The 144179-nt window shown below is 38.3% G+C and overlaps 1 protein-coding gene and 1 pseudogene across 5 annotated transcripts; both read right to left on the reverse strand.

Moving 5' to 3' along the window:
- Positions 1-15123: 15123 nt before the first annotated feature.
- On the reverse strand, positions 15124-109758 carry RAB28 (RAB28, member RAS oncogene family). Of its 5 annotated transcripts, none has more exons than XM_036097338.2 (8): positions 109479-109758; positions 104797-104893; positions 99408-99496; positions 86980-87109; positions 30856-30959; positions 25953-26030; positions 17270-17364; positions 15124-15994 (listed from the first exon to the last, which is right to left on the reverse strand). In XM_036097338.2, the coding sequence occupies exons 1-7, from the start codon at positions 109551-109553 to the stop codon at positions 17275-17277; spliced, it is 663 nt and encodes a 220-aa protein (XP_035953231.1). In that variant the 5' UTR covers positions 109554-109758; the 3' UTR covers positions 15124-15994; positions 17270-17274. The 5 variants fall into 5 exon arrangements, with proteins under 5 accessions (XP_035953231.1, XP_035953229.1, XP_077924515.1 ...); XM_078068389.1 differs by lacking the exon at positions 15124-15994 and adding an exon at positions 20776-20813; XM_036097336.2 differs by lacking the exon at positions 17270-17364.
- Positions 45050-51782, reverse strand: LOC144381225 (secretory carrier-associated membrane protein 3-like; annotated as a pseudogene).
- Positions 109759-144179: the final 34421 nt, after the last annotated feature.

Raw genomic sequence — 144179 nt, forward strand, 5'->3', positions numbered from 1 at the left:
TGGGTGGGAAGGTAAAGATAGACTTAGTTGCAAGCATGGGAGAAGGTAGCAAGACGAGCCCATGTTCCATTCCTGATCTAATACTCTCATTTTATGAAGCAGTCAGTGGAAGCCCAGACAGATGAAGCAAATTGTTCTTAATCACATAGCAATCTAGAATTTAGGTCTTCTAAATCTCAGGCTCACATTGCCTCCCAAAATAGTTTGTTATGATTTTACCAAAAGCCCTAGGTTGGACTGAACCAAAGCACTGAGGCTGAGCCATTTCCCCAAACTGCAATTGTTTGAAGGAGGAGTCATTATGGGAAAAGCAAAGCCAACAGTTCCTTAGTTATGTCTGAGGACATATAACCAGTGCATCCAAACTGACTGATCTAAGAGATTTTCATCTACGGAGTCTACTTATATCAGGGTTTGTGGCTTTCACCTCATTACTTCAGCTCTGCAGCCACTCCCGTGTCCTTCAACAGCATTCATTCTTAAGGCAGGATTGCCTGCAAGGATCTCTGCCAACAAGGCTCTCTTGATCCTTCAATCCAAGTGACATCATGTCATTTTCTATCTAAATTATTGCATTGCTCAAGATGACTTTGGCTGCAAGGAAGTGAAACCTACCTTGAGCTAGCTTAGGTGAGCATGTGAGTTTCTTGTAAGGATACTGGTTCTCACTCAAGGACAGAAAGGTCTCTGTGGACTCTAGGATATATTGAATCCAGGGGTCTGAATGCCATCAAAAATTCTGTTTCCCTCTTTCATTTCTAAGCCACGTTCCATTCCTAAATTCACTAATCCTAGAGAAGGAACTCACTGGTCTCTTTGGATCAAGAGCTCACCCTGAGCTGACCAGCTTGGCTAGAGAGGTTGAGTCACAATTAAATGTTCCAGTTTCTGCTTTCATTTAAGGAGGAGCTGGGAGCAGATAAGCACTAAGAGTTCATTTTAGTATTTATTAAGTGTAGGGCTCTGTGGGGTGCCTGGGTGGCTCAGTTGGTTAAGCGTCTGCCTTCAGCTCAGGTCATGATCTCAGGGTCCTGGGATAGAGCCCCATGTCAGGCTCCCTGCTTGCCCTGCTCGTGCTCTCTCTTGCTATCTCTCTGTCTCTCAAATAAGAAAATAAAATCTTAAAAAAAAAAAAAAAAGGTAGGGCTCTATACTAGACTCTAGAAGAGAAGAGCAGTTGGTGAAGAATCAGATTCCTCCCTCAAGGAGACTCCCACTTTGGAAGGGGAAATGACCTAATAGAGTCTATGCAGTGCCACTACCATGGGGGTGAGGGGTATAGATAGAATGAAATCCCTTCTTCCCCGCGGCTTGGATTCCGAAGTCAGCAAGCAAAGCAAGAAAGGTCTGCAGTCAAATATGATTACCCTAAATGCTTGAATCACACCCAACACAGCAAGATTCTCAAGGCAGGAGACAAGCAGAACCACACTGACTCAGCACAGATCCCTACCTCCCAGTCCAGGATACGTGCTCAACTGAATGGACTGGCAGGCAAAATCACCCACATTATATATAATAGTTCTCTTCTTTTCATGCTGTTTTACCAAGCATGTGGAGTTAAAGCTGCAGAAATTAAATACATTTAGGATGGGACTCATGACCTTGCCAAGCCACACACAGCATTGAGCTTGAGAACCAGAATCCAAGCCCAGGGTTGCCTGACTTCTCTGTCCACGATCACGCCCCTACACACCATCTCCCAGAGTTATTTTATCCTCTATTCTCTGAGCTTTCTAATGATGGAGGGCCTTCCCTGCTCCGCCTTGGAAATCCCTGGCCCCCAGCCTGGGAGCCCACACAGAGCTCAGGTAAGTCCGTGTGAGTAGGGTTAGGTTGGATTGAGCGGAATCGGGGGGGTCATCTGGACAAGCCCAGGGGACACTGATTCCCAGGCAGCTGGTGCAATGCCATTCATTTTCCTGGGTTGTATATGCTATAAAAAGCTTATCAGGGTGATGTTTACAAATGGGGAAGCGGGGGCATTGCTGTTTTTAACAGATTAACTATAACATGTTGGTTCAGTGACCTGACAGCACATTTCCCTGAACTGTTAGTTTACGCTTGACTCTTTCCTAGGCAATAGGCAGATCAAGAAGCCGCCGGGTTGACGGGGGCGAGGCTGGCCATGCCCAGAGCTTCCATTCAGCAGCGAGGCGTGGACTCTGCAGGCTCCAGTAGAGCCTAGAATCCAACCAGAGCTCACACGTCACTCTTTCCTGCAGGGCCTTTGAAGACCTTCCACCTCCCCCAGCCGAGGGCCCCTCTCTGACCAGCTCCCTACCGGGACTCCCGTCCAAACGACACAGAGGAACTTAGCCGTTGCTGCCTCAAATAGGTCACCACGGCTTGGGTCAGGCGGAAAAGACCCCAGGGCAGCTGCAAGTATATGTTCTTACCTGGAATAGGAAAACCCACTCTCGGGGAACAGTAACACGTACGAGTCCTACCTGTGCCGGCTGCTCTCCCTGCGCTCATCTTCTTTAACCTCAAAACTACTCCAAGAGGTAATAGTATCCTCTGACCTCGTTTCGATAAAACCGAGGCTCAGAGAGATCAAATTAACCAAACTGATGCAATTTACAGGGAGCAGAACGGGAGTTTAATATGTGTTCTTCTCACAATGCCATGTGCCCTAATCCAGGTATCCTAACTTTTCTAGGAAAAGGAGGCGCTTGTCATTTTCCGAAGGCTTGTGGTAATGGGGCTGACGATGAAATCCACTAGGCAGTTTTCTTGACTCGTCAATGAGCATAAGAATCAACTAGGGAGCTTGTTAAAAGCGCAAACTCGCAGAGATTCAGACACTGGATCTGCAGTTCAGCCAGGCAGCTGCATTTTCGATCGTAAGCAGCTGTGGTCATTCTGGTGCGGGCTGCTCGGAGGGCATATCACAGCTGCAGGGGGACCCCTCTCCCTCCCGGAGTGCAAGGGTCTCAGGTGAGTGGGGTTAGCAGCTCCTACTCCACTCCTTCTTTCCTGAGCTTCCCTAGCTCCCTATAACTGCACCTAGCTCCCTATAACTGCAGATTCTTTTGGATGTCTAAATAGCCACACATCCCTTTCCAGAACTTCAATTTGGCTAAGATACCCTGCGGCCATGTGCTCCAGGGAAGGCTAAGTCACCCCGCATACCAGGGGCTAAAACTTAGGAGAATCACACCAATGATTCTTAAGCCTCATCCTCAAGTGTGTACGCACACACGTGCTCTCCTGAGTGCTCACCTGGGCACCAACCGAGCCCAATTAAACCAATCTCTAAGGGTATAACCTAGGCGTTGGTATGTATTTGAAAGACTTCCCGATTCATTCTCCTCCAGAGCTGAGAGTCACTGGCCCTAACCATTTCCCATACTGCTAGTCTGGGATGAGGATTTGATAAAATTCTGGCCAACAAAAGGAATGAGAAGTCTTCTGGGAGGTGGGGGTTTGGGGAAATTTTTCTTCTTTCTTTGGAGGAGACGTGAGAATAGAATGGACCCCCTTTCCTATTTCTGACCTTTGGGTTTTGCGATATAAAGTTGTAAAGCCTGGAGTTATTGCAGCCATTCTGGGACCACGAGGCAGCCAGCCTAACAGCCAAGAGGCTGAGAATGGCAAAGAAGAAAGGAAAGCATCTGGGAACTTGGCGGCATGTTTGAGCAACTTAGTTCAAAAACCCTGGAATCCACTTACCCTGAGGATACTTCTTGTAAGAGGCGATTGATATTCTTAATTGTCTGAGACACTAAGTTAAATGTTCAGTTACTTGCAGCCAAAAAGATCTCAACAGATATGCCCACTCATGAGCTTTACCTGCCTCATGCCTGAGCCATTTCTAATCGGGGCAGGACAGCAACAGCTGGGCCCACCGGACAGTAAGGCCTAGCGAGACTCCGTCTTGCTGCCCTGAAGACGAATAACTAAAGTGAGACCCAAGCATGTCATTAAATAACTAGTTACCTTGAGAGTCATTCCAATAATAACCCTGACATTTATTATGCACTTACTTCATGCCAGAAACTGTGCAAAGTGCTAGAAGTAATGGCACTTCATTCCATCCTTTAAATTGCCCAGTGAGATAAGTATTATCTACGTCTTACACATCGGAGAAACTGAGACCCAGAGAAGCTAAGGAATTTGAGCAAGTTTGCATCACTGGAGAGTGGCAGAGACAGAATGCGCACCCCAATCTGTCAGACTCTCAAGACTTTTCTTCTTTCCAGGAAACCACATTGTTTCATTTCCCGATGACTTATGATGCTCTATGTGTTCACACATTCACTGAAGTGCTTAACGATGCGAATAAAAGGGCATTCATCATTGTAATCCCTAATAGAGATAACAGAAATATTAGCAAAGGCTGCAGGGAAAACCGTTCGAGGGAGACGTAATTTTTTACAAGGCCAAGGAATGATTTACTTTATCACAGCAAAGAATTTTATTTGACAAATGCATACTTCATCATCTCTGGTCGGCTGAAAATGTAAGTTTACATTTTTCCTAGCCATAAAATTAAAATAATTTTGGCTCCAAAAACTTAAAAGAAATCCCATTCTAGGCTCAAGCGTTTCCCTGGAAATGTAAAGGCTAAATACGGAGCGTGACTAACCGCCATTCCCGTGGGGCAGGACAGACTCTGGAGTCACGAAGAACAGGGTTCAAATCCCGGTTCTGCCTCTTGCGGACCGTGTGATTTGGGACAGAGACCTGTCACTCCTCTGAGTCTCTGTTTTCTGATCTGCAACATGAGACTCCGAGCGGCCACTGCCTGGGATGAGGACTCAACCCGATGGCTTCTGTACGTACTGCCTGGTAAAGCAGATGTGCTAGGAAGGTCGCCTGTTCTGAAAAACAGGCACAGAGCGCCTGGCATGGGACCTGGTGCGGAGTAGCTAGCTCCTCAGTAAACCTCTCAGTAAGCCTTCCCTCTCTCTTCCCTCTCCTGTCCCCTGTCTTCCACTGTCTTCAGGGCTGGGCCTCCGAGGACAAGCCAGACTTGTCCCCTCTGCACACGGTTGGGGAGGGAGTTGGGAGATGGAGCACACATCTTGGTTCACTCAGCTGTCTGTCAGCTTCTCGGCATCTTCCCTCCGCCCTGACCCAAACACAAGGCAGCTAGCCAGTCTGTTCGTGGGCCACCTGCCAGTTTGGAAGACAAATCTGAGAAGGTGTCAGAGGATTGGGATAAGGGACAGAACGGGGGGGGGGGGGTGGGGTGAGAGGAAATGGTTAAGCTGGCTCAAGAGCCAAGGGTCTTTGGGAAGCCTGGAGGAGACAACCCTTCACTCCCAAATTAGAAACAAATGAGGAGGTTTCAAGGGAATCTAGACTGTTGGTGGAAGAAGCAACAGAGGGGCATCAGCAGGAGATTGCCTACCCATAACTGGGGAGACTCTACTAGGCTCAGTGAGCCAAAACTGGACTCCAAGTCACACCAAGAAAAGCAAACAGAAAAGATCAATAGTCCACATGCTTGTCTGGAATTGTTAGAAGTTTTCGAAGTTTTTCCTCCCATGATTAGAGTCTCACATCAGCCCCAGGAAGTTCCTAGGATAGTCACCATGGTGATCATTCCATTTTACAGATTTGCAAAGTGAGGCTTCAAGACTGGCAGTATGTTTTTGGTCACGTAAGGGAGTGGTAGATACACTGAGAGGTGAGTTTGCCCAGTGGTTTCCAAACAGCCTCCGGGCCCTGCATCTAGGGTTGAGCCCCAGAATTGGTATCCTGTCAAGCTTCTCGTGTCATTGTGATGATCAGCCAAGTTTGGGAACCACTGATTCCACGGCACAAACTCGCTGCAGATAAAGACATGGAGCCGGACGGAGGTGGAGGAGTGTGCCCAAGGTCATGCAGCTGGCTAGTGGTTCAGACAAGGTTCGCCCCTCAGTCCACAGTCAAGGCTCTTAGAGAGCTCATGGTCGGAAGGGGAGAGTCACAGCTTCGGGGCTGGATGGTGGTCTCCATGAGCTCGAGCTCCCCACCTGGGTGTCTGGTGAGGCTGCCATCAGATGAAAATGTAGAGGATTCACCTCCATGTACAAGCCAGGGGCACGAGGGGGCTTAGTAACTTCTGCCCGATGGGAGCAAGGTTGCGGGTGGGAAGGACAAAGACTTCAGAGGAAGGCAGAGAAAAGTAAGGAAAACAAAGGCTCCTTATATGGAAGCCTGGTTATTTTTGTTTTAATAAGCCACTTGTGTGTTGTGATTTTATACAATTCAAGTTAGAATAAACGGTTTTGAATGAAAGCTTTCTAAGGATATTTACTGGGTATAGAAGGCACAATCTGACATCTAGAACACGTTAAGACCAAAAGAGAGGCAGCAGGAAAATGTTCCTGTAGACACGAGTCTTCACTGTCGCACGGAGACCGTATCTGCCTTTGCTCACGGTTGTTGATGGAAGTCAGTCCACACTGGTGCCGTGTAGGGCACGAATCAGGTCAGCGAAAGCAATTCACTGTTCTCTAATGTCGCCAAGGTCACTGGGAAGTGGACACTTTCACCTGCCATTAGCAGGTTAAACTGTATAATATTTCTGAATCGCAGTTTGGTAAAATTTATGAAAATATAAAATTATTTTCAAGATACCTTTGAGCCAGAATTCTACTTCTAGAAATTTATTCCATGGATAAATATATCAAGGCAAATGTAGAAAGTTATACATAGGATTTTCAACAAAGCATAGTTTCCAGTAACAGTGAAAATGGAAAAACAACATATGTCCATAGATGGAGGAATGATTAAATAAATTATCACATTATACACTTGAAAACCAGGAAGCCATTAAAAATGATGATGTGTGTTCATGCTCATGGATGTAGGAAAAGACCTATAATATCACTTAGTGATAAATGCTAATTTCAGAATGAGTTATTTAATATAATGCAATTCATTATTAGTACAGACTTGTGGACTGATGCACAGAGAGATCTGGAAGGTGGCTTTTCATCAAAATGTCAACAATAATGAGCAGGGGAAGGGTGATTTTAATTTATTTTCCTCTGTATTACTTTACAGTATTTTAAAATAACTCAAAGTTTTATCTTATATATTTACATCTTGAGTGGACTTGTGGTGGGAGGCAGGGATCCAGGTTTATGCTCATTCCTCATTGTTGGCTGGTTATCCTAATACTACTTGTTGAATGATACACCATTTCCCCACTGATTTGAAAAGTCATCTAGTGATTATTGCTGAAGAATAGGAGGGTTATTAGGCTTTTTAAAAAAAATTATAATTGGCGTACAATATTATAGTAGTTTCAGATGTACAAGATAGTGATTTGATTTTCAGATGTACAAGATTGTGATTTGATATGTCAGATGTACAAGATAGTGATTTGGTATTTTTATACATCATGAAATGATCACCATGACAGGTCTAGTTACCATCTGTCACCACACAATGTTATTACAATATTATTGACTATGTTTCCTATGCTGTACATTCCATCCCCATGACTTATTTATTTTATAATGGGAAGTTTGTACCTACTAATCCCCTTCACCTCTTTCTCCCATCCCCTCAACCCGCTTCTCCTCTGGTGACCACTAGCTTGTTCTCTGTATCTAAGAGTCTGTTTTGGGGCACCTGGGTGGCTCAGTTGGTGAAGTGTCTACCTTCAGCTTAGGTCATGATCCCGGGGTCTTGGGGTGGAGCCCCGCGTTCAGCTCCCTGCTCAGTGGGGAGTCTGCTTCTCCCTCTGCCCCTCCCCCTGCTTGTGCGCTCGCTCTATCTCAAATAAATAAATAAAATCTTTAAAAGTAAATAAAAATAAATAAGGGTCTGTTTCTATCTTGTTTTGTTCATTTGTTTTGTTTTTTAGATTCCATGTCTAAGGGAGGCCTGGGTGGCTCAGTGGGTTAAGTGTCTGCCTTCGGCTCAGGGTCCTGGGATCGAGCCCCGCATCGGACTCCTTGCTCAATGGGGAGCCTGCTTCTCCCTCTCCCGCTCCCCCGGCTTGTGCTCTCTCTCACTCTGTCAAACAAATAAATAAAATCTTAAAAAAGATTCCACGTATGTGAAATCATATGTCATTTGTCTTTCTCTGACTTATTTCTTTTAGCAGAGTACCCTCTAGGTCTGTCACAAATGGCAAGATCTCATCCTTTTTTGCAGCTAATGTTCCACTGGACATATATACCACATCTTTATCCATTTATCTATTAAGGGACACTTAGGTTGTTTCCATATCTTGGCTGTTGTAAATTATGATGCAGTGAACATAAGGGCACATATATCTTTTCAAATTAGTGTTATTGTTTTCTTCAGAAAAATACCCAGACGTGGAGTTCCTGGATTGCATGGTAGTTCTATCTTTAGTTTTTTGAGGGACCCCCATACTGTTCTGCACAGTTGGCTGCACCAATTTACATTCCCACCAACAGTGCACGAGTAGAATCTCTCTATAATCAGAAAAATGATAGGGGTCTTTTCATTTGGAGATTAACATTTTTGAAGAAACTCCCAACCCGATTTAATAGAGATTGCAAATATTCATTATTTTTAGTTGTATATACATGTAATTCATTTATATATTCAGTCATCAAAGTAGTTTGTTCATTCATGTGAAATTGCTTAATAAGCACCTACCGTGCACCAGCCACAGGGATACTAATAAGTAAGGAGCATCACACGACAGTTAAGAAGTCAGGCTTTTGGGGCACCTGGCTGGCTCAGCTGGAGAAGCATGCGACTCTTGACCTCGGGATCGTGAGTTTGAGCCCCACATTGGGTTCATAGAGATTACTTAAATAAATAAACTTTAAAAAAGAAGAAGTCAGGCTTCTGAGCCCGGCAGACGTGGGTTTGGACTCCTGTTCTCTCACTCCCCAACTGCATGACCTCCAGCAAGTTATTAAACTGCCCCAAGCCTCAGTTTCCCCATCTATCAGAGAGAACACAAATACCCACCACCCGAGGCACCTAGTGCTGTGAAGCAAATTGTCCCAAGATTTAACGACCTCAAACAACATTAATGATTCATTAGCTCTCGTCATTTCTGTGGACTTTGGGGGCACCACTGTTGGGCGCATCTAGCACAGGGCCTCCGGTGAAATTGCAGTCAGATGAAAAACCAGAGGATTCATTTCCAAGCTGGCTACATCAATAAGCTGGCAAGTGGATGCCAACTGCTGGTGGAATGTCTTCTTTCGATGGCCCTCTCCAAATTGCTGCTTGGGTGTCATCATGGCTTGGTGTCTGGATCCCTCAGAAGGAGCAATTGGAGGCGCCAAGGTGGAAGTCCATAATGCCTCTTCTGAGCTCACCCTGGAGATCACACCCCACACTCCAGCCATGCCCCATGGTGATTCAGCATGAAAGGGGATGACACAGGATGTGGATAGCAGGAGGTGAGGGTCACAGGGCCATCTTGAGGGCTGATCACCACATGCACCAGCTGAGAAGATGTTTACAAAGAGCTCAGGATGTACCTGCACTGCATCCATGATAAGCCATGGTGAAGAGCAAATATAACTGCTCTTCATAAATAGGTCTCAGGACACTGAGCCCGGAGACACTAAGTGGTTCGACTCGTCATACAGCCCACTGGTTTTGAGCCAGCAGGAGCAGGTTTTCTAACTTGCCTCTTCAGGGTCCCTCCTTCCATAGAGAAAATCCCAGTACAGACACAGAGGTGAGGGACCACTGGCTAGAACGAAGTAGTCACCAGAGTTGAAGATGAACAGATGTCTCAGAAAAAATAATGGGGAAGCTGTTAGAGGATTCTGAATGTCAGGCTGAGGAAGTCATTCTCCTTTCATGGAAAAGGCCATGGGGAGCCATTGAGGAGTTTGGAACAAGAGTAACTTAATCCAAACCCGTGGGCCAAGTTTGTTCTCACAGCTGTGTGTGGGGCAGATTGTGGAGGTCTCGGAAGGAAGCAGGCCACTGGGGCAATCCAGGCATCGGGGATGAGGGCAGCGACAGTGGGAAAGGAGAAGCGGCCTGGCAGACACAGGGGCTAGGAATCCCATCCACGTGCCCCCCGTGGATCCGGGTTCATTAAGGACTGAGGAGGCCAGGGCCCGAGGCTTAGGTGATAGTGGCTCAGCGAGCTGGCCTCTGTGCGGTGCCAGGGAGAGCTGCCTCTCCAGTCCAGCCTCCAGCCCTGAGCCTCACTTCAATCTCCAGTGTGGGAGGCCCAGGGACATTCAATACAACTTGGAAGCAGGACTTTAAAACAAATAGTCTGCCTTTCCTCTTGTTCCCAGCTCTGCAGCGTGGAAAACTGAAGCGATGAAGGACTAGACAGAATGGAATGTATGCGTTCTGAGCTCAGCCCAAAGGCCCTCCTCCACGGAAAGGTTCACTTCCTCGGGGCCGAAGGTGCTGGGAGGGAGGGTGTCTCAGGCCAGGCTGTCAGTCCCAGCCTCCCCTCCCTGATCAAATCTGTCCGGACCACTCCCTCACGCTGTTCCGGGCAGGGCTTACCTACTCTCAGCACTCCTCTCCCGGTTTCCCAGCGTGACCTCTCTCCTGACACTTAGGATGCCCTGATAACGTGGGGACAGAGACCGGAGCCCCAGGCATCGTATGGCCCTAGGATCTGAACACTAGGATTTTGCTTTCCAAGTACAAGCTGGACGAATAATTTTCTCTTCTACTTTCATCAGTTTTACATCCAGACACGAAGGTTTCCAGTCGCAAGGCCAAGGCCATCCATGGGCTGCCATTCATCTCACAGGGAGAGTAGATTTATCACCCATTTTCCAGGACAGCAAAATGCCTTGTTCTAACAAAAAAGTGTGGCAATTTTCTAAAAGAGGGAAGCAAAGTGACTTGAGAAAGGAACATTTTGTTTTTCCAGTTGGCACAGCGATTCTATATGGGCTAGAAGTGGATCTATATACACATAGGTTTTATTGGCCTGAAAGAACTTAAAAACTGGATTGGAATGGCTTTAGACAGGGCACTCCAGCTTAACACCCACTCCCTACTTCCTTATACTCTTAATCGCTTTTTATTCATTTATTTGCCTACCTAGCCCTGATGCCACATGAGTTTGCAGACCTGAGATACGACACAACACTGCATAAAGCAATCTCTTCCCTCCTTGGGAAGCAGATGTTTGCAATCTTCTTTCTACGGCTTCTACTACCCATCCTATTTCTGGGGTCCTACAGGTTCTATGGTAGATTAGCCTTTCTCTAAAGCACGGTCTTTCACCTATTTAAAGACTTCCATCAGAGTGTCTCTGAGGCCCGCTTTTCCATATTAAGCATACTGTCTTCCTTCAACTGTTTCACTGGACATTGGATTCCCTCACCATTATCAGAACGTGCTCTGTCATCCTCTTAAAGAGGGGTACCTGTGTAAGGGGAAAATACTGCAAGCATGGTCTAATCCCTTGCAATTCGAAGTGTCGTCCAAAAGCCAGCAGCATTAAATATCAATTTGGAGCTTGTTATAAATGCAGAACCTCAAACCCCACCCGGATCTACTGAATCAAGATTCTCCAGGTGATCTGCATGCACAAATCACCTCAGAGAACGGACTCTCTTTGCATTAACGTAGCCTAGGATTATATTCGCTTTTGAAGGTAATTATGTTACACGGGTGACTCTGATTCCTGTTACCTGAAATCCATACTTGACCACACTGCTAAGCCGCATCTTCCTGTGTCATATTACAGTTTTATTGAAGCATTTAACAGTCTGATTACATGTTGATGAGTTATACATGTGCCTAGACTAAGATCTTAAGGACAAAACACAGATCATATTTACCCGTCTTCGGTGCCAAGCCAAGGCCCGGATACATAATGGTTGTTTGTGTAAGAATTAAGAAAAAACATAAACAGCAGCTGAAATGATAAAGGAAATTGAGTCACGCTATTAAAACAATTTGTGACATGGCTTGCTTGCTCTGGGGCTAGGTTTCAGGGACTGGGCTTCTCTCACTTCTTACCTCTGCCCCCTTGGCATCAGCTTTGGGACCTGGGCAGCCCCTCCCTTGGTGTCCTCAAGATGGCGCCCAATGTTGCTGAGAGCCATAGCCTTTCTCATTCAAGGCCAGTGGGCAAAGAGTAATCTGGAAACTTCAGGGGGTAGAAGCTTTTTTCTTTTTTTTCTTTTTCAGCAAACGTCCCCTCTAGTTTCATTAGCTTTCATGGAGTTACCCCCTCATTTCTGAGCCAATCCCTGAAGCCAGGAGAAATTAATATCCTCAGGGGTTCAAGCCAATGAGGATCCAGTCTTAGAGCTCTTCCAGCTCTGGCTGGAAACGGAGGGGGCGGGGCTCCACCAGGCAGTGAGGAAAAGCTGCTGGGAGAAGTGGTGGCATGGATGCCGGGGAGACAGCGAACAGACGTCTACCATGGTGCTCAGTAGGTCTGCATTTCCATTGCCTTTGAATCTTGCAATTGTCCTCCAGGAGGTCCAACATTATAGCAATCACTAGCATTGGCTATGGCCAGAAAACTTTTCTATTTTTAAATGACACACAAATTATTATGCTCCGTTGCATTGTTTCAGTGATCGACTTTAAAGGGCCCTGGCTTACCTCCTCCTGGAATAATAAAGCAGTCACAGGAGTTCTTCGGGCCACTCCAAAAACCACTCCAGAGCGGTTTGCCACACATAATAGAGGGTGCACTTGAAAGGCAGCATCCAATGACCAGTTCTGGCTGAAAACTTTTGCGTTTTTTGAAAGTTCAATAAGCACCAGAAGTGACCACAATGTGTTTGAAACTTTATAGCATGTGTCTTCAGGAGACAAAGTGCCTAAAACTAGATGGAAAGACTTGTAATTTTTTAAATTAAAAACTGTAGACAGGAGAGGTAACAGTCAAAGTAAAATAAGCATGAATCCTACATTTTTGTTTCAAAAATAAAACCCGAGGTATGGGGAAAATTGTAATATGGAATTCAGAAATCTGCTTTGGCCATATGCTCTATTGCATGTTCACTGTGCTGGCTCTCCTGGCCCAAAAGGCTCTCAATGATGGGTCAAGCTTAGCTGGGAAAGACATAAAACCGATGGGACCAAAGGCACAGGGTGGGAAGGGGGGCACATTTTCTATCCTCACCTTGGTGATCAGAGGGGAAACTTACCACCCCCGGCCTCTCCGGACTACACTACTGGTCTAGGTGGTCATGTGAGAAGATGGAAGGACCAACACTGACCATCACTACCGCCAGAAACACTCAGGCCTGGTCAACTCCCAGGAAGGAGGGCAGGTGTGTGATCTTCACAAATGGAAGGCAGCCTAAATCGGGACCCGGCCTTGTCCATCCTATCTCAGAAATGGTTTGTGTGGATCCTGGCTCTACCGCCTACTCAAGGAGGGAATTGGTGCACTCACTCACTCACTCTCAGCTTCGGCGTCCTCATGTGTAAAATGAGGGCAATGATACACCTGTCATAGATTGATGTGAGAAAAAAAAAACAGCTCATGTGACAAGTGCCTGAAAATGTCCAGGAAAAGCAACCCTACAAAGGCCATTCTCCCTCCTGCCCCTGCTCAGTCCCATTCAGTGCTCCAACCGCATCAACACACAGCTGAGGCGCTTTGGTGTGATCACAGGCCTCTCGTAATTTCTCTGCTTCCTCCAGAATGCCCTGCAGCACTTAGCTCGTACAATCATATATATGTGATAAGTCATACCTGCAGTAATTGGATTAAGATCTGAAAATCTTCCAGTTTTCACATAGATGTAAAAACAACACAAAATGACCACAAGAGCATGGCCTCATCTCTTAATGAACATAAAATCTAGGGAAAGTTTAGTTTAATAGTAGACTTAATCAGAGCTTTTAAAATAGCAGCAACAGGGGAACCTGGGTGGCTCAGTCGGTTAAGCCTCTGGCCTTCAGCTCAGGTCATGATCTCGGGGGTCCTGGGATCTCAAGCCCACGGCAGGCTCCCTGCTCAGCAGGGAGCCTGCTTCTCCCTCTGCCCCTCCCCCTACTTGTGCTCTCTCTCTGTCAAATAAATAAAATCTTTTAAAAAATAATAAAATTAAATAAAATAGCAACAACAAATATTTCTCCTATTAGACTGTAAGGTCCTTGAGAGTTGAGTTCTCTTTTATTCAAATTTATATTCTCCTGAGGAACACGGGGAGAATATGCTTTCCCTAGAAGACGGGCCATCCTGTTAGGAGATGCCAAAAGGAAGGATAAAATGAAATACTTTGAAGGGCTTATCACTTTGAAAGGCATAAAAGGCTGCTTAATTGCTATAAAATAAAAAACACAGAAATCACAGTTAAAATTAAGATTAGACTTGCTACCTGATGACTACAGAAGTCACAATCTTTAAAATTTCTTCAACCTCAGATCACTCTCGAGAACTGGTGACCCCTGGCCTTGAGACAGAAGATTTCCTATCGGGTCTAGCTTTGATTCCATGTCCTCTGTCAAGTTCCTTTTTCTCTCCAAACTTCAGTTTCCCTAGCCACACAGGATATTAAATAACAAGTTTTCTAAAATCCCTTACAGCTGTAAAATTAGGTGTCCAAAATTTCTGCACATACTTGTGGCGAGTCTTCTCTGAGAAAGGCACGCTGCTAGGTGCTCCAGAGAGGCATGAAACAGAACAGACCCGGACTGTTCTCAGTAGACTCGTGGCTTGTTAAGTAATAAAACACGAGGACACAAATAACTGTGATTTGAGGCAAGAAGGGGTAATGACCATCCAAGAGGTACTCACAGGGAACTTGCACCATATAGACGAGGACTGGCTTTGTGGAGGGATGGCATTCATTCCTGCTTTGATGTGGCAAGGCCAAGCACAACTATGACCAAGATACACAGAGCCCTGCCCTCAGAGTGCCTAAAGGCTGGCTGGCAGAAGAGAGAATTCAGAGCGGGAGGAATTCCAGGCAGAGGGACCCATGCGTTAAGACAGGAAGGCAGAGCATCATAAAGCACACAGGAGTGAGTCCAGGCTCTGTGCAGAGGCAGACAGTGCACAGGAGATCAGGATGAGGAAGGGTAGAGAGGTAGGGTGCACCTCACGTGGCGTCCCTGACACGCCAGGCTACAGACTTAAATCAGTCCAACAAAATCACCTACAACTCTAAGAGACTGAAAGCTTACTAATCGTCATGTGATCCCTCACTTTGCATCCAAATACACTTTGTTTACTGTAACTAAAAGGAAGACACCTGAAAGAAAATTCCCCCAAAAAAGTAACTGAGATAAGTTTATTTGCAGAAGAACATCTGAACATCAGGTACAGTGTGATCCACAATGATCCAACAACAGCCGTGACTCGTTCTGGGGGTGCTCTTATGCAGTTTGGAGGAAACATCAGCTGAACACTTACCAAACCTCAAAAAGCCGTCTAACCTGAGTATTACACAATACATAATGACCATGACACAGTAATAAAAATACAATAGCAAATACTCACTACTTTGTGAGCTACAGCAACAATATAAACAATTTAGGCCCTTTTTTAAAAAATGAAAAAAATAGATTACAGCTTTATTTCAAGCATTTTCAGTTGAATACAACTTTATATATTTTCACTCACAATAGACAGCAAAAGAATGCCTTCTGAAGTATCTGTAGATAAAATATATTACTTGTTTAAATGTTTGCACTCGGAAGTGCACTTTACCAGGTAGGAGTTCAGATAAGAGAATGAAACTGTGCTGGGCCAAAATCCTGGCTGCTGATCAAGACTTGTATAGTTTTCGTATCTGTCTAAAAAAGTTTACGTCGGAGAAAAAAGAAGGAGAACGTAAAGAGAACCAACATTATTCTTTTTCAGTGAAGCAGTCTAATGGATTCCAAGTGTGTCGTCCCGAAGTTGGATCCCATCCAGGCCGAGGAGCCAAGGGAGCTGGGAGGAAAGTGCTAACTGGACACTACAGAGATGGCCACTGATAACAGAGCTTCTAGAGGCCCCGGGCCACACGGGCTGAAGGGCCGCCAGGACCACTGGTACAAAGGTAAAGTGCGCTCACTGAACTGCACACATAGAGCTCCTAGGAGGGTTAACAGTTCTCGACAGAGGTTCCTGGTTGTAGTTTACAATATCTGCCTTCACCACCCTCTGTCATAAAAGAAAACAGAGTTATTATCAGCACATCAGAACATTTAGAAAGAGCTTGTTAAAGTATATTTTTATTTTCTGAACTGTGGTGAACTCCTGATGACAGACATCATAAATGAAGCCAGAGCTGATATTAAAAGAATCAATCAGAACAAACTGATGTAGAGCTGAGATGTTGGGGAGTGAGGGGCTTCAATTTGTTTTTTGTTTTTGTTTTGTTTTTTGTTTTTTAAGGATGGAAGAGCAATTCCTTTACTGAGTCTTCCCTGGTTTTATGACATTAACTTGATGTTACCACAAGTCTAACACAAAATTGACACATCAATAAGAAAAATTAAAGCCTAGTTATAATTTAAAGCAAATGAATGAGAATTAATCATTCACATACAATAATTCATAGGCAAGACTTCATAATTTCAAAGTAAAATATGTCATTATTTATTAATATTTAAATAAACCATTATACCCAGCCATAACTTTTTTAGAATGTCTGCAGCAATTTGTGAGTTAGTCAGAAAATGTGTAAATGTTAAATAGGAGCCACATATAAAGGAGAAATGTTTTGAGCAAACCAATTTTTAAAACTTTTCCAATTTTTAAAACTTTCCTCCCAAATCCCTAATTTACTTCCAGAGAGCTCACTATTGGGTTATGAATAATGACTCTAACAAAATACAGAATGAAAAATTTAGAAAATTACCTCATATTCATGTTTTTAAAATAATTTAAACCAAAAGACACTTTTAACTCTTCTTTCCATCCCTCTAACCCACACTTCAAGGAATATCTTCAATGATGAATTTAGCAATATGCCCTAAGTAATAATTTAAATTAAAACAGCTCCTTCACTGTTCTCAACTCTATTACTAAGTCTGCACACAGAAGCAGACAAAGAAAGGTAATTCAAGGCAAATTTTAAAAATACCCTTTCAATTACCATGCTATTTCAGGAAAAATGGGAAGGACTGAATAATGAAATAACTGTCTCAACTCTCCACTCCACTGCACATGTGATAAACACAACCATAAAGACAAATATGTTTGAAAGCAACTGAAATGTTATTTTAATTTGCTCCAATTCCTTGTTTGTCAGTCTCCTGGCAAAGAATCAATTTTTCAAAGTTCTAAAACAGGCCTTACAATTAACAATATTAACTCCCAATCATGTACAATAATCATTTGAACTTCTCTACTCATAAGGAATAAAGAGCAAGATAGCATCCACTATTCCCCCGCCCTCCTCCCACAAATTGCAATCAATTTACCCATTAATACCTGCACTACTGTACTGAACAGATTCTACTCTGAGCAGAGTTGGTATGTCGATTATCTTCTTCCGGGTACTTCACTATTTCTGCCCTGACAATATGCTGCCAATTCCATACAACATAAACAAGATGAAGAAGAAAGTGGGCAGGGGGGGAAGAAAAGAAAGAAAAAAAGGAAAGTATGTTCAATGACTGAAAATAGAAGGGAACATCAAAGCAGAAAAAGAAACAAACACATAAATTTAAACATGTCACAGAAAAAAACAGCAGAATATATGCATATAAAAGGAAAGAAAATGAATGAAGATCCATGAAACGTTATGCTTTGCAACTCTATTTAATTATTGAAATAGACATGTCTACTGAACCTTCCAGACAAGATGGGAGTTCTACTTTTGGTATCACAATTACACATTATACCTATAACACCCAGAATTTCAGAGGACAACAAAGAATTACAGGGATTTTCTATACTAAAGTGCAGTAAAAGTATTTAATTCCATCTTCTTCAACAAACATTACTAAAGATCTATGTGCCAGTCACTCTACACTGGGAATGCACGGTTGAATTACACAATCTCTGTTCACAAGGTGCTCTGGACTAAATGGGGAGAGAAACATGTACACAGCTAATTGCCATACAAGATAAGAGCTTTACTAGTGGACTCATAATATCTTGTGGGAAGAGAGGGGAAGGAGTAATTAATTTTCTCTGAAGGTGGGGAGTGGATGCATAAATCTGAGGAAGCCATGTGCCACTTACAATCTTTACACTTAATATCTATTACTTGTCAAAGACTTCTTTTTGATGCTCATTCCCTTGTCCCACATAACCCTCACCTCCATGCTTCCAAATTCCATATAGAAATGAACAAATCCAAAACACATTTTCTATCATTTAAGAAAAAGTCCTGACATACAGTATTTAAGCACAATAGCTACTGTTTCAAATATCTAAAGGAGTTTTGCTAAATAAAAAATCAAAACTACTTTGATAGGTTTTGGATTGCTATAACCCTTAGGATGAAAAGAGCATGTACGACAAGTATGTATGATAGCGATAACGTGCTCCCCTCAAATTTCTTAGACTTAAAATTATCCTCATTTTTTTTATGATTTCAAATATCTTATTTCAGAAAATCTTTCTTCATATTAGTATCTATTAATTAACACATATAGAAACACATATTAACATGGGCAGTTTTTTGTGATAGTATTTATAACGATTGGATAAACAACTGAGAGTAAATGAAGAGGATTCTATGGTATATTAGCCTTGGATGGGCTCTGCTCCAATTCTCTAGCAAGCAGCATTAACTTCTGGACAAGACTCATGATTTACTAGGCATTCAGCCTGATGCTATCAGCAGAAGCATTACCAACTGCCACATGAGGTATTAACGTTGAACACCATTATCTGACCTCCCCAAACCTAACTGTTTCATGCCAAACTATGGGTTACAATAAAGAAAAGGGATTTTCATAATCAGTAAGCAACTCATTAATCCTCCACAATGTTGGTTTAAACCCTATCCTATAAACACAACCAGGTTACTGACCTGTGGTCAAGACATTTTGGTTGAAGTATTGACTAACATAAATGACTTGGATTTTCACCATTGATTTTCATCAAATTAATGAAGAACTAACAAGGCAACATCTTTCTTGGAGGCCTTGGCTGTGGTGACATAAAGCTTTGTACAAAGTTTCTGAACTGGAAGCCAGACTAATAAGGCTCTGCAGATTCAAAACTTTGCTTTCTATGAGGAGAAAAACATGATTTCCATGCCATAAACTTCATGGTGGTTTCATAGTAGTCAGCTTGTTTACAAGCCATTCATTGATGTTTTCAGAGAAAATGTTACCTACAAAACACCAACTTTTACTTGTGGAGCCACAAAGTACACTCTGCTATTATTCTCTGCTATTAGTTAATGGAGTGAAAATAAAGAAATGGCCCTAAGAGCAAAGAAGCCGTGTGGCTGAACACCGGCTTAACCCTTATTTTGTCAGAGTATTTATTTGTGAGTGGATACTGGAAATGGAAGCGGCAGCTATGCAGAGGGTAAGCAAGAAAGCAACCTGGGCGCTGGGGCAGGAAGGTGTAAAGAGTATAGAGATGGGCTCTCGGGAGGACACTAAAGATCAATTTGGCCAATTCTGCAACTGTGTCTTAATCCAGACAGTAGTAACACATTTGCCATTGCAAAAGTTGCAGTTTGTCATGTTCAGGATATGGAGTAAACATACCTTGAAGGCTTAAACACTCGTCAGTATCACTCATTCAAAGCTAATCACTGTTCTAGATATTGAAGACATTCAGATAAATAATACATAATCTCTCTTTCTGAGATGTGTAAGAGTCTAGCATGGAATACAGAGATGTAGACTATTAAAGAATATTATGGTTGATATATATTCAAACTGCAACAAAATTAGAGATTACCACTTAAAGCATGGTTATAGCATTTTTTTGAAGCATGGAACTTTGTACATAGTAGGAACTTAAAAGAAACTTCTTTTTCTTCCATATAATGTGTCCTTACATGCTGCCAGTAACTTTCATAACTTTGGGTGCATGTTACTTTAACACTTTGGTGTTCACAACCTCCTGATCTTTTTAAAAACACAAGGTTTATCTACATGGTCTCTAAAGCCCCACATTTAGATCTTGAAACTATATAAAAAAATAACTTTAAAATGTGAGGAGGAAAAGAAAAATATGGGATATGATATGGAAATCCATTAAGCAATGTTCAGTATCTGAGGATTAGAATAGTTTGTACAAAGCAAGTATGTTCTACAAGGAAGACAAGTGATGTTTAGGATAAGAAAGGAATCTCAGTGCAGTTTTTGTAAACAGATTGGCAAAAATGATAACGATTAACATCTAGGTAAGAAGAATCTAAGTTCCTTGTGGCTCCTTAAGGAAGGTCAATATTCAGATAAAGCTAAAGAGAGGGACCCTAGGATCGGGGGTTAAATGGGCACCTGAGCTGTACAGTTATGTGCATGCCTAATACACACCAGGCCCTGTGCTAGATGTGTTCATATACAGTATGAAAATATTCAGAGGGGACCTCAGGAATAATATATATATATATATATATATGTACACACACACACACACACACACACACACACACACACATATTTTTTTTTTTTTAGCAAGTTTAGTATCTCAGACAGGAGAGAAATTTTTGTTTTGAGGAAACTAATGCTTACCAAGTTCAAACCAAACAGAAATTCATAGTTTATTAACTGACAAGTGAAAATGTCAAGGCTTAAAAATGCTTAAGAACTCTTGGGGCGCCTGGGTGGCTCAGTCAGTTAAGCATCTGCCTTCAGCTCAGGTCATGATCCCAGGGTCCTGGGATTGAGTCCCACATCAGGCTCCTTGCTCAGGAGGGAGCCTGCTTCTCCCTCCGCCGGCCACTCCCCCCTGCTTGTATGCTCTCTCGCTCGCTCTCTCTCTGATGAATGAATGAATGAATGAATGAATAAAACCCTTACCATCAAGTATATATGGCAAAACCTCCTTGCAATTCAGACTGAAAGAGACAAGACACAGGAGTATGCATTTTCTCCTTGGATTATCTGATGTATTACTGAAAAGCTGAACGCTACACCTCTGAGAGCATAGCAATTGGAAATTCATTTTTTTCCCTAAAGGTTTGACGACTTTGTAAACAAACAAAAAAACGTGAACAATACGAGAAATGAGGACATTTGTTAACAACTAGTCCCAGCTTTTACACTATCTTAGAGGAGAACAGCTGGGGGAGAAAAGAGAACAGATAAATGATACAAATGCAACTACTGCTTAAATCGGGGACTCTGGACAAGGCATCTAGAGTGTACATAAGGAACAAACTAGGTTAGACTAAAATAGCAGAATCTCTTTATATAATCACTGAATGGAACCAAGACTATAACCTGATTATAAATACCTATGTCACAAACTGAATTACTATAGCATCAGTTTCCATGTGACTGGTGAGTCTACCAACTAGCTCCTTCTCCAGAAAATAATACAAACACTTTCAAATGTTATACCAAATTCCCTCAGGAATCTTTCAAAAAACACAGAAAACAAGTGTGCATTCTCTTTCCCTCTTTGCCTTGCGTCCCTGCCCCACTTCTTTTTCTCTCCCACTCTCTCACCAGTTAGAATGGCCATCATCAGGAAGAAGGCGATAAATGTTGGGGAGGATGTAGAGAAAAGGGAACCCTTTTGCACTTCTGGGGGGAACACACATTGGAGCAGCCACTATGGAAAACAGTGTGGAGGTTCCCCCCCCCAAATTAAAAACAGAACTACCATATGATCTTACAATTCTACTTCTGAGTATTTAGCCAAAGAAAATAAAAACACTAACTTGAAGATATATGCCCCCCCATATTCATTGCAACATTAGTTACAATAGCCCAAGATATACAAACCACCTAAGTGTCCATCAATAGATGAATGGATTAAAAAAAATGTAGTACATATATGGGGCACCTGGGTGGCTCAGTCTGTTGAGCGTCCGACTCTTGGTTTCAGCTCAGATTGTGATCTAATAGGTCGTGATCTAATGGATCATGGGATCGAGCCCCAAGCCAGGGTCTGCACTCAGCATGGAGCCTGCGTAAGACTCCCTCCGCCTCTCCTTCTGCCCTTCTCCCCACACACGCACACATGTGCTCTCCCTCTAAAATGAATAAATAAATCTTTTTAAAAAATGTAGTACATATATATACAATGGAGTATTATTCAGCCATGAGAAAGGAAGACATTCTGTCATTTGTGACAACATGGATGGACCTCAAGCATGTTTTGCTAAGTGACAGATGTCAGACAAAGACAAGCACTGTGTGATATCACTTATATGTGGAATTTTAAAAGGCCAAACTTGTGAAAACAGAGTAAAATGGTACGTGCCAGGGATCGGGGGTAAGGAGGACAAAGAGATGTTGTTTAAGGGTACAAATTTAAAACGAATAGTAAATAAACCCTATAGATATAATGCACAGTACAGTGAAGACAGACAACAATATTGTATGATAATCATCAAACGTGTTAAGACATTAGAACTTATTATTCCAACTGCTAAAGAGAAAAGATAATTATGGAATGTGATAGAGGTGCTATCACTACAATGACAATCACATTACAATCAAAGTAACATGTCATATACCTTAAGTCTATCCAATGTTATATGTCAAATATATTTCAATTGAAAAAAGAACTGTGCTCAACACGGCTTGCTGGCTTGCATGTAGGTTCTTAGAAACCTCTTTTTATTTATTTTATTTTTTTTTTTTTAAAAGATTTTATTTATTTATTTGACAGAGAGAGACACAGTGCGAGAGAGAACATAAGCAGGGGGGGTGGGAGAGGGAGAAGCAGGCTCCCCGCTGAGCAGGGAGCCCGATGCGGGGCTCGATCCCAGGACCCTGGGATCATGACCTGAGCTGAAGGCAGACACTTAATGACTGAGCCACCCAGGCGCCCCAGAAACCTCTTTTTAAAATCTGAACTTTTGAAAATGTTTCCACTGAGAAATGTTGTTAATTGTGAAATCAGTAATTTAATTGGCAAAGGCACCAAATTCATCAGATTCGGGAAAGAAGAATGAGGCTTCCCTACACAAAGGATTCTGATAAACATAAGAAAAGAGGGCTTTTGTAATGTGAATTCATCTTCAAATGAATGAATTCAAAGTAAACTCCACCAACAAACTGAAGATTGAGTTAAGTGTCAGTCACATAATAAACAAGAGGGGATGCACTGAAAAGGTAATGTGCACAGGGAGGGTAGAGGGCTATGAGGTTAACACATCTGATACCTCTTTAGTTAAAATATGCCTAGATGTTAAGTCCATCCCTAAAGTCAAGATAGTAGCTTTCTGGCTCTTGTGACTAAGAGTGACTAAGAGTGAGCTAAGAACATTAATCAAGCCTCCCTAAAATTTTGCCTTTTAAAAGTATCCAAGTTAGTCCATCTCTCTGGTGTTATTCTTGAACCTGAGCACAGTGGAGACGACGCAGTATACAGAATGCTTTCCTGGGGTGGCTGCCTGTGACCTACCAGCCACCTTCACCTCTAGGAGGGCCCACCAATCACAAGGGTTCCCCTTTCTCCATTCCTCTAGGAGAGAAATCTCAAAGTAATCTTGGACTTCTCTCTTTTATCCAGTCATTCCACAAGCCCTGTTGATTCTGCTCTCTTACATCCATTGTTTCCCTTCCGCCTTGATTCTGATCCTTATCACATGAAGGCAGTGTAATCTCCTTGTTTCCATCTCTTTCCCAACCAACCAACCACAAACACACACACACACACACACACACACACACAGACACACAACCATTTGATTAATCTTACCTAAAAACTGTTTTCATTTATTTCTCTGCTTAAAAAATTATTTCCCATTATCAATATGTTAAATAAAATTTATCAACTTGGTATTCATAAATCTCCATAATCTTTTTTCAGATTCCCTTCACACTACAATACAATGGTCATTTATTTTAACCAAACTGCTCTTCTGCTTCCAAAATATAACCTAAGCTTTTCAGCTTGTTCATGCCAGCTTGTCTTTCTGCTATTCTCTTCCTCCCACTTCAAACTGCCCAGTAAATCTGCCCCTAACAGAGCAGAGTGGGAACACGAGGGGCACTGCTGTCACAAGCCTGAGTTCAAGTCCTGCCTCCACCACCGCCTAACCATACGTCAGTGGATCAAGTTACTTAACCTCCCAACAGTTTCAGTTTCCTGCCCATAAAATGATGAATTACCACCTGCCCCACAGAGTTATGAAGAAAGTTCAATGAGATAACACAGTGCCTGGCACATATTTTCTTCACTTAAGGTAGGAACTACGCATCTTAAACTCCTTTAAATCTTCTTTAGACCCATCACTATACCACATATATATGATCAATAAATTGTTTATTGTTTGAGAATCACTCATTAACTCTCTAATTAACCAGAGACAAACATCATTTAGAAAGAGAAACTAAAAAGCAGAGGAATCACTTGACCTCTGGAGTCTGCCAAGTTCTGTGCCATCAAGCAAGTCATGGTGATTTCTCTTTCTTGTAGACATCCTCTTAGGCCAAAGCCAAGCACAGCTCACCTTTGAACAACACAGGTTTGAAATGCACCAGTCCACTTATATGTGGATTTTTTTTTTATAAATACCACACTATAAATGTATTTCCTCTTATGATTTTTCTTTTAAGTAAGCTCACGTAGAGCCCAACATGGGACTTGAACTCACAAACCTGAGATCAAGACCTGAGCTGAGACCAAGAGTCAGAAGCTCAAACAAATGAGCCACCCAAATGCCCCTCCTAAGATTTTCTTAAAAACATTTTGTCTCTACCTTACTTTTTTGAAGGAATACAGTATATAATACATATAACATATAAAATATGTGTTAATCAACTGTTTATGTTATCAGTAAGGCTTCCAATCAACAGTGGGCTATAGTAGTTAAGTTTTGGGAGCATCAAATGTTACATGTGGATTTTCAACTGTGCGGCGGGCGGGGGCGGTGGAGGGGGAGGCTCAGTGCCCCCAACTCCTGTGTTTATCAAGAGTCAACTGTAACTATTTTTATTTGTCTGGGAGTAATTTATATGGCATAAGATATCTTAACACTGCCTGACCATAATAAGTGCTGAAATAAATGTCTTTTGAAAAATGAGAAATAAAAAGAGATTTCCAGAGTTTCAAATATTGTAATCAAGTCCTAGAAACAGTCACATCAGCATAAAAATTTTCAATTGATATTTGCTCTGTTTTAAAACACACATACACACACATGCACACACACAGTGACCATGAAAATAAGACACAGAACACTGAAAAAATTAAAGAAAATATAGGGATAGGAAAAGACAATTATATCTTTTTAGCTATATGGGATGGACATAGAGTGGATGGGATTGAGGAAAAATTTATTTATTTGTTGCTTCTCAGCAAACCAAAGCTTAACTTTAAACTCTAGGCTCTTACTCTGATTTTTCATTCTATCAAACATGTGAATTGGTGTACTATTATGGTGGTATTTTTAAATGCTTGATTGTTGGTATTCACATTTATTTGTCTAAGAATTATCTAGAAATAGTGAGAGAATTCAGAAATCTTCAATAGTTAATACCATTATCAAACTGTGTACTAAATTAACAATAAAAGAACATCAAAAATTAATATCATTACAGTGAGGGATGTTTTAGAGAATAGAGAACACAGACTTAAAGAAAAAATAATGTTTTACCAAAGTAAACATGGAGGATGCCAAATGGAATAAACTCTAAGATTAAACCTAGATAAATTGTTGGGATTTTGTATGAAATATAAAAAGAATATTGTGGTACAGTAATCCTGGAAGAACTTAAATAAGTAGGTACAAAACAATATGGTCAGCATCTTAACCCATTATTTAACCACTGATGAAATGTGTATTATATTAATCTCAATTTCAGGACAAAATGAAGTTTCAATGGTATCATAATTGGGCAAAAAGTTAACGTCCTCCATCTTCCACAATAAACACTGATTCATTCATACAATTCATTCCTAAGGCTTTTAGGGATATGTACATAGAATGCATAAATGTGAAAGGAGTCCATGGTGAAAATTAATGTCTTTTAGGAAATAAATTGTTTTTTAAAAATATAAAGTTCAATATAATCACCTGTGACTGTTCTATTTCTGCTTTGTTTAATTTGATTCCAAGGATTTCAGCAGCAACTTTCTGAAAACACAGGAAGACCTACATAACAAAAATAGGTTTAAATGATTTAGAATAGGCATGCTTAAGTTACTTTCAAATAAATTGAACTTTCTAAAAAATGACAAACATCAAGAATTGTGAAAATATGATGTACCAGGTTATTCCAAAAATAGCTTTGTCAAATACAGTAACATTTTAAGTGTAATAATTTTTAAATGATTAAACCATAATTTGAAAATCATGCAATTCACTAAATTGGTCTAAACATAAAGACATTTATCCCTAAAAATTTACATTTTAAATATTTTATTATATTTTATTAAAGATTTTATTTATTTGAGAGAGAGATCATGAGCAGGAGGAGGGACAGAGAAAGAGGGAGAAGCAGACTCCCCACTGAGCAGGGAGCCCAACAATGCAGAGCTGGATCCCAGGACCTGGGGATCATGAACTGAGCTGAAGGTAGCCGCTTAACTGACTAAGCCACCCAGGTGCCCCTACATTTAAAAAATTTTAACATAAGAAAATTAATTACAGATACCACATTTAAAAAAAAAAAAGGCTACTAGCATAACAAACTCCTGAAAGTCCTGGGGAAAATAAATTAGTCTGTACTTTAGTACCAGGTTTTTCAGTGCCAATTCTATATTGGTCTTTTGATCTGGCTTTAGCCTATCTTAAAAGATCTTACCTTCCAACCCTTTAATAATCTTTGTGGCTTTTATCAATTTCAATAAATTCTCCACATCTCTTGAGCAAAACAACTTAGTAATCTTTATTTTATAGGTTCAGAATAAAGGAGCAGTATCCTGTTATTATTAAACAGAAATCAACAGTACTTTTCTATAAACAGCCTTTCATACATACTTAGCTTATACTGGGCCCACTAGGATTCCCAGGACTCCAAACCAGACACTGACTGTAATGTTATACTTACCTTTGCTTCATAAGTGTCTTAGCATATTGTTACCCCTACTTATCTCATGATTACTTACTGAATATTTGCTGCAATTAATTTTGATTTCTTAAAAAAAAAATACATATCTCCAAAAGGCTTATGTCATTTATATCCTAAAAAACATTACATATGATAGTTCACTGATGGTCAACATTCAAGAAAAATAAGAAAGCTAGCATGGTGGAAAGGAGAGAAAGTGGGGGATTGTGAAGGAAAATAAGCAAAGAGATTAAAAAGGAGTGCAAATCACATACGATCTGGTAGGCTATGGAAGGACTTTGGCTTTTACTCTGAGTTAAATGGGAGCCATGGGAAGGTGGCTTGATGTGACTTCTATTTTAACAGGGTCAGTCTGATTGTTGTATTGAGTATTCTCACTACAGAAGATTAAGGGTACAAAAAGAGAAGCCAGCAAGGACACTAATGTAAGAGATAATGGAGGCTTGAAACAAAGTGGTAGCAGTGGAGAGGGTAACAAATAGTAACCAGATTCTGATATATCATGAAAGTAGAACCAACAGGACTTGGCAATAGACAGATGTGGGTATAAAAGAAAGAGAGGAGTCAAGAATAATTCTAAAATTTTCTCCACCTTAGCAATTAGTAGAAGATCTGCCAATTACTGAACTGGGGAAGACTATGGGAGATTTCAGGAGAGACTATCAAGAGTTCAGTTCTGAACCTGAATAAAATTGGGACTGCTTATTAGGCATCCAAGTGGAGGTGCTGGGCAGGCAGTTGGAATATATGAGTCTGGAGTTCAGGGAAGAGGTCTGGTCAGAGCCCTGAGGCTAAATGAGGTCACTAAGGGAATAAGTTTAGAAAAAGATATCCAAGGGCTGAGCCCTAAGGCACTCCAATATTAAGAAGTTGGAGTGAGAGGGAATCAGCAAAAGGAACTGAGAGAGCTAGTGAGATAAAAGTAAACCAGGAGGTGTAGTATCCTAGAAGGTAAGTGAGGGAAGTATTTCAAAGAAGAGAGAGCGATTAACTATTTTATATGCTTCAACTAAGTCAAGTAAGATGAGGACTAAGAATTGACCACCGCGGGCGCCTGGGTGGCTCAGTTGGTTAAGCGACTGCCTTCGGCTCAGGTCATGATCCTGGAGTCCCGGGATCGAGTCCCACATCGGGCTCCCTGCTCAGCAGGGAGTCTGCTTCTCCCTCTAACCCTACCCCCTCTTGTGCTCTCTCTCTCACTCTCTCTCTCTCTCAAATAAATAAATTAAAAAAAAAAAAGTTAAAAAAAAAAGAATTGACCACCGCATTTAGCAAAAACTAGGTCACTAGTGACTTTAATAACAGTAGTACGGGTTAAATACTGGGTGAAAAAGTCCAGGTGAAACTATTCAAGAGAAACTGCAAAGAGAAAACTGGAGACAACTCTTTCAAAACACATTCCACTGGAACTAGGGGAAAGAAAGAAGGCAGCAGCTAGAGAAGAATGTGGGATCAAGAGTTTCTTGTTTTTAAGATAAGGGAAGTCACAATATTTTGTATGCTGAGAGAATAATCCAGTAGACAAAAAAAAAGTGATGATGCAGGAAGGTGAGAGAATTGCTGAGCAATCAATGTTCATTACTAGGCCAAGAGAAATGGGACTAATGCACAGTGGAGGAGTGGGCCCTAGCCAGGAGCACAGAAGGTTTGTCCCACAGTAACCGTACAAAAGATATGGGAACACAGGCAGGGAATGAGGCGAGTGGGGGTAAATGTGGTGGCAAGAGTATGCAGTTATCTTCTGCTGACTTCAAATTTCCATAGAATAGGAAACAAGGTCATCAGCTGGGAGAATGAATGAGGAAATGATGAAGATCTGAGGAGAAAAGAGAAGCTATGAAAACAGTCATCTAGGTGAGAGGGAGTGATGATGGCCTAGGGACACGTGGTATAATTACTGAGCAGCATTAAGGGCCCACTTCAGGCTAGTAATTGTGAATTTTAAGTGAAACCTCCAGCATGCCTCTGCTTCTCTCTGATCATGTTCAAATGCCTGGGTGCCACCACAAAATAGTGGGGGCTTGGTTTAAACCAGAGTTAAGCTTTAGCCAAGTGAGTTTTATAAAGTCAAAGAGAGGAATGGGAATTGAGGGCATACGCATGGCAATGATTTTGAATGGCCATGAATTTAAGTTAGGAAAAGAGGAAAATGAGGACATGAAAGGAGGTTAGGGACATTAAAAAGGTGTTAAGATCAGCTTCTAGCAGGTCCTGCCAGGACTGCAGATTGACTGGATTAGGGCATTCAGGGGTATGAGCTGGAAAGACAGGAGGGTGGTCAGTGATTAGGATGGCTGACTGAGATAGGAAGTAACAGAAGAGTGATATAGTGATTTGTAATGACAAAGCCTGGGAGTGAGTGGCTGAGGTAGGGTGGAGGACAAACAAAGATACTGAAATCACTAAGAATCATAACAAAGGTAATATTAGAGAAAGTACAGTCAGGAGCTCAACTCCCCAGGTGATGAGGAAAATAACCTGAAGATGGAGATGACTAAAGTCTCAGAGTGATTCCACAAGAATAAACCACTTCAAAGCTGCATTTCAAAAGAAAATAACGAGGATTTTTAAGGATGGCTCAACATTAAGTACACAAAAAATATGGGGTGGTTAAAACACAAGCTAAAATACTGGAAGTTAAAATAATTTTAGGGGAACCTGGGTGGCTCAGTCGGTTAAGCTTCCAACTCTTGATTTCGGCTCAGGTCATGATCTCAGGGTTGTGAGATTGAGTCCTGCATCAGGCTCCACACTGTCCGTGAAGCCTGCTTAAGCTGCTTAAGATTCTCTCTCTCCCTCTCCCTCTGCCCCTCCCTGCCCGCTCACACGCTCGCTCGCTCTCTCCCTCTCAAAAAAATAAATAAATAAAATAATTCTAAATTGACAGTAGACCCCTAGGAAGATAAGTGACAACAGAAGCCCAATCTGCGGACTTATCAAGAGTATTGATTTTATGTATTTTTAAATGGCATGTGTGGGTATGTGCTCATGTTTGCATTACCTTGGGGGAAAGGGTTCTGATAATAATCAGAAAATAAATATTAAATTTGTAAAAGTTCAACCTTGATAGCAATCAAAGAAAGTCAAGCAGCAAGATACCTTTTTTTTTTTTTTTGGCTTACCAAATTGACAAAGATTTAAAAGTAAATAAATAAATCCTGGATGTTAAAAAAAAAAACACAGTGAAATGGCACAAATACAATGTTGGCGGTAGTATGGATTATTAAATCTAATTAAATCTGATGGATTATTAAATCTATTTAATAATATTAAATGATATGGCCAAATTTTCTGCACAAAAATATATTAAATAAAATTAAAACACCAAATTATTTCTATATTATGATCTTTATTTTTTAAATAAATATTTAGTGCAGTTAATAACCCTGGAGTGTCACTACTTAGGTTTACAAATCCTATCCCCACCACTCATTAGCTGTGCACCCTGGACCCCATTACATAATCTCTCTAGGACTCATCTACGGCACAGAGATAATGGGAGAAGCACAACGGAAGTCACAAAGCAAGCATTCAGTGAACGCAATCCGCTAGCAGCAGCAGCAATGGCATGAGTATTTGTGAGCATCAGAAAACCATAAGGATCATATGAGGTTGTGAATGGTCATCTCTGGATGCTGAGATAATGGGTGATTTTTATGTTCTTTCTTTTTTTTTTTAATTTATGTTCTTTTTAACTCTTGTACTTTTAAGTTCTCTAAAATAACCATAAGCCTATGTTAAATGAATTATAAATGTAATATAAACAGAATAAATATTATATCTATTTTATGTCTTCAATAGGAATTAATTTGTTCCAAAAGTTAAGCCTAGGAAGTGTACTTCCTATGAATATTATTATTAAACAAAAGATCACTCATAATATTCAGTATTCATTATTTTACTTACAGAGTCTCCTGTCTTTGCTGAGACAAAGTGGCTACTAAAACCATTTTCCTGGCAAAACCTTAAGTGTTTTTCAGGTTTTACTGTTCGCATATGCTCCAAATCAACTAGAAAAGTGAACAAAAACAGAGAACAAAACTTGATATCAGAGTCAATCAATACATTGTTAACATGTTTAAATTTGACTTACTTTATTATCCCAGCTTAGACACTAGCTGTGTCACCTTGAGCAATTTCTTTAACCTTTTTATGCTTGAGTCTATAAATCTAAAAACTGAGACTAACAAATATACCTACCTTATGGAAAGTTATTTGAGAGTGAATCCATGGACGGTGCACAATGACCAGCACATGAAAAGTGGTTGAAAAATGAAAGCTATCATTCTTATTACCTACAGCTTCAGGTATGCTGATGAGACCCAAAAAAGGTCTACTTAGCATAACATGCTTAAACATAATGATTATAGTTGACCCTTGAACATCGTGGGTTTGAACTCAGATGTGGATTTTTACAGTACAGGACTGTAAAGTACTGTAAGTACTCTTCCTTATAATTTTCTTAATAGCATTCTTTTCCCTGCCTTACTTTATTGTAAGAATATAGTATATAAAACACATAGCAAACAAAACATGTGTTAATTGACTGTTTATGCTATCGGTAAGTCTTCCAGGCAATAGTAGGCTGTTTGTGGTTACATTTTGGGGAGCCAAATGTTATACATGGATTTGACTATGCAAGAGATCAGCACCCCTAACCCCCATGTTGTTCAAGGGTCAACTGTAACTGAAAGTTAAGATGCACTTACCCAAGCATATTTAGCTTGAAACAATTTAATTACTTTAATAATTACAATAGTTCTGCAATCTTTATAAACTTTAATGTTAACACAAATACAGAATTAATTTTGTGCCAAAAGGTAGCTTTATTCTGTTGCATGTTTACTTTATTTGAAACCATGGTTTAATTTCACAAAGATACATCTCAGTTGCTTTCCAAACCTAAAGTATACATTTTGAAAGCACTGGGTAAGGGAATATTTCCTTGAATAGGTGTAGGTGCTTTAAAGCAAAGCATGGTACTCATGGCCAATACTGGTTTTATCCAGCACAGTCTATTTTTTTCAAATGTGATACTCTATTGGGCAGTTTCTCTTTTTACAACACTACAAACCCTATAAGGGTGTTGACTCAATGCCGTCAAATTATAAGGCAAATATATTTGCAGGATTTAAGGACAACTAGGCTCTTTGAGTCAATATAGGAAAAAAAAACTTAAACTGATTTCCTGAGGAAGGGACCCAACTGACTTGTAAAAACTTGTAAATTTGCAAATCTACTAAGCCTACATAATAGTGGCAATTGATTATCAACTAAAAAATGTTCTCATACTACATAAAAGGCTTTATTTAAAATTATATTGAAGGTCTTTAGTTTGTAGGCTCAAGAGATCTTTCCCTAGGAGATTTTTGATCTAGTGGGAGATTTCTGAGTCTCATTTATATTGCTTAGCCTGGATAATATGGAGCTTTTTTCTTTTCTGGCCACAAGTTGCTGTTCCTTAAACATCACTGAGACCTTATTTACAAGAACAAGCCAAAAAATGTCCAGATACCACAGGCATCAATTTGTAGAAGACTAAAATAAAATACTAAGCTATTAGCACTGACATTTATACATCTAGTTTATCATAATATTGAGGCTAAAATGCTTTCCTAATTCAACATGAGTAAGAACAAATCATGTCACTAAGAAAATTACCCAATGAAATCACTATTCAATTAAAAATAATAAACACGAAGTTTGTCATTTAATACGTGTGCATTCATCTTTTCGAATGGAACAGACTGTCATTGTTGTGCTTTTTTCTTTCTTGTTTTTCCTCCTTCCCTCTGTCCATCAACAACCTAATTACTGCATACACTTATGTAAAGCAGTGGGGAATTTACTACCCAAGCAAAAGGTTTTTCCTAATAAAGATAACCATGATGGGGCACCTGGGTGGCTCAGTCAGCTGAGTGTCCGACTCTTGGTTTCAGCTCAGGTCATGATCTCAGGGTCATGAGATCAAGCCCCATGTCGGGCTCCATGCTCAGCAGGGAGTCTGACTGAGATTCTCTCCCTCTCCCTCTGCCCCTTCCCCCAGCTCACACACTCTGTGTCTAAAATAAATAAATCTTAAAAAAAAAAAAAAAAAAAAAAAGATAACCATGAGAAACTAGTACTACCACTGGTCAACTGAAAATAACAACATGTATCCATCACACACTTATTGAGTACCTATTATATACCAAGCACTGTGGTAGGCAGTAAGAACCCAAAGATGAAAAAGATACAATCCAGGTCCTAAAAAAGCCACCACCTGTATTTTAGGAACATAAAAGACCCATCAGCAATCAGAAAAGTTATTTTAAGTAACTGAGATTCTGACAAAGGAGACAGCAGACATAGAATAGGCCCTCCCAGAACTTCACCACAAAGTTTCCCTCTGCTCTGTTAAAATTTAGTGAGCAATGTTTAAGAGGACTCAGTTACTAGAATACTTAAATCTAAATGATCCAGAAATATACATTCTGAAGATAAAGTTATAGTGAGACATTGGTAAAATCTTTCCTTTCTTCACTTTTAAGATCATCCTTAAAATTATTATCCAGTGATAAACAAACTGAGGGTTGCTGGAGTGGGGGGTGGGGTGGGAGGGATGGGGTGACTGGGTGATGGACACTGGGGAGGGTATGTGTTCTGGTAAGCGCTGTGAATTGTGCAAGACTGTTGAATCTCAGATCTGTACCTCTGAAACAAATAATGCAATATATGTTAAGAAAGAAAAAAAGAAGAAGAAGAATGTAGCAGGAGGGGAAGAATGAAGGGGGGGAAATCGGAGGGGGAGAAGAACCATGAAAGACGATGGACTCTGAAAAACAAACTGAGGGTTCTAGAGGGGAGGGGGGTGGGAGGATGGGTTATCCTGGTGATGGGTATTGAGGAGGGCACGTTCTGCATGGAGCACTGGGTGTTATGCACAAACAATGAATCATGGAACACTATATCTAAAACTAATGATGTAATGTATGGGGATTAACATAACAATAAAAAATTAAAAAAATTAAAAGAAATTATTATCCAGTGATAATACATACATGTGATAACACTCTCATACATATGATAACACTCTATTATACATGTGATAACACTCTCACTGCTTTGATTTAATTTCCTTGTGTCCTTCAGTGAACCACATCATCTTTCTAGTTCTCATATTTTGTTTTTGAAAATGGAATAAAAATTTCCTAATAATGGTAATACATATTCAGACAACTACTGATAACACTTTCGTGCATATCCTTCCAATATCTAAACAACTGAAGGACAGAGGCATTAACATTGTACATAGCTGCAATTTCTTTTACCTCAAGCATACTACAACCCTGCTTAAACATGTGCTTAACAATTTCAAAGGATAACCACTTTACAGGTCATTCATTCATTCGGTTAACAAATATTTGAGTGCCTATTTGGCCAGGCACTGTCCTGGGTGCTGCAGATAACAAGGAGCTTACATTTTAATAAAGGCAAGAGACTAACAGGTAAAATACATAGTCAGAGACAACTGTAAGTGCAAAGACCCTAAAGGAAGATTATGTTTAGCAGTAAGAGAAAAGCAGGAGGCCAGGGTGGCTGAAATGAGTTAGCAAGAAAGGGAAACAGTGGGAAATGAGGTTTAAAAAGCCAGGAACCAGATCATACAGGGTGCATTAGCCACTGTAAGAGAGATGGGAAGTTATTGGGGGGGTTATGACAAAAAAAAAAAAAGATGTAATCTGGCATTTTAAAAGGTTCATTTGGGCTGCTTTGCGGGGGATAAACTACAGAATCAAATGTAAAGCAGAGAAGCCACTGAGGAAGCTACTGTAAAAATCTAAGGAAAAAAAAAAAAACCCCATCAGAGAAGAAAGCAGAGCCAAGAGAGATTGGGTTGCAGTGATATATACATATTTTTTAAGTCCCTGGATCACACCACAGCTAAAGATAAAATAGTTATTGGGTTTTTCAGTTATGTGACGCTATAAAATTCCCTCCATTTTTGGTAAAAAAAAAAAAAATCTGAAGAAAGAGAAGATGATAGTTTGGACAATACTCGGTAGCAGTAGAGATGGTAAAAAGTAGGGCAGATTCTCAATAGATTTCTGGAATAAAAAGTAAATTCAAAATGCTAACGGATTTGACGTGGGATGTGAAGGATTCAGAGAAATCACTTGAAGACAGTTAACCTGGATTTAAAAGGAGACACACTATGTTACAGGTTTTGTTCTAACCACACTCAGCTGCATGGGTAGAGGTGCTGAGCAGATAAATGTTTGCATTCAAGCAGAGAAATTACTTAAGTAATTAAGCAGAGAAACTGTACGATGTAAATTACTGAAAAGAGGGATGGGTAAGTTGAAGATAGTAAACGTAAGGAAGTGATTATACTGATGGAGCATGAAATCTAAGTTGAGTAAGGAGGGGTTCAGGAAATTGAAAATTGTTAAGATATAATTGGTAACTGATGTTAAGGTTTTGTGTGGGTCTAAAAATTACTGGAGTTGAGTTACTAAAGCAGCTAAGCTGGAAAGACAGGAGACAATGGATAGACTGGGATACATGAAATTAATATCGGTATTACAGAGAGGGCACAGAAACTGATACTGACTAGCTCTTCAGACTAAGTATATTAGTGTAAGTTGGGGACAAGATGACTAGAGGTAAAGGACTCAAGGAACATGAGAGAGCAAGGACACTCCAGGTGGACACTGCACTTACCAGGAATGGTGACAGCAACAGTAATGGAGTGACTGTGACCCAGGAGAAATCTCTTTGAGAAATTCACAGAGTTCAGGCAGAGGTTGGCTGATAACACCAACATACACAAGTAGCTAGCTGGAGGGACATATAATCATTTGGCTTGATAATCAAATCTAAGGGTTTTAGGGAAGACAAGGATCACGGTCTGGAAAGAACAACATGGAACAAGGTCACCTATCCCACCTCCAGTCCTGACTGATAAGGTAGATACAATAGGGGAAAATCAACATTTGAAAGAGCTTCAGGAGGGGTGTTTGGCTGGCTTAGGTGGTAGACCATGAGACCAGGCGACGCTTGATCGCAGGGTCATGAGTTCAAGCCCCACTTTGTGGGTAGAGTTTACTTAAAAAATAATAATAATAAAATAGAATCTAAGAAGAAAAAAAAGGAGCTTCAGGAGAAGACAGCATCATCCTTATAGGAGACAGACTATTCCAATAGAAAAGACAAGTGAGTATACGCATTAAATGGCAGAAGTTTTAAAACTTTTGTTCAAGGAAGATATTAAAAATACAGGAATTTTATTGATGTGGAAGGGCCTCAGAAATTAAGAAAGGATGGAAACTAGGGTCTGAAAATGGTAGGTCAGGGCTGTATAGGATAAGAACGCAGGAGATAAACCAATGATATCCATGTCCTAGGCTTTCTTGTGAAGCTAACATAAATGGGGATAAAAAGCACAAAGATGAAAAAATTCTAAGTCTATATTAGACAAGAAAATCCAAATTTTTTTATTGTCAAAACCAACTATGCAAAAAAAAAAAAAAATTACTTGGCTCATTCATCCTGATCTGTATATTAAAATGGAAAAGGAAAAAAAAAAAGTTGTCAAGATACTAAGTCTATCTGTCATGTTCCTAAAATCACATGATACATGAAATAGAAGTCGTATGAGAAGGCTAATTTTGGTTAACAACCTTAATTTTGATAAAACTTAGGAAGCTGTTAGAAAGAACAACCTGTACAATTTTTCATGTATTTTTAAAGGGGTGCCTGGGTGGCTCAGTTGGTTAAGCATCTGTCCTCGGCTCAGGTCATGATCCTGAAGTCCTGGGATCAAGCACCGCACTGAGTTCCCTATTCAGAGGGGAGCCTGCTTCTCCCTCTCCCACTCCCCCTGCTTGTGTTCCCTCTCTCGCTGTGTCTCTGTCAAATAAATGAATAAAATCTTTAAAAAAAAAAAAAAAATCCCGCTTCTGGGTATATAACCAACGGGAATGAAAACAGGATCTCAAAAAGGCATCTGCACTCCCATGTTCACTGCATCATTATTCACAATAGCCAAGACATGGAAACAACCTAAGTGTCCATTAACAAATGAATGGATAAATATGTGGTATAGGGGCACTTGGATGGCTCAGTTGGTTAAGCATCCAACTCTTGATTTCAGCTCAAGTCATGATCTCACAGTTGTGAGATCAAGTCCAGTGTGTCGGGCTCCAGGCTGGGTGTGGACCCTGCTTAAGATTCTCTCTCTCCCTCTCCCCCTGCCACTACCCCCACTAAAAAAAAAAAAAAAAAGATGTGGTGTATATATATATACAATGGAATATTATTCAGCCATGAGAAAGAAGAGAATCTTACCATTTGCAAAAACATGGATGAAACCTGTGGGCATTGTGCTAAGTGAAATAAGACAGAGAAAGACAAATACTATATGATATAATTTATATGTGGAATCTAAAAAAGCTGAACTCAGAAAAATAGCAAAATGATGGTTACCAGCAGCTGAGGGTTGGGGGAAATGGGAAGATGTTGGTCAAAGGGTACAAACTTCCAGTTAAAAGATGGGTAAGTTCTGGGATTCTAATATAAAGCATCAAGCTGCTAAGAAAGCAAATCTTAAATGTTACCACCACAACAAAAGAAATGGTAATTATGTGAGGTGATGGAGGTGTCAGCTCATGCCATGGTGGTAATCATTTATGCAGTATGTAAGTGTATCAAATCAACATGTTGTACACCTTAAGTCTATACCATGTTACACATTAATTATATCCCAATAAAGGTGAAGAGAAAAGACTCTAAGTGAAATAAACAATAGTATAGGATGTTAAATTTAAAAGTAGGGTATAAAATTGCCCATTTAATAAAATTCCTATTTTGTAAACATATTATAGATATATGTGCATAAATAAATAACGAAAAATACACTAGAAATTGTTAAATAACTTCTGAAAGATTTTATTTATTTATTTCACAAGCAGGGGTAGGGGCAAAGGCAGAGGAAGAGAGAGAGAATCACAGGCAGACTCCGCAGTGCAGCCCGACGCCAGGCTCAATCCCACGACCCTGAAATCATGACCCGAGCCGAAATCCAGAGTCAGACCCTCAACCGACTGAGCCACCCGGGTGCCCCTGTTACACCAATTTTTAAAAATTAGAATTGGGAAGAGTAATATTTTTAAATGACAGCTTTTATTTTGGACTATTTTTTCAAAGATGTTTTTACGGCAAGCAGCCTACACAGAGATAGTGCCTTCCTTGGGGATAAAGTATAAGTCTATCCACTGTTTGGTATAATAAAGACAGTACCTCCCTCCAGAGCAAAGCTGAGGCTTATTTGTAACCCATTATAAAGGATTTAGGTTTCCTAAGCTCAGGGTTTCTCAGCTGTGATAAAAACCACTGCATGCATATCATCTATGTAGGCCCCCTCACACTGCCCTAGTGGAACTTAGGAGCAAGAAGAACCAGTGCAAACAGGGAGCTGACCTTACTTGCTTGCTATGGTATGAGTAGAAGTCCTTTATCTCTGACCCAGGATCTCCTGCCTTTTGCCAGTGTCCACAGTGGTAGCAGCTAACTTGTTAGCTTGCAAGTAAGGTAAAATCTAAGATCCTTCACTGTTCTTAACACAAAGAAGAGTAAAATAGATATATAATGATAAGGTGGCCAGAGTAGATAGCCGTTCATCAACCTACACTGCATTTCTCAGCTTGGCTTGCAGTTTGGTATGGCCATAACACTAACTTCTGATTGATGTAATGAAGAAAGACGTGTGACATGCATCACTACTAGGCTTGACCCATATAAACCTTCCAGGTGTGGGTGCCTGGGTGGCTTAGTCGGTTAAGCGTCTGCCTCCAGCTTGGGTCATGATCTCAGGGTCCTGGGATCGAGCCCCACATCAGGCTCTCTGCTCAACAGGGAGTCTGCTTCTCCCTCTCACTCTCCCTCTGTGCTCTCTCTCTCAAATAAATAAATAAAATCTTTTTTATAAATAAATAAATAAATAAATACACCTTCCAGGTGTGGTAGTCCTTATTCTCCTTCTTCATGGTAACCCATGAAGCCATCTGTTGAAAATGGTGGTTCCAGAAAATCAAAGGAGTTTGTATCTGAAAGGAGGATGAGCCACTAATGATAAGTATTACCTGGTTTTGGTCTTTACATAAACAAGAAATAAATTTCTATTGTACTAAGATGGTGAAACTTTAGGAATTGTCTGTTTATAGCATCTAGCATTACCTTAACTAATACAGATTACCTAACTAACATAAAATATAGATCTACATCATTCTTGTCAACAATGAACCTCTTCCTGAGTATACACTGGGTCTTGAGTTATTAACTAATGATAACTTAAAGTTATAATTAGCAAGATAATAAAAATCTAAGCATTATATTGTCTCTTTGTCGTTATGTCATATTCAAATCAGTCACAAAATTAAATTACATTAAACAACCATAAATTGAAAAGCCTCTTTTGCATTTTTTTACTTACTAGGGAAAAATAAAAACAAAACATGAAATATTGGAGAAATGTCCTTTCTTTTGCCATTAAATGGCTCAAGTAATACATGGAAAGTTGTATGAAAACAAAAATGATTCTTCAACAATTATCAAGTCATGACCAATCTTGTTTTATTCATATCCCCACTCTCGGATTATTTTAAGAAAATCAAACACATTATATATTACTTCATCCACAAATATTTTAGTATCATGTATTCTTATCTTGTTTTGATTTTATTGAGGTTCATAGCTTTGATTTAGAAGCAACAAGTCAGAATTTTGAATCTAAAGTTGTCACTTTCATCGTTCATTTGGCCGTGCTAATTCCAATGGAATACTAACTCTACAAATTGATGTGATCGTTCAAAATTTATTCACCGGGTAACTTCAGGATAAAGTGGCCTATATAAAGTATGTACAGACAGAGTTTATGAGTAACAGTAAGTAAATTATGTTTAATAAACAAGAATTCTAATAAAAGTCACATCATATCAAATATCATCATAAAGTTATTACAAAAAATTTATTCATACCCCAATAGATGATCTTCATTACTATTTTATTGATATAGATGACAGATTACATATGAGAAATCTCATACAAGAAATAACTTTTCTGTACTTCTCAACTGTTTGCAATAAGGCAAATATAGAAAAAAAAAAAAAACCTATGGTTCAATAATTCACCGATTTATGTGAAGAGGAAGTAAGACATGGTAAGTAAAGAATGCAGTTTCCAGAGCCAGACTGCCTGGGTTTGACTTCCTGTTCTATTACCACTTGTGGAATTTTGAACAAATCAATCTCTCTTTATCTTAGTTTTCTCATCTATAAAAGGGGACAACAACAGTACCTACCTCATAATGTTATTACGATAGATAAAATAAGTAAATATGTATAAAGCACATACAACGATGACTGGTAAATGATAAGGCACATAGTATGTGATTGGCACATACTCAATAAGTATTAGCTAGTGTTATTGTGGTTTGTCTATCCATTCATTTATTCATGAACTATTTACCCAGCACCACCTAAGTGCTAAATGCTAGGAAGGCTAAGAGAAACACATGTAGAGAGATATACAATGGAATTCTGAGACCAAGAGAACAACCGTGTTCTACATAAGACAAGGTACAACAGGAGAATAGAGAAAGGAAATTTCTAGAACTGCTTAGAGGGACAGGAAAGATCTCACAGAGAAGATGATGCTTCAGCTAACTACTGAAAGATGAGGAATGGGGCGCCTGGGTGGCTCAGGCGTTAAGCGTCTGCCTTCGGCTCAGGTCATGATCCCAGGGTCCTGGGATCGAGCCCCGCATCGGGCTCCCTGCTCCGCGGGAAGCCTGCTTCTCCCTCTCCCACTCCCCCTGCTTGTGTTCCCTCTCTCGCTGTGTCTCTCTCTCTGTCAAATAAATAAAATCTTTAAAAAAAAAAAAAAAAAAAGAAAGATGAGGAAAAAACCAGTCAGACAACCTTGGGGGTAGAGAGGATGTACATTCTTCAACAAAGGAAAATGTGCAAAAGCATCTGGAAGAACCTGGCTTCCAAGAGCTGGTGAAATCAGCAGGGCTGAGGCATGAGGGTCTTATATTGGGTGCTAAAAAGTTCATATGCATATAAGTAACATCTGCACAGCTCCACTTTTTTTTTTTAAGATTTTATTTATTGGGGCGCCTGGGTGGCTCAGCCGTTAAGTGTCTGCCTTCGGCTCAGGTCATGATCCCAGGGTCCTGGGATCGAGCCCCGCATCGGGCTCCCTGCCCTGCGGGAAGCCTGCTTCTCCCTCTCCCATGCCCCCTGCTTCTGTTCCTGCTCTCGCTAATTCTCTCTCTGTCAAATAAATAAATAAAATCTTTAAAAAAAAAAAAAAAAGATTTTATTTATTTGAGAGAGAGAGAGTGAATGGGAGGGAAAGGGAGAGAGAATCTGAAGCCGACTCCATGCTGAGCGCAGAGCCCAACACAGGGCCCAACCTCACAACCGTAAGATCATGACCTGAGCCGAAACCAAGAGTTGGACACTCAACCAACTGCGCCACAGCTACAATTTTCACCCATCTTACTTTACATATTCCAGTCCACCTGAGCAAAAATACAGGCACAAAAAGGAAATCCTTGTGAGTGACATACATTAAAAAACCTTCAGCCTTCCCCAGTTGGATTCAAAGCACTTCCATTCACTATACAGTAACAACTCCTTGTTTCTAAATTCAGAGACCATTCAAAAGAAAATTACAAATGATAAAAAAGGTTACACTCCTACAGATTTCATGAATATGGCATTTTTTTCTGTTCAGCCATTTTGTATAACTAGTTACCATAATCTATATAACTTTAAAAATAAAAGATGACAAGTTTTACACTTACACATGCAGCTGATTCTTTTTCCTCCCAAAAGCTGTTACAGTCCTACACATTAATCAACCTAAAGATGACTCAGATGAACTGTGTATTTACAAAAAATCACAGGTTACAAAAAAAGAAAAAAGTTCACGTACTTCTTTAAAAGAGGTAAAACAATACCTTAAGATTCATTTATTAAATAAATATAAACACCCATTATGTGTCAGGTACCGTACTAAGCACAAGCAATAAAGAACAAAATAGACACTATCCTTACTCTCACATTAACAAGGGAGAAAAACTGATAAACAAGTAAACACATAAATAATCAAGGCAATGAAACAATTTTCATAATCTGAAACTGGGGGGGCAGATGGAGAGTGACAGGAACCAAGACAGTAATAATGCCAGTTTTATATGGTAGCTATAGAAGACCTCTTTGATCTGAGATCTAAAGGATGAGGATAAGCCAACCAGGCTTAGAGGAGACTAGAGGAGAACAATGTTTCAGTCGCTGGAACAGGTGGGACAAAACCTAACAGAGGAAAATGACTGAGTACCACTGAGGAAAACCAGGAAGCATAGTGAGCAAGAGTAGGGATATGTAACATGAGGTATAACATGAGGATATTACCCAAATTCAGCACTGTGAAGCCCTTGCAGGGTTGTACCAATGGCACAATGTGATCTTGCATTTTGAAAAAACTACATTGGCAACTATGAGGAAGAAGGATGGGAAAGGGCAAAAACAGAGAGAAACCATTCCAGGAGACTTGGGAAGCAATCTAAACTCTGTTTCAAAATTTGCAAAACACTTTAGGACCACGTAACACTCCTGGCAAATAGGTAAAGCACTCATCTAATTCACACCTAAAAAACCAAGGCTCAGAGTGACTTAACCAAAGTCCCAATGCTAGTCATCAATAGCACCAGAATTAGAACCGAGCCATCTAATTCCAAATCCAGCTAGTGTCTTACAAAGAAGAATGAGCATCAGCTTTGGGCATGATCACTTAACAGTCTAACTTTTATTGAGAGTTTTAGTTAAAAGAATAAAGACATAAAAACTTGAAATGCTCACCATTATAAAAAAGTGAACTATTATATACCTGGTTATTACTTATTAGTACTTTAAAAGTATTCATTAATAACAATAAATCATAAAACTGAGCCCATCAGCATTATAAACTAAGATATTCTTTGCCTTAACACTTGATTATATAAAGTTCTTTACAAAGTACTTGCAGCTGTGCAAATTGTGAAATTACATAATGTTTAAAAATGATCCATCATGATTAGCCCAAATATGACAAGTAAAATACCCTTAATAATGTACTAAATTTGATTTATATGTGCTTAAAATATGTATATATTTTGACTTCTAAAACACACACACTAATACTAATTAGCCAAGTATATGACAACTTCCTTTTTTAAGTCCAGTTTGTTTACTGGCATTCAGGCATACTTATTCAGGAGCTCCACTGCATCTACCTACAGAATTACTGATATAATCAACAGAACAGCCTTCAAAGTTATAGTACAAATGTAATAAATAGCTTAAAAACTAGGTATATCAAATGTGTAATAATCAGACCTACTGATCAGACTTAAGTGATGAAAAATCTTAAGATTTTTAAAATCTGAAATACATTGCAATAGTATTTTTTTTTTTTTTGGTCTGAGACTTTACGATATTCCTATTTTCCTAAATATTCATTTTCAACATGCTATAAAAACATATTCTACAACGAATATGACTTTTTCATCAAAACCAGAATGTATTAATATACGTTTTTACAAAAAGGGAAAGTGCTGTATGATGCTAATCATTATTAATGTCTATTCCCTATCAATGGAAAGAAAGCATTAAAAGGATATTTTGCTCTTCAGTTCATATATGATGGGAGAAACAGAATATTCTCTGTGAAATGACTGTAAAATATGTCTCTGTCTAACTTAAAGAAGTAAAAGCAAAATACAAATACAGCACTTGTACAGATTTTCACAGTAATTTTTAGGGTATCAAGGAAACATCTAGAGTGTTGATCTGGTTATACTCAATTCAAACAAACTACTTGTCACATTAACTACCTCCAGGAAGTTACTCCAAACACAAAATAAACTGTTTATGCCCCTACTCAGATAGATAACATGACAGATTGTTATTAGTTGAAGACAGATGAAATACATTAATTTGATTGTGAGCATGTGTTTAATTTTACCCTGCCATGCACACTCTCTAATGCTGTCTTTCCCTGATGACATAGTAAATCATACTGTATTAGAAGAATTGCTAATGCCACAAAATAAGTGACCAGAACTTGACTTTGACTCTGTAGATTCTTAAACCAACCTTCTTAAAAAATAGAGCTGCCTGAAAATCACTGGTCCACAGATAAAGAAAAAGGTATCATCAAAGAACTACTTTCTAGTATAAATTTTAAAACCTCAGTGAAGTTTAACATTTTTCCTGTATATTAGTTTTTATATTTATTTATCATATGTCTCTTCCTTCCTTTTCTATTTTCTACTGTGTTTTATGTGTTTTGCCTTATCAATGTGTATAAGCACTTTCTCTAATAAGGACATTTGCCAGATTTGTTCCAAATATTCCCCTCAGGTTAGGATTTTCTTTTTAAATGTTTCATGATGCTTTAGAGACATAGAAATTAGGATTTTATGAAACCAAATACACTGATGTAATCAGCTCATTATTTAAGCCATGCTTATTTGGTTCTTTTGTTACACGCAGCTAAAAACAAAAGCAGGTAAGCACAAAAAAGCACATAATAGCCACTCACAAAGAATGTGTTGAATAAAGACAAAAATATTTTTAAGTTTTTAAAAGAAATACAGAGCATCAACTGTGTCTAAAATAATATACAGCTGACCCTTAAACAACACTGGGTTGAAACTACAGGTCCACTTACACGTTGGCCTTAATAAATATTTATTTATTTTGAGTTCCAGTTCTACTTCCTTTTTATTTAAGTAACCAAAGCAATTGACTTGGCACAGCAGAGGGAAGCTGGACTGGAGTGTGTAAGAGGCGGCAGTAGTGTGGCCTAACTGGGGGGGCTGGAGGGGAAGCAATGACTGGTCATAGTGGGCTCTCTAGACCCTAAATCAGGTTCAGCAGTCATGGCTGTGGGATTGGGGGTGCTAGAGAGGAGACCTCATGTAGTGATGTCTCGCCAAGTCCCAGAGACCTCAGGGATGGGGGCTAAGTCAGCTCCCTCCAGGGGCAGAGCCAGGGCGTCCCAGTCAGGGTCACGAGGCCTGGAAGGCATTTTTGAGCCCCAGTGGCTGCCCTGGCAGCTACAGTTTGCACCCCCAAACTGAAGCCACCAGAAGCCAATTCTTGCCGGGCCTCCTGAAAGCCGGCATCCGTGCCAGGGCAAGGAGTGGATCTGCCTGAGCGTCCCTATTCCCAGGACAGTGACGCTAGTGAAGAACAGGGCAGGCAGCAGCATGAGCACAGCTACAGCCGTGCTGGCCTTCAGCACCATCAGAACGGACATCCAGCCACTGAACCCCCAACCTGGAATGCCTATTGTCCGGAGGACAAAAAACATCTTGAACGAAGAAAATAAAGAAAACAAAGAAACTGAATGAACTCCAGAAAGCCTTATACATGGGGCAGTACCAGCACACAGAGGAGCATGGAGTGAATAGGAGGACCCAGAGGACAGACAGCCCAAGCCTGGGCCACTGCTGGTCTCTGCAAAGCTGGGCAGGCGAGGACATTCAGGAGAAGAGCCAGAGTACTGCACATGCAGGGGTAGTAACGGTGGATACGGTCTTCGGAAATTCCTGGAGGATCTCCGTGGAGATGTCCTGGACAAAGTAGGGCTAAGCTGGGCCAAAAAAAGGGCCAACCGTTCTGTCAAGTAGCTGTGTTCCCTAAGGCAGCATGCTACAGCCCTCACTCTCTCTGGTCCAACTCCTCTGCCTTCCAGCTGAGCTGCTTCTGCCTCTTTGGTAGCGCAGCCGTGACTGCCGCAGGGGACGCCTGGGTGCTGGAGGAGTCCTAGATCTGACCTTGTGAGCTTCCAGGAGGACCGCAAGGAGGGAGCAAGGGTGAAGGCGACAGGGCAGGAGCAGGAGGCTCTTAGGCTAGCGGCAGCTCCCAGGGCTCAAAGAGTTGTAGACGTCAAGCGTGGCACACCGTGGGCTAGGTCGCCGCTGAGTTACACAACTGGGACCTAAGAGAGGTTGTGAAGCTCGCTTTGAGCCCTGTTGGCCACTGCAGCCGGGCTGCCCCCTACTGTCCACACCCTGCCACAGCGGTGGCAGCCACAGTAGCTCTTGGAGCTCCCTCCTATGTGTCGAGTTTTTTGGATAAATACAGTACAGTACTGTAAATGTATTTTATCTTCCTTACGATTTTAATAACATTGTCTTTTCTCTAGCTTACTTTATTGTAAGAATACAGCATATAATACATATAACATACAGAATATGTGTTAACCAATAGCTTCTGTTATCCATAAGGCTTCCTGTCAGCAGTAAGCTACAAGTAGTTAAGTTTTTGGTCAAAAGTTATATTCGGATTTTCAACTGCATGGGGGTCATACCCCTAACCCCCACATTGTTCAAGAATCAACTGTACATCCTTTCTTATTTTGCAGGAATACTATATAGGACTGAAAAATTAATAGTCTCACTTCACAGGAAGAATGAATATCACAAACGTGAGCAAGAGAAGCAAGACAAAAAGGAATACACATAAATGACAGCATTCATATGAAATTTAAAAAATGGCCAAAATAAATATTATTTAGTGAGGTATATACAGCTGATAAAACTGAAAACAACAGCAAGGAAAAGATCAGGACAAAGGATAATAGTTACCCCTAAAGTTAGCAAAATGATTGAGAAAGGCACTTCGTAGGCCTCTGGGGTGCTTGGCAATGCTCTATTTCCTAACCCAGGAAGAGCTATTCTATATCTTACATATTCTTATGTATGTATATCTCACTATATTAAAACTTCCTATTAAAATTATAATGATGACAATCTTCACTTCAAACCTAATTTTTCATATGCTCATAAAGAAGGGTCACTGTTGCAAAAATACTGATAGTGTTTTTCCCAAGGACCGCTATTAATTCTTTATCAGATCATATTCTTTTGACCTCCTGTATGTGCCATGAGCCTCGTGGATTTAATTATTTATCACCTGACTCTGCCAGATCCTTATTTGTTAATTACTTTGCTTCTAATAATTCTCCAACACTTTTACAGATTCTCCACATTATTACAAAATTTTCCTAATCACTTTGCACGGCATTTCCATTGTAGTCACATATATATCACAAACCCACCTATAAGAATTCTGAAGCGATAATGAATATGAACTCTGTAGAGTCACCAGAGCAACACCAAAAGCAGCCAGAATCAAGAGGACAGGAGGGAGTATGTAAGAATTCATATTAGTTCCTCAACTAACTCAGTATCATTAATTAGATTACCCAACTTCTTTCTGGGCATAGATAATGGATAACTACTTCTCCTCTAATGTCACGCTAAAATGAAATAATGGGTCTAACTGAGAACATAGCACCACAGAGTAAGTAAATCTTTCTACATCTGTGGCTGTCTACAAGTTTTTATTGCTTTCTATAACATGTGTGCATAAATCATGAAGATTAGCATTTGCCCACATGCCAAAAGCCTAAAGGAACTGGAAAATTAATTCATGTTTTGAACATTCTCCATAGGAATTCTTACTAGAGAATTTCATACCTGCACAGAACTGTACAGGTTTGCAAAACTCTGCATGATATATAGATACAATAGGGTCCAAGTTCACTTATGCCTTTCATACACAGACTTGCATGGGAAAAAAAAAAAAAAAGCATATTTGTCCTGCCTAGATACCAGCATACCCTGGGATCTTGCAAAGAACAGAATCCACAGTAAGAATTGCCTTAATTGGCAATTATATTACGGTTATTTAATTCTTTGTATTTTCCAATTCCCCACCATATATTAGATCTACTGGAAGAGGGGGAATTTAAGAAGATCATTTAAAATAATAACAAAAAGAAAATAGTAAAGCGAAAAGTACCTGATAGCAAAAGATCTCAGAGTAATAAGAAGAGCTAATATTTCTAGAGCACCGTTTTTATTGGTACTTTACACATATGAAATCTTTTCATCCTCACAACAGCCATCATTTGATGGATGAAAAACCTGAGGCACAAAGAGGGTAAATGACTTAGGTAAGGACACACATCTAGTAAGCAGGGGAGCCATAACTCAACCCCATGGCAATCCAATTCCAGAGTCTGCATTCTTAAGTCTCATACAACTTTCTCTTCATACATGTAGTCCTCTGGAATGGTCTTTTTTTATACCATGTTGTTTCATGCATGTTATCCCAAGTAGAATAGTTCACTCACTTTCACGCCCATAAAGGATCACAATTTATATCTCTTTTCTCCAAATGGTGGACACTTGAGTTTTTTTCCAAGTGTTAGCTATTACCAAAAATGACGCACTATGACTATTCACAGTACATGTCACCTGGTATGTACATGAAGCACACATGAGCAGTCTGAGATATACAGCAGAGTAAAAAAAAGAAAAAAAAATGTTGAATCACAGTCTATGAATGTTCATCGCTTCTCGGCCTGTTGGCTAGGATCAAGCGTAGTCTATGAATGTTCTTTATAGAATAATGCCAAATTATTCTCAAAGTGGTTGTACTAATTTGCAATCCATCTAGCAGTGAATATGAACTCTTGTAGATTCATATTATGTCTCCATCACTGTTATTCTTAGGCCTCTTGATTTGTACCTTATTACCTACCTGTGGTTATATTTTGCATTTTCTTCTCAGTGACGAGATTGCACTTATTTTCATGTCTTTGGGCCATTTGTCTTTCATATTCTGTGAAATTCCTATTTCTGTTTTATGTCCATTTTTCTAGTGAGTTGTCTTTTCCTTGTATATTTGTAAAAGTATAGTAATCTTTTGTCATTTACTTTTGTTACAAATACCTTCTCCCAATTTGTGGCTTATCTTTTTGAATTCTTTAATGTGTCACTTGATAGAAACAAACATGTTTATCTTCTGTGGTGTTTACCTTATGTGGTTGATATATTCATTATTTAAATTTAGCACTTGCATCTTCTTTAAGAACTCCTTCCACATACCAATGTAGGAAAGAAATTCTTTTGTTTCTTCTAAAAAGTTGTGCCATTAACATTTCATTACAGGTAAACTAATTTTTTGTGTATGGGGATAATATAGGGATCCACTTTCCTTTTCAAATAAACAACTGTCCCAGGACTACTCATTAAATAGTCTATTCTTTCTCAAAGATTTTCAATACCACTTTCAAAATAACATCCAAGTCCCGTTTACATGAGCTTTGTTTCCAGCATCTCTCTTCTGTTTCCTTGAGTGCATTCCACACTGTCTTTATTATAAGCTACTTATAAAAAGTCTTGATCACGGGCATGGTATATGCTCCTCACCTTCTGGGGTGCTTGGCAATGCTCTATTTCCTAACCCAGGAAGAGCTATTCTATATCTTACATATTCTTATGTATGTATATCTCACTATATTAAAACTTCCTATTAAAATTATAATGATGACAATCTTCACTTCAAACCTAATTTTTCATATGCTCATAAAGAAGGGTCACTGTTGCAAAAATACTGATAGTGTTTTTCCCAAGGACCGCTATTAATTCTTTATCAGATCATATTCTTTTGACCTCCTGTATGTGCCATGAGCCTCGTGGATTTAATTATTTATCACCTGACTCTGCCAGATCCTTATTTGTTAATTACTTTGCTTCTAATAATTCTCCAACACTTTTACAGATTCTCCACATTATTACAAAATTTTCCTAATCACTTTGCACTGCATTTCCATTGTAGTCACATATATATCACAAACCCACATATAAGGATTCTGAAGCAATAATGAATATGAACTCTGTAGAGTCACCAGAGCAACACCTTGTAATTCAGGAGCATAGTGACTATTCTTGGCCTTTATCCTTCTATATACATTTTAGATATGGTTTGTTTAAACACCACACACAAAAACACCATCAGACTTTTATTGAAATTATGCTGAATCCATAAATCAATTTGAGAAGAACCTACATTTTTATAATATTCAGTCTTTGTATCCTTTAATGTATTATTTGTCTTATTTTATTTGGGTCTTCTTATGCTTGTACAATTTTCTCAACACAGGGATTTTCAACATAATTAATCATATCTGAGAATTTGGTCATTTTGTTTCTTCATTTTTAACCTATATGTTTTATATATCTTTTTCTTACTGCCTTACAATAGCCGGGACCTCAAGAAGATTGTTGAACACAAGAATCGTGAGAGTAGACATCCTTGCCTTGTACATGATCTCAGGAGGAAAGCATTCATGCTGTGATACTCAATATGATATTAACTATGGGTTTTTCATAGATGCCATTTATCAGGTTGAAGAAGTTCCCTCTCATTCCTAGTTTGCTGAGAGTTTCTTAAATCATGAATTAATGTTGAATTTAGTCAAACGCTTTTTATACATCTATTGAGATCATTAAATCGGTTTTCTTCTTCAGCCTACTGATATAGTAAATTATACTAATTGATTTTGAATACTGAATGAACCTTGCATTTCCAGGATAAACCCCACTTGGACATGATGTAGTATCTTTTTTATACTGTATATTGCTGAATTCATTGTTAGTATTTTGTTAAGGATTTTTTTGTGTGTGCATCTATGTTCATGAGGGATATTGGTCTGTAGTTTCCTTACAGTGTCTTCATCTGATTTTAGTTATCAGATTAATGCTGTTGCTGTGAACTGGGAAGTGTCATATCCTCTTTGGTTTTCTGGGAAAGTTTAAATACAATTGGAATTATTTCTTCCATACATGTTTATACGGTAGAATTCAAAACCATCTGGGTCTATAGTTCCCCTTGTTGAAAAGATTTTAAATTATAAATTAAATTTTTTTCATAAATATAGCAGTATTCAGTTTATCTATTTTTTCTTGAATGAACTCTGGTAGTTTGTATCTTTACAGGAATTTGTTTATTTAAGCTAAGTTGTCAAATTTATGGAAGTAAAATTTTTCTTAATATTCCCTTATTCTCCTTTTCATACCTGCAGGATATATGGTAAATTCCCCTCTGTAATTTATGTCTTTTTTTTTTTCATGCTCAATTTGGCTAGAGTTTTATCAATTTTATTGCTCTTTTTAAAGGACTAGTTTTTGGTTTCATTGATTTCTCTACTGGTTTTTTGGTTTTGTTTTTGCTTTTTTTTTTTTTTTTTTTTTTTTTGAGAGTAAGGGGGTAGGGACAGAGAGAGAGAAGAGAGAGATAGAGAATCTTAAGCAGCTTCCACACCCAGCACAGAGCCCAATGCGGGGCTCGATCTCACAACCCTGAGATCATTACCTGAGCCGAAATCAAGAGTTGGATGCCTAAACAACTGAGCCACCCAGGCGCCCCGATTTCTCCATTGTTTTTGATTTCTACTTTTGCCTTACTTTTTCCTTTCCTCTCCTTGCTTTAGGTTTAATTTGCCCTTCATTTTCTAGTTTCTTACGGTGGAGGCTTAGATCATTGATTTTGAGAATTCTTTTTCTTTTCAAATATAAGCATTTAATAATGCTAACCACTTCTCTCTAAACACTAATATTTTAGCTGCATCCTATAAATTTTGATAAGCAGTGGTTTCGTTTTTGTTCAATTCAAAATCTTTGACCCACTGGTTACTTAGAAGTAAGCTGTTTAATTTCCAAATATTTTGGGATATTACAAATATCTCCATGCTACTAATTTCTAGTTTCATTCCATTATTGACAGAGCACATATTCAATTCTTTTAAATGTGTTAAGGCTTTTCTCATAGGCCAGAATATGGTCTATCTTGTTCAATGTGCACTTGAAAGCACACTTACTCAGCGGTTGTTGGATGGAATGTTCCATAAATGTCAATCAGGTCCAGCTCGTCGATGCTGTTCATGTCGTCTATATCCTGACTATTTATCTATAAACCTTACCAGTATTGAGAGAAGTACTGAAGTCTCAGCTGCAATGGTCTATTTCTCACTTCTGTTCTATCAGTTTTTGCTTTAAGTATTTTGAAGTTCTCTTTGTGGGTTTATAGACATTAAGGATTGTGGTGGCTTTTTTGTGAATTAACCCTCTGAATATTGTATTTTCTTTTTTTTTTTTTAAGATTTTATTTATTTATTTGACAGAGACACAGCGAGACAGGGAACACAAGCAGGGAAAGTGGGAGAGGGAGAAGCAGGCTTCCCGCTGAGCAGGGAGCCCAATGTGGGGCTCAATCCCAGGACCCTGGGATCATGACCTGAGCCGAAGGCAGACACTTAACGACTGAGCCACCCAGGTGCCCCTGCTTTCTTTTTTATTTATTTTCTTTTTTAATCCCTGCACTAAATTCTTTGTTTATATTATTATTATTATTGCTACTCCAACTTTCTTTTGATTAGTGTTTGCAGAATATCTTTTTCATTCCCTTTGCTTTTAACCTAACTGAATCTTCATATTTAAAGTGGGTTTTTGATAGACAGCTTAAAAGGGGGTCTTGCTTTTTTATCCACTCTGACTACCTTTATATTTTAATTGGTGTATTTAGACAAGGTTTTGGCAAACTTTTCTCTGTAAAGGGTCAGATAGTAAGTCTATTACAGATTGTGGGTCATATGTTCTTCATATGACTCAACTCTGCCATTGTTGCGAAAAAACAGCCACAGACACAATGTAAAAGATGAGCGTGGCTCTCTTCCAATAAAACTATTTATGGACGATTTTCACATAACTTTCGGAATATCCTTCTTTTGATGTTTTTCCAACCATTTAAAAATGTAAAAACCATTCTTAGATAGTGGACTATACAAAAAGAGGACCCTTGCTCTACACTACTGGTCAAATCACTCCTCTGTTTAAAAACCTTTAGAGGTTTTCTATAGCTCTTTGGAGAAAATCTAAACTCCTTAAAACATTATCTCTGTTTCTCAACTCTCTTTGCCTTACACCCTAACCTTCAGCTGGGACAAATATAAATTTCCATTATATTTCAGACTGTTTCCTAGCTTCTAAGGTTTTACTTCAACTTGGACTGCTCTTTCTTGCCCTTTTCTGTATAGTACGTTCCTGCATATCCTTTAAGATTCTGTTTAGGTATTTACTTCTGCTGTCAAGTCCTCCAGTGTACTAAGCATATCACTCTATGACAACACCATCATACTGTCTCCCCCACCATTGTGCTTGGTACAGCAAAGGTACTCATGAATGAATGAATGAATGAATGGGTACTTTCGAATATGAGAGGAAATTGAATGTGTGCAAATATTTACAATAATAACAAATTCTAACACACAGTTGTTTTTAATGGTTATCCAAACTGATTTTAGAAAAAAAAATTTTAACCAAACTGATTTTAGAAAAAAAAATTTCTAATTCTCATAAAAACTGAAAGCATTTTCTTAATTATAAAATGCCCCTTAGACTTTGATATTAAACTATTATATAACAAACTCAGAAGATGGTGCTAGCCCAATATGTCAATAAGCAAGAAATAAATAATAAGACAACTATCAAAGAAAACACTTCCTCTAAAAAAAAAGTTTCTACTTAAGGAAAAGGCACAAATATAGATAATTCCTAACAGAAAACTTCCTTTGAAAGAGAAAAACTTCGGGCACCTGGATGGCTCAGTCAGTTAAGTGTCTGCCTTCAGCTCAGGTCATGATCCCGGGGTCCTGGGATTGAGCCTCACATCGGGCTCCCTGCTCAGTGGGGAGTCTGCCTCTCCCTCTAACTCTCCCTCTGTGCTCTCTCTCTCAAATAAATAAAATCTTTAAAAAAAAAAAAAAAAAAACTTTACCCCTGAACCTAAGATTAAATGTAAAAATTAATCAATTTTTATCAACCCTTATTTAAGTATAGAAGAGTGATCAGTAATCTATAATGCTTAAAACGAGATCACGAAGAAAGAACGAGCTTAACTGCAAACCTAGAAAAACATTCATCTCCACTGACAAAGAATTCAGTTCACAGTCTCAATATATCAGTATATCAGGTTATAACTCTGTGAATATAAGTAGCAGTGGTGGGGAAGAAGATGGAATAAAGAATGAAACAAAATCATATAACCACCTTTGGTGTTCAGTTTTAAACCAAAAAATCTTTTTTACTGAAACTAAAATAGACAAATTCAGTTGGTAAGTTTTAACAACGCTCACTTGTTTTTTGTTTGTTTTCAGATACCTGCCATTTTGTTTTGGTTTTTTGTTAAGACTGAACTGACTGCTCTGTACTTTTAGGCTAGTCACAAATTACAGAAAAATTCTAAAGTAGGATTTAATAAGCACTCCTGAATATTTTTAAAACTCTACTTTCAGGTATTCATTTTCAAAAGATTTATCATTTTTGTGTAGAATATCTCTGTCTCCTAATGAAAATGTAAACCCGTATTTGAGAAGTAAATGGCTTGTGTTGGAAGACTGAGTAAAAATTTTCCAGCTTAGGAGGAAACAAATGCACATAGTCAAAATCTCAAATCTAAGTATATCTGACTTAAAACCATCAGTCTTTCTTTTATTGGGGTATGTTACTATATATATATATATATTCTGACTTTAAAATACTTCTTATTTAAAATTAAATCCCAGAGGGGCGCGTGGCTGGCTGAGTCGGTAGAGCATGCGACCCTTGATCTCAGGGTTGTAAATCTGAGCTTCATGCTGGATGTAGGGATTACTTAAAAATAATAATAATAAAAATCTTTAAAAAAAATTAAACATCAGAAATACATCTCATGGGGGCAATATGTTCTATGAAGCTGAAACAATAAACATGAGTTTACACTCAAAAGAGGCAAAATAAAGCTGTCGCCTATATGAAATATATTGTAAGTTAAAGAGACTACAGAACTAATAATACACTATATGTTAACTAAATTGAATTTAAATTTAAAAAAGAGAGACAGATTACAGAAAATCCGTCTAAAAACTACTGTTCTCATGTTAATGAATCATCTGATTCTGAAGAAGTCTTGACTGGCTTCTTTTATTTACTCCAAGAGAAACGCTTTTTAAGATTTTATTATTTATTTGACAGAGAGAGAGAGAAAGAGAGCACAATGAGGGGGAGGGGCAAAGGGAGAGGAAGAAGCAGACTCCCCGCTGAGCAGGGAGCCCAATGTGGGACTTGATCCCAGGACCCCGGGGTTAATGACCTGAGCTAAAGGCAGACACTTAACCGACTGAGCCACCCAGGGGCCCTGAGAAAAACTTTTAATAAGAAAAACTGTACAGCATTCCTTCCAATTCTATGTCAGTAATACAATCAGTATTTATGGATAAAATTCTGAGATTTCTTTATGAATATTGTAATCATGGGGGAGCAATGAATGGGAAACTACTGAACTCCGATTCCCATTTTTCAGAATACTCAACTCACTATTTGAAAAAATAAATGAAGACTACACCGAGAGAATTTAAAATGAATAAGCATTATAGCTTTTCAGGTGAGAACACTAATGAGAATTTTCCATTCCTCCTTTTAATAGCCCAAACTATCACTTTTTCAGTTCACTGGGATCTATTACTCATTTAAGTTTGACTCTTGGTTCACTGTCCCCCTTACAATAGTCAACGTTATAAAAGTCATCCTTCTTAGAAATAATCATAAATAGAAAAATAAGTAAACTATGGGGCATCCAATCAGTAGAAATTTTAGGTAGCTCTTCAAAATATAGCTTTAAAAAAAGTCTGCATATAAGAAAGACACAGAGACTTAAAACCTTAAGTGAAAAGAATATATATACAGAAAGAGATTAAAAGAATACATGTACATATTAACTGGTTGGTTCTGTAGAATTAGGAGTGATTTTTTTTCATAAGTTTCTGCAATTTCCAATTTTCTAAATCGAATACGCAATGATTACTCTTTACTCTAAAATCCTACAAAATATCTATTACAGAATAATGTAGAATAACTTTAGAATAACACTCTAACACCTTAGAATACATTACACAAGTGATATATTTTAAATAATTCACTATGCTAAAACTTCAATATAAGACATAAATGTACAGAAAAAGTGATTTTTAAAAAAAGCGTATCAATGGCATCTTTGGCATCAATGGCACTCTAAAAAGTTATGAAGTTACTCCCCTAATATCTAGTAATATGTTTTATTAAAATTTAATAATATTTTCAGGTCTCCCCATTTGGTAGTAATCCATTCAACAATTATTTATTACATCATCTTTTAAATATAAGTGTCTCAGAAAAAAATAAGGCACTATAATAAAATCTCATTTGGGGCCAAAAGTGGCATCAATTAAACTGAATGGCTATAAACAATTCTATCAATTGCCAATAAAAAAGTCAACCTCAAAAATCAAAATATACTACCTCTGATATAAGCAATCATGATGAAAACAAAAGATATGCAAGCCAATTCCAATGAAGAACCACATGTCACTGAAACAAGCATTCCAACTTTAAAGTTGCCAAAAAGAAAAGTTTTAGGCCTGACTTTTTATTGATCATACCACATTACATTACCCGTCTATAGTATAATGCAAAAATATGTCTGAATATAGTTGTCAAACATCTCTCACTACACCTCTCCCATGTTGCTGATTTAAAATGACACTTCTGTCTTACTCTAATGTAAAAACTTCTTTGGGTTTTTCGTACCCCCGCCAGCTCAGTGTTTTGTTAAATGAGTCTTTACGGTAAAAAGACTTCAATTGTCTTTACAAGATTGTTATGTCTGTTAAATGTTTTCAAAACCAGTACTTAAGCACAATAAGGATTTTTTAATCCAAACTATTATTTAGGGTTCAAAGTACCATTGATACGCCAGATGAAATATTAAAAATGAGAATACAAGCAGTATTTTAAAAAAATAAAGGTGCCAAAAGTAGAAGGGGTAAAAAATTTCTGAAAGATAAAATGAGCTGATAGAAATAACTCTAAATATGGGACCTAATATAAAAGGTTTCTAGTATGAATCCTAGAAGAGTAAAGAGTATCAACTAGAGCTGCATCCAAGAAGCAGAACTAGTATGGGTGATAAAGCAGCATTTATTATAGGGTTAGACCTTGCATAACTGTGGAAACTTTCGGAGCAGCAGGTGTAGGCTGTTGCCTCTGCATCTAATCTTGAGCCTGAAGTCACTACAGGTCAGCCAGACCAGCAGTCAGGAAGGGAACTGGATAAAAACAGGAGCAAAGACAAACTGGAACCTGCAAAGATGAGCTAGAATGGATAAAGACAACTGAAATCTACAACAACAAACTGGAACCTGCAAGGACAACAGAAAGTGGCAATGACAAACTGGAACTCACATCTGTCTCTCACCAACTTCAACCTTGACGCCAAGGGTGAGTTATGGGAGAAGCCTGCATCCTTCCCTAGAGGGCTGGACACGCAGGACAAGTACTCAGAGATGCTGAAGGGGGAAATCTGGCAGGAGCTGAAGGAACTGCTGATCCACGTGCAATCCCACACCTACAAGGTGAGCTAACCAATCAGTGACACTACAAGAGAGCTGACACAGTGCCTGGTACTCAGCACCGACTCTCAGAGACAAAAAGCATGCCAGCCACTTCCTGTGCAATTGTCTCTTGTGACTACTATAACCAAAATCTGGGGAAACATTATCAGGTTAGCCAGGATGACCTAGCACAATGCCACCAGAGAGAGAAAACAGGTCAGTATCTCCACATAACCTCCAACTATTACAAAGGTATAAAGAGTGAAGAAGGACAGCTGTACAGACCGGTACATCAGTGGTAAATCCATCTAAGGAAATTCCTTCTTAACTTCTACAATGGGCAGGGGACTCAGTTATCACCTGCCTATGTACCCATATTAGAAGCCTGACTTGTCCGTATGCCACAAATACTCTATGGTCAGGGTGAAATATACTGCAAGCCCTGAAGTCCATCCTCACATTCAAGGTAACAACTGCTGAGAAAATCCAATATTGACTATCATCATAAATTTAAAAACCCAGATCAGCTACTAATACTATTCAATTCTATCCAAGTAATGATATGTACAATGAAATGTTTAGGTGTAAAAAGCACTGTCTACAACTTATTTTGAAATGTATCAAAAAGTAGATGAACTGCTAGACTGATAGAGGGACGGATACATGGACAAATCTGTGATAAAGCAAACATAGCAAAATATCCATTGTAAATTCTAGATCAGGGGTCAGCAAACCATAACCTGTGGGCCACATCCAGCCTGCTACCTCTTTTTGTTATGGCCCATGAGCTAATATCGGGTTTTACAATTCTTAAAGGTTGAAAATAAATGAATAATCCATGACATGAATGTGAAATAAGAAATACAAATTTCAGTGTCTATAAAGTTTGACTGGCACACAGCCACATTCATTCATTTACATACTGTTCATGGCTGGTATCACACTACAATGGGACAGGTGAATAGTTCTAACATTTACCATATGGCTTGCAAAGCCTAAAATATCTACTATCTGAATCTTTTCAAAAAAAAAGTATGCTGACCCCTGCTCTAGACAATGAGTATGCAAGTGTTTACTGTAAAATTCTTTCAACTTTTCTGTGTGCTTGAAAATATTTATAATAGAATGCTAAAAAAAAAAAAAATCAGTATTTTAACTGATTCTACATTGGCTCACTGGGAGGTCAAGGGAGATTCTATCTGATTTAAGTGCTGCAGTCAGCTTTTCTAAAACCTACCCAGAAGAAAAATCATGTGCTTACAGTTGCAAACAGAGAGAAAACTACTACCAAGACTCTCATAAACCTAAGAATCCTGAAGAGACACCTCTGTCCATTAAAACTGGATAGAAACATTCTACCCAACAGCCAATGTGTCAAAGTGTCAAGGCAATCTGACATCCTATGAAGTCGTAGGTCAAAGAAAGAAAAGAGACATCCTAAGAAATCAAAACATCAAGCCTTCCTCCATTCCCACTCTCTGTTGAAGACTGGTAGTTTCCCAGGGCTGCCATTAAGAAGTATCACAAACTAGGTGGCTTAAAACAACAGAAATTTATTCTCTCACAGTTCTGGAGGCTAGAGGTCAGAAATCAAAGTACTGGCAGGGCTGTGCTCCCTGTGAAGGCTATAGTGAAGAACTGTGCCTTGCCTCTTCCGGCTTCTTGAAGTTTCCAGCAAACCTTGGCATTTCTTGGCTTGTAGCTGCATCACCGCAAACTGCCTCCATCTTCACATGAATTTCTTCCTTAATTGCCTGTGTGTCTGTCCAAATTTCTCTTCCTTAAAAGATATGTCATTGGATTTAAAGTTAACCCTACTCAAGTATGACTGATCTTAACTTGATTATATCTGCAAAGACCCCGTATCTACGTAAGGTCACACTTACAGGTATTAGAGGTCAGGATTTCAATATATCTTTTGGGGGGAAAACAATTCAACCCACAACAAAGACTATTCTTCCTAGTTCACTGAGAAACTGGAAACAGTCAAGAGACTGTTCACCACATGTGTCACCAAATCTACAAATCAAATATGGTAAAAGAGGTGCGCCTGGGTGGCTCAGTCGATTAAGCATCTGTCTCTTGATATCCGCTCAGGTCATGATCTCAGGGTCATGAGACTGAGCCCCACATGGGGCTCTGTGCTCAGCACAGAGTCTGCTAGAGATTCTCTCTCCCTCTCCCTCTGTCCCTCCCACTCATGCTCTCTCTCTCTAATAAATAGATAAATCTTTAAAAAAAAAAAAGAAGAAAAAGATTCTCTCTCCCTCTGCCCCTCCCCCACCTCTCTCTCCCTCTCCAATAAATAAGTAAATAAAATAATATAAAATAAAATAACATGGTATAAGAAATTGCCTACACTCCTGTTACTATGAATCAATAAATGGTCCATGCTCCTACCTAAAGCCAAACCATTTATTTGTACACTAAATCCTATCCCCTTCTCAACCACTTAAATGACATCACTCCAGCAAGTCTAACATCTCTCTGCTACATCATCAATTTCACTTTACTCTTTCCTTTCTATCAACATACAAATATATTTCTCCCATCTGAAAAAAAAAAAAAAATTTTTTTAAATTCTTGACCAACCCCCCACACTTCCATTTCTCTGCTTTCTTTATAGAACACTCCTCAGGGGGCACCTGGGTGGCTCAGTCAGTTAAGCGTCCCAACTCTTGATTTCGGCTCAGGTCATGATCTCAGGGTCATGAGATCAAGCCCCACGTCAGGCTCTGCACTGGGTATGAAGCCTGCTTTGGATTCTCTCCCTCTCCCTCTGCCCCCACCCCCCCCCCATTCACATTTGTCCATGCATGCTCTCTCTCCTCTCGAAAGAAAGAAAGAAAGAAAGAAAGAAAGAAAGAAAGAAAGAAAGAAAGAAAGAAAGAAAGAAAAGAAACTCCTCAGAAGAATAATTTATATTTATTGATTCCAATCTGGCTTTTGTCCTCACCACTTTACCAAAATTGATCTTATAAAGATAAATAATGAGTTGCTGCTAATTCTAATAGTCAATTATTGATACTTCTTACTATCAGCAGCACTTGACATGTTGATTCCTCCCTCCTTGGAATATTTTCTTCAACTAGCATCCAGAATATCATACTCAATACCAAAACTAGATAACTAACACTTCTTTGAAATGTTCTAGAGGTACACTGAGATGTAGTACTTTAAGGCATTCTTTGAAATTACATCAATTTAGAACATCAGCAAGGTTGCAGGATACAAGGTTAATATAAAAAAGTCAACTGCTTTCGTATATTCCAGTGATGAATAATTGAAATTTGAAATTAAAAACATAATACCATTGGGGCATCTGGGTGGCTCAGTCGGTTAAGCATCTGCCTTTGGCTCAGGTCTTGATCTCAGGGTCCTGGGATTAAGCCCCGTGTCAGGCTCCTGCTCAGCAGGGAGTGTGCTTCTCCCGCTCCCTCTGACCCTCCCCTTATTTGTTCTCTCTCTCTCTCTCTCTGTTTCTCAGATAAATACATTTTAAAAATATTTTTAAAAAATTTTTTTAAAACCATAATACCATTTACATTAGTAACCACCCCCCAAATTAAGTCCTTAGGTATAAATCTAATAAAATATGTGCAAGATCTATACCTTGTAGAGAAAATGCGTATGTAGAGGAAAACTAAAAAACTCTCATGAACAAAATCAAATAAGAGCTAAATAAATGGAGAGATATTCCATGTTTATGGACAGGAAGACTTAAGATTGTCAAGATGTCAGTTCTATCCAACTTGACCTACAGATTCAATGCAATCCCAATCAAAATCCCAGCAAGTTATTTTGTATATATTGACAAAACTGATTCTAAAGTTTATATAGCAAGGCAAAAGACCTAGAATAGCCAAAACAATCATGAAGGAGAAGAACAAAGTTAGAGGACTGACACTACTCAAATTCTAGACTTACTATAAAGCTCAAGTAATCAAGATACTCCGGTATGACAAAAAAAAAAATAGATAAACAGATAAATGGAACAGAAGAGAAAGTCTAGATATAGGCCCATATAAATACAGTCAACTGATCTTTAATAAAAAAGCAAAGATAGTACAACAGAGCAAAGACAGTCCTTTCAATAAATGGTGCTAGAACAACTGGACATCCATACGCAAAAATAAATGGATCTAGATACAGACTTTATATCTTTCACAAGAATTAACTCAAAATAGATCACAGACCTGAATGTAAAGCACAAAACTATAAAACTCCTAGAAGATAACATAGGAGAAAACCTAGATGATCTTGGGTATGGTGATACTTTTCTAGATACAATACCAAAGGCACAATCCATGAAAAAAAAATGATGAGCTGACTTCAATAAAATTAAAAACTTCTACTCTGGTAAACACAATGTCAAAAGAATGAGTAGACAGGTCCCACACTGGCAGAAAATACTTGCAAAAGATACATCTGATAAAACAATGTTATCCAAAATATACAAAAAAAAAAAACTCTTAAAATTCAGTAATAAGAAAACAAACATTGAAAAATGGACCAAAGACCTTAACATACACCTCACCAAAGAAGATATACAGATGGCAAATGGCATATGAAAAGATGTTCCACATCATATATCAGTAGGAAAACGCATATTAAAACAATGACATACCACTGTAACCTACTAGAATGGCCAAAATCCAGAACTCTGACACCAAATTCTGGCAAGGACGTGGAGCAACAGGAGCTCTCAATCATTGCTGCTGAGAATGCAAAACAGTACAGCCCCCCTTTAGAAGACAGTTTGACAGTTTCTTACAAAACTAAACACATTCTTACTATATGCTCCAGCAATCATGTTCCTTGGTATTTACCTAAATGAACTGAAAACATAGGTCCACAAAAAAAAGGGCACACCAAAGTTTATAGCAGCTTTATTTATAATTGCTAAAACTTAAAAACAACCAAGATGTCCTTCAGTAGATGAACAGAAATAGACTACATTAAAAAGAAATGAGCTATCAAGGCATGAAAAGACATGGAGGAGATTTAGTGCATATTACTAAGTAAAAGAAGCCTATCTGAAAAGGCCACATACTGTATGACTCAAACTACATGACATTCTTGAAAAGAAAAAACTATGGAGACAGTAAAAACATCAGTGATTACCAGGAGTTGGGCAGGGAGGGTAGGGGAGTAGAGGAAAAGGTGAAGCACAGAAGATTTTTAGGGCAGTGAAAATATTCTGTATAATATCCAATGATGGACAAATGTCATTACATATTTGTCCAAACCCAGAGAATGTATAATACCAAGAATGAATCGGGGAACTATAGACTTTGAGTGATATATGATATGTCAGTGTAGGTTCGTCAATTGTTAACAAATGTATCACTCTGGTAGGGTGTTAATAATGGGAGAAGCAACGCATGTGTGGGATCAGGGGGTATATGGGAAATCTCTGTACCTTCCCTTCAATTTTGCTGTGAACCTTAAACTGCTCTAAAAAAATAAGTCGTCTTTTTTAGTGATTTTATTTATTTATTTGACAGAGAGAGAGAGAGAGAAAGAGAGAACACAAGCGGGGGAGCAGCAGGCAGAGGGAAAGGGAGAAGCAGGCTCCACACTGAGCAGGGAGCCTGATGCGGCACTCGATCCCAGAACCCTGGGATCATAACCTGAGCCAAAGACGCTTAACCGACTGATTACTTAATAGTAATGTATTTTTTTAAGAAAAAGAATATCAGCAAGCAGTCAATTGATTCTGGAATTAAATAAACTTGCTTGGATATTACTAAAATTAAAGACTGAATCCCATGTAAAACTATGTCAACAAATGCTGTTTTCCTGAAATACTTCTTAGTAATATAACACAGATCTTTCCATTTCAGAAGCAAACATTAGCAAATTCAATCTCTAGCATCATGAAAAGCACTCAAGGTCCTATATTAAAGCTGTGTGTGTGTGTGTGTGTGTGTGTGTGTGTGTGTACACACACACATTCAGTTGAGCAGGAGGAATTCTTAGAGAAAGCCAAATTTGATCCACATACATTTTTTCAAGATCTCGATGAATGTGGCATTATACGAGGATCAATAGACGCTTCTAACCTCTAGCAAAGTTCTTGGCTTCAGTAGATCCTGGCAGTTTTTTGGGTTTTGATTTTTTAATTTACCACATGTATACAGAGTTCTGTGGCAAGAAAAATGTGACAGTATGATAGTCACACTTTGGAGCTGAATCAATTCTAAACAATACAAATAAGTGACTATCCTCATAGGATATCACTTTGAGGTACTACTTTCCCCTTCTACTCCCATTTAACACCTACTTGTATTCTAGTAGTGAAATATAAAAGAAAAAGAAACTAAAGCTTAGGTTAAAAGCGAGATTTGATTTCAAATTTCACACTGATAACTTTAGCTTAAGTTTAGTGACTATCATATTAGTATCAAATCTATTTTCTCTAGAGATTAAAACTTGAGATAATGTTCAAACTGAAGAGGACAAAATTTGCCTGATTGCTGCTTCAACCTAGAGACCCTCTCTCTGACATCCCCATCTTTTGAAAAAATTCCTGTTAAGATTCCATAAAGATTCAGTGCAAAAAGCCTTATTCAGGAAGAGAGAGGAGAGCAGAATTCATCCTCTTCTTAGCCTCAGGTTACCATCTGGTCTCATCCAATCTGACAGGAATTCTGCACTATTCAGGAATCAACCTTGGAGAAGAATCTCTGAGGAAGGGAACCTGGCATGAGATGTCAATAGAATGAGGGCGATGAGGAAAAAAACTAAGGAACTCATAAAACCCCAAACGATACTTCATCAATATCTATGACTTTCTTATTCCACAGTCTTCACATGGTACTGATCCTTTACCTCAATCCCCATTTAATATCCACCTTCCCCTGCCTGTCCATACATCCAACCTCATAAATCCAACATTCCTCATAATTTTATGGCCATATCTTGAAAACTATCAGATCTTTAAGGGTAGGGACCATATCTTACTCTTGTTGTATTCCCAGTATTTAGTATGATTCCTAGGCAAAACAGGCCCTTAATAGATGTTTGCTAAATAAAAGCATATTACCATATTGCACTGATGAGATGATACTCATGTTATTCAACAGTGTTAGTCAAAATATTTGGCTGACCTTTAAAATGCTTATTTATTACTATTAGTCTTAGTAATCTTTACTCTCAAGATTATGATTAATGAGAATATTTTCACCGTATGGGTAACAACATGTACTTTTAAAGTTTGGATTTTCAAAGCCACTTCCTTAAAAAATTCAGTTTTTATGTTTTTAAATCATCAACATTGTCTTTCTCCTTGCTTTCCATGAAATCAAGATAAGCATGGTGTAAGAAAATGGCTCAGCCTCATGGTTGGTCCAAATGAATGGAATTCGTTATAGATCTGATATTCTGAAATAAACTGATCTATTTTAGTTTCTCTAATTATTTCTAGTTTTGAAACTCTCTTCATAAAAACAACTAACATAAAACGTTGGTAAATATAATCTGTTTTATTTGATTTGCGAATTTAAAAATACAAAACATTCTGAAGATATAAAATATTTGAAGACTTAAAACCCTTCTTAAAGTATTTCCAGTTATGACAGAATAACCTGGGACAAGATTTTCCTCCTGCCATAAATCACCAGAAAATTGGATGAAATATATAAAGCAGACATTGAACATCAGGCTGGATGATCCCTGAGAGATAAGATACAAATAAGGTGAGCTTTATAGTCACTCTTTCTACCTGGAGGTACTTTCTGGACCACACAAAGGGAAAGAAGAACTAAAAGCAAGCAGCACTGGCTCAGTGACTAGGGAAAACTGAGAACACAGTTCAAATAAATGGAAGCACTTGGGACTCTGTGAAGCAGAGTACTAGAAAGGACAACTCTACAAAGAGAAAAAGGTCCAGAAATCTTTATAAGAGTCTCTTTGAGCCTGTTCTTGAATACTAAGCTACACATATACAATGCAAAACTCCATGAGGCTGGGCAAAGAACAACTACAAAAACTCCCAGAAAAATTTCTGGGAGATAATTCAACTTCCAACCAACTACAGAGGAAGGAACTCATGGAATTACGAGGGCATTCACGGGAAAACACAAAAGTGTAACACCTTAGGAATGGAACTAAACTAGCCCTTAGAGCATAAGCCCTCTAACAAAGCTCAAAGACTATCAAGCTACAAATAATTTAAGTGCCTACCAAAGTACAAAAGATAACAAAATACAGCACTCAAGAACGTCCAAAGCCCAGGGGCACCTGGATGGCTCGGTCAGTTAAATGTCTGCCTTCAGCTCGGGTCATGATCCCAGGGTCCTGGGATCAGGCTCCATGTCAGGCTTCCTGCTCAACGGGGAGTCTGCTTCTCCCTCTGCCTGCCCCCCGACCCCCTGCTCATGCTTGTGCACTCTCTCTCTCTCAAATAAATAAATAAAATCTTTAAAACAAAATGTCCAAAGCCAAAAACAAAAACAAAAACAAAAAAAGTCCAAAGCCCAATAAGGGAAATATTACATATACAAAGAAACAATAAAATCTGAGCAATGTTAGGGGGAAAAAAACCAGAGAAACAGGTCCAGAAATAATAAAAATCATGGGTTAATTAACAAGAACTAATGAAAAATTCACTAGAGAAGTTCAATAGCAGATTCAAGCAGGCAGAAAAAACAATCAGTGAACTTGAAGATAGGTCAATTGAGACTATTCATAATCAAACTGGAACAGAGAAAAAAAATGATTGTCCCCACAGATACAGAAAAAGCATTTCACAAAATCCAACACTCTTCCACGATAACAATATGACAGGGATATCTGCTCTCATCATTTCTGTTCAATGGAAATTCTAGCTGGGGCAATTAGGCAAGAAAATTAATTAATTAAGAGGCATCCACATTGGAAAGGAAGAAGTAAGATTATCTCTACTTAGAGATGACATGATTTTATATGTTGAAAATCTTAAAGAATAACACATGGAAGACTATTAGAACTAATAAATTAGTTCAGCAGGTTGTAGAATATAAGATCAATATACAAAAATCATTTACATTTCTATACACTGGCAATAAACAACCCAAAAATGAAATTAAGAAAGACATTTCCATTTATAATAGTACAATAGCATTAAAAAGAATAATATATTTAGGAACAAATTTAACAAAAGAAGTGTAAATTTTATTCTCTGAAAACTATAAAACATTGTTGAAAGAAATTAAAGAAAAACTATATAATTGGAAAAACTTCCCATGTTCATGGATTGGAAGACTTAACATGGTTAAGATGGCATTACTCCCCAAACTGATCTACAGATTCAATACAGTATGTACCAAATTTCCAGCTGACTTCTTTGCAGCAAATAACAAGTAGATCCTAAAATTCATATGGATAGGCAATGAATTCAGAATAGTCAAAACACTCTTGAAAAAGAGGAAGAAAGTAGGAGGAATCACGCTTTCTGACTTCATACTACAAAGTAATAACTCAATGTGGTACTGGCATTAAGGACAGACATGAAGGTCAATGAAATACAAGCAAGAGTCCAGAAATAAACCCATCTATGGTCAATTGACTGTGACAAGTGCCAAGACCATTCAGTGGGAAAAGAATACTTCCAACAAATTGTGCTGGGACATACACACATGCAAAAAAGATGAATCTGGACTCCTATTCACATAACAGAGAAAACTTATTCAAAATGGATTAAAGACCTAAACTAAAGAGCTTAAACCATAAAACTCTTAAATGAAAACATAGGTATAAATCTTCATGACCCTGGATAGGACAAGAGTTTCTTAGATATAACACCTAAAGTCTAAACTACCAAAGAAAAAAATAGATAAAATAGATTTCATCAAAGTTTAAAACTTCTGGTATCAAATGGCATTACCAAGAGAATGAAAAGGTAAACTGCAGAATCAAAGAGTTACAAATCATATATCTGATAAGGGTATTATATCCTATAAAGAACACTAATAACTCAACAATAAAAACACAACCCAATTTAAAAAATGGGCAAATGATTTGAATATACATTTCTCCCAAGAAGATATGCAAATACACATTAAGTACATGAAAAGATACCTAACATCATTAATCATTAAGGAAATGCAAATCAAAACCACAATGAAATATCAGTTCACACACATAAGGATGGCTATTAAAAAAAAGAGTATAACAACAAATGCTAGTAAGGATATAGAAAAATTACAGCCCTCATACAATGCTGACAGAACTGTAAAATGGGGCAGCTGCTTTAGAAAGCAGGAAAGCAGGTTGGCAGTTCCTCAAATATGACCCACAATTGCATTCCTAGATATTTTCCCAAGAGAAATGAAAACTTCTGTCTACACAAAAATTTATGCACAAACATTCATAACAGCATTATTCATAATAGCCAAAAATTAGAAACAACCCAGGGTCCATCACCTGATGAATAAACAAAGTGTGGTAAGATATATCCATACAAAGGAATATTATTCAACCATAAAAAGAAATGAAGTAATGATACATATTTTAACACAGAGTACCTTGAAAACATCATTATACGTGAAAAACCTAGACACAAAAGGCCACATATTTCATGATTCCATTTATAAGAAATGCCCAGAATAAGCAAACCCATAGAGACAGAAAGTAGATTAGTACTTGCTAGGGGCTAGGAAAGGGAAAAGAGCAGTGACCGCTAATGGGCAAAGAGTTTCTTTTTGGAGTAATAAAAATGTTCTGGAATTAGACAGTGGCGATGGTTGCATAACCTAGTGAATATACCAAAAACTATATACTTTAAAATGGTGACTCTTACGGTATATGAATTATATCTCAATACAAGAAAAAGATCGCCTAGGGGCACCTGGGTGGCTCAGTCAGTTAAGCATTGCCTTAGGCTCAGGTCTTGATCTCAGGATCCTTGCTCAGTGGGGAGCCTGCTTCTCCCTCTCACTCTGCCCGCCGCTTCCCCTGCTTGTGCTCTCTCTATCAAATAAATAAAATCTTTTTTAAAAAAAATCCCGTAACTACAGCATCCTAAAATTGTGAAAGTATAAAATGGTCAATAGTCTCTTGGGGTGATAAAAAGTATTTGATTCCTATTTTACCAATCTGAATGAATACATGGACAATGAAACTTGAAATCATGCATACAAAACTCCCAGATCCTCTCTTAATCCTCAAATTTTTCTCCAGTACAGAACACAATGAATAATGCCATCAAACACAATTATCTATGTACAATTACTAAAGCACTAACTGTATCTCCATCCATTTCTCTCTCTTTAGCAAGCATAACAGAATATAAGGTAATATTTTATGTATACATATATGTTACACTACATATATATCACACATTACATATATATCTACTTTATTATTACATCATTTGTAACACAGAGCACAACTAATCACATCAAGTGTGTCATGACTGCCTTTATTGCACTTCTATGATTCTTTGAGATTTATTTCTAACATATTAAACATAATGGTTCTATTTTTGGCTTAACTGAGTTACTCTCATTCCCCCAAATTCAGATGTTGAAGTTCTAACCCTCTTATTCCTCAGAATGTGACTGGGGAGATAGGGCCTTTAAAGAAGTAATAAGGTAAAGTCAAGGTCATGTGGATGGACTCTAATCCAAAATGACTAGTGTCCTTATAGGAGATTAAGACCCAGACATGCAGAGAAGAAAGAACATGTGAAGACAAAGGGAGATGACTGCCAACTACAAGCCAAGGAGAGGGCTCTCAAAAGAAAACCTTGATCCTGGACTCCTAGCCTCCAGAACTAGGAGGACATAAATTGCTGTTGTTTAAACCACCCAGTCTGAGATACTTCGTTATGGGAGCCCTGGCAAACACACACAGGCTCTAATATTTTTCAGTTATTTAGATCTCCTTAGCATGGAAACAAACACCAAAATAAAGAAGTGGAACTCATATTTCAGGAAACTCTAAAATGAGTTCTTTGGAGACATAAATGTGTAAAGGGGCTCTGGACATCCTTTCCAAGAAGCTGAACTATTTCTGTTGCAGCAGGACTTCAGAAATAGTAAATTCTGCATCCTAAAGCAAAAGTTGACTTCCTACTAGCTTTTTGTGTTCTGGTACATGTATACATGTTTGTTTAGTTGGGGGATTTTTGAATTGCAAAAGAGCCAACAAAAACCTCCCAAAAAACAAGAGTCCAGAGCCTGATGGATTCCCAGGGGAATTCTACCAAACATTCAAAGAAGAAATACCTATTCTCCTGAAACTGTTTCAAAAAATAGAAATGGAAGGAAAACTTCCAAACTCATTCTATGAGGCCAGCATTACCCTGATCCCAAAACGAGGCAAAGACCCCATCAAAAAGGAGAATTACCGACCAATATCCCTGAAGAAAAGGGATGCCAAAATTCTCAACAAGATCCTAGCTGATAGGATCCAACAGTACATTAAAAGAATCATCCACCAGGACCAGGTGGGATTTATTCCTGGGATGCAAGGGTGGTTCAACATTCACAAATCAATCAATGTGACAGAACACATTAATGAGAGACAAGAACCACATGACCCTCTCAATTGATGCAGAAAAAGCATGTGACAAAATACAGCATCCTTTCCTGATTAAAACTCTTCAGAGTGTAGGGATAGAGAGAACATTCCTCAATTTCATAAAAACCATCTATGAAAAGCCCACAGCGAGTATCATTCTCAATGGGGAAAAGCTGAGAGCCTTTCCCTTAAGATCAGAAACACGACAAGGATGCCCACTCTCACCACTATTGTTCAACATAGTACTAGAAGTCCTAGCCTCAGCAATCAGACAACAAAAAGAAATAAAAGGCATTCAAGTTGGCAAAGAAGAAGTCAAACTCTCTCTCTTCCCAGATGACATGATACTTTATGTGGGAAACCCAAAACACTCCACCCCCAAATTACTAGAACTTATACAGCAATTCAGTAATGTGGCAGGATACAAAATCAATGCACAGAAATCAGTTGCTTTCTTATACACTAACAATGTAACTGTAGAAAGAGAAATTAGAGAATCGATTCCATTTACAACAGCACCAAAAACCATAAGATACCTTGGAATAAACCTAACCAAAGAGGTAAAGGATCTATACTCTAGGAACTACAGAACACTTATGAAAGAAATTGAAGAAGACAAAAAAAAAGATGGAAAAACATTCCATGTTCATGGATCGGAAGAAAATGTCTATGCTGCCCAGAGCAATCTATACTTTCAATGCCACCCCAATCAAAATACCAATGGCATTTTTCAAAGTGCTGGAACAAACAATCCTAAAATTTGTATGAAACCAGAAAAGACTCTGAATCACCACGGAAATGTTGAAAAAGAAAAACAAAGCTGGGGGCATCACACGTTGTCTGATTTCAAGCTATATTACAAAGCTGTGATCACCAAGACAGCATGGTACTGGCACAAAAACAGACACATAGACCAATGGAACAGAATAGAGAGCCCAGATATGGACCCTCAACTCTATGATGGTTAACTAATCTCCGACAAAGCAGGAAAAAATATCCAATGGAAAAAAGACAGTCTCTTTAAAAAATGGTACTGGGAAAACTGGACAGCTATATACAGAAGAATGAAACTCGACCATTCTCTTACACCATACACAAAAATAAACTCTAAATGGATGAAAAGACCTCAATGTTAGACAGGAATCCATCAAAATCCTACAGGAGAACATAGGCAGTAACCTCTTCGACATCGGCCACAGCAACTTCTTTCAAGACACGTCTCCAAAGGCAAGGGAAACAAAAGCGAAAATGAACTTTTGGAAAAAAAAAAAAAAAGAATCAACTTTTGGGACTTCATCAAGATAAAAAGCTTCTGCACAGCAAAGGAAACAGTCAACAAAACAAAGAGGCAGCCCACGGAATGTGAGAAGATGTCATTTGCAAATGACACTACAGATAAAGGGCTGGTATCCAAGATCTATAAAGAACTTCTCAAACTCAACACCCAAAAAACAATCTAGTCAAAAAATGGTCTTTAGACATGAACAGACACTTCTCCAAAGAAGACATACAAATGGCTAACAGACACATGAAAAAATGTTCAACATCATTAGCCATCAGGGAAATTCCAATCAAAACCACATTGAGATACCACCTTACACCAGCTAGAATGGCAAAAATTGACAAGGCAAGAAATAAATGTTGGAGAGGATGTGAAGAAAGAGGAAGCCTCTTACACTGTTGGTGGGAATGCAAGTTGGTACAGCCACTTTGGAAAACAGTGTGGAGGTTCCTCAAAAAGTTAAAAATAGAGCTACCCTATGACCCAGCAATTCACTACTGGGTATTTACCCCAAAGACACAGATGTAGTGAAAAGAAGGGTCACATGCACCCCAATGTTCATAGCAGCAAAGTCCGCAAGAGCCAAACTGTGGAAGGAGCCGAGATGCCCTTCAACAGACAAATGGATAAAGAAGTTGTGGTCCATATATACAATGGAATACTACTCAGCCATCAGAAAGAATACCCACCATTTGCATCGACATGGATGGAACTGGAGGGGATTATGTTAAGTGAAATAAGTCAAGCAGAGAAAGACAATTATCATATGGTTTCACTTATATGTGGCACATAAGGAATAGCATGGAGGACATTAGGAGAAGGAAGGGAAAAATGAAGGGGGGGAATCGGAGGGGGAGACAAACCATGAGAGACTATGGACCCCGAGAAACAAACTGAGGGTTTCAGAGGGGAGGGGGTGGGGGGCTGGGTCAGCCCGGTGATGGGTATTAAGGAGGGCACGTACTGCATGGAGCCCTGGGTGTTATATGCAAACAATGAATCATGGAACACTACATCAAAAACTAATGATATACTGTATGGTGACTAACATAATAAAAAAAAAAAATTCCATATGGATAGATATCCTTGAATTGGCTCAAAACTTAGCTGTAACAAAATGGAGAGAAGTGAGGTACTTTGGAGGAAAACAGCTGGGCTCAAATCTTGGCTCTACCCGCTCCTAGCTATTTAACAACAATCAATCTACTCTGGGATTCAGTTTCCTCAGTCATAAAGGGAGATCACTTAGCATGATGCCTGGCACATAACTGATGCTCTATAAAAGGGGCCATCATTTCATCATTGTATTTAAACAACTCAGCATTAGCCACAAGGAACAGTAAGCTATTTACCTAAGCACCACTGTGTGTGTGTGTGACCAACAGGCCAAGTCCTATTATCTAAGTTTTACTGTAACTTAAGTAATAAGGCCCAAATAAAATCAAATTGACACAAGAGCTTATATTGCTTTGAAAAATAGTAAATACTTGGCATAGACTCTATTTAATGACTCAAATACCTAAGGAGTCAAGATTTCTGTCAAATTCTCCCTAAATACACTATCTTAAAATGTTACATTTTGCCTGAAATTCAGTCCTTCCATTTATGTATCCAAACCCTACTAGTTTTGCAAAGACTCAGTTTAAGTTCCACATTCCTCTTAATCCTTAGGTGACAATTTTTCCCTCCCATTGATACAACAGTACTAAATTATATGTTGTCTTTCCTTTGTACTTTTTATGTAAATCTTACTTCCACAACAAGACTTGAAGTTTCCTGACAGTAGGATTCATAATATATGTGCCTAGGAAGCAGCCATGTGCTCACAGAAAGAATTTACTACTTTATGGACTGACTGTGTTAAGTAGTTATAATGAAGTTTGCTACTGCCTTTCTATGTACTTAATTTAAAGGTATTTCAAAATAGGGAGAACACAACATATATAGAACCACACGCAGATTTGAAAGTATCTTAAAGAATCACCTAATTTAGCCTAATTAATTACCTAATTAATTCTTTTAAAGTAATTATTAGATAAAATACAGACCACAATAACATTTTTTTATGTTTTCTTATTTTTCCATTGTTAGCAATATATCTCTTTTACAGTCTACAGCAGTTAATCTCTACCAGTCCCTGAATGATAATGAGAATATATTTTCACAGTAGCAACTGGTGACATTTCAATAAATCAATGTGCTGCAGTGATACCTAAATAAAAGCTTATTTCACTATAATGATGCTTCCAGGCTTCCCTCAAGTCAGGTGGTTACTTGCAGTTAATGATCTGTGACATACCACACAAGTAGTCCTAAAAAGACTTATTATCCACTGCATGTGCAACAATATTTGCTTTATGGATGGCTACATGAATGAAGACATTCAATGTAACTGTAAAAGTAAAATCAAAAGAAAACTTACAAGTAACATGTTTTCTTTAAGTAAAAGGGCTGTGACCATTTTCCATTAATACTTAACCTTTTGCTGGAGCAGTGCAACCACATATAACGCTCAAATCCATGAAGCCCAAGAGCTGTTCTGGGTTAATGCTAATTAACTGCCCCCAATCAAAAGAGCAGTAACTTTCCAAAAATGTGAGATCATCAACCTCTATTGTTGACATCAAAGTCATATCACAAAGCTTAATGAACAATAAAAAAGACAAATATGCTTTATATATGTTAAGAACCTATCTTTTAACTGAATGTCTATATACCTATTCAATAGAAACATGCTGAGAAAAGAATTATGCTGCACACAAATTTGCTGATCTCAAACAATACTCTATCTTTCATAGCTGCCAGACTTTGCAAGCATTCACATGTTTACCATTTATAATTTTATTTCATTCACTAGACTCAGCTTTTGTCCACCATATGTCCACTGTGGATTAACTATTCCCTCAGGTACAATTAAGGCCTTTCCATTTGTTGTAAGAAGAGGTAAGTATGAAGGACACAGCCAGAAATAACATTTATACCTCAACCAAAAACAGAAGCACATTGAAACTCAAACCATGGTTTATGCAGCATCTTTTTTTTATTAGACACATGTCTACATAGCAAAATAAACTTGAGATAAAAATTCATGGCAACTGCACACCAGCTTTCACCATTGAGATTAGATATCAAAATCATATCACCTCCACCAAGTTTAAATAATTTTTCAGAAAAATATATTTCTAAAATATAAGTTAAATGAAGGCTAGCTTCCAAACATTAATAATAACTAAAACTTTAATCATTATCTATGTATTTCAAGGACATTTCACACAATTTTTAATGTTTTTGATTTTTAAATCCTTAAATATATACACATATATACTTAGCAATACCTCCTCCCAATATCCATAACTAGAAGACAGAATTTGAGGAAGCAGTGAGAGACACAATAATAAGAGCTAACACATATAGCACCTGTTACATACAGGCATTGGTTTTAGGGGCTTTATAAATATATACATAACTCTTTCAACAACCTCCCTATAAAGTAGGTGCTATTATTATTCCCACTTTACAGATGAGAAAATTGAGCTACAGAGAGGGTACCTTACCACAGCCAACAATTAATAAATGAGCCCATATCTGAACTTAAGTCGTCTTACTTAGAGGTCTGTGCCCTTAACCACTTCTCTATACTGTCTCTCTGCATTGATGATATGAATGTGCCAGAACATACTCGAACATAAATATCCATAAGGGAAAATACAATTTCTCATCTTTTTAAACTAAAATTATGTATGAAAATTAAGAGATTAATTAGAGTTAGGACTTGGTTTTCAAAAGAACTATGTGTGTAACATAACAGGTGTCTTGCATGGTCTGATGTGGTAGTGACTCATAAGCACAAAGTGAGTCTGTAAATATTAAAATCCTCTTCCAATTGAAAAATCTAGGGTCAATTGCCTTACACCACACACAAAAATAGACCCAAAATGGATGAAAGACCTAAATGTGAGACAGGAGTCCATCAAAATCCTAGAGGAGAACACAGGCAGCAACCTCTTCGACCTCAGCCACAGCAACTTCTTCCTAGAAACATCACCAAAGGCAAGGGAAGCAAGGGCAAAAATGAACTATTGGGACTTCATCAAGATAAAAAGCTTTTGCACAGCAAAGGAAACAGTCAACAAAACCAAAGGACAACCGACAGAATGGGAGGAGATATTTGCAAATGACATATCAGATAAAGGGCTAGTATCCAAAATCTATAAAGAACTTATCAAACTCAACACCCAAAGAACAAATGATCCAATCAAGAAATGGGCAGAAGACATGAACAGACACTTTTCCAAAGAAGACATCCAAATGGCCAACAGACACATGAAAAAGTGCTCAACATCGCTCAGCATCAGGGAAATCCAAATCAAAACATCAATGAGATACCACCTCACACCCAGTCAGAATGGCTAAAATTAACAAGTCAGGAAACGACAGATGTTGGTGGGGATGCGGAGAAAGGGGAACCCTCCTACACTGTTGGTGGGAATGCAAGCTGGTGCAGCCACTCTGGAAAACAGTATGGAGGTTCCTCAGAAAGTTGAAAATAGAGCTACCATATGACTCAGGAATTGCACTACTGGGTATTTACCCCAAAGATACAAATGTAGGGATCCGAAGGGGTACATGCAACCCAGTGTTTACAGCAGCAATGTCTACAATAGCCAAACTATGGAAAGAGCCAAGATGTCCATCGACAGATGAATGGATAAAGAAGATGTGGTGTATATATACAATGGAATATTATGCAGCCATCAAAAATAAAATAAAATAAAAATGAAATCTTGCCATTTGCAACGACAGGGATGGAATTAGAGGGTATTATGCTAAGCGAAATAAGTCAGTCAGAGAAAGACATGTATCATATGACCTCACTGATATGAGGAATTCTTAATCTCAGGAAACAAACTGAGGGTTGCTGGAGTGGGGGGTGGGGTGGCTGGGTGATAGACATTGGGGAGTGTATGTGCTATGGTGAGCACTGTGAATTGTGTAAGACTGTTGAACCACAGACCTGTACCTCTGAAAAAATAATACATTATATGTTAAAAAAAAAAAAAAAAAGAAGAAGATAGCAGGAAGGGAAAAATGAAGTGAGGGAAATCGGAGGGGGAGACGAACCATGAGAGACTATGGACTCTGAGAAACAAACTGAGGGTTCTAGAGGGGAGGGGATTGGGGGGATGGGTTAGCCTGGTGATGGGTATTAAAGAGGACACGTGTTGAATGGAGCACTGGGTGTTATACGCAAACAATGAATCACGGAACACTACATCAAAAACTAATGATGTAATGTATGGTGATTAACATAACATAATAAAATTAAATTAAAAAAAAAAAGAAAAATCTGGGGTCAGAGTTGTACAGAAGCCAGAAAAGTATTATTTTCACTTTATCATCTCAGAAAGTCTGTAGTTCCATTTTTCACTGAGATAGAGAATTAATACTTTTCTAGTCATTCATAACAAGTATCTATTGAGCACTTCCTGTGTGCAGAGACTAAGCTAGATGCTAGAATGACAGCCATGAACAAGGCAGTAGGCATTCATGGAGCTTCAACTGAAGAACACCTGTATAACTGCAGGAGGGGAGAGCTGTACTCTAAAAAAAGGTGACTTTTTTAGAAGAATCACACAGTTTAAAAAGCGATAAATAGCTAATAATTATTTTTTAAAAAATACAAAACATAAAAATAAAGAGAAGGTAAAATGCAGCATATTGACAACTGGGGAAAAAAAAAAACAAACACAGAAACTACCTAGTATTCTGTCCTAGTCCTCTTCTATTTATTTGTTTCTCTCAACACTCTAAAGAGTTTAAGATTTGGGAAAGTCTTCACAGATTGCTCATGTTCTACTTTTTCACTAAGTCAGAATCAATGCAATAGATTGAAGATTAAGGAATGGAGATGACTCATTCAAACTTGTATCTAAAAATAGAACAAGTTCAAAAACAATAAAAAGACATGCATTTTATGTCATTAGATATTTGCACACATACCCTATGTCCTTCTCTTCCCATGAACATAAAACATGCTATAATATCTCCCATTCTTTAAAAACACCACCACCAGAGTTCTGACCCACATTCCCTCCAGCAGCTGCCCCATTTACCAACTCCCTTGTAGAGTGGCATTACGTACACACATTGCTTCTATTCACTGTCTACAATTCATTGACTTCCCTTCTCTCTTCAACTCACTCTACTCAGCTTTCACCCACACCACTCCAATGAACCTCTTTGCCAAGGGCAACACTCATCGCCTCTATGTACTTAATCTAATAATCATTCTTGGTCCTCATCTATTGATCACCCCCTTCCTAAAACACCTTTACATGTGGCTTCCAGGATACTTCACTCTCAGGATTTTCCTCCGATCTCCACTGGCCACATTCCAATTCCTTTGCTGATCTTTCTTTATTTCCCCAAACTTTAAAACATGGCTATAACCCAAGGATCAATCTTTGGACTTCTTCTCTTTTTATACTCACTCCTATGTAAAGTTCACCCAGTCTCAGGATTTAAATACCATCAATATGTTGTTGACTCCCAGACTTTTATCTCTAGACCTCCTCTTGCCCCTGAACTCCAGACTCATATATCCAACTACCTATTAAATATCTCCACATAGATGATTAATGTAAGTACCTCAAACTTAACATGTCCAAAAGCAAACTTGTGATCCTCACCCAAAACTGTTCTTCCTGCACTCTTTCTCAAGTCAGTAGATTGAACTTTAGCCTTCCAGAAGCCTAGGCCAAAAATCGTGGCATTATCTTACCTCTTCTCTGCTCTAACTCCACAACCAGTCTATGAGAAAATCTATCACCCCTAGTTCAAAATGTATCCAGAAGCCAACTCCTTCTCACTACTTCTACTTGCCATCACCCTATTCCATACCACCATTATTTCTCACCTGGATTATGTCAAAAGCCTCTTATCTGTTTAGTTTGCTTCCATGCATACCCACTATAGTAAATTCTCACAATAAGAACTGTAGTGATCCTTTCAAGTTAAATCACTTCACTCTGCTGAAAACCCTTAGTGGCTTTCCATCTCACACAGAGTAAAAGTTGAAGCCCTTACAAAGGCTTTCCTGATCTGTCCTCTTCCTAGACCCTTTCCTCTTTATATCTTCATGTCCTACACGATTCTTTCACTGACTATTCCCTACATATAGCTACACACACTGCTACAAACACAAACACACACACACACACACACACGCCTTCTTGGAGTTCCAGAGGGGGGAAAAAAACAAAATACCATCTCACTACTCTTCCTACTCTTCCCTCCTACTTGGATAACTCCAGATATCTCTGTGGCACTCTCTCTTTCTTCCTTTATCTCTTTGCTCAAATGTCATCTTCTCAAACTTTCCTTGCTACCATATTTAAAATCTTAACACCTTCTTCCATGTCTTCCCTTTTCTCCCTTCCCTGCTTTACCTATACAAAACTTAGCATCATTTAACATACTATATATTTTCTTATTCATTTATTTACTGTCTTCCTCTACTGGGACCAGGCTAGATGAAGGCAAGAATTTTTGTCTGTTCATTTCTGTATCCCTAACACCTAGACAGGTATGTGGCTCAATAACTAATTGTTAAATGAAATGAATGAATGAGAGAAGACATAGAAAAAAAAAAAAAAGGAAATACCTGCTGAACTGCCTTATTTATACTGCAAAACTAGACATTCAAGTGAAATTTTAGGAAATAATGTCATAGAAAATAAAAAGTAAATTCTAAGCTCAAGAAAATTTTTAAATTAAAAAGAAATGCTATTTTTAGAGCCCCCCAAACACTCCAAAGTTGACAGTATTTCCAAGGTGTGCCTAGCAAGTAATAAGAATTCAATAAATCTTAGCTAGTTATTATTATTACTGTGATTAGGTATATGGACCTATCCATGTATAAAGAAAATAGATTCTTAATAATCTAACAATTGAATAAAATGAGCCTAAGAAACCATTGCAAAGATAAGAGGACAGGGTCTACAGGACATATAAAGTTAAAATTAAACTCTCTTAAAATTATATGGTAGTAAATATGTTCAATTAAGCAGACTTACTACTAAACATGCTTGGGTCATCATATTTTAGTAATGGAAGGTGCTTATGATTACCAAGTATAATCCCTCATTTTATGCACGAGGATGATCCTAAGTGATTAAGTAAATTGCCCAAGGTGACGTAACCAGATAAAATGACAGCCCCAGGACAAAAGCTAAAGTTTTCTGATCCCCACTCTAAGTCTTCCTTTAAACTGTATTGGATTTGTTCCACAATCACTGCAAATAAAATTAAAATAAATTATTAAAGAGGCCTAAATTACATTAATGAAAAATTTAAATTGCTTTTTCACAAAGAAATCTGTTTTTATAGCTATAAATTTTTTTTAAAATTTATAAATTTTATAAAGCTACACATTTTTATAATTGTAACTTAGTAAATTAAAATTAATATTTAATATTTTCTTCTAATTTTTAAAATCAGAGATTTACATAAAAGAAAAGTGGATGACCTTTCTTTAGCATTTAATAAAGTTTCTCTATCATGAGAAGAAGAAGATGAACAGAAATTTCATAAACAGATTGTTATGACAGAAATGCTTATACAATTCCCCCAAACAAACAAAACCAAACCACAGAAACCTTAATGCTTCTCAGGCTAAGGACATTATAATACTGTCAAATGGTTTGAAGGAGGCTATCTAAAAAAAAGTAATTATGAAATGACATAATAACATCACTGCAACAACTGTCCGGTAAAAAGTGATTTTGATAAGTGTTATGAAAAAGCACTCATTTGACATTTTCTTCCCCAATAAGTATCAGTCCAAACAGCAGTCTGAATGCAATCCTATGCATTTAATTTGAGGAAAACTACTCCACCAACTGAACTGGAAATACTATAAAAATGTTCTGAAAGTACAGCAAGAGTGTGAAGTATCATGCTAAAGAACAGCTTTAAGAGTGTATGTTAAAACACTCTCTCAGTACACAGACTACTGATGCTGTCAGAATCAGATGCTCTCAGCATCTTCCAGTAAATAAATAATCATAGCTTTAGTGAACAAATTTACATGCAAAGAGAGAAAAAAGAAAAAAAATGAAGCAATAGAAACAAAAATATAAAGTCCATCTGAAAAGACACTTGGACCTGATACTTTGGAATTACTATTCCCAGAACAAAACAGAACCAAAGTATTAAAATAAATGGGCAAGGAGGCAGAATGTTTTAATTCACAAAGTATAAACAGAATGAACTTTTCAAATTCTCAAAAGAGTTTCTGTTCATGCTTTATATAAATAATAAACTCTCTTAAGCAAACTGTTAATAATTACTCATTCGTTCACTTTGTTATAATATTGTAGATGATAACTTTTATAGAAGTTGATATGAATCCTTCAAAGTAGGAATCAAAGTAAATGTTACCTACTTCACATTTTCTGCTCTCCAGATAACATTAGAATTTTTGAACACTCAAAAGATTCACAGGATAAGCAAGCACCTTTGTGTAAATTCCCATGAAGTTTTCCAAGCTGAATATATAACCATTTCTTATACTCCTCTTACACTAAGAATAAAGAATAATCTTTTAAAAATTTTCTGATAATTTTATTGAGGGCATCAGTTAAATTTTCCAACTTGAAATTTACTTGTTCTACTAATACATTTCCATTGCGTTCAGGGAACACAACTACAGAGTACATTAAAATGTAACCTTTGAACCTCGCAGTGTAAAACATCACTTCCTGAGCAGAGATAGCACTCCAAGAACAATCAATCACTGTTAAGAAGAATATACACTCAACATTGTTAATTAGTGTTGATGCACTCTCCTCTATGCCCTCATCTGTCATGAAGATTGTTTAAAAATCTGAGTTATTAGTCTTTATTTGGGAAAGGATCTGGTTAATATCTTTAAGAGCAGAAATCATTCATCCATCCACTCTATCCCAGAGCGTGATAATTCCTACCCCCAATACAAGTTACTGATAACCACCACCCCTCCACTAACTAAGAAGCTATAAATCAGGAAGAGGGCAGCTTCTATGCAACCCCTGTTAATTTCTGTTTACAATCTATCCAACTGAGAATGTTAGCTAGTCAGGGGAGAAACCAGCTGATGGATCAGATAGTAGGAAAACATAACAGCGTAAAGATAGAAAATAACAAAATGACAAATTAAAATGCCCTGTGCTTATAAAACATGGATTGAATTTAAAATTAATCTTTAAAAAATTAATATTCCTCAATGTTCATTTCATTTTAATGGGAGCTTTCCTAAAACACTGAAAGAAAAATTAAAACTGTAACTTTAATATAGATGGTTTCTGGAATTAAACACAAAAATTTAAAAAAAATAAAAAGTCAAAAGCGTAGGTTTCTACCATTACGTAAAAATCGCATTAGGAAAAAGGAAAATTCTTAATTCTTTTATATTTAACTTAAAATCATGATATAAAGTCTACGACATTTTTTCTCATACATGATCCAGCACAATATAACTTCAATATACTTCCTAAGAAACTCTCTGACATATTCACCAAGGTGGAATTCAGTAGGCCAGTTGGGCCCGAAGGCCATCTAACAGATTCCCTGTATCTACACATGTATTTTTCCTCATTAAGAAAAGCATTTTCCCTTAATAACACATCCCGGGCCATAAACACTTCTGATTTCAACGGAGTCTTCATGAAAAGGCTTTTATTCATTCATTCAGTATTCATTCATTCAGGCACTGTTCTCAGTGATGAGGTCTTTAGGTTTCGTTGAGCTTAGATTTTAGTGGGGAAAGACAGACAAGAAACAAACAAGAACAGCATCAGATGGCACTGAAGCTCCACAGATAGGTGAAACTGAATGTCCTGAGAGAAAGGGACTGCATGGCCTGTTTACACTGAGTGGCCAAGAAAGGGAACTCCGAGGAGATGACATTTAAGATGAGATCCAAATGATAAAATGGAGCCAGTCAAGCAGAGACCAGAAGTATTTCAAGCAGAAGAAACCCTATGGTACAAATTAAGTTAGAATGTTTTAAGTACAGAAAAAAAGACAAGTGTGCCTTAGCATCTAGTGGCAAGGGAACACACAGTAGAAGAAGAGGTCTGAGAGGCAGGTAGGAGCCCGATCACCTAGTGCTTGGTAAATTTGGATGAGGAGTTTGGAATTCATTCTAAGTGTGATGAGAAAGCACTAGAAGAGTCATAATAACATGATTTGCCATTTGGGAACTGGGATTGTAGGAGAGCAAAGCCAGAAGCAGGAGGGACAGTTAGGAAGCTACTGCAATAGTTCACATGAGAGGTGATGGTGTTTTAGGCCATGGCCAGGTCCACCTGTAATAAGCCCAGAAGCAGACATAAATAGAAAACCCTGAGGCTCCGCGGGGCAGTCTCTGATCAAGTGAGAGAGCAAGACTTTCAAGGCCAGGAAATCAGGTACCAGACCTCGTAGATCTGGCTCCGTGAATTGCAGAAATTGCCTCAGATGGCAATAGAATGGTTTCCAGGTGCCTATCAGTTGTTTCATTCCACATTGGGCTGCAGACACCATCAAACTTCAACAGAACTTCTGTAAGTTCACAGAATAAGTAGATGACTTTCCCTCTTTCCCATTTTGGAAGTTACCTACCAGGAATTTATGCTTACCTTGCTAGGGAAAAGTAGGGCCTCCCATGAAGATTTGGACATAATTATACTTATTAATCCCAACAACCAAACAGAGCAAAAGAAAGGCATTCAAATTTTTAGAAAACTTGAAGGCAGCTAAGCAAAAGAATAAAATTAAGACTAATTAATTAAAGGTTAAAATTAAGGTTAACAGGTCCCTATCACTCCTTAAGCACTCTTTTTGTCTCAACCTTTGTGCAAATGAACGTCTAACTGAATACACATTGCTAGCACTCCAGAATGTTTGAACTGAATTGCCCCACCCATCATATGGTACGAGAAGTGATCGAAAAAGAACAGAAAAAACAAAAACCCAAGACATAAGATGATGACAAAGGGATTCTCTAGGAACCTTTACCTCCAGGCCACTTTTGTAAAATATCTGTTTCAGCTCTACTAATTTGTAATTTGTGATCATTCAAATTGAAGCTACAGTCAGTGTTTTTAAAAGACTATTATGAATGATAATAACGATGATGATAATAGTTATTGAGCACTTACAGTATACAGATCACAGGCTAAGTGCTTTCCATGTAATATCTCATTTAATCTTTAAACCAACTTTACCAGACAGCAGCTATTATCCTTACCTCAGATGAGGAAGTTGAGGTATCTAGATACAAAGTCTGATGTCACACTGCTGTTAAGTGAAGAAACTGGGCTTATAAAAGCAAAGTATGCCGAAATTCAAAGCCCTATGATCTTTTTTTTTTTAAAGATTTTATTTATTTATTTGAGAGAGAGAATGAGATAGAGAGAGAGCATGAGACGGGGGAGGGTCAGAGGGAGAAGCAGACTCCCCGCCAAGCAGGGAGCCCGATGCAGGACTCGATCCTGGGACTCCAGGATCATGACCTGAGCCGAAGGCAGTTGCCCAACCAACTGAGCCACCCAGGCGCCCCTCAAAGCCCTATGATCTTAACCATAACTCAATACAAATTTAAATAGTATAGGAGCGCCTGTCAGTTAAGCGTCTGCCTTTGGCTCAGTTAATGATCCCAGGGTCCTAGGATAGAGCCCCGAATCAGGCTCCCCGCTCAGTGAAGGTCTGCTTCTTCTTCTCCCTTTGTGCATGCTCTCTCTCTCTCTCTGGTAAATAAATAAAATCTTAAAAAAATAAATAAAATAAAATCTTAAATAGTACAAAGAAAAAATACTAACTAGTGCCTCAGAGCCTTTCAGAATAGAATACAGACTAAAATAAATTTGTTTTAAGCATTATACACTGAAATAATTTAATTGTTAACAATTCTATTTCATAAAAGCAAATCCCTTCCTCTACTGGCTACTTCATTAACCTATTCTAGTTATTCATTATATTTAAACATAGTAAAACACAATTTTTAATAAAAATAAACCCATAATTCACCCTTACCTAAGACTAGCTTCAATCCTTAGCCCAAATTTCTGTGAGTTTACTATATTTTAATAAAAAACAAATGATCTTTGGGGTGCCTGGGTGGCTCAGTCATTAAGCGTCTGCCTTCAGCTCAGGTCATGATCCCAGGGTGCTGGGATCGAGCCCCGCATCGGGCTCCCTGCTCTGCGGGAGGCCTGCTTCTCCCTCTCCCACTCCCCCTGCTTGTGTTCCTGCTCTCGCTGTCTCTTTCTCTCTGTCAAGTAAATAAAATCTTAAAAAAAAAAAAAAACAAAGACACACATATGCACACTCCCTCTCCACTTCCTCCCTTTCTCTTCCTCCCTCCTTCCTTCTCTCTCTCCCTCTCTCTCCCTATACAGAAATTTTCTGTCTATCCTATCCTGCTAAATTTTGGCTAAAAGTTGGCTACTGCTGGGGTGCCTAGGTGGCTCAGTCGGTTAAATGTCAGACTCGTGATTTCAGCTCAAGTCATGACTCATGGGTTGTGCGATCCAGTCCCATGTCTGGCTCCTCACTCAGCATGGAGTCTGCTTGGGATTCTCTCTCTCTCTCCCTCACCGTCTGCCCCCAAGCCCTGCTCGCTCGCTCACACACACACATACTCTCTCTAAAATAAATAAATAAATAAAACCTTTTTAAAAATGAAATAAAAGTTGGCTACTGCTGCCAATATTTTCATAGCCTATACATACATCTTTTCAACATATACTTTCCATTTTGCAACTTTCTAAGTTGCAAAGAACAGGACACAATGATGAGTTTTAAAAAGCACATTTAGGTAGAAGATGACTCTCTGTAGATAAGGAACATGATAATCCAGTTTCAGATGTCTTCCCATCATGTTTCTTTTGCTTTACCTTTAATCCACATGTAAAATCTTTGCTTTTTAATATAATTTTGTCCCCCCAAACAGAAGATGAGTACACACTACTATACTAATGTAACACCAACTTGGAAACACAGATTTCAAGATCTTTTATTACATGACCATATGAAATCAGGCCAGTGACAGATTATGCAGTAAATAATATCCAGGAAAATGTTCATTTTATAATCTCTTCATTTTACAAATGTAACATTCTGTGTGACTGCATATTTTATTCTATGATCTCATTCTGAGAGTATTATAAATACAAGGAAGGGGTTAGAGCTAAGCCAAAAGCTAAAAAACTCAACTTCTTATGCTATTAAATCTCAAACATAACACTGTAATAATTTTTTTCATAAATTCATATAACTTATATAAATGTTTGTTTTTAAAAATTTAGGAATGGCATCACCCGCACTGTCCAATAGCCTCCAATCTGATAGGACCACATAAACACATAATGTATATAATTATGCACCACTACACCATTACTCCAGATGGTAGTCAAATTATGTCTTGAAAGAAATGAAAACAAGTCTCAACCCCCATCCCTTTCTTACTCTATAATTTCCTAAAAGGTGATGAGAAACTGCTAATAAAGCACAAACATTTAACCATAATACAAGCCAGTGCTTCAGTAACATGGTAACTAAGAAATGATCTCCTAAAATGAAAAGCTGCACTCAGAAACAGAACCTAAGGTCATCAAAACTTTTTAAAGGAGAATTTCAATGAATTTAAAAGCATCTGATTCATTCAATTAGAAATATTTACAGAACAGAATAGCAAAATTAAACTAAAGCTTTAAAAAACTGTATCTTTTACCCAAGACATCCATTTCATGATATATAATACTATCTTCTAAAAAGGTATTATAAAATTTCTATTTTTAACTCTTCAGAGAAATGGTATCCACACCTGTTTTGTAATGATTTTAAAGTAAGGCTTGGATTTATTAAATGTTCATCTAAGTGTGCAAAATCACATAATGAAGAAATCTTGGTTTAGTCCTTTAGGAAGTACTATTTCCCAAATAATTACACAGAAAAAAATGCACTATACTTTTAAAGACCTTTGGAGAAGATAATTCTCGTGGTAGTATACTTGGGTATTGGTTTAACAACGCTTGTAGTCAGGAAACTGTTCCTGACCTAAATCCTCCATGGTATAATTTAAATTCATTTTCTCTTTTTCTGACCTCAAATAGTTGTAGAAGATTAGGTCATATCATAGTATTTTATATATTTAAAAACCCTTATTAATGTCTCCTTTTCCAGGTAACTGCATTGTAGGACTATGAACCAACTAACAGTCCCATACTAAATTCAGTCTTGTAATTTTATATGCTGTATATCATAGCCCAAGAGACAGATCTCAAAAATTACTTATCCACCATTTTTACCAAGCACTACTCATCCCCCAATACACTCTTTCTTAAAAAAAAAAAAAAAAAAAAAAAATTATCTACATTTTAGAACAAACCCCAAAAATTTAGAAAGAGAAGTTTATGAGAGATGTGAGCAAGGAACAATGCACACAAAATTCCACCCAGACAATGCTTTCTTTCCTAGAAAAGGGGACCATTTAATGAAATCTCTCTCTCAAAATCTCTGGGGCAGAGCTGACGCTGTAGTGCAGTATCATAAAATCTGCAGCTGTGTTGCTGTTCTTAATAGTCCATGCTGCTTCCTCAGACCACAGGAAGCCAAAACACACAGGGTCAGAACAGAACTTACCTGAACAGGAACTGGCCAAACCAGCAGAGCAGTTATGACAGATCAAGCATCAAAACTGTTATTGAAAAGATTGTATACATCTTTAAAAATGTTCTCCTCCAGCAATGTACTTAGTCCAGGAAAGCTGTATCTTTTATGTTTCTAAACATCAACATTTTTGTAGGAATAAAGACTACGGGATAGGCAAATAAATTACTATACATAAATAAGCATTAATAACTTACTTTTATTGCCCACCAAGGCAACCAGTGGCTGAGTTTCTGACTCCTCGCTCACTTTCTTCACCACAGAATACCAGTCTTCTAAATTCTCAAAGCTTTGATAATTTGTAATATCATATACCAAGAGGATTCCCTGTCACAAAAGAGTTACAGAATCTTTGTAAGATACCTGGCATATGCATGGTCAGTTACAATGAATACAAGAAAACTGTATCATAGAGTTGAAAAAGCTGCAAGGTCTACAATCCTGCCTGTAACTTTCATGAGGTCAAACATGTAAACCTTTCAATAAATAACCATCTGCTGCTGCTCTTTTTAAATATTTCAAAAATGGAGATTCCATGACATCCCTTGATAGTCAATTTTAGTGTTTAACACAATTTTCTTTAAATGAAATAAGTCGATTTCCTCTTTTGGGCCTCTGTGCATTTGGAGAACAACATGAGAGTATCCTCCTCATAATAACCCTTCATGTACTTGAAGATAGTTAAGTAACTCCTTTACTGTCCCCTTTCCAGAATAAACAAACTCAATTCCTTAAACTTGCCTCAAAGGACCTATTTTCTATCCCTTTAATCATAGTTGTTGGGTTCTTCCCAGGACACACTACATACAGTTTTTTGACATCCTCTTTAAAATGAGCAATGTAAAACTGGACATGATACTGTAATAAGAGCCTGAACAAAGCCAAATATAACAGAGGGATTGCTTCCTGCCTCTTATATATCATGTTCCTTTTAATATATCCCATTATTTTGTGTGGGAAGGAGAAGTATGTACACACACAAATATAACAGTGCCACATTCTTGATTCTCATCCAGTTTGTGGTCAAACACTTACTACAAAGCTCTGCATACAGTGTAAGTCTGGACCCTAATAGCATTTATGTCTCCTTCTTCTTTGGTTGTAATCATAAGTTTTAACTACATTTTTGTACCTACTATGTATCTAGACATATATTTAGATCTCTTCATTAGTCCTTACAACAATAATGCAACACTGGTATTCTTATTCTCATTTGACTAATAAATAGAGGTTACAGTAACCAAGGTCATACAGCTAGGTAAGTGATGAAGCCAGATATGAATCAAGAGCTGAAAGAAAATGAATTCACTCTATAAGCACTTGTCTGCCAACTATATACCCAGCATTGTGCTGGGTCCTATGGGTATAAATTCCAAACCTCCAGAAACTCACAGTCTTGCAGCAAGGCCAGGCACATAAACAGACAAGTACAGAACACAAAAGTGATGGCCAGTGATATGCTGGTAAAGGTTAATCAACTGGCTATTGTCGTGGTGCGGGTAGGGAATTACAGAGTGGGATTTGTAGCATTTGCCTATTTCTGTGGGGTAAATACTCCCCTAGGGCCATTTTCAAGCTACTGATGTCACTTCACTGAACAGAACTGGGTAGGACACTACCATATTGCATCTGCACCATACAGTTACACTAGACATAAATAATTTCAAGAAAATAGATAATAACAAAAATATATGTTAAAATAATTAGTAAAGGATGCATTTGAGCATGCATCTTTGTTTTTAGTATAATTTATGCATTTATATATAATTTTTAATCATGAATGTATTCAACAAAGGGCTCACAAAAATTCCCAAAAATTTAATAACGGACTTTCTCAAGCCAGTTCCAGCACACTACCCTGACAGCTTTCTAGCACCATGCTCTTTTAAATTACACTGGCTCCCAAGTCACTTATCTTCTCTGGGTCTCAGGTTGTTTGCCTCTAAAATTAGATCACTGAAAGTAAATGGTCTCTAAAATCCCTTCCAGTTTAAATATTCTATAATTTTTATGCAAAATCATTTGTCTGATTTATTTTGATAACTTAGACACCTATTTCTGTCTTCCCAAATGCCTTGAAATAATGCCCAACACAAAATTATTTGAAATAATCAGCATAAGTCCACTTTTCTTATTAAGAATAATGCCCCAGGGGCACCTGGGTAGCTCAGTCAGTTGGGCATCTGGCTCTTGGTTTTGGTTCAGGTCATGACCTCTGGGTCATGAGATCAAGCCCCGGAGATGGGTTCTGCGTTTGGTGGAATCTGCTCAGGATTCTTTCCCTCTTCCTCTCTCTCTGCCTCTCCTGTGTGCACACACATCCGTGATTTCATAAATAATTAATTAATAAATAAATAAATAAAATCTTTAAAAAAGAAAAGAAAAATGCCCCAGAATTGGCCTTTGAAGAAAACTAATCTTCAATCTACTGATTCCACCTCCAGCTGACTTGAATGATACAATATATTGTGCTACAAGAGCTCTGCCCTGAAAGTCAGACTGCTGCTGGGCTGCAGTCTTGGCCCGACCATCTACTGATCTTGAGCAATGCTTCTGTCGTCCATCTCTGTAACACTTGCCATGTCTATATGATTATGTGAAGTAATAAAAATAGACTTATTTAAAAACTAACATATTACATAATTGCTGGGAATTTTTTATTATTCTGAGTGAATAAGAATCACAGTTTCAACTAATGATGTAATGTATGGGGATTAACATAACAATAAAAAAATTTAAAAAAAAAAGAATCACAGTTTCAAGGCAACTTTGAGGTAGTTTTTACGCTCATAGATTGAGCCATTGACCTATGATGTCTCTTACACCTTAAGATTTTTGGAACTCTTCTAAATCAACATATGAAAATCTTCATCTCAACATGGATCAATATGTGAACATGATAGAATATGCAAATAAAACATGGCCACTATCTCTTTATGATCAGTACTAGACCAGAGCTATAGAATAAAAATTAAATACTACAGGGTTGTGTGGGTGGCTCAGTCAGTTAAGCCTCCTACTCTTTATCTCAGCTCAGAGTCATGAGTTCAAGCCCCACACTGGGTTCCATGCTTGGCATGGAGCCTACTTTAAAAAAAATTGGGGCACCTGGGTGGCTCAGTCAGCTAAGTGTCTACCTTCGGCTCAGGTCACTGTCCCAGGGTCCTGGGATTGAGCCCCGCATCACGCTCCCTGTTCAGCAGGGAGTCTGCTTCTCCCTCTCCCTCTCCTTCTCCCTCTACTCCTCCCCCCGACTTGTGCACTCTCTCTCTTCCTTTCTCTCTCCAATAAATAAACACAGTCTTTTTTTAAAAAATTAAATTAAATACTACAAGAGTTGGTAAACTATGGCCCCAAGGTCAAATTCAACTCGAAGTCCATATTTGTAAATAAACTTCCATTGAAATACAGTCATACTTATTTGTTTAAGTATTATCAATGGCTCTTTTTGTACTACAACTGCAGAACTGAGTAGCTACAACAGAGATAGTATGGCTGTGAAACCTAAAATATTTTCTATCTGGTTCTCTAAGGAAACGTTTGCCAATTCCTGATCTAGATCAGTGTGTCCAGTATTTTTCAGAGAGCAATACCTATGAATCTTCCAGAACTCATAAGAAAGGCAGAAGGATAAATGCCTTTCATTAATCTAGCTATCCACCAACCCAAACATCTGTTCATAAACCCCATTCTCAATAACACTTAATGTAAAAAACTATGATTCCATCTTTGCTCCTAACATGACAATCTTTCATCAGTTCTGACCTACACCAATGTGGTCAAAATCTGAAAAGGGAAAATGAGAAAACCAAAAAGACATTAAAACACAGAAGTGTTCTAGAATTTTCAGTTTCAACTCTGACCTGTAAAAAGCCTGGAAGTCATCATGTCTGTCCTTACAGTAAGAAAAAATCTAAACAAACTAAAAATCTATGATTTTTCTTGGGCAAAACAGAGAGCTGACTTTGCAGGGTAATTCACCACCCTGAAATCTGGGAGACAGGTGAATCCAAAGAGTCATAGCCAAAATGTGCTTACCTGGAGCAGAAGCCGCTGTAGCCAGCAAAGGGTAGGAACACTTAAATGGTAATTCTGATAAACTGCTGGAGACTGCGTGTGATCCACTTTGAGAATGAAAAACTCCCAGGTGGGAGTACTCTCACACTTTCATGGATTTTACCTCCAGAAACTCTATCAGATCTTTTTGGTAAAGCATCAAGAAAGATCCCCCCCATGGCTCTGACATGGTGAGGGAAAAGTTAACCATTGTAAAATACACCCAGAGTATTATCCATTTAAAATAAAGGCATACTGTCCAGGAAAAAAGCTTAATCAGTGTCTTATATCACATGGGAAAGACAGTTTCCATCTCCAGCCCCTTCTAGCCATCCTGTCTCACCTAAGTGGGAAGAGCTAATAAACACCTGTAAAGGTCACAGCCCAGGGACACAGGCCCACTATAAGGCTGTGACTTAATCATAAGAGTATAGAATGCTTCCCTGCCTCCATACTTTACCACAACACCAACTGGGCTCCAGCATAATAGTAGCATATTACATTTGAAAGAGCTGCAAAACACAAACTTCAACTGAGGAAGAATTTTTTGAGATACCCAAAAAGACAAGGGAGAAAAAAACAAGGACACTAGAGGAATTGGATGTCTCTGGTACCTAGAGCCTCAGCAAAGATTAAACACAGACCAATTCCTGGCCAATTAACATAAAACCTCACACTAAAGGCCTATTACCTGAGTTCTTATTAATGTATACATATTTGCTTTCAAAAAAAAAAAATATTAGAAGGCACACTAAAAGGCAGTTTGAAGGAAAAAGTAAGCCTTAGAACCAGACTGAAATATGACACGGAATTTGGAATGATCAGATCAGGACTTTAAAACACACTATGATAAATATTTTTAAAAAGGTTCCAATGGAAAAGGTAGACAATATACAAGAACTGGTGGATAATGTAGACAAAGAGATGGAAACACTAAAGAATAATGAAAAGGAAATGCTAGATATCAAAACCACTATAACAGAAATGAAGAATGCCATTGATGGGCTCATCAGCACACCAGACACAGCCTAGGAAAGAATCTGTAAGCTTGAAGATAAGGTAATAGAAATTTCCAAAAGTAAAATGCAAAGAGAAAAAAGAATGAATAAAACAGAACATCAAAAACCTATGTGACAATTCTGAATGGTGTATCATACATGTAAATGGACTACCAGAAGAATAAAAGAGAATGGAACTTAAGAAATATTTGAAGTGGGGCGCCTGGGTGGCTCAGTCGTTAAGCGTCTGCCTTCGGCTCAGGTCATGATCCCAGGGTCCTGGGGTCAAGTCCCACATCAGGCTCCCTGCTCAGCGGGAAGCCTGCTTCTCCCTCTCCCACTCCCCCTGCTGTGTTCCATCTTTCGCTGTGTCCCTCTCTGTCAAATAAATAAATAAAATCTTTTAATAAAAATTTAAAAAAAAGAAATATTTGAAGTAACAATGGCCAAGAAATTGCCAAAATCAATCAAAGACACCAAACCACAGATCTAGAAATCTCAGAAGACAACAAGTAGGATAAATACCAAAAAAAAAATCTACACGTAAGCACATCATATATTCAAACTGCATAAAACAAAACACTAACAGGGGCACCTAGGTGGCTCAGTCGGTTAAGTATCTGACTCTTGATTTCAGTTCAGGTCGTGATCTCAGGGTCGTGAGATCTGCATGGAGCCTGCTTAAGATTCTCTCTCCCTCTCCCTCTGCCTGCCAGCCTGCCTCCCATTCCAGCTCACGCATGCTCTCTCTCTCTTAAAAAAAAAAAAAACAAACAACAACAACAACTAAGAGAAAATCTTAAAAGAAGTCTGGGTGAGGGAGGGGTTGGTGAGAGGGAATATGTTATCTAGAGAGGAACAAGGATAAGAATTACAGAGAACTTCTTATCAGAAACCATGTAAGAAAAGAAAGGAGTGAAATATTTAAAATGTTGAAAGAAAGGAAAGGACCAATCTAGAATTCTATATGTAAAATTATTGTTCATAAGTGAGGGAGAAATAGACTTTCTCAGATAAACAAAACCTGAGGGAATTCATAGCTAGCAGACCTGCCCTGGAACAAATGTTAAAAGAGGCTCTTCAGGGATAAAGAAATGATATGGATGAGAAATGTATTTGTACATAAAGAAAGGAAGATGGGGCGCCTGGGTGGCTCAGTTGGTTGGGCGTCTGCCTTCAGCTCAGGTCATGATCCCAGAGTCCTGGGATCGAGCCCCGCATTGGGCCCCCTGCTCAGCCAGGAGTCTGCTTGTCCCTCTCCCTCTGCCCTGCTCCTGCTCTCTCTCTCTCTCAGTCTCTCTCTCCCTTTCTCAAATGAATAAATAAAATCTGAAAGAAAGAAAGAAAGTATCAGAAAAGGAGTAAAGGTTAAATAAAAGCATTTATTTTTCTTATTCTTAGTTGATCTAAAATACAACTGTTTAATAAGAGTAAGAACGTATTGAGTGATTATAGCATATGGGCAAGTGAAATGAATGACAGCCACATCATAAGGGATGGGGGGATGAATTAAGAATATGCTTTTATGAAGTATCTGAACTATACATGCAAAGCAATACAGTGCTATGTGAAGGTGGACTTAAACTAGTTAAAAATATATATTGGAAACTCCAGTGCAATTGCTAAAAAAAAAAAATGTGTTCATGTATAATTGATATAATTGCTCAAATAAAACAATAAAAGTGAGAAAGGTTTAAAAGAAAACAAAAGACCAGCACAAGAAATAGAAAACAAATATGACAGAAATTAACCAAACTGTATCAATAACCACTTTAAATGTGAATGGTCTAAATATACCAATTAAAACTACACATTGCCTACAGGAAACTCACTTTAAATATAAAGACACAAATTAAAAGTAAAGGGATAGAGAAATACCATGCTAACACTACTGAAAACAAAACTGGAGTATTCATATTCATTTCAGACAAAGCAGACTTTGGAATAAGGAAAGGTATTAGGTATAAAACCTGGCATAATAATAAAGTCAGTTCTCCAAGTAGGCGTAACAATACTTCATGTATATACACCTAACAACAGAGTATCAAAATATGTAATGCCAAAACTGATAGAACTGTAAACCCACAGATCCACTAGTATTGTTGGAGACCTGAACACCCCTTTTTCACTGACTGATACATTAAGCAAGAAGACAATCAGTAACTCACATGAAACATTCACCAAGACAGACTACATTCTGGGCCATAAAACATACTTTAACAAATTTATAAGAACAGAAATCATACCAAGCATGTTCTTAGACTACAAAGGAATTAAACTAGAAATCAATAATAGAAAGATAGCTGGAAAAACTCAAAATATTTGGTGATTAAACAACATGCTTTTAAATAACACATGGGTCAAAAAAGAAGTCTCAAGAGAAGTTTTAAAGTATCTTAAATTAATAAAAACGCAACCTATCAAAACTTGTGGGATATAGCAAAAACAGTGCTTAGAGGCAAATGTATAGCATTGAATGCATATATTAGAAAAGAAGAAACATCAATGATCTAAGCTTCTACTTGAAGAAACTGAGGAAGAAGAACAATTTAAACTTAGTGAAAGCAGAACAAAAAAAATCATAACAACTGGGGCGCCTGGGTGGCTCAGTCATTAAGTGTCTGCCTTTGGCTCAGGTCATGATCTCAGAGTCCTGGGATCGAGCCCCGCGTCGGGCTCCCTGTTTGGTGGGGAGCCTGCTTCTCCCTCTGCCCACTGCTCCCCCTGCTTGTGATCTCTCTCTCTTTCTCTGTCAAATAAATAAATAAAATCTTTAAAAAAAAAATCATAAAAACTAGAGCAGAGATCAACAAAATTTAAAAGAAGAAAATAATAGAGAAAATCAACAAAACCAAAAGCTGGTAAACCTCCAGCCAGGTTAACCAAAAAAAAGAGAGAAGGGAAGAGAAAACTCAAATCAATGAAGGGCCATCACTATTAGTCCCACAAACATTATAAGAATAGTAAGGGAGTAATATAAACAACTCTATGGCCAAAAAGTTGATCACATAGATGAAAGGGATCACTTCTCTGAAAGACACAAATGACCAAAACTCCTACAAGCAGCCACTGAGCCCCGCCAAGGCCTCTACCCACCAGCTGCAGCACACCAAAGTCAGACCTCTAAGTACTCACCTCGTTAGGAGCCTATAACACAAGCACCCTCAAAGCCCCGAATCTCTCACCACATCCATCAATCCGGACCTCTTCTGACTGCTTCCAGAAAACTATCAGAATCTTCTCAGCCACAAGAAAGTATAACTCCTTCAGAAATGCAATACATCTTGGCAACAACTGAAGCAATCTACCAGGAACTGCTAGAAGTAATTTTCTTGGCAATCCTGTGGCCATCGAAACCCATCTCCATGTCTCATGTCCCTGATGCATTTTTATTACTTACCTACCTGCCGTTCATCTCCCTCCTATGTCTCTTCCCCACACCGCTCTGTGCTTGCTCTTCCCAGTTTACCCTCCAACTGCTCCTCTTCATCCCAAATCTTTTTGCTATAACTTTTGGAATTCAGATTTCAAGTTTAATACATCCTTCTATATCTTCAAATTCTTTAGTAAAGATTCCCTATATTTTCTATACCTTAACTTCATTTTTCCCCCTGCAATTCCCAGAAGACACTATCACCCCTTCTCTTTATAAACCTCAAAACTTTTAGTAAATATTACATAAAGTTTCTTCATACAGTATTTTGTTTTCATCTATTTCACTTTTCACCATATCTAATGAACATGATGAACCATTAACCAGATAGACAGCATTTTCAAGGGAATATTGAAGTCTCAAAGGACAATACCTAAGTACTGTAAGTTATTCCATAGATTTAGTTCTGAAATTTAACAGGCACAGTACATACACAATTTTACCTTCCACAAAATGAAAGTTTCCCAGTTCCCGTAATGCAGGTATTTTTCTTCCTCCCTGATTTGTACAACAAATAATCTACTTTAGCTTGTAATTATATGTGGAAATGGGTTAAATCATACAGATCGTACCACAGTCTTACAACATATACTTTGCTGCATAAGTACAACCTGTAAGAAGAAACACTAATGCGAGAGGTCTGTATAATCAGTTATAAGCTGGCAAATATCCAAGTAAAAAATGCACAGTAAAAGATAGCAGAGGGTCTCAGAGAGTCCAGTTTTGCGATGCGCTCTCTCCCCAGCCGCTCTACAGGCAACCAAATCCCTTTGTTGGTGGTGAACAGGCGGGCCCATCTGTGTGGAGCACCGGCACACAACAGTAGTTATGTTCTGCCTCACAAGTGACTACACTTCATTGAGTTTATGCTCAGTAGGGCAGTGTTTGCAAACCACTTAGATTCCAGGACGGAAAGAGCTACAAAAATGAAACACCCAGTCCTTCTCTGAGGTTTGTTATTAGCCTCTGTTAGCCACAGGTTACAGGGCACTAAACACTATGTACTGTGTGTTTGCTTGTAACCACTATGAAAAATAGCCTATAACATCTTTCTGAAGACTCCTAGAAAATTTTAAGTTAATTTAAAATCTGGGAATTTAACTGGGAAATACTTCAATTCTTAGAACTGGTTCTTGTCAAAATACCTCACTAATTCTTTCTTGGGTGTCAATCCAATTTTGTTTCAACCAACGCTATTCAATAGACGATTGCTAAAGTTAACGCTACTGGGGGGAAAATGTGAACAGGGTAAAATAATCAGTGCTATTTGAATCTAAGTTCATTCCCAGCCTACCAATAAGCTTCTTAATGTTAAGAAATGCTTTAAGAAAAATAGACTCACTAACTTAATTGCCCAGATATGTATAAGATAATTCTTTCTATACACAATACCTAAGTTAGAGAACCTAAGCCAAAATCCTAAATAACACATTAAACTGATGTCCTCAAAACAGCCTATCCAAACATCATTTCTGAACAATATCTATCCTGTAACATGTATACCAAAATGCAAAGTATTCATGAGATGAGCAATATAAGCATCTATAAGAACTCTAGAAATAGTATAGATCCACTTTGAAGAATAATTATATGACTATATAATATGAAGTTATTAAGTATATTAAAATGCTACTGGTATGTTTTTGAAAGCAATGTTTTTGAAAAGTAACATTTCCCCCAGTTTATGGTAGAGAATTGTAGTCAGAGCTTCTCTGGCCTAGATAGAAAAATTTACATATATTTTACAAAAGAAACTATTGGTAAATGTACTTTATGTATTTTGCATAAGCTAATTTAGAATCTCTGGAAAGCAGAGAAAATTTATTATATTTTCATTAATTTATGATAATTCATTTTTATCATCTCAGAATTTGTAGTTTCCTGGCACAATTTCATGAAAATGTTCATGAAATTCTCAGAAATACTGTACTTACATCGTTGTTCAATAAAACAAGGTACAGTCCTATAACATTCACAGAAATTGTAAAGTATAAACAATACAAGGCACCATCCAAAGAAAAAAATGTCATATGTACCTTCAAAACAGAAATCTTATTTGACAAGTTTATAAGAAGGAATATGACACGCTCTTTCTCACAACATATGAGGGACATCAGAAGAGAATACACACATTTTACTAAACTCAGGTTCTCTCAAAAAAGATGAAAATTTTTTTAATTTCTACAAATTTGACTAATAATGTCTGCTGATTCTAAGCAGTTACATAATGGCATAAAACACTGCAAAAAAAAATGATTTAAAAGAACAGCCACATAACATTGTGAATGCACTAAATGCCACTGATTATATACTTTTACAATGGTTAATTTTATATCATGTCAATTTCACACCAACCTTAATTTTATACATAATTTAATATTAATAAATAAATTTATATAAATCAAATAACAAATTTTTAAATGATGAAAAGGTAAAATTAAGGGAATCCAAATCATGAGCATTATATACCCTCAATTTTTAGTGAAGAAAAATTTGTCAATTGAATTTTATATTATGTTTTGCCCTAAGATTCATAAAATCTTCCCGTTCTCCACTAACTCTAGATAAATCTATAAACAATAAAATTTACTTTATTTGATGTTCAGAGTCAAATGTTGTAAGAAGCTTGACTAATATAATGTTTATTTTTTTAAAAAATCCAATATGTACCCTTGAAGGTAGACTTTAACGGACAAAGAGGAAAGAGATTACTATTTTCAAAACCCATTTTACCAAATAGGTGAGCAAAACAAAGAACTGTGGCTTCCCACAAATCTCTGTCCAGCAATTTTTCTTTATCTTAATATCTACTTTGAATGTAATCAGTTTAAAACAGAAAAAAAAAACACACAAAAAAGCCAGACACAAAAATCTGAGACGTATCTTTTAAGAGAAAAATGAACATGCATAAAATACCAAATCATATGGTCACAAGTGAAAATGCTAAATGAGTAGAAAGATTTTCCAGGAGACAAAGAACAATGTAGAAAAGGCATAGAAGTATTTCTAAAAGCCAGATCTATATATCAATAATGCAAAAAACAAAACCCTAGGGCCTTCACACTTGATTCAGAACCATATGAGCTTCATTTATCCTTCTCTGAATGTTTTAGAAAATAATTCAGAATCTATTTTCCATCCAAAATTAAGGCAATGGTATCTGTCCACCATCACACGTCATAAAGAACAGTGCTTAACATTCTGTCTTTGTCTCCTAGGCTCACTTCTTAGAAGCAACATAGTTCCACAGAACCAAGGTAAGACTCTTCCATGTAAAACATTAAACTCCACTAAAGACCTAAAGAAGGATTATGACTATTACGCCCTCTTTCGCTTCATGATGGTGTGAAAGACACACACTAGAGTGGAAGAAAAAGCAAAAATAAACAGCATGTCAATAATTAACTTTTTGAATTATATCACTATCATGCAGATTTTTCATTTGCATAATAATTTAACAACTTATAAATTATGTCTATATAAGCTCATGTTGCCAAAAAATTTTGTCATATTATTATTCAAGCAGTTTTTCTCCATCTACATAGATATTCTTCTGAAAAGACATCATTATGTTAAAATATTATATGTGCTTCATACATACAATTGTTCATAGTTTGCTGATACAACATATTGATATGTACTAAATCTGAAGAATTATAAATATTTAATAAACTAATTCATAGCATAAAAATATATAAATATGCTTTCTGTCCTTACAACTTAAAATGAAATTAAATTTTCCCCTTCTATATTTTTCATTCAGTTGACATATTCTGAAAGCAGTCACTATAACCAAATCAGCTAATAAATATAAAATATCACCTATCACTGCATTTATTCAACTGCTGACAATAATACCTAGCAATATAAGGAAGCATAGGAAAGCTATTAGCCACACCAGTTCCCTGACCCAAATCATTCCAAACATAATTTGGGGAGGATGAAACCAAAGGATTAGCACAAAGATAAAATCAGTCTCTGTACATATCAGATAAAAATCAAGTTAGAGAGAGAGAGAGAGAGAGAGAGAGAGTATGTGTGTGTGTGTGTGTGTGTGTGTGTGTGTGTGTACCCAGTTGTATGTGCTTGTGAGAGGAGTATTTTCAGTACTGGAATAATCATAGAATTTATGTCATACCTGTGCTCCATAGATATATTTATCCAACATCTTGCCTCCTATTGTCTGTCCTCCTATATCCCAAACTTGAAGAGTAACATTCAGGTTCCCTTGAATATAAAAACAAGAATGCAGAAAAGGTAAGTAACAAAATAACAACTGGATACAGTTTCAGAGAACACTAAATCACAATGATACACTGTGGACCTAATCTGCCTTTTATTCTGCACGCTCATATGGTCAGATTATTTGGAACCGTGAAATAATGTTGTCAAAAGAAATCATAATGGGGAATTTAGATTTATACTTTTACCCCATTTCTATAGAACCATATTTATAATCACCTTCAAAACAAAAAAAAGCTTTAATTCATACACTGCTTAAAACTTTAAAAAAAATAGTTTTCTTAAACAGAGAATAGGACGATAGAACACTTGTACGGGGGGTAAAAAATATATACTTTAAAAATAAAAATAGAACTTTATATACTAACCTACCCTATAGCACATAATGAATTTTACTGTAAACTCTAAACTCTATAGGTTCTAATACTCACAGATTAATAACAGACTACAAAAATGGACCCAGAGTTTCAACTCAAATTAATGGGACTTTTAATATTTAAATGTCACCTAGTATATGCAATAGGAAACATAATTTTTAAAACTACATGTTTTCAAATTTAACCTATAAAATATAAACACATATGACAGCCCTCTTGAGAACAGATGTAGGATACATACCCAGTATATCACTAAATATTATGATGCATTTACTGTTAAAAGCATTTCCATTGAAACAAATCATAATATGTGCTTCAAAGCCTTCATAAAATGGTGGAACAAATCTTCCCCATACAAGCATTATAAAAGCATTTAAAAATACTAAAAAGCAATCTTTAAAATTCTTTTGTCTATTTTGCAAACTATTTGGCTGATACAAAAATTTATGAGATAAGCTATTCTCTCTTATGAATGCATAACCCCAGAAGTTAAAGACCACGTCCAACGTACTTTTTAGTTTAACATTTCAAAGTTATTTCTCCTAATAATGCAGTTTTCTCCAAAAGTAGACAAAGTCTCAATTAGTATCTTCAAAATGAGCTCCCACACTAAAAAATGGACCTGTCTGAATGATTTGCAAATCAGAAAAACTCAAAATAAAAACTTAAGACACTAAAAAAAGTTCTCGCTTCAAAAACAATAAAAAAGATTATGAAGACATGAATTTTTATGCCAATGCCAAAACACTAAAATCAGAGAATGTTAGTCACACCATTCAACTGAAGAGCAAATATAACACTGGATTAACCAGCTAAGTTTTACCCTTAACTCTAAGTTTTGTTGGGTTTGTATTACAATCTTTCCATTATTTTGAGGTAGGTCTGTTGCATCTGCCAACGTGCAAAGGATTTACATGAGGAACTTCCATTAGCATTAATGAGAGCTTCTGAAGTTTATCACCCGTCATCATTCCCACATACACACCCTTTCTTAGCTCACAGAGTAATGACGAAAATGTTCTTAGAGCTCTGTGAAGACGAAAACCAAAATGTCACAGACTAAGTAAGACTTATCCAACAACTGGGATAAACCCACTTACTTAAAAATCTAAATTTTTCAAGTTTCAAAACTCAACTCATTCTCCTATGATGGTGTCTCAAACTAAGCAGGTGAGAAAAGACTAGTAGTCGTTAGCAGTATGTTAAATCGCTTCAGAAGCCCCTAGATAAACAGGCAGTACTCTCTTCATTTTACTTGCATACTCTTTACAGTCATTTGTTTACTTCAAAAACACCAGTGCTTAATAATATTAACTTTCTTACAGTAAGATTGTAGGCAACACTTAATATAAGGCATTTAATCCCATTTTCTTCAAGGCCAACAAATCCTATCACTTAGCTTTGCATCAAGAAATATAAAGCTTTTCTTCCTTTAAATTCTGATAGTCAGATCCAATCTGAATTAGTTATTGTGAACACCTTAGCTACCACTTTATGAACATGATATTCATGTTTCCAAATCCTCACTACATCATTTCAAGACTAAATCGTTTATTTAGTTGCCTCCCATCTGAGAAGTTTGTATTTATATTCCTGTGTTGCAGGTATTTTTTAAATTCATACCTTTCTAAATAAACACTGTTTGTTGTTGTTGGCTTGTTTTTTTAATATTCTAGTGCCTCAGAAATAAAAAGTTATGCATTACTGATAACCGACAATGCTAGCCAAAAAAAAAAACCACTTTTGCTATCATTATAGCTTCCACAAATGATACTAGCTTCATAGTTATTCCGTATGTCTAGAAACATGTTTTTAACTTCCACATTTGAATTTTAGGCTTATTAACACATAAAAATAAAAATAAACAGGGGCTCTCTCTTTGGGAAACAAAATCACATAAAGATGGCATTCCGATCAATATTCATTTTAGTTTCCCTAAACATAAATATATCAAGTCTCCATGTATGTTTTCAAAATGACATACCTAATAACCTACAAAAATAGAATTCAAATAATCAATACTGTAAAATTTTTTAAAAATCAAGAATCCATCTAATATAAATTTCCCACTAATAAAGAACATTAAGGAAATTGTCAGCAATCTAATCTCAAATGCAAAATGCTACAGAATTCCTGCTCCCCGGTAAGAAATGACATGTAACCAGGGGAAAAAAAAATAAAATAAATGAGGTGACAAAATACAGGTAAGTTGCTTTTGGTATGAATCAAAGCCACCAAGAGGATTCAACAGTGACCTTGTAAAAGTACACTTGGTGCCTTGGTTAACCTTACTTAAAGTGCTGCACAGTCAAGATGGAACTAAAAACACAAGTCTGCCCACTTCTTGTACTAAAGACTTAGAAATCCTTTTCACAGTAGAACGCTGTTTACTGGACTGTACCCACAAGCTTCCTGAAAGTATTTTGACTAAGGCTCTTAAGAAGCTCTATCAGCAGAATCTCTGACTAACAGATACACTATTTTAAGCAGTAAACGCTGCACAGTGGTTGCACCCAGACTATACAGCACACCGGAACGTGAAATATACTAAAATGGATGAATATTTACAAAGTAATGACCTTGAAAACTTGCAGGAAGAGAATGTCAATAGAGAGACAGGAGGTATTCACCTCTAACAATCTGAATGGACAGAAGATTTACTAGACAGAATACTTAACAAACATTAGATTCGCCTAGTATGCTCTTTACAATAAATTCAATAATGCTGCCTGTAATGTTTTAGCAAATGATACACATATTAATCATCCTACATTTGACACTTGCAATGAATTAAAATTAAGGTTAAAATATATAAAGGATATACTGTGAACCTTGTAATTTATTTATCTTTCTTAATATACTTATTAATTATATAAAATGAAGTTACATTAAAACAATTTTTTCCTAGCAAAATTTCTAACATAATTTTGAGTCCATGAAGTAACATAAAACCAACTGCCTTTAAAAAAAAAAAAAAAAAAAAAAAGAGAGGGCACGTTCTGCATGGGCACTGGGTGTTATGCACAAACAATGAATCATGGAACACTACATCAAAAACTAATGATGTAATGTATGGTGATTAACATAACAATAAAAAAGTTTTTAAAAAAGAATTTTTTTCTGGAATTCTACCCATCAAAATAAAAACTTAGTCAGGAATTCATTAAAATATACATTCATTGAGAGTATAAATTTCCTAACGTCATTTTTAATATAAGTACTTTCTAACTCTAAATTATTATACTATAAATTTTGATTTCAAAAATACCAAATATTTTTTACAAAGTAATCAAAACTTTAAAATGGGTAGTATTGTGCAACAGATCAGAAATCATCATATGTATATGTCACCTATATAAAATGTCCAAAACCAGTCCTAAAATATTTTTCATGATTGAGTGGTGCTTAGTCCTATATTTAAGCCTTTGAACTAAAAAAAAAAAGTCAGAATAACTAAATAATATTAATGGTACAGAAAGCTGATGCTCTTGCTAATTAGCATCAAAAACAATAGTCAATAACTAAATACATATATTAAGGTTCTCTATGTACAACTGCCATCTCTGAAAAAACTGTTGCAAAAAATAAGCTTTCAGCATGTATATTATATGATTTGTGTATGTATTCTTCTAGTGACTGCTATAAATACTCTGAATGTAGCATTAACCCATACAAATGAGAATAATAAAAGTCAAATGAGATTTTTCAGTTTTGAATACATTAAAAGGAAATACAAATGAAACAAAATATGCGTATGTTTCTCATTAAGCCTCTTGCTGAACAATAACTTAGTAATAAAAGTTGGAATTCTTTTCTCATACTATATCTTTCAATTTATTTTTCATTGGTTGCTGAATACAGACAATCACAAAATATAATAGAGCATATTACTAGTGAGATATGCAGAATACCTTCAATTACTAAGAGTTTTCATTAGCTGCTCTAAAACTTTCATGGAGAGCTGTCTGATAGATGGGATGTTTGAGAGGTTAACGTATTTCAATAATATTGGGATTTATTAAACCCCTTCCCACTGTATCACTCACACTCCAGTATATGAGTCTGACACTACACTTGCAACCGTTTTTATTCAAATGTGTTTCCTCAGAGAGGAGAGGGATGGACTGGTTTAGAAAGTCAATCAAGATAAACTGCTTTTAATAAAATACTTTAAACATATAATTTAATCATCACAAATGAATGGACAGAGCATTTTAAAGCCCCAATTGTTCAGAAACTAACTTAAAACAGAAACCACTCTCTTTTTGTTATTATATCCCTGTATTTCCCACAAAATGTGCTGCAACTGGCATCTAAATAGTTTCTTTGCATGGTGAACTGAAACATCTTGAATGCTCAAACTGTATTTTTATGAGTGCCTAGGGACCCTAAATTTTAGTGGTCTATTAAATGCCAGCGATTTCATGCTGCCTTGCATAAAACAGCATTCACATATTAGAGCACAGGGGTTCCATAGCTACATTATACTTCTGTTCCAACTTTCTCTCGAACAAAAAACTGAAGCAGAGGCTAATCAAAATAATATTTTAAAAAAATAATCCTTTCCAGTCTTTTCACATTTAGTTTATACAATATCTGTTTGTAATTGTATAGCATTTGATTTTTTTTTAAATTTTTAGAATTTTATAAGCAACTATTGTTTATCCTTGAAAAATGTGTGGAGTGGTCAAAAACAGCGGGAGAGTGGGGGAATATATAAACTTTTCTCTCACACCCATGGACAATATGTCTTCATGGGAGATCCTGATGAAAGTTAACCTCCCTATGATAGATCTGCTAATTATATATATTTTCATGCAGAAACAACCCCCAAATTTATTTTACATATTTCTGCTATTATTGTAAGATATGTACAATTTTCTATGTTAAGATTTTTTATTCTCTTACCTGGCAACGTTATCCTTCTCAAAAAGAAATCCAGTCCTATAGTTTGTTTGTACTGTTTCCCAAAAGTTTCTTGAGCAAAACATGTAGCTAAGGAGGTCTAAAAAAATTGATGCATAGAATATCAAAATTAATGTCTTTGTTTTAGAAATGTAAACATAAAATCATTACTAACCTTATTAAGTAATCTTAGTATTTATACTACCATTAATCCAACAAACAATTTTAAGCAGTGCTAATCAGTTACAGAGGGGGGAGGGACTTAACACTCCACCAGGTAAATTTCACTTGACAACAGCTATCAGTGGGGACAACAGACTAATCTGTTAGATCTCTTTAAATCCCCTGAATAGTCAAGCTCCTTCTCCTTGCTGGAACTGAGAATTTGAGATTTATCAACAAGAAAACTAAAACAACATGACTAAAGATCTGACTCCTATATATCCATATATATCAGTTCAATACAAATTTCAGAGAATTCTAAGCTTCATTTCTGAGGTTAAATATTTATGCTCTTAGCCAATAATAAGAGGTACTAATTAAAAAGGGGAAAGCCCATTCATATAATTTTTCCTTTTTCCCTACAAAAAAGTACCTTTAGATGTCTAATTTTTCTCTATATTAAAGATGTTAAATGAAAATTATCCTACAGAACGACTGTGATAATATTTATCTTTAAAATCAAAAAGTCAGTATTTTTAAGACTAATATTAAGCAGGCAAAAATAAGTATTTTCCATCCAACAACCATAAAGATTAAAAGTCACAAGAATATTATAACCAGAACAGATACACATATTTCTACATTTTTTTTTAAATAACAAATTAAAGTTGTATTCAAAACTCTGGAGTACCATTTCCTGTCAAAGCAGAATAAAAATCATTCTGGAAACAACTGAAATAACTCAATAACTTAAAAGCTTCTTAAACATTTTAAATGCACTATTTGTAAACTTCACAAAAAAGAAAGGCAGATTCACGAAGCTTTTATGCTCTTTAAGAAAGACTACCAAAGTTAAGTGAAAATTGCCTTTTTTTTATTTTAAAAGTTAAAATTAGACATCAACTCCCAAAATAATGAAAACTTAAATTTCCAAGATAGCTTAGTATAATTGATTATTACATAAATGCAGCAATGCAAAAGAAAACTTGGCCAAATTTCAATTTCTTCAAACAAAAAGAACTAAAATTCCTTTTGACACAAGAACCATATTTTTCACACAAATGACAATCTGCACACCCTAACCAATTCTTTTATTATTTAAATACTCAGCATTTGTAATAAATTTCTAAGATATGTGGTCAAATATTTATTAAGCACCCTAAGAAAGATGTTCTGCTAGGCACTGAGAAATAAACTCACTACACTCAAATGAAAATTTGTTTGGCTTCCTGAAGCATATAACAATAATATAAAAACTGAGAGATTGGATTAAAGAAGGTAAGCATTCCTTTTTAAAACTTTTGGTTTTTCATTTAGCTTTATTTATGCCATTGTGCTTGTTTAACTTAGAGCACAAAATCTTCTGTTAAGAGGTTCAGAGTTCCAGAGAAAAATAATTGCCACTATTTAACTATTACAGATATTTCAAAATGTTTAATATAGGGATGGTAGATATACTTTTTTAAGACAAAGAGAAACTCAAGGCACATGTAACATTAGCATTGTGCCATTTAAGGTAATTTTTCACTTTCATGTAAGGTTCTCAAAGTTCAGTGTTTTTATATTAATGAATATTTTTAGAAATTCAAAGGTTCTTTTCTTGGAAACAGGACTTCGAGATTCTGAAAGCCCTATCCTCACACTTTTGAGGCAAACATAAAGCTAGGATTTTTGATGGGAATAAAGTATAATCTGTCAAAAGTATAGGCCCATGGGAACACAGAATATTAAAATGTGTTCTTATACCATCTCTGGACATACTATAAAATTAAACAGAGAATCAACTCAATCAGTGGTAGGCACTTCCTCTTCAATTCTCTAGACTTTCTGCCCTCTTTCACACTTAATAATTTCTCACAAGTCATTATATAAATACCCTTCTTAAACAATTATGAAGGGAACAATCATCTATCATATGTGAAACATCTTTATCTGATCCTTTATATTGTTTTGTTTGGTGAGCTTCTGCTAACAATTTTTACCATACTACATTTACTAATACAAAAAAAAAAAAGAATATTTTGCCTCAAAAAAATCTTAAGAAATATGTAATAAAATCAAAAGTATGAATCAAAACAGAAAGAAATAGAAACACATGATACTAGGAGGAGGAGCTAAATTTCTCTTGGAGAAACTATTAGTGATTATCTCAATACTCGATTGCTTCCATCAATGTGTATTTAAATGCCATGAGTTAAAACTGACAAGAAAAATGAATGCTAGAAAAAACAGCCAGGAGTTCAACTAGTACACAAATAAGAATGAAAGAGAGGCTGAATTCATAAAAGGATAGTAAAGGAAATAGAATGGGAATGTTGGCAGCTGCCAATAACTTGAGAGCTGAATAGGGTATGGAGAAGAAAAAAGCTTGATACACAAATAATGAAAAAAGGTTAGGTTTCTGATGTTCGTATCTGAAAATCTCTGGCAGAAAATGCCTTTACAGTTTTAAAAGAGATTAGTCAAGATGATAAAGACTAAATCAGAACACCATAAAGAGTTATCACTCACCCTTTTAAGCAGAATGATAGTCCTAATTAGCAATATGGAAGGGAAAAAAAATCATGCCCTGTCCTACACTAGACAGAATTTTAGACAGAAATGAAAAACTGTAATTATTCACACTAAATTAGCAACAAGAAGAAAACATAAGAAGGGCTAAATAAAAAACCCAGAAACAAAATTATGAACAAACTTCATCTGAGTAACACATGTATGAAACTAACTGATAAATACTGGTAGAAATGAACAAAAGTTTAAAGAATTATGATAGAACGTAGATGGTAATGGGCAATTTTTGTCTCTTTTAACAAGTGTATTAGTGCTACAGATTGTCATTGTAATTTTAAACAGGAAGTGAATTCAGTTATGAGTTGACCATGAAAGGATTTAGGAAATGAAAAATTAGAAGGTATCCAAAAGAAAACTGAATAATAAGAAAACTATGCAAATATACCTTAAAATTTTTATTGAATAAGAGTGTTAGAAACAATGCTGATTTATTTAAAACCATTGAAACACTCAAAAAGTTGCTTCCCCAAAACCTTTTAAAGGTAATCAGAGCATCTTAGGTTGTTTTTTCTCAGCTATAAAAATCAGTAACAAAATATCATCCTGGAAGGCAAGAAATTTAACAGAATGCTCCAAATTTTGCATATGAATGACACCTCTCCCAGGTGCCCTAGGAACTCAAATCTCAGAACCAAAGACTGCAGCAGCTTTGCAGGGCCAACTGCCAGGGAAGATGCAAAGAGCAGTCGTCACCAGAGAAACCGGGGTCCAAGCTACACCAGTAAGACGGATCGTGAAGCCGGAAACTGGTAACAATAACAACCTGCGTTTCTGAAGACTCTGGCTAGGAAAAGGGAGGGAAGAAGAAAGGACACAGACTTTAGCAATATTCCCAGAAACAGTGTTGGCGCCTTGGACAGAAGCGACAAGTGTGAAGAAGACACCCCGGGCAGAGGCTCCTCACTTTATTTGGGGGGTGGTCACTGACCCTTTTGAGATCCCATGGACCCTCCGCAAAGAGCAAGCACCGAGATGATCATGTCCTTTTCAGGAGCTCCACAGCCCAGAGTTAAAATCCCCAGCCTAAGAGGTAAGGAGACTGGCTGTCGGATATTCTCACGCACTCGGCCTCATTTATTCAGTCGACCGTCACCAAAGACTAGACTCTGAGCAAGGATCCCCTCGGTCACGACAGCAGCTCTACTCTCAGCATCAGCCCCAGTTAGGAGCTCGATAGATACCTGCTGAATGAATGCTTGTGCTGACAGGTGCTGTGCTTCGAGCAGTGATGAACAGGTATGATGCTATAAAACAGCAACTAGCGTTTATTGAGTGCACACCATGTTCCGAAAGCTTTATGTGGATTTTCACATCTAATGTGTATTTGCACACTTCACCCTTTGAGGCGACCCCTATCAATACCTACCTTACCGCTGAAGCACAAAGAGGTTAGCAATTTTGCCCTCCAACGTCCCGACCAGTAAGTGATGGAGCCCCAGTGCTCACCCAGGGCATTTGATCGCAGGGCCAAGTTCTGGGGAGAGCAGTGTCGGTATGAGAACCCGTAAAGCGGCCGGGGTGCGGGGATGGGGGGGCTCGCGGGGGCAAAGGCAGAGTGTGACCTGGACTAAAGTAAAGAGGTAAGGCCTTGGCGGATCTTTGCCGTCCTCAGAGGCGAGAAGCTGGAAAGCTTCCCAGGAGGGCGATGCTGGCTCGACTCGAAGAAGCGGGAGTTCGCGATCCAGGCAGGGAGTTGGGAAGTGACTCTTTTTTTTTTCTTTTTATTTCTTTTTCTTTCTTTTTTTTTTTTTTTTTTTAATTTAAGAAGAGCTGGACAGCTCTCGTCAGCCTACACCAGCGCCTACTCCGTGTCTGGCCCCAGGCCACGATCAGGCGGGCCCCGGCCCTGGGGGAATGAGGCGACGCCGAGCGGCGGGGAGGAGGCGGGGGTTTGCCGGGGCCGCGCCGGGGTTCCTGCAGGCCGGGGACGGCGGGCCCGCTGGAGGACTGACCTTCCCGGAGGTGCCGTCCCCCAGCACGACGATTTTCAGTTGCCGGTCCTGGCTCTCCTCCTCAGAGTCCGACATGGTGTCCCGGGAACCAGGCCCGCTCCCCCACCCCCACCCCGAGGTAGAGGGAGGAAGGGTAGGAGGGGGTCTCCGGGGGCGGGGGAGAGGAGGAAGGGCGGCAGTGGGGGCAGCACCCCCCGCCCCGGTGTCTCAGCGGCGGCTGCACGTATCCGCGGTGAATCACTCGCCGGGCGCCATCTTGCCCACCTCCCCTCCCCGGCGCGCCGCCCCGCCCCCCGCGCGCTACGTCGGTCGCGCCCCCCTCCTCTGCGCCAACCCGCGCGGACGCGAGCCTCCCTAGCAAGCCGGCCCATTTGCGGGCCTGCGATGGGGGAGGCGTTCGAACTGCGCAGGCGAGTCGGGCGCTGCTCTCGAAGGGGCAGCTGTGAAGAAGAAAAACAAAATATATCATTCAAACCCGGTAGGAAAATGGGAACCAGCAGCATTCAGGCGTTCTATCATATTCCCGTGTTTCCATCACCCCCTGTGAAGGGCCCTGAAGTGAATGGTTTAGCTGGAGGGGGGGCCTTGACGCCTGGGCTGCGCGCCACGGTTGCCATGGAAGCTGGGAGTTGGAGGAGCGGCGGTGGGGCGGGGCCTGTCTCCGGGCGGCCGGCGAGCAGGTTGCCAGGCGCAGCGCGCACGGGAGGGGCCCCTGGAGCGGGCGGAGGCGCCGGAGGTCGAGCCTCGGGAGGAGCGTGGGTGCCGCCGAGGTTGCTGAGGACCGTTCTGCCTGCGGGGAAGCGCCGTAGTGGCCTTCAGTTTAACGGAGTTCTGGCGCTGCCTCTTTGTTTTGACCTCTCAAACCATGGGTTCTCTCGGCAGAACGACAGAATCCGATGGTTCATTCATCAAGCAAGTAACCTAGAGCAGCAGTTCTCAAAGTGTGGTCCGGGGAACTCGGGGGGGCCCCAACAGAGTCCAAATTATCTTCATAATAATACAAACATCTTTTTTTTTTTTTTGCCTTTTTCGCCATTCTCTCCCGAGTATCAGTTTTCCAGGGGATGCATGATGTATATGATGGCATTACTCTGGCAGTTAAGGAATCATGTGCTTGTTATAAGGTTCCAGACATTCCTTAGTATTAATTTCAAAGCAGTAATGATAGCTATAACTTACATAAACAAAAACTCTTTGTTTGGGGTCTACAATGATTTCTTAAGCGTGTAAAGAGGCCCTGAGCCCAAAAAGTGTTAAGAATTGCTGTACTGTCTTAGTCCAGTAGAGCAGGTAAAAGATGTCACAGAAAATGTCAATAGAGATAAGTTCTACAATAATAGTGCCAACCTACTATGCTTGTCTCATGTTAATTACTTCACAGGGATGATCACTGTTTTTCCTCATGAGAACCCTAGAGAGTAGATAGAATTATCTCATTTTACAGATGAGTGAGCTTGAGGCACAAAAAGCTTAGCTCAGAGGCAGTGGTCCTGGAAAGCATGTAGGAAGTAGAATGGGAAAGCAGTACAGTTTTAAGAAATGCCCAGCCCGAGAGGGAGCACTGGCGTTCCAATCACAGACCTGTGCTTACTAGATGTGTGACCTTGAACCACAGTTACCTATAAAATAGAGGTACTACCTCCTTCATAAGGTTGAAAATTAAATGAAGTAATCAATGTAAAGTAACAGCACAATGCCTGGCGTATACTAGTGACCCTCAGTAGGTGTAATTATCCTCTTCATCATCATCAGTAGATATGGTCCATGTTGGAGCATCACTGCTTCCTAGCCATGTTACCTTAGACAGGTTCCTTATGTAGATTACATTTAATTATACATTAGTAGTTCATTCTCCTCCTTACATATCATTACACATTAATGATATGCCCCATGCATATAAGCATGTATATATTATGTAAGCCAGCAGGACCCCTATGTATTATCGTGCATTAGTGATATAACCCCTGCACATAAGCAAGTATATACAATTATTAATCTAGCATAAGACATTAAGTTAACCTAATCTCCAGTAATACTTAAATTGGAATGCACTTCACTTATCCAAAAAAGACCTTGATCATCAAGCTTCGAGAAAACAGCAATCCTTACACAAAAGTGTACCTCTTCTCGCTCCAAGCCCGTAACACGTGAGGGTTCCTATATTAAAACTATACCTGGCATCGAGTTCTTACTTCAGGGCCATATAACTCTTTACTCCTATCCTACAAATCCTCTCAAACAGGACATCTAGATGCACTAATGACTAATCAGCCCATGATCACACATAACTGTGGTGTTATACATTTAGTATCTTTTCATTTTTAGGGGGGGAAAGCGGTTATCACTCAGCCATGACCGTAAAGGTCTAGCTTCTTCATCTGTAAGTAGGGTTAGTCCACAACAGTACCTACCCAGTTAGTATTACTTCTCAGTACTTTCCCTACTCCCAGCCACCACCACTAACAACTCCCTATGTTACCAGCTCTTTTAATGAGGATCAGTAGGAAAAAGTACCTGGAAGGGTTTTGCAAAGTTCTTTGTAAATGTTAGCTTGAGGAATCTGTTTCTAACGAAGACAGATTTAACCTCTTCTTGTCCATGAAGGGAGTTAATGTTGCAGAAATTTGCTTTTCCATTTGTCCTTAATGGAAATGGTTATGTAACCCAGTTCTGACCAATCAGACAGAAGAAGAGGTCCTTTGGGAGACATCTGGAAAAGATTTTCCTCCCTGATTGAAAAAGAAGAGGAGCACCTGGGTGGCTCAGTCAGTTAGGCATCAGACTCTTGATTTCAGCTCAGATCATGATCTTGGGGTCATGAGATCAAGCCCCAGGTCATTGGGCTCCGAGCTGCGCACGAAGCCTGCTTAAGATTCTCTCTTTCCCGGGCACCTGGGTGGCTCAGTTGGTTAGGCGACTGCCTTCGGCTCAGGTCATGATCCTGGAGTCCCGGGATCGAGTCCCACATCGGGCTCCCTGCTCAGCAGGGAGTCTGCTTCTCCCTCTGACCCTCCTCCCTCTCATGCTCTCTGTCTCTCATTCTCTCTCTCGCAAATAAATAAAAAAAAATTAAAAAAAAATTTTTTAAAAAAAAAAGAGGGGCGCCTGGGTGGCTCAGTCGTTGGGCGTCTGCCTTCGGCTCAGGTCATGATCCCAGGGTCCTGGGATCGAGCCCCGCGTCGGGCTCCCTGCTCCGCGGGAAGCCTGCTTCTCCCTCTCCCACTCCCCCTGCTTGTGTTCCCTCTCTCGCTGTGTCTCTCTCTGTCAAATAAATAAAATCTTTTAAAAAATTTAAAAAAAAATAATAAATAAAAAAATTAAAAATAAAAAAAAAAAAGATTCTCTCTTTCCCTCTCCATCCACCCCCCCCCCCCCGCACACACACACACATGCTCCCTCTCCCTCTCTCTTTAAAAAAGAAAAAGGAGAGATGGAGAAAGAAATATCTCTCCCTCCTTTCCCCTGCTGTCATTATTTGGGTGAGGACATAATATTTGGAATTGCCACAGCCTTCCAGGCTTCTTGTTATGGGGCACTTTGGCTACATATTCCATTACTTGCAGATAGAAACATCCCAACTGGCACAACTGCTTTGGCCCAAAACTAGATTTAGCTGAGGTCGTAAGACTGATTTTCATGTGTGGTTTCATATGAAGGGAAATTTAGAAGAAAACTTTGCATTTTCCTATCATTAATTTCCTAGACAACTGCTCTGATGGAGAGACATCATTTATTTGGATACGGATTCAGCCTGGGCAGTGCTGCTACATGAAACAGGCCAATTGCGTTATTTTAGGTGACCATATTTTACACATCTATGGCAATATTCCAGGTTGAAAATTAGATTTGAAGACTTGGAGCCACATTTGTAAATTAAAAAGAAAAAAAAGGGTGCCTGGGTGGCTCAGTCAGTTAAGCCCAAGTCTGACTTAAGTTCAGGTCATGATCTCAGGGTCCTGGGATGGAGCCTCATGTCGGGCTCCCTGCTCAGCGGGAAGTCTGCTTCTCTCTCTCCCTCTGCCCAACCCAGCTCCCCGACTCCTGTGCTCTCTCTCTCTCTCACAAATAAATAAATAAAATCTTCAAAAAAATATATTCCTCTTGTGTAGAAGAGCATGCTAGCTAGCACTGAAAGCTTCCAGTATGGTGCATTACCATTCTAAAGAGAAATAGAGCTGATCACAGAAAAGGAAAATGTGGAGCTTATGTAAAACACCCACAACAGGGTCATAAACTAGGGAAATCTTTTTCAGTGGTCATAAAACCAATAAATTAACAAAATGCTTAAAGACAAATTCCAGAAATTTCAGGAGATTAGGGTTCTTTAGATATGAAGAAGTAAAAGTACTTAAATTAAGGATCTTGAGATAGAGAGATTATCCTGGATTATCGGGGTGGGCCTTAAATGCAATCACATGTACCCTTATAAAAGAGAGACAGAGGGAAATTTGACCCAGACAGAAAAAGAGAAGGTATTGGGCCACAGAGGCAGAAACCAGTGACGCAGCCACCAGCCAAGGAATGCCAGCCAGCACCAGAAACTGGAAGGGGCAAGGAAGGAATTCTCCCTCTAGAGCCTCTGGAGAGAGTGCAGTTCTGTCAACACCTTGACTTCAGCCCAGCAAACACTGATTTAGCATTTGCAGACTGCAAAGCTATGAGAAAATAAATGTTGTTCTAAGCCACCAAATTTATGGTAATTTGTCACAATGGCCACAGGAAACTAAGGAGAAACACAGAAATACCATAAATCAACAGGAAAATTTTAGATTCGGGTAAAAAAGAAAAAGAGTAAAACAGTCAATGGATGGGATAAAGAGTAAAACTATCTGAACATTTTTATTTATCACTAAGGTGAAAAAGAGTAAGTGAATCAACAAGTAAACTGATTTCAAAACCACCAACCTCTGCTATCATTTTAAATCCAATAGTCATCCATTAGTTTTCTGTCATCTTTTTAAATATTTCATAATTTTGAAGATGCATACCTTAGGATTAAAGCCCCAGTGAATATGGATTTGGGAAAAAAAGATAAAATATTGTTGAGTAAGGCAGAATAATGGCCATGCTTTCAGTTCATGCACTTGGTATTGCTGTGTTTCTGCTGAAACACAAGAAAAATATAGAAATGATCCATAGGATGTATTGATTGAACTCCTACAGGTCAAAAATGAATAAATAAATTAAATAAGGCTCTCTTCTTGAAATTCTCTTCTCCTTTGGTTATACAAATACACACACACAGATATACATGTGTGTGTACATGCGTGCGTGCGTGTGTGTGTGTTTGTGTTTCATGCATTGCATGTGCATGTAACCACCACCTAAATCAACATATAGTACAGTCCAGAATCCCAGCAGGCTCCCTTGTGTCATCTCTCCATCACTAACTCCTCAAAGGTAACTGCCATTCTGAATTCTAGCACCATAACTTAATTCTACCTGGTTTTGAATTTTGTGTGACTAGGCTCCACACAGTATGTGCTCTTTGGCATCTGACTCCTTTCACTAAATATTGTCTGGGAAAGTCATCCACGGTATGTGCTGCAGGGGCTTGTGCTTTTTCATTGCTGCATACTACTTACTCCATTATATGAATTAACCACAACTTATTTATCCACTCAACCTCTGATGGACAAATAGATTGTTTAAAGTTTGGCGATATTATGAATTATGCTCTTTAGCATGCTTCACCCCTCCCCCAAAGAAAACCCCAGTCCACAAATCACACTCTTCTCACACACACGCACATGCTCACACACATGTGCATGCACACACACACACACATTGTCCATCTACATTTTACAGCCTTGAGGTGGCTGGGCCATTTCATAATCATGGAACTGGTTTTTGGATATACTTTGTAACATCTAGATTTGTTGATTTGCTCCTGGAGTGGCTCATCCATTGTATCTAGTTGTCTCCACTGAAATTTCAGTTTTCATACAGTGTTTTGTTCAACATTATAAACATGCCAGTTCCGCACAAACAGATTAAGCACACTTTCACTCAAAACCTCCCTGACTTTCTTAAGTGGCAAATGATGTTAAACTACATCCAAAAGAATGAACAATGAGGAAACTTAAGGGAAGGGGCAAGAAATGAAAGGATCAACAGACAACATAATTTTTCTAAAAGACACTATTTACAATTGCAACTATATAATGCAATACCTCGGAATTTATCTTAAATATGTATATGGAAAAAATTACAAAACATTGAAAGACAGTAAATAAACACTAAATGATCATGAAATATCCCATGTCCATGCATAGAAACACAATATTGCAAATAAATCAGTTCTACAAAATGACCTATACTGTCAATGCAATTCTAATAAAATTATTCATGGAATATTGAAATGATGCATTTGGAAGGCAAAAATCCAAGAATACTGAAGATATTCCAGGAAAAAAAGGGCAAAGAATTTGCTTTACAGATACCAAGACTTTGCATCAAGTTATAATAATGAAGATACAATGTATTTATTATTTCAAGGATAAACATATTAACCATTATAACAAAATGAAGAGCCACAAAATTGACTCTCATTTACAGGAAACTTTGATATTTGACACAATATATATGATAGCACATAAAAGGGTAGTAGTTAGAAACCACATAGAAAAAGAAATGAAATTGGAATCCATCTCCTCTCTCTCTCCCTCTCTTGTTCTCCTCTCTCACAATTCCAATGGAATGAAGATTCTAAATGTGAAAAGCAAAATTTAAATAATTTGAGGTGACTATCTTTCTTATCTTGAGATAGATTTCTTTTTTTTTTTAAGATTTTATTTATTTATTTGACAGAGACAGCAAGAGAGGGAACACAAGCAGGGGGAGTGGGAGAGGGAGAAGCAGGCTTCCCGCCGAGCAGGGAGCCCGATGTGGGGCTCCATCCCAGGACCCTGGGATCATGGCCTGAGCCGAAGGCAGTTGCTTAACGACTGAGCCACCCAGGCGCCCGAGATAGATTTCTTGAACAAGACACAAGGAGTTAATCATAAAAGATTATGTATTATACATGTTTAAAAAAAAAAAGAAAATTACAGTAAAATTAAAAACGATTCCATGAAAAGATACCATAAAGAAAGGGAAAGCAGAAGTCACAAACTGGGGAAAATATTTCTAACACATAAAATTTACAACCAATTGATATTCAGAATCTACAAAGAACTACAAATCAATAAGAAAACAAAAATCCAGTAGAAAAATCAGCAAATTCATTAGAAGGTGTTTCACAGAAAATGAAATAGACAATAAGCTTATGAAAAATTGTCCAACCTGGAGGTGTCTGAGTGGTTCAGTCAGTTAAGCATCCAACTCTTGATTTTGGCTCAGATCGTGATCTCAGGGTCGTGAGATCAAGCCCAGTGTGGGGCTCTGTGCTGAGTGTGAAGCCTGCTTGGGATTCTTTCTCTCTCCCTCTCCTCCTGGCCCTCCCCACTCATACATGCTCTCTCTCACTCTCAAATAAAATAAAATAAAATCTTTTTAAAAAGTCCAAAAGTATAACCACAGAAACACACACACACAAAGAGCTCAGTGAGATACCATTTCATGCCCAGTACACTGGCAAAAATTAAGAAGTCCAACAGTATCTTTATCAGTCAAGAAAATAGAGGCCACATAGTTGTGTTATCAGAGAGAATTTAACATAGGGAATTGGTTACATGGTGTCGAAGGACTGAAAAAAAAACAAAAAACAAAAAGGAAACACTGAGGTAACACCATGTCAGTTACTTCAGGAAGCAGTTACTACCACAAGACCCCCGAGGACAAGGGAAGAGGTCGGGAGTTGTCCTAACATTGACACTTGAGGGAGAAGGCCTGGGGAGCTGGGATCCAGACCACTGCCTCAGGGCTGCTCTGCTTCGGGACATAGAGGAAGAAGCCAAGTAGCTGAGTCAGAATTCTGAGGACGGAGTTCCCCTGGCTGCTACTGGCCATGCATTAGAAGGTCTGCACAGGGGCTCCCCAGAGCTAGAACTCCCTGCTGAGACCAGAAAACTGCTCCAGGGCTGTGGGGTCTCCACGGGAGCACACTGAGGCTGATTCTAGGAGTGTGGAAAGAAGTGGGAAGCTGGAAAGAACCAGCTTCTCCTGCTGAGGTGAAATGCCATTGTTGGAAGAACATTGATAGGACTACCCGAAAAACGGTGGTGGAAGCCCCGTCTGCCTCCTCTCTAGTACCTTCCAAACTCTCTCTAGTAACCCCCCCGCTCCCCCGCCATGGGCAGAAACTAAAAGGAAGCAAGCGAGGAAAAGAAAAAAAGGGTAAATATTTATAATATTGAGTGTAAATAGGTCCTGTAAGCATCGCATAAAATTCACCCAAGTCAAAAAATTAAATACTGGTAATTTGTGTACGTAAAATTTTAAATATCCGTGTGACAAAAAGCACCATCAGGATCATATAAGCTTCCAGCAAAAATAGGCTAGATGGTTAGGACCACTCTTCCCACTAAGGCAAACTCAAAAAGCTAGCCATAATATTTTTTAATCTGTTTGAAGTTATCAGAGAGTTTCCAAAGGTCTAAAGGAGAAAGGAAGCCCAAAAAGCAGAATCCAGCTTGGGGGCCACTCTCCCCAGGAGGTATCTGCGGATTCAAAAATAGGTACGTAGTGCTCTCAACATCCTCCTAGAGCTGGGAGCAGAGCGCTGAACAAACATCACAGTTAAGCACACATCAAGGATGGTAGACCAGGGGCGCCTGGGTGGCTCAGTCGGTTAAGCGTCTGCCTTCGGCTCGGGTCATGATCCCAGGGTCCTGGGATCGATCGCCGTATTGAGCTTCCTGCTCAGCGGGAAGCCTGCTTCTCCCTCTCCCGCTCCTCCTGCTTGTGTTCCCCTCTCTCGCTGTGTCTCTCTCTGTCAAATAAATAAATAAAATCTTTAAAAAAAAAAAAAAAGGATGGTAAACCAGCTCCCATCTTTTTTAAGACCCTGAAAAGCTACATTGTAGAAGTAAGGGTGACTGAACCAGAAAGAAATCATCTCCACAGAAAGTAAAGTCAATTTTTGTACTATCTCAGTCCCTCATGGGACTCACGCGACTGGGGGTTGTTTGTGCCCTAAGTGAACTACCAGAAGCAAAGCCATATCCTCTCTGGAGGAATATCAGATTATCTCTACAATTTCCATAATCAATTTCTGGCACTCAACCAAAAGCTTGGTATATATGAGGAGCAAGACTCTATGACTAAAACTCAAAAGAAATGATGAACTATAGAAGTATACCACCAAGATCCAGATAATGGTGCTGTGGAACGTGGTCTTTAAGTAGCTAGTATGTGTAAGGGTTTACATGACAAGATTGAGAATTTTGTTAGGACCAGATGGAAAGTAGCAATAAAAAAATATAATGACTGAGGGGCGCCTGGGTGGCTCAGTCGTTAAGCGTCTGCCTTCGACTCAGGTCATGATCCCAGGGACCTGGGACCGAGCCCCGCATCGGGCACCCTGCTCCACAGGAGGCCTGCTTCTCCCTCTCCCACTCCCCCTGCTTGTGTTCCCTCTCTCACTGTGTCTGTCTCTGTCAAATAAATAAATAAAATCTTTAAAAAAAAAAAAAAAAGATGGTCTAAAAAAAAATATATATATAATGACTGAAATTAACCCAATGGGTAAGTTTAATAGCAGGTCAGACATAAAGAGAGAAGAAAGGTGTAAGTCAGAAGACAATATCCACACTGAAAGACACAAAAACAGTGGGATAGAAAATAGAGAGAAGACTATGGAATATGTTCAAAATATATAATTGCAGTTCCAAAAGATATACTTTTTCTTGATTCATCATAAAAGTGGCACTCCAGAACACAGAAAAGGACTCTCTTTGCAATAAATAGTCCTGGGCCAATTAGATATTCATATAGAACAAAAATGAATCTTGACTCCTACCTTGCACCATATTCAAAAATCAATTCCAGATATTTTGTAAAGCTAAGTCTAAAGCAAGAAAGCTCTCTGGGTGCCTGGCTGGCTCAGTCAGTAGAGCATGTGACTCTTGATCTCAGGGTTGTGAGTTCAAGCCCAACTCTTGATCCCTGGGTCATGGGTTCAAGCCCCACATTCAGCATAGGGCTTACCTAAAAAAGATAAATAAAGTAAGTAAGAAAGCTTTAAAAAAGATAACACAGGGAAGTATTTTCATGATCTTGGGCTAGGTGAAGATTTCTTAAAGAAGACACACAATAAACCAACCTTTAAGGGAAAAGTTAATTAAATGAATTTATATTTTAAAATTGCACTCATCTATATACATATACAGATAATAGTAAATAAATAGTAAAATTACATCTAGAAGAATAAAAACCATGTTCTTAACAGCCATTGAAAGTAATGAGATTATCAAGAACTATCACTTTCCATATTATACATTTCTGCAGTGTATAAATTTTTTATAGTGAGCATGAATGTATAATCAGAAAAAAAAACATGAAAAAATATATCAACGACAACAGAAGACTAGTTAGCTACAGTCCTTTTCACTGTGGGCAGATGAGGACTGTGCGATGTGGTAAGTAGATTCCACGAATATAGAAAACCTTTTAGTTTCATAATCATCTAAGAGCCTTTGTTTGAAAAGAAAAAAACAACACCTTATTGCTGGCAACAGAACCCCAGGCTGGTGCAATTTCCAGCTGTCCACAGTTCTGCCTCATTGCTTAGGGATGTGCTTCACCGATTCCTCAAGCATAGCTCCAGACAAAACCAAAAATCTGTAAAGCAGGAGAGTGCTCAAATCACCTCTACAGCTGTGAAAACCAGACCTATCACAACTTCCCAGTGAATCCGACATGGTTAAATAAGGTACTACATGTAGACATGTTTTTGAAAAAGAGAAGTTATGGTACAAATGCAAAATATTATTTGAAACGTGGTTGCCGGAGCTTTGGGGATGTGAATTTCCCTGATCATCAAGGACCAGCACAGAGAAGCCAGTGATTTTAAGGAAACTCTGCATTTCCAGATTTCATAGAGAGTAGTGACATAATATCCTTACTTTGATCCCTTCTGAAACCGTGCTTTCCACAGCTCTCCTCTAGAGTATAACTGCTTTACCAGGGGTGTCCCTTAGCTGTCTGGGTTTCCAGCTTATCTACTTTGTTAAATTTAGGTTTAAAACATTCCAACAAGCAAGATGCTATTATAAAGTGTTGTCTTAACCTTGGGATAGCATTTCCCAAAAGTGTATTCTTTGGGACACTAGTCCCATGAATTCCTACTCAAATAAAGTTTAGAAGTGTCTGTAGCCACCCCACGTTTGCAAAGTGATGGTGCCCTTGAGCACAGCATACTCTGAGAAATACTGAAGAAGACAATCTCTTTGGACTTTTTAAACCCCAAATTGCCCAAACTTATTTGACCAAAGAACCCTTTTTCCAAGTACTATTTAGAACTAAGTTTGCATAAAACATTATATCAGAAACTCTACTTTTAAACTAAAAAATTCCAGGAGAGAAATCTTAGAAGTAGTTAAGACACTGATTTCCAATACTTAGATCCTTATTGCAGAAAGGTTCACATGAAAAAGGCCTCAATTCTCCTACATGTATCAAGAGTTCAGTCTTACTATATAAAAATGCTTTGACTCAGAATGTATTTAAGGATTTTCCAGTGTCTTAGGTGTTATTACTAAAATAAATAAATTAGTATCATGAGAACATGAATTGCTGCTTGAGCATAGTGGTTAAAGTTGTAGCCTAGATTCAAACAAATCTGATTTTCACTTGTAGTCAAGTTTATGACCCTGGACAAGTCATTTAAATCCTCCGAGTTTCGGGGCGCCTGGGTGGCTCAGTTGGTTAAGCGACTGCCTTCGGCTCAGGTCATGATCCTAGAGTCTCGGGATCGAGTCCCGCATCGGACTCCCTGCTCAGCAGGGAGTCTGCTTCTCCCTCTGATCCTCCCCCCCTCTCATGTTCTCTCTCTCTGTCTCATTCTCTCTCTCAAATAAATAAATAAAATCTTTAAAAAAAAATAAAAAAATAAATCCTCCGAGTTTCCATTTCCTCATCTATAAAATAGAGACTATAGTAATAGTACTTACTTCATAGGGTTATTATAAAGCTTATCAATAATACATATACAGGGGGCGCCTGGGTGGCTCAGTTGGTTAAGCGACTGCCTTCGGCTCAGGTCATGATCCTGGAGTCCCGGGATCGAGTCCCACATCGGGCTCCCTGCTCGGCGGGGAGTCTGCTTCTCCCTCTGCCCTTCCCCCATCTCATGCTCTCTCTCTAATAAATAAATAAATAAATCTTAAAAAAAAATAATAATACATATACAGGGATGTCTGGCTCGTTCAGTTGGTAGAGCATGCGACTCTTCATCTCAGGGATGTGAGCTCGAGCCCCACCTTGGGCATAGAGATTACTTAAAAATAAAATCTTAAAGGGCACCTTGGTGGCATGGTGGGTTAAAGTGCCCGACTCTTGGTTTCAACTCAGGTCATGATCTGGGGTCTGGGGTCAAACCTGTGAGGCCCCATGCTAACCGGGGGGGAGGGGGGCGGCAGTCTGCTTGTCCCTCTCCCTCTGCTCCTCCTCACCTCAAATAAATAAAATACAATCTTAAAAAAAAGAGTAAAAAAAAATAAAATCTTAAAAAGAAAATATATATACAGTGCTTAGGACTGAATATATCTATGTTAGGACTATTGAAGCATTTCATTTAGATATCAAGTAAGCCCATTAGAATATAAATATTCAAATGAAGTTTGCCAAAAAACAGTCACCATGGCAAGTTATACAGTTAAGTCAATGATGCCAATATTTTTCAAATATCTTTTTTTTTTATTATTATTTGACAGAGAGAGAGATAGCGAGAGCGGGAACACAAGCAGGGGGAGTGGGAGAGGGAGAAGCAGGCTTTTGCGGAGCAGGGAGCCCGATGCGGGGCTCGATCCCAGCACCCTGGGATCATGACCTGAGCTGAAGGCAGACGCTTAATGACTGAGCCACCCAGGCACCCCTCAAATATCTTTTTTGGAAGGTGAGCAAAGGGAGGGAATAAGCTTTCTGACTAAATATGGATAAATTAAAGTTTGATGTGACACGTAAGAAACATTCTCCTAAAAAAAATAATTTAACTGAATTCAATAAAAACATGTGATATAGGCTCTGTTTACACAAAGCCATGGATTAATACTACACACTGTGTGATGGCTAATTTTCGAAATCTGAGGTTTCCTGGAGAAGATATTCTACCTCAAGATGGCAACATAGAAATCCTGCCTATTTCCAGTCTGTCAGCCTACCTTACAAATTTCAGATTTACCAGTCTCCCACAATCACGTGAGCCAATTCTTTAAAATCAGTCTCTCTCTCTCCATCTCTCTCTCTCTCTCTCCACACACACACACACACACACACACACACTAGTGGTTCTGTTTCTCTAGAGAACCCCAACTGATACATGCTATAAGGGATACAAGATCAATTATGACTTCATTGGATTAGAGGTATACTTTTGCAAATAAAATAATCTTCAAATCTCTATTTTTTTGAGCGCCCATCATAAACCAGATACCTTATGAGGAATTTAGATGTACATCATCTAACTTCATCCTCATAATGATCCAAGTAGACCTTAAACTATTATAAATTGCAGTTTGTAAATTGCTGTACAGAACATAAGATCCTAAAAGAAGGGGCAGAAAAGTAGAAAAAAAATAAAGCAGGAAATAGTAATAAATAAATAAATAACTCTGCAAATCTGTTATCATTTTGAGGAAATATTTGTAGTTATCTTGGACTGAGCCTCATTAGCTTTTTCCAAAGAAAGTTTAGTTTTTAGATAATGGAATGAAGCATACCTTTCCGTAATTACTCAGCCCTCCACTAACCCATGGTAAATATACAAAAATTATTTAAGGATATATACTTTAAGGATATATACTAGGAAATTATGGAATGGGCTGAGAGGCACTGAGCACGGGTGAACACGGGTGTACAGCTCTACTTATTACTAGTTTGGAGGCCTTAGGTAAGTCTCTGAGCCTCAGTTTCATTACTCATAAAATGGAAATAAGAGTAAGCACCTCATAAGATTACCATGAACATCAAACTAAATACCAGTATGTTAAAGAACTCTATAAACTATATAGGACGTGCAAACCCTTGTTTTTGTTAATTTGAGCTTTCTATTACAGTTTCTTCCGTCTGACAGTTTATTATAGCAGAGATGGACTTGCAAAGAAGCTAAATTTCTGTGTCTATCGGTTTTGCAGACTATAAACTCTATGAAGTCCTCCCAACACACAACCAAAAACTTTCAAAAATGAACACGCTGTCTTTAAAGAACAAATGGAACTTTGAGAAATTAAAAGTGCAGTCATTGAAATTGAACTCCTAGTGAATGGATTCAGTGGTACATTTGAAACAGCTAAGTAACTGGAAGGTGGATATAGTGAAATTATCCAGAATGTAACACAAATATTTCAGAAGATTCAAAAAAATGAAAGAGGGATTAAGACACATGGAGAATAAGATGAAAAGGTATAACATTCAACAGGAGTCGGAAAAGGACAGGGTAGAGAAGATGCAGAAGTGACATTCTGCAAGGCAAAGGCTGAGGATTTGCCAAATTAATGAAGGGCATTAATGTGGATAAAGAAAACACAATATACTAAAGGGAATAAAAGAATTGTGGTAAAACTTCATAACCTGCCAAAGACCCCCAAAAAAATGGTTTGCATGTTATATTCTATTTGCCAATAACTATTTATTTCCTTGTAATCAGGAAGGGCAAAATAATAATATGCCATAATGATACATTTAATTGCTATTTTTAAAGCATGTGGAGTTTTTCTTGTGTTTCAGTTTTTTTCTCTCTCTCTGTATCAGGCCAATTCATTACATGCTGGAACTCATACCACAAAGCATTTTTGCCAACTATTTATGTTCTTTTCTGACTTAGGTAAAGTAAATCCCATACTTTCTCAGTGGGGTTAAGGTCAAGACTCAGAGGGGAGCCACTCCTTCCTAATTAGTTCCCCAGACTCCTCTCTTTTTTTTCCCCTTTAAATGGCCACAACAGTTTAGAAAAATGTTTGGAGTCATAATCCTCCTGATAAATGAATCCTTGATCAAGCAGCTGGTTTCCAGAAGGGACTCCTTGCTGTGCAGCAATTATGTTGAATCTGAGCTCTGGTAGTTCAGGTCACAGCTGAAGTACTTGAGGGAAAAATACCTGTCTCGGAGCTCCACTGAATGATACACTAAGCTAAGAGACTCCAACTTCTCTCCAAAGCCCTCACTCAAAATACCAATTTTTCTTGTGAGCAAATGAGAAAAATACCTTACTAATACGAGTGCATGTGAAGATCCTCTACTGGTGACCCAAGGTGGAGGGACCATCCATGCTCTTACAGATCATGGCAATGCAATACCTTATCCTGAAAATCTTGAAAATAATTTACTATTTAGATAATGCACTTAATTCTTGAGCTATTGAATAGTGATCTATGGATAGTGGTGGCGTAATAACTATTAGCAGCACCGTATTATCTCCTGAGACTTTCTGGGTTTAAGTCATTCTAAAGGGAAGTATTTCTAAAAACAAAGTTATATCTCAGACTAAGAAAAGAAGGCACAGGAAATTACAAAAGGCTACATCTTAAATACTATAAACAATGACACACGCACACACACAAACACACGCGTGCACACACACACAAACACATGCGTGCACACACACACAAAAGCACACAGAATTTTTACCTGAGTACATGCTGAATGAATAGATTTCAGCTACTTTTCCATAAATCTTACAGAGTTATTTTCCCTCTCTGATTCTCCTAGAATAACAAAAATACTGTCTTCGTGTTCCATGTGAAAGTATAATCCTACCTTATTTTGGTACCGTCAAAAATAACAACTTCAGAGTTGATTTGTTTTCGCCAAGAGACTACTCAGCTGTCAGTGCGTCTAATAAGAAACATACATTTCCATGAGACTGCTATGACTCCACCTTTACCTTAATTACAAATAAATAAATAAATAAATAAATAAATAAATAAATAAATAAATAAATCTTTCTGGGAAAAAACCTCAGAGGCATTTGAGAAGACAATGGATTCACTGTGTGAAAAGAGATGATGATTACCCATATTCATTTAAAAAACAAGAGGTTCACGGAAGAGGTTTGCAACATACAAAAAAGAGAAAGAATTAATAATAAGAATAAATAAAGAATCCCTACTCTATTAGTTTTCTAGGAATGTCATAACAAATTGTCCCAACAGAAATTTATTGTCTCACAGTTCTGAAAGCCAGAAGTCCAAAACTAAATTTTCCATAGAGCTGCACCCCCTCTAAAGACTCTAGTGGAAAAATTTTTCTGCTTCTTTTGTTTCTGATGGCTCCAGGCAGTCCTTGGCTTGTGGCTGCATGATACAGAGAGAAGCAGAAGAAGGCCATGTAGAGAATCCACCTTCCTCCTCTGTATGTCTCTTAGAATGACACTTGTCATTAGATTTGGAGCTCACCTAGATAATCTAGAATGATCTCATCTTGAGATCCTTAACTTAATAACATCTGTAAAGACACATTTCAAACAAGGTCACATTTATGGGTCCCAGAGATTAGAATCTGGACATATTTTTTTAGGAGCCACCTACTACACCTATCAATCAGACTTCTAGTTAAAATAGTTCTATAAACTTTCGCTTTCAGGCAATTTCCTATACTGTGTACATATAAAATTGAATAGATAAAGCATGAAAATAGAATTCAAGATACAACCCGTGTTGCATCAGAAGATTAAAGCCATAGACAGAACTGAAACTACAGGCATAAGTGACTTCAGGTCCCGAAAAGATAAAAGAATTTATATCTTTCAATATTAGAGAGACCAAAAGTGCATTCAGCAAGAGTCCATATTAATGATTTTTTTAAAAAAACTCTTAGAAAATGAGGAATAGAAGGGAACTTACATAATCTGATAAAAAAATAACTCTCAAGGGACGCCTGGGTGGCTCAGTCGTTAAGCGTCTGCCTTCAACTCAGGTCATGATCCCAGGGACCTGGGACTGAGCCCCACATCGGGCGCCCTGCTCCACGGGAGGCCTGCTTCTCCCTCTCCCACTCCCCCTGCTTGTGTTCCCGCTCTCGTTATCTCTCTCTCTGTCAAATAAATAAATAAAATCTTTAAAAAAGAAAAAAATAACTCTCAAAATCTTCAAAACTCTTACAACCTTCATCACACTAAATGGCAAAACTATTGAAGCATTCCTAAGTTGGGAATAAACAAGAATGCTTACTATTCAATACTTCAGGTGGAATAAACATTGAAAAGGAAAAGGCAAAACTGTCTCTGTAGATGATATGATCAACTATATAGAAAAGTCAAGGAAACATTCTGATAAACTTCTAGTACTAAAAAACTTATAGTACTTAAGCATTCTAACAAACTTATAGTTCATTAAGGTTGCTGGATACAAGATCAACATACAAAAACTAATGGTATTTCTTTTTTAAAAAAAGATTTATTTGTTTGTTTTAGAGAGAGAGAGAGTGTGGGAGCAGGGGGGAGCAGCAGGGAAGGGAGAGTGAAAACAGACTCCCTGTGGAGTGCAGAGCCTGATCTCCCACCCCAGAGATCAAGACCTGAGCCACAACCAAGAGTGAGATGCTTAACCAACTGAGCCACCCAGTCGCCCCTACTAATGGTACTTCTAAAGACCAGCTAAATCAAGTAGAAAGTATAAATTTAAAAAAACACCATTCATAAGCAAACACAAAAATTGTAAAGGTAATGAGGAACAGAGGGTGTTCAACAATTTTGTTGAGAATATTATAACAGATATAAAAAAAATCAATATCATTGAAGAAATAAATGAAGATATATACTATATTCATAGGTAGAAAGACTCAAACATTTTAAAAATTTGTTACTATAAAATAGACCCAGATCCACATAAATTCTACCCAGTCTCAATTAATTTTCAAACAGGTTTTAATGTGGTACTTGACAGGCTGATCCTAAAATTTGGTAGTCAAGTAATTTTGAAAAAGAAAAACAAGTTAAGCAGACCGTGTGGAGGGAAAGGCACAAATGGGACAGAATAGAGAACCCAGAAACAGACTCATACATACACTAAAACATGTTACTTTAAATCAGCAAGGAAAGGATGAACTATCTAGTAATTGGCACTTGGACTATTGGATATTTATTAGGAAAAAAAATAAAGGTTCTATCTTACACTATAAATAAAAATAATTTACAGATAGAAAAATCAAATTTTATAGTATGTTAGATAAAAAAAAATATAGAACATATGACTTAGAGTAGGGAAGGACCTCTTAGGAGTAAAAACAAAATGACAAAGGAAAATTTTAACGCTCTCCTTAAAATTAAAAAAAAAAATCTTTAGTTCAATAAAAAGACACTATTAACAGGGGTGTCTGGGTGGCTCAGTTGATTGAGCATCTGGATCTTGATTTTGTCTCAGGTCATGATCTTGGAGTCCTGGGATCAAGTCCCACATCAGGTCCCTGCTCAGCAAGGAGTCTTCTTATCTTCCTCTGCCCCTCCTCCCACTCATACTCTCTCTCTCCCTCTCTCTCTCTCAAATAAATAAATCTTTTTTTTTTTTAAGATTTTATTTATTTATTTGACAGAGAGAGACACAGCGAGAGAGGGAACACAAGCAGGGGGAGTGGGTCTGAAGCCCACTGAAGCCTGCTGAAGCCACCCAGGCGCCCCTAAATAAATCTTTTTTAAAAAACACTGTAAACAGCCCCGCTGTTTTATGAAGAAAATCTGCTTGGTATGTTTAAAGAGCTAAAAGGTAAGCTTGAAAGCTGGAATATATTGGCAGGAAAGAGAACTTTATTAAAAACAGCATAGCAGATATAAAAAAATCAAATAGTATTTCTTAACATGAAAAGTAAAATAATTGAGATTAAAAACACAACAAAGAGATTTGACACAGATGATAAAAATTTGTGAATTAGAAAACAGTCCAGGGTGCCTGGGTGGCTCAGTCGTTAAGCGTCTGCCTTTGGTCCAGGTCAGGATCCCAGGGCTCCACAGGAAGCCTGCTTCTCCCTCTCCCACTCCCCCGGCTTGTGTTCCCTCTCTCGCTGTGTCTGTCTCTGTCAAATAAATAATAAATAAAATATTAAAAAAAAAAAGAAAGTGATAAATATGTGGGTAAACAAATGAACATTGAATATATAATCATAATAATCATCATCATATCTTATAGAATTTAAAAAGGTAGGATTAAAATACATGACAATAATAGCATATAAACCAGGGAATGAAAGGCATAAATAGAGTAAAGTGGTGTCAAGTCATGATGAAGTAGCACTTATCACAGAAATATAAGGTTGGTTTGACACAATAAAATTAAATAATATCATATATTACATTTAAAGATTAAAGGAAACAAATTATGACCATCTCAATAGATGGAGGAAAAGATTTTAATTCAGTAGAATTCAACATCCTTTCATGATTTAAAAAAAATCCTTTTAGGGGTACCTGGCTGGCTCAGATGGAAGAGCATGTGACTCTGGATCTCAGGGTCGTAAGTTTGAGCCCCACATTGGGTGTAGAAATTACTAAAAAAAATAAATAAATAAACTTTAAAAAAAAATAAAAACGCAAGATAAAAAAAATCCTTTAAGCAAACCAGAAATAAAAAGGACTCTCCTATTTTGTTAAAGGGATTTACAGAGAGCCTACAGCAAATATTTTTTTAAATTTTTTATTAACATATAATGTATTATTTGTTTCAGGGGAAGCCTACAGCAAATATTGCACTTTGTGTTAAAATATTGAAAGTTTCTATTTGAGGTTGGGAAGAGGATTCCCACTATCATTGGTATTATTCATTGATATACTGGCAATCTTACTTAAGCAACTTTTTTTTAAAAGATTTTTTTAAATTTATTTATTTGAGAGAGAGAGAGCACACAGCGGGGAGGAGCAGAGAGTGAGAAGCAAACACAGGGCGCTGTCCCAGGACCCTGAGCTAAAGGTAAGGACTTAACTGGCTGAGCCACCCAGGCGCCCCTTACTTAAGAAAATTAACTATGAAATTTAACAACAAATATGTGCTATTTATATTTTTATGTAAAATCTTAAGATACAAAATACAAAATTTTTAATTCTTAGCTTAAATTTTAGTGCCCCACCACATTCATATTATAACCCATTAATGAGTTGGGACCCAGCATTCCAGCTACTGTTGCCGCATAACGAATCACCTCAAACTAGTGGCAGGAAACAAGCACCATTTTATTATATTCAAGGTTTCCGTTGGTCAGGAATTTGGGCAGAGCACAGCAGGGGTGGTTTGTCTCTGTTTTGCAATGCCTAGGGCTACAGCTGGGAAGAATCAAAGAGCAGAGAATGACAGAAAGGCCTTGGGTCTGGAGTAATCTGCAGGCTTCTTCATTCAATGCCTCGATCCTACGCAAGGGTGACTTGAAGACTTGGCTCAGCTGAAGCTGTCACGGGAGCATCTACTTGCAGCCTCTCACTGCGTCTTGGGCTCCTCACAGGATGGTGGCTGTGTCCCCAATGGAGAGCATCTTGAGAAGGTGTGACCAGAAAGCATGCATTCCCAAACACCTAGACAGAAGCTGCAAAGCTTCTTCTGGCGAAGCCTCAGAAGTCATAGGATGCGATGTACTGTATGGTGACTAACATAGCATAATAAAAATAAAAAATAAAAAAAAAAGAAGAAGTCATAGGATGTCACTTTTGCTGCATTCGACTGGTTGCAGCAAGTCACTAAGGCAGGCCTGTGTTCCAGGGAGGGGGATTACACTCCATGTATCCATGGAGGAGCGGCAAGCACAGGCTGCAGGAGAGAACCTAGAAAAGGAGACATTGTTGCTGCCCTTTTTGGAAGATACCAATATCCACAGTTTGAAAAATATTTGTCTACTGAATAATGAAACATGTATTTACACACAACCCATTTGGGGCTGAACTGTTTCCCTCCACCACCAAAAAGAAAAAAAAAAAAAATTGAAGTCCTAGCCATCCAGCTCCCTGCCTCCTCCCCACCCCCTGCTGCCCTGTTAATGTGATCTTATTGGAGATAGGATCTTTGCAGATGTCATCAAGTTAAAATGAGGTCATTGGTGTGGGCCTTTAGTCTAATAAAACTGGTGTTCTTATAAGAAGAGGAGAGAGCAAAGAGGGAACGCCATGTGAAGACACTGAGAAAAGAGACAGGAGGAGGCCACTTGAAGACAGAAGCAGAGACTGGAGTGATCTTGCTATAAACCAGGGAACGTCTGGAGCCACCAGAAGCTGGAAGAGGCAAAGGAAGATTCTCCCCTAGAGCCTCCAGAGAGAGCGTGGCCCTGGGGACACCTTGATTTTGGACTTCTCACCTCCAGAACCTTGGGAGAATAAAATCCTTTTGTTTTAAGCCACTCCTTTTGTGCTACTTTGTTACAGCAGCCCTGGGAAACTAACACACAACCCCTCCATTTTTTGACACAAATATGGTATACACCATTCTACATTTTACTTTTTTCATTTGTAAGTGCTCATATGTAGTCAAATTTAAATGTAAAATCGGCTTTGCTTCTTCCTAACGTTTTCTTCATCTAAAGACATAAATATTGTTATCAATTCACTTCCTGAACACTTTTACCTGATAAACACTGGATTTTCCTTTCCATGCTCATTTCTTTTCTCTAGTGATCTCTAAGGGAATGTGTGAAATGGTTTTCCCTTGGCATTTTTCCTCTTCCCACCGCAATCATTAGCCAAATTTGTACGGTTGCATGTAACAAAATCAAGCTACTTTCCTGTCCCACTCTAGAGAAATCTTCATTATTTACCTCATTTTATATCACTTCAACTGAGCCAATTCTACATGTTCTCTAAAGGACTATTGTTTGCAAGCCAACTTCTGGCACCAACATCTTTAGTTAAGATTTTTTTATCGAGGGCACCTGGGTGGCTCAGTCGTTAAGCGTCTGCCTTCAGCTTAGGTCATGATCCCAGGGTCCTGGAATCGAGCCCCATATCGGGCTCCCTGCTCAGCAGGGAGTATTCTTCTCCCTCTCCCACTCCCCCTGTTTGTGTTCCTTCTCTCGCTGTGTCTCTCTCTGTCAGATAAATAAATAAAATCCTTAAAAAAAAAAAGATTTTTTTATCGATATATAATTGACACATAACATCATATTAATATCAGGTGTAAAACAAGATAGCCACCACAATAAGTCTCGTTATCATCCATCACCTCACATAGCTGCAGTTATTTTTCTTGTGATGAAAACTTCTAAGATCTACTCTCTTAGCAACTTTCAAATACACAATACGGTATCATTAACTATAGTCACCATGCTGTCCATTGCATCCCCAGGACTTACTCATCGTCTAACTGGAAATTGGTACCTTTTAACCCCCTTTACCCATTTCATCCACCCCCACCCCCCACTTTGGGCGACCACCGATCTGTTCTCTATCTATGAGCTCTGTTTCTTTTTTCTTTCTTTTGTTTAACTTTAGATTCCATATTCCACATATAAGTGTGAGAGCACACAATATTTTTCTTTCTCTGTCTGACTTATTTCACTTGGCATAATGCCCTCCAGGTCCATCCATGTTGCCACAAGTGGCAAGATTTCCTTCATTTATATGGCTGAGTAATATTCCATTGTGTATATATATACCACATTTTCTTTATCCATTCATTCATCAACAGACACTTGGTTGCTCCCATGTCTTAGTTACGGTAAATAATTCTGCAATGAACATGGGGGTGCATTTATTTTTTGAGTTAATGTTTCCATTTTCTTCACATAAAAAACCCAGAAGTGGAAAACTCTTTTGATTAAAGTAGTAAAATGTGACTTGAACTAGACTTAATTTGTTATCAGGATACAGGAGTGTCTTATAGAAGAACCAAAGGACAAGAATGGAGCTGAGCCTTCCAGAACACTTTAAGCAAGACCTAGAAATCCATAAGGAAGACAGAATATTCTGCCTATCTCTCATATTTATTTCTCTCTATGCATATAATGTATTTCCCTCTAGTTAGCCTGGTATTCTTTTCTTCCTTGTCTGGAAGACAGCCATGCCTCGGCTCCTGAGCTTACATTATTGTAATTCCAATTGCATGCAGAGATGAATTCTCCGTCTCTGAATCCCAATTCCAAATTTCTGACTGGCCCATTTGGGTTAGGGGATCTATTACAAGTCTAATCAATGGAAGCTGGGGAGCAGGGTCACTAGACAGAGTCCCTGATAGGGGAGGACACTTACCTGAGAAAGGGTGAGAGGAAGCTGTCTTGAATTGCATAGTCCATAGGGAACAACTTGACAGAAATCCCTTCAGACTTTCTTATCCTTCAAAGTTATATTTCAACCTCCCTTCTGCCCAGGTCCCTCCTGTTTGTCTTTTCTAGGCAGCACGCAGGGACCCTCTCTTCATTTGCCTTCTTCCTGATTTCCCTTAGAACTTTAGATGTCTCCTTCTCTATCCTCTGAGCTCTTGGCACCAGCCTGTGTCTGCATATTCGGGTTGAGTGGGTTGTGGGCAAGGTTGGGAAATGGGAGAGCATCACACGAATCTCTGCATTATCCTAAAAGATAGTCCTATCCCTAAACATGGTACGCCAGTGAACAAAATTTCTCCATCCTATTATGTCTATTTATTAATGTTTATCCTCTCTCTTCCCAAAAATGACTTAAAGAAGCTCCTCTCATCTCTGCATCTCCCCCTTCATTCCTCTTTTTGCACCTTTCCTTCTAGAATGATTTCTGTGCAATGCTTAGCCTTAAATGCTTACACTTAGTCTTAAAAATTACAGGAATCCCAGACCCTGTTGACACTCCCTAGTTCTGAACATTATTTCTCATCCTGCTTCTGAACTTCCACGTTCATATTTTGGGAAGTCAGGATTAGGCAGCATGAGAAGCTGACCCTGAATACGGTTGTGACTGAGGCCTCAGCCCACTCCACACGGTGCTCTGGAGCTGGTGTGGCTCTTCAGAGTTGTCTCAGATTGAAAGAGGAGAGCCAGATTTTTGTATTCTTAAATCAGCCAATCGCTCACCATGAGACATTCTCTGGGAGGGGGCATAACCTTGGCCAGAGCAGTCTCCTGCAGCCAAGGGCAGTCCTCTGTGAGGAATGCAGCTGTGAGCTGCAAGAAGCCGCTGCCCCAGCCTCTGAGGAGGGGAGCGTTTGCAGTGAACAGAGGATTCGGCAGAGCCTCTGAGGGGCCACCATATATGGTGTCACAGAAAAGTCATCGAACACTAATCAGGAGACCTGGGCTTCGGGCCTGGCTTTGCCAAAACTGTGGGTCCTTAGGCAAATGAGTCCATCTCTATGGACCCTGGGGGCCACAATTATAAAATAAGAGGATTTCGACACAGTCCATACTTATTTACTCCAGAGCAATAATCCCACATGTATGTAAAGAGGGGCAAAGGACATGGTTATAATAATGAAACACTGGGAGGTGCTTAATAGGATGGATTTACAAGCCTCAATCAAAGAGAATTAGATATATCTATACGTACTAACATGGAAAGCTTTTTAAGTAATATTACAGGGTGAAGGGTTGCATAAAGAAGTAAGGTATGATTCCATTTATGTCTGAAATAAATCACATAAAACAAAATGATATATGAAAATACACTTGTGTCTGGAAGGACCGATGCCAAAGTAACATCAGTAATCACCCCTGGGAAGGTTCTAGGATTGAGAGGGACGAAGGGAGAGTAAATTATTTTACTTTATATAACTCATGTATTTTTAATAAGTCATATATTACTTATGTAATTTGAAAAAAAAAAGAAAAAAAAAACATGAAATAGGTTAAAATAAGGCGGCTGAATGTGAGCCTTGAAATTCCAACTCTGACATTCCATGATTTTAAGGCCACTTGTCCATGTTCATTCCATCTCCTTCCCTTGGACAGTGATCTACCCAAATATCGGTAATCCTAACAAGACACAGTTGACCTTGGCAGTAGATCCAGCAAGAAGTGATAAGGCAAGATGAGAAACCAGAAATAGAAATACTCTCGAAAGTAACTGCTTCTCAAATTTAAACATATTAGCTAAGGAAAACTTAAGAACCATCTGACTGATAGGTACTCCATACTTAACTCTAGTCTTGATTCAGTAGATGAAGCAATAGCAAGAATTATTAAAATTGGAACAGCTTCACGTAGGATGTTAGCTGATCCACACAGGTCTTGAAGAAAGGATTTTGACTTTTAATACAGAAAGGACAGTTAGCCTCCCAAGATGTGATTACTATCTTGGTAATCGCAATCTTCAAATATGTCTAAATTATTATCATAAAGCATTCTTGATTTCCACCACTTTAAAAATGAGCTGTTGAAACTCCGAGATTAAAATAACTGCTTTACGTCATCCCTTAAAGTACCCTAAAAGCAAAATCTTTTGAAGAAAGATTCTATGCACTCACCAAATAATGTTTATAATTTAGAAACGCTTAAATGTCTTCTAATACTTACACATGCACAGTGTTGAAATTCACCCTTCACTACTTTGATCATGTACAGAACATCCTAATACTCCAGAAATTTAGTCAAAGAAGGGATGACTGTCTTCCCTCTTTCTGCCAGGATGGGAATGTTTGGGGGGCAGGGAGGAAGGCTCCCTAAAGTGAAGAAAAGGGTCAGACCCAATTAAAACTGCAAAGGAAACTTCGAAAGGACGAACGCCATTAGCCCAAACTGGAATGTGGCCAAAACACGGGGTAATACTTCAACTCTTAGAAAAAGTACCAGGGGGATATTTAACAACCCCAGGTGGCCCAACGCCTTCTCATAAGTCTCATCAGAAAAGTCACTTATGGCAACACTATTCACCAAGGTAAAATAATATTATTTGACAAACTGCATATTCAAGTACTATGTTTAAATTCTGACATTTGTCAGGTTATCATTTGAAACTATTTCTCTATAGGACAACAACCAGAGAAACAAAATGTTTCTGTTAAATAGTGGGGTTAGAACATAAGAAACAATTGTTATTTAAATCTAGCGTCAGACTTCCCTTAAATCAAACACCAATCATCATTTTGTCCAGTAAACTGAGCCTTGATGCACGCATGTTTTTGATTTTCCTTCCAGGTTTTAGAAGTCCTCAGGACATTTTAACCAAGATTATATTCCCCACAATATTTTCTCACTGTATGTTTATTTTATATGACTTCAATAGGGTTTATATTTTCCATAATGTCCATGAGAAGGAGCTTGGCTAGTTTTTAAAAAACGCATCAATTCACATTGTGAAACATTAATATGATGCACTTTCTTATATCCTTCTTAATTTATCTTTCTTTTTCTCTCCTTAATTTCTTTATTTCCTTTTAAGCACCCACCCCCTCTTTTCCTCTCTTATCTCCCTCCCTCTCTCCTAAGGTTGCCAGGGAAACATTTTGTGAACTGTGATATAAAAGCGGTGGAAAATGCAAGCCTGTTAAGTGACATAACACATCCATTCTTGAATCCTGCAAAGGATATTATGTGAGCAAATGCACATAGTGAAACCCGAAAGAGTTTCCCGTTTTAAAATGCTGAATGCTTGAGAGCTCTGCTTTTACCTGCTGTGATTTAAAAGGCTAGAGGCCTCATTTTGAGCCACTAAAATTCAAAGTGACAGAAACCTACAAATTTTTATTGCTGTGCATTTAATAAAATTTACATTTACAAGCTGTCAGTTTGAAATGTTGAATAACTGGTACTTTCGCATTCAGAAGAGCAGATTTGGTTGTACTGGGGGTTCATTACTACCTACTTACACGTTCTTGAAATGCTCAGAATAATCCTTCAATCTATGACTTTTGATATCTCTTAATTCAACACTGCACAAAAACACCATTGAGCTTGCAGTAAGGTCAACAAAAGGAATTTATTGTGCTCCCATAAAGCAAGGCGTAATTAAGAGCCCCCTTTCTGCTTGTTTTAATGTGCTAATACGAGAACATTAGAACCAAGGAACAGCCAATTGCTAGGTGTCTGCAACAGCTGCCTAGGTTTTTAGTAATTTACTTACTCAATTATGTCGACTCTCTTAAATCCACAACACTGGTGGGTGGTAAGGTAGAGGGATAATAAAAAAACATAGAGTAGGAAACGCCTTTAATGCATGTTTTATGTGCATCTTGGGTAACATTTTTTGTTTGTTTGCTTTTGAGAACAAGAATTAAAGATTGTAACTTTAGGAAACTCAGCACAGGAATAACCATGCATGGGTTTAAGACACCTCTAAAAATTATGACATGTCTAATAATCCTATGATTATGTGGTCTGTTCTGAAAAAGAATATTAAACCAAATGTTTGACTCAGTATTACAAAAACAGATTATCTAATGGCTTCCAAGGGGGAAATATGAGAAAGACCATTCATAAAGTTCCTTAATAGTAATAAATTACACACACTTCCTTATTCTCCACGTAAATGGAAAGACAAAGAGAGACTCTGAGAGAGAGGATGTGTTCTCACACTTTTACAAGAGCCACACTGTAATAAAGTCTCTTAAAATTGTTTGTTATCGATATGAATCTGATATTCTTTCGAAGTGAACACCAGAAAAATGCACATTACACTTGTAAAGTATCTCATTTTTTTAACATTCAAAGAAGCCTTGAATGCCAACCTCAAAGTCTTCTTTTCTTTTTTTTTTTTAGAATGCATTTCTGTTATATGCAAATCAAAACACAAACTGGGGGGGGGGGGGGGGAAGGCCCAAAGTGTAAAATTCATCCTGATTTACCCTGGCATTATTCAAATACAAAAAAATTAAATTAGTGAACTAAATCCAAATCACTGAGAACAATGTAAATTCAAATGACCTCATTTTAAATTTTCTTTAAATTATCTCTTTGTGTCCTTCATGTAAAAGGACATATCCCTACATGTCAGTATAAATTGATGCTTGGAGGAAAAAAGTAATTATCTTCAAATGTCAAAATTTACCTAGCATGCATCACCTATTTTCTTTTCAATTTAAGTTCCACAAAATGTCTTTGATAAATCAAATAATCTCCATGTTACAGCTCAAAAACTGCAAAAGAATTTCCAAATACCCACCTACTAGTTTTGATTGCATATTAGATATCCTTAAGCTTTCCTCCCTGGAACTTTGCCTTCTCTCTTAGACAAGGAGACATAATTTTAAAAGAAGAAAGAAGAAAAAATATCGTATTTTAGTCATTGTGTTTAAAATCATTTTTATCTTTTGCCTCAAAGAGAACATTTTTTCATTTTGGTCTCAAAGGAATTGAAGGTATAAAATATTATACTCAATTAAGTCCTATACAATATTATGTTCAGTAATGCAGGTAACTTGCTAAGGTTTCAAAAGCAATTTATGCCTCATTTTTCTTTTTAGTTGCCAGCAGTGAATTAAACAGTTTGGAAGGGAGCCTATGAAACTTTGTTTTTAAAATGAAAAGTGAAACCTGAAAATGGCTGGGAGGCTACAAAATGACAGAAGAATGTATAAAGGTCATCTTTTCTCTTTTTTATTTTCCTAATAATGAAGTCACTGAGCTAGAGGGACCCACTGAGTTTTCACTGTGCAAAGATCACTGAACTAGCCTCTGTCTGAATTCTGTATGTCCAATTGAGCCACTCGATTCTGTGCTGATAAGTCTGTTCTGAAAGATTACACCCTGTTCAGAAAATATAAACAAATATCGTATCTCTAACAGAGCAAAACAATTTCACCTCTCAAAAAAAAACACCTGACAATATAATAATTTCACGGTAAACACACCAGTGTTACAGTTTAGAGTTTTAAAAAAAAGGATCTTTTGCCCTCATTCATCAGCTCAGAGCAAGCTCAGGCTGAACATGAATACTTACATGCTGTCTCTTCCTCAGACACTTAGTTTCAATGTCTGCTAAAATGCTAGGGTTATTGGTGTAATGTATGGATTGAATATATTGGGTCTATATTAGTTTACTGGTTGCCTTCAGATAACTGAACTCTTAGTAACTAAAATTACACCAATATTAATATAATTGTATTTACTAACCTCTTGCTCCACCCTCCTGCCTGGCATAAGTGTTGGAATTACAAGTCAGACGGCGCTCAGCAGCAATCTTCAAGAAAATTGCTTTAAATTGACCTTCATTAGCGCTCACAGCACTGAAAACAAATCCAAGTGCATGCCTTATGGAAGGTAAGCCAGTAGCGATAGCTCCCTATTAAAATGGCAGCACGTTAACCTGCTCAGCCCGCATGCACCACATTCTATAAATACGATAAAATAATCTTTAACCACAAAATAATTCTGCTATTTCTAAGTACTGGGACAATTAGGACCAAATTTAAAATTCCAGCCTTCGATGGTGTGTATGTTAATTCCAGTTTACTCTTTTTCCATTTTAGAGAACTGGATATTGCAACTGAAATGTTAAATTTCCTTTACATGGTATTGTTGCTGGTTTATAAAAAATCAATACCACGCAGTAGCAAAGAATAAAGAAACTAAACCTTTCAGAAGACATTCAAACTTATTTAGATACCAACAGCAAGAAAACAGATTTCAAAGTGAAGAAAAATTCTTCTGTTTCATAGCTTTGCTTTGAAGAGCATGCTCTTTCTTGACATCTGCATAGTAAAAGGGAGTTTAATTTCCTTGGTCAACTATCCTTTCTGAAAATCCTGCATTGGCAGACTTGGAAATGGAAGGAATTTTTCCTGGGGATTAATTCGCAACTCTTCTTAACACTCAAAATGCTGAATATCTTCAGTACACAAGCCAGGGAATTTGGCACTTGGAGTTACACTTTTTAGCAAACAAATGTTAAAGAAAAATGTTTTCAACAGAAAGAGGCCATGTGAAGTCTGTCAGATATATGAAATGATCAGATATGAAATTGATATACATATTAACTCTGCCACTTGAGCTCCCTCTGGTTTTCAACTTGAAAAGATTCTACCATTTCATCCTTTATTGGCATTTCCATTTCTGAACCTTACCACTGGTTTTGTTCCAAAAAATAACATTTCAAAACAGAACAGTAAAGTAAAACATTGTAGGCCTAGCAAATAAGACCACCTTCTGGAAAGCCAGGTAATATTTCTCAAAGCCTAAGTTCATAGCCAATTCTTTCATTTCAACTTGAACCATTTAATTTAGTAAACATTTTTTTTTTAATACAAGTTTCTGTGAATTCATGTCTGTTCAGTGAAACATGGCTACTCCTATCAATGGAGGAAGTAGCTTAGAGTAGTGGCTAAAATTTGGATCTTAAAGTCAACTGATCCCCCTTCCACTTTTTACTATCCATACCACTATAAGGAAGTTAATTATACTCTCGAAGGCTCGACCTTTTCATCTGCTAAGTGGGGATAATATCAAAGATTTTCATAAGAAGGAAATGAAATAATGTTTGCAAGGCATCAAGCATAGTGCCAAGCACATGGGAAGCTCTCCAAAATGGTAGTTAGCTCCATGCTCGGCTTGATCATTTTTAAAAATTAAATAGAATAGTTTTAGACCAAAATGGTCAGTCACATCTTTTAAAACCTTATCAATACCCAGCTCAGATTTCAATTGACCTATCACAGACTGCTTATATCTACCAGATAAAATGTGAAAACTTGGATCATTCATAAAATATTCCTGCCTCCTCCACACACACACATAAATGTCAAGTTTTTCCATCCAAAATATCTGGCTATCTGTTTCTGTAAATAGGACTTAAAGAGACAAATAACATTTTTCACTTTTCTCCAAAGCCTTTTGCCATCTTAAAAACAACTGTGTTGTTTCCCTTCTCATGTCATTTGCATGTAAACCAAATTGTATTTTAAACATTCATTTCAAGATTTATCTTGAAGCTGACTTTGAAATTTCTTCCCATTGTCCACTGTCAAGTAGAATTCTCAAGCCTTGTTCTTTATTCTAATTCCAGATTCAAACAAGCTACTGTTTTTGCTAGAGTCTTGATTTTTAAAGAACTGTATGTGTGTGTGTGTGTGTGTGTGTGTGTGTGTGTGTGTGTGTATTTGGAAACTAGGGGTATATAGTTTTTTTTTTTCCTTCTCTTACAGACACAAGTAATTCTTTTTCAAAATGGGTAATATAAATTGACTCTCTTACATTGCAACACCTACCTATCAGGACCCAAGATTCTTTATTTTTATGCCAATCTACCTGTTCTTTACTGGGCAACCCATTTCTAGAGCTCTAAGTATCTTATGAAAATTATTTTCAGTTTTATGATTACAAATAAAGGAGTAGAGAAACCCACAATAAAAGCCGTAGGTGGTTCACTGTCTACACGGGGTGTGACAATTATTTCAAACTCATTTGCTCTAAAGAGAGGAACTGGGTATCCTGTTAAGGGGGCAGGGAAGCTTCAATTTAGGCTTCCTATCTGTAAGGTAAAGTTGGGAGGACAGCCGAGGCAAACCAATGGCAAAACAAAACAAACCAAAACAAAACCCCAAACACCACCTCCAGTATAATGATGCACTTGCCACATGGTCTCTGAAGAGAGGACTGACTTCAGAAAGGTGCCCAGGCCCAGTTTCCGGAGGAATCAAGAGCTTTCTCCTGTCCCGGGGCCTGGGCCACTGTGGGGGTGGCAGCTTTTAGGCATCTAGGACATCACAGATTTCGCCAGCTTACACCTAACCAGGCCATTTTCTACTTGCCTCCCTCTGTCCGTGGAGGTGGGGACGCAAGAAGTCAACGGGAGTTCAGGGCATGTGAGCCTATGTAAAGCAAGCCCATACAGCCCAAGCAGGCCCATAAAAGCCAGGAAATGAACAAGTTCAAGTTCTCATAGTGTGTTAATGTGCCCACAAATGTACCTACTTTATACATTTAACAGCTCATGTAGTAATGAAAAATGCCATGTAGAACATATAGCTGCATGTGCAAGGTGGGGTAATTAATATGCCTATATGTGCTCCCTAATTGTTTCATTCCCTGTATTTTTGGTTAATGTAACACTCTGCAAACTTTTATATAAATAGTTTGTGTTTTATATGGAATTCCAAGTAAAAGAAACCAAGGGGGAATGACGAATAAGGAAAACTCTAATGGTATTCTTACTGAATTTCATTAGCTCAATATTCTACCTTATTTTTTTCCCTATAAACTGCCAATACATTGACACAAAATTTTCAGTGACTAGCATGGTCACTCAGCAAGGCCATGGCCGGCTTAGGAAAAGAAAAAGGAGAGGCCCTTATCTGTCTGAATTAACATTTCACGTTTTCTGCCATTTCTCAGCCAAACCATCTTTGTAAAACAGCCAAATATCAAGTTTGACATTTGAAGTCCAAACATGTTTGAGTTGTCAGTTGAAAACTGGGGAAGCGTGGGATAAAGGGCTGAATTTTAAGGTTTTCACTATTACTAGTGAGGTCTGGGTTTGGGTTGTTTTTCTAGGAGAACCCAAAGGCAACTGAAGATGTTTTTCCATCAATTTTTTCATAAGCATTTAAGCTAAAAGGAAAAAAAAGGTGGAAAGATGGGAGGACACGGTTTTCTTTGGGGGAAGGAAATTAGAAGTCACCGCAAATAATTCACCTGGATAGGTAAAGGGGAGCAAACACTGTTTGCTTGTGAATCCCTGACAACTTCATTGCCTTGTACCCAAGGGAGGAGGCAGAGCCTCTCGCTTCATTTCAGACCAGCCGGGAAAGGGCTTTGAGAAGGGAACTGGGGAGGGGCACGTTCCAGGTGTGGGCTGAGCTCGGCACTCTCCAGCAGCCTCCGCAGGTGGCTCTCCTTGGCAGCAAGGCCAGGCGCAAACCGGCTTTCTTGGGAAGCCTGACATGACCCCCGCCCAGGCTGGCAGGAAGCGACGCTCCTGTCCTCTGCAAGGAGAATGGGCCTCCGCGAGTCGTCTGCAGCGGGGCCCAGTCTGCTGGTGTGCTTCGGAGCAAACCGCTGCAAGACCCGAGTTAGGAAAAACTCGACCCCACACTCACCAGCTGGTGACTGCCTCCCACCTCCTCACCCCCCAAGTTGGCAAAGCCCTCGTCTCCGGATTGACTGTCGGCCAGGACGCTCGCCAAAGCTCTCGGGGCTCCAGCAAAGCGGCAGCGCGTGGCCTCTTCCTCCCCTGCCGGGACCTGGGGACGCCCGTGCTGCCCCGGCCCCGCACAGCGTGCACCACGAGACTCAACCGCGCGACAGCTACTCGGAGGCAGAAGGGGATCGGGGAAACTGAGGCTGGTGGCGGCGCACTGACGCTGCAGACGGAGCGGCCTCGCTGGAAGAAGTGGCCTAAATGCACAGTCCTGGTCCCAGGTCCGACTCTCAACTGCTAAACTGTCACCTCCCCGAGGGCGGATCTCTGGCTGTCCCTGTGTCCCCATGCCCCCGGCACCGTGGCTCCCAGGACAGGCTGACCGACCTAGGCCGGACTGCACTGCACGCGCCTACCAGCCCGGCAGCATGCGGCGTCTCCCTGTGAGGTCCCTGAAACCACGTGCACCAGGACCACCCGTGGGCTAAAAGTGCGGATTCTGGGCCCCACCCTCCCCCAGTGAAACCAAGCACACTCTCCGCTGAATTTTTACTCGCGCTGAAGTTGGAGGCTTGCTGGACCCTGACGGACCTCAGCCTTTTCCTTTCGGAAGCGCCCGTAGCCTCGCAACCAGAGAGATACTATCAGCCCCATCTTACAGAAGAAGGACCTGCAGCACAAAGAGGGGTGGGGGCGCCCAAAGCCCCATGTGGGCAGCGGCCCTGCGCGGCTGGGGCCGTGCCCGCTCTTGCGCTGTCCCGCGGAGCACTGGGCTGCTAGGATTTGGGAGATTCCCCTCTCCCGCTCCTGCTCCCGCGCCTGCCGACACTCCTCCACCTTTCCCTCAACCTCGACTGCTGGCGTTCCGGGGCGTTCCAGGGGCGGGGAAGGAGCGCCCAGCTTGAGGGCAGAGGCTGGTTCACCCAACTTCGTCCTGGGGAGTAGGGGAAGGACTGGCCTGGCCGGTGTCTTTGCATGGGGGCCAGGTGACCTCCGTGAGAGCCCGGGCTGCGTCCCTCAACCCCATCCCACCCAACTAAAACTGCGCCTGCGGCGCCTACCCGGTTCCATTCCACCCGCGCCGGGTCTCCGCCCCCCGCCGGGTTCCACTCCACTCACGCGTGGCTTACACCCCTCACCATCCTACCCCACCCGCGCGGCTGCTCCAGACACCACCCTGGGACCGGATTCCAGGCCTAACCCGTTTAGCCTGCGGTGTTGGGGGAACACGGACAGGATCGCTGCAGCCGCTGGGCACCTCCCCACCACAGGCACACACAACACACGCACACCTACAGCTATACACTCCCGGCTCTCGAGCCTCGGCCTCCAGCATCCTGGAAGGGCGCAGTGTTGGCAGGGGGGGCGAGGGAAGCGGTTAGTCGGTGGTAATCGGGTGGCCTTCTGACTGGAGCTCTCAAAACTTAATCAGCGTCCTCTGCGCGCCCTAATTCACAGAAGCTCATGCTCCGCTTGGGACCGAAGGCCCCGGGTATTGCATCAGGCTAGTGGCCCTGTTCCAGATCCTGGAGTCCACCAGGGAGGCAGAGGAGAAGAAACATGTCAGTGTGGCCTCAGACCCCTTCCAGCCGGGGTGTAGCTCAGCAAGTCTGTCTGCCTGCTCATCATGCCTAACGCGTGGGTAACAATGCCTTCCTCTCTCCACAAATATTCGGAGAAGACTATTAGATGTCAGGCAACGTTCTGGGCCCAAGGCACACAAGCAG

Source organism: Halichoerus grypus, chromosome 3 (assembly GCF_964656455.1).
Source record: "Halichoerus grypus chromosome 3, mHalGry1.hap1.1, whole genome shotgun sequence".
NCBI classification, from domain to species: domain Eukaryota; kingdom Metazoa; phylum Chordata; class Mammalia; order Carnivora; family Phocidae; genus Halichoerus; species Halichoerus grypus.

What these genes read in the sequence shown, in the direction of transcription:
- RAB28 (XM_036097335.2), bottom strand. Translation starts at nt 109,553, where the DNA reads ATGTCGGACTCTGAGGAGGAGAGCCAGGACCGGCAACTGAAAATCGTC. An exon ending in GAGAAGGATAACGTTGCCAG is followed by an intron (nt 99,497 to 104,796) that starts GTAAGAGAATAA and finishes TTTATATTCAAG; the next exon opens with GGAACCTGAATGTTACTCTT. An exon ending in CAGCAAAGACAGGAGACTCT is followed by an intron (nt 26,031 to 30,855) that starts GTAAGTAAAATA and finishes TTTGTTATGTAG; the next exon opens with GTCTTCCTGTGTTTTCAGAA.